This window comes from Meriones unguiculatus, chromosome 1 (assembly GCF_030254825.1).
Source record: "Meriones unguiculatus strain TT.TT164.6M chromosome 1, Bangor_MerUng_6.1, whole genome shotgun sequence".
Lineage (NCBI taxonomy): Eukaryota > Metazoa > Chordata > Mammalia > Rodentia > Muridae > Meriones > Meriones unguiculatus.
The window spans coordinates 163,139,574-163,283,752 of record NC_083349.1 but is presented as its reverse complement, the minus strand read 5'-3'; the positions used below and the strand labels follow the sequence as shown (position 1 = coordinate 163,283,752).

The 144,179-nt window shown below is 40.1% G+C and overlaps 2 protein-coding genes across 2 annotated transcripts; one reads left to right on the top strand and one right to left on the bottom strand.

Moving 5' to 3' along the window:
• Window positions 1-36,669: 36,669 nt before the first annotated feature.
• LOC110553212 (large ribosomal subunit protein uL18) lies at window positions 36,670-40,559 on the bottom strand. The gene is given in 3 exon segments (XM_060371083.1): window positions 36,670-39,192; window positions 39,195-39,554; window positions 39,557-40,559. Coding segments are annotated over 3 exon segments (600 nt in total). The 5' UTR covers window positions 39,585-40,559; the 3' UTR covers window positions 36,670-38,980.
• Window positions 40,560-44,058: 3,499 nt separating this feature from the next.
• Herpud2 (HERPUD family member 2) lies at window positions 44,059-86,918 on the top strand. The gene is made up of 8 exons (XM_021644996.2): window positions 44,059-45,002; window positions 61,334-61,411; window positions 63,545-63,658; window positions 66,154-66,305; window positions 81,635-81,757; window positions 84,457-84,780; window positions 85,461-85,575; window positions 86,059-86,918. Exons 1-8 carry the CDS (start codon window positions 44,856-44,858, stop codon window positions 86,218-86,220), a joined length of 1,215 nt encoding a protein of 404 aa, XP_021500671.1. The 5' UTR covers window positions 44,059-44,855; the 3' UTR covers window positions 86,221-86,918.
• Window positions 86,919-144,179: the final 57,261 nt, after the last annotated feature.

Sequence of the window (144,179 nt, the reverse complement as noted above, 5' to 3'; positions counted from 1 at the left end):
AGTGCCTTTACGTACTGAGCCATGTTTCTGACAAGAGCCAGATTTGATCTTCCTTTCTTCCTGCCTCAAATGGTACCTGTAGCCTCTTAACCACATCTCCACCCCTAGCCAGACAGACTTTTCCTCCATGGTTCAGTGGTATCTTGTAAGGGCTGCATTGCTCTAGGTGCTTCTAAGCATCCAGGTTTATAGCTCCTAGTAGCCTGTTTCTTCCCTCTAGACCTCCAGTTACTGTGGTTTCTGCCACTCAAGTTGGCTTTTCTGCCTTTCATTACTTGTTTTAAAATATCTCCTTCGATGTCCATCCTCTTCGCCTTTCGGAATGGGGATTGAGCATCATAAGTCAGAGTCCTCCTTCGTGATTAGCTACCTTAGGTATACATTATATACTGTTTATCCTACATTATATGTCTAATATCCACTTATGAGTGAGTATATACCCTGTGTGTCTTTCTGCTTCTGGAATACCTCACTCAGGATGATCATTTCCAGTTCCTACCACTTACCTGCAAATTTCATGATTTTCTTGTTTTTTATTGCTGAGTAATATTCCATTGTGTAGATGTACCACAATTTCTGTATCCATTCCTCAACTGAGGGGTATTTGGGCTGTTTCCAGCTTCTGGCTATTACTATTACAAATAAAACTGTTACAAACATGATTGAGCAGATGTCCATTCAGAAAGGCAAAGAGGATGGACATTAGAGGAGGGAGAAAACAGGCAACAGGACAGGAGCCTACCACAGAGGGCCCCTGAAAGGATCTACCCTGCAGGATATTGAGGCAGATGCTGAGAATCATAGCCAAACTTTGGGCAGAGTGCAGGGAATCTTATGAAAGAAGGGGGAGATAGTAAGACCTGGAGGGGACAGGAGCTCCACAAGGAGAGCAACAGATCCAAAAAGTCTGAGCACAGGAGTCTTTTCTGAGACTGATACTCCAGCCAAGGACCACTCATGGAGATGGCCTGGAACCCCTGCACAGAGGTAACAGTTTAGTGTCCAAGTGGGTTCCATAGTAATGGGGACAGGGACTGTCTCTGTCAGGAACTGATTAGCCTGCTCTTTGATCACCTCCCCCTGAGGTGGGGGAGCAGCCTTACCAGGCCACAGAGGAAGACAATGCAGGAACTCCTGATGAGACCTGATAGACTAGGATCAGAGGGAAAGGGAGGAGGACCTCCCTTATCAGTGGACTGGGGGAAGGGCACAGATGGGGAAGAGGGCGGGAGGATGGGACTGGGAGAGGAGGAGGGAGGGAGGTACAGGGGGGATACAAAGTGAATAAACTGTAATTAATAAACATAATTAATAAAAACAAAACAATAAAGAAATATTTCTAAAGTAACTAGCATGGCTTCTGTGGCCTCTTCCTCTTGGATTATGATGTTCTGAATTTACTTATTCATCATATATGTGCATGGCAAAACAGCTGTCTGTAACTCCAGTCCTAGGGGATCTGAGGCACTCTCTTTTGGCCTCCAAGAGCACTGTACATACATGCATCTTAGTTAAGGTGATTATTGTCATGATGAAACACCAGGATCAAAGCAACTTGAGCACGAAGGGTTTATTTGTCTTATACCTCCACATCACTGTTTATCATCAAATAAAGTCAGGACAGAAAGTCAAGCAGAAAAAGAACCTGGAGCCAGGAGCTGGTGCAGAGCCCACAGAGGAGTGCTGCTTACTGACTTGCTCCTCATGGTTTGCTCAGCCTGCTTTCTTTTAGAACTCAGGCCTGCTAGGTCAGGAGTGGCACCACCCAAAATGGTGTGGGCCCTCCCCCATAAATCACTGATTAAGAAAATATCCTACAGGCTTGCTTATAGCCATATTTTATGGAGGCATTTTCTTAGCCGAGCATTCCTCCTCTTTGATGACTCTAGCTTGGGTCAAGTTAACATAAACTAGCCAGTACAAACATGTATGTAGGCAATACGCACACTTAAACAAAAAGTGAAATAAAAATGACCTTATTGAGCACAATTCACATTTTCTACAACCGTAACTTTTATGTGCTCACGGGTGTGACTTGAATTTTTAAATAAGCATGCAGTCACATATTGGTTATATAACATTCAAACTAAAGTTAAAATGTTAAGAGAAGAAATGGAGAACATATTAAATGATTAGCCTACACCTGAAGTGATTAGCTGGCGCCTGAAGGAAAGTACTGCAGAGATAACATTATTTCAGTCATTCAGCGTATTTTACTATTTATTGTGTGCCAGACACTGTATTGGGCCCTGACTGCCCATCAGTGACAATCATAGGCATGATCTGTGCCCAGATTGTCTACAGTAATTAAGTATACAATGATGCTGATGTTTGTTAATTGTTAGTAAATTTACTCATACTATTAAAAATGAAGAGCAATGAAAAAGACTAGCCTAATCAAGTAAAGCTTCCTTGATGAAGTGGATTATTAACTGAGTCCCATTTCCCTTCCTTATTACCTTGGAGAAACAGACAGAAAGAGGGGATTGGCAAAGCCATGGATTGCTTCCTTGGTTCCTCTTCTCAGGGAAGCTACTTGTGGTGGTTTAACTAAAAATGGCCCTCATAGGCCCATAGGCCCACAGGCAGGGCCACTATTAGGAAGTATGCCCTTGTTGGAGTAGGTATGGCTTTGTTGGAGGAGGTGTGTCACTAGAGGGTGGACTTTGAAGTCTCAAAGGCTCAAAACCAGGCCTAGTGGCTCACAGTTTCTCTTCCTGCTGCCTATAAATTTGGACATAGAACTCTCAGCTCCTTCTCCAGTACCATGTCTGCCTGCATGACTCCATGCTTCCTACCACCATAATAATGAATTTAACTTCTGAAACTGTAAGCCAGGACCAATGAAATGTTTTCCATTATAAGAGTTGTCATGTCATGGTGTTTCTTTACAGCAATAAAATCCAAACTAAGACAGAAGTTGGTACCAGGAGTGGGGTATTGCTATGATAGGCTTGACATGCTTTTTTGTTGGAGAAATATGAAATTTAGGACTTTGGATTAGAAAAGTAGTTGTACCCTTTATGTGGGGCTTAATGGGCCATACTAGCAGGAACATGAAAAATAGTGGTATTTGGTTTGATTTGAGCTGTGGGGGCCTGGCTCAGGAGGTTTTAGAGGAGAAGAATATTTGTATGTGACCTAGAGATCCTTCTTGTGATATTTTGGCTAAGAATGTGGCTGTTTTTTGCCTTTGCTGAAAGAGTCTGCCTGAGGCTAAATTGAAGAGTTTTAGATTAATGGCATTGGCAGAGGAAATTTAAAAAAACCTCATATTGACTCTGTTGTGTGGTTATTAGTGTTCATTCTTATGAAGATCTGTAATAAAAAGAAGCAAGTTGAGCAAGGAAAATGTACAGTTTAAGGAGAATATAAAATGTACAATTCAAGGAGAAAAGGGACACCAGGAAGTAGAATGGAGCTAAGTCCTGTGTTCAAGGACACAAACAGATTAAAATCCTGATATTAAATGGAATAAAGGACATGGTGACCTCAGAGCAAGATCCCAACCAGCTAACCTTCCAACTTGTGATGAGGAATTTTGAAAAAGCTTACAGAGGGGTGTGGTGGTGCACACCCTTAACCCAAGTATTCAGTAGGCAGAGGCTAGCAGATCTCTAAGTATGAGGCCAGTCTGGTCTCCAGAGAGAGTTTCAGGATAGCCAAACTTAGACAGTGAAGAAAGTTATCAGAAACAGAAAGCTGATGAAAATGCTTTGTAACAAGGCGGTATGTTCCAGCCACAGCAAGCAGCAGAACTTTGTAGCTTCAGCCACATGGTTCTGGCTTTACACTCAAGGATAGAAGGAAGGGGTTATGGAGTCTCCCTCTGTGACTAAGAAAGGCCACTGAGGCCAGGCATGTGGTAGGGCCATCTTTGCATGGAGGACTAGAGAGGCTATTGTGTAAAGCTGTGAAGGTGAAGCTAGGATTGCTTTAGAGACCCCAAGATCTTGGAGATGCCAGAGCCATGGGATACTGGCAGAGGAAAGCTGCTAACGGGGATCGGGACCAGCCCAAGAGAAGAAAGTGTGTGGCAGGGAATTGGAGATCTGAAGATCATTTTGACATCAGATATGGAGATGTAGAGTTTGGATTTTGCCCAGCTTGTTTTCAGTCTTGCTTTGGTCCAGTATTTCTGTACTATGCTCTCTTTTCATCCTTTTGGAATAGTAGTGTATATCCTGTGCCATTAAATGTTGGAAGTATGTGATGTCCTTTTTCAGTTTGATTTTTAAAGGATTACATATAGTTAAGATTACATGAGTCTCAGAAGAGACTGGACTTTAAACAAGTTTGAGACTGCTATAGACTATGGGGACCTTTGAAGTTGGACTAAATAGATTTTGTATTATGATACGGCCGTAAGTTTATGGGGGCCAGGGAATGGAATGTAGTAGTTTGAATAAAAATGGCCCCCTTAGGCCCATAGGGAGTGGCACTATTAGGAAGTATGACCTTGTTGGAGTTCTGTGGCTTTGTTGGGGGAAGTTTGTCACTAGTGGGTGGACTTTGAGGTCTCAAAAGCTCAAAACTAGGACTAGGGGCTAACAGTTTCTGTCTGTAAATGTGGATGTATAACTCTCAGTTACTTCTCCAGCACCAAGCCTGCCGGAAGGCCACCATGCTTCCCACCACCAAGATAATGGACTAAACCTCTGAAACTATAAGCCAGCCTCAATGAAATGTTTTCCTTTAGAAGAGTTGCCGTGGTCTTGGTGTCTCTTCACAGAAATAGAAACCATAATTAAGATACTACTCTAACAAGAAAGAAGTTGCTACAAAGTTGTCTTTCGGTGGGCGCCCATGCTAGGATGCCAGCTTCCTAGAAGCCTACAGAGGTTCTGTGGGAAGGGTCTTCTAGTGCCTAGTGCATTCTGACCACACATTCACTACTGAGCTACATCTCTGGGCCAGTGTTGTGTGTCTTACAATAACTGATAAAATTGGCTAACAGGTGGTTCAACAGCTAAGGAGTCAACCTGATTATTGTGCTTCAGGCTTAGCTCAGTGGTAGAATACTTCCCTAGTATGCTTAAGGCCTTGGGTTCAATCCTCAGCACAACAAAATACCATCAGCATCAAAACTAGACCCAAACAAGAACAAGACTCATTGGTACAAAGGTACCAATGTCTATCAATCCTCTCATCCTTTGGCAAGGATAACTGACACCCCTATGTACACCACAATGCAGGGATGTCTGCACAGTAGGCAGGTATTATAACTGAGCTACATCTGCAGCTGTATCTTCCTGTTCTAAAGCAGAGCAACATAAAAATTTTGAGGGAAAGTCTTCCATCTTCTGTTCATATATCTATTCACATACACTCCTTAGAGAAAAAAAAAAGTTGGTATTTGTGCTAAAAAGCTACCCATTGTCAAGTTTCAATCTTCCTAAGCTTTGTGAATATCCTGATACATTTATTTTCCTCTAAAAAAATTCCAATTCATAGACATTTTGGTTTTGACTATAATCCTATTTTTATTGCAACTCACCAATCTATTTTATTGTAAGCCAAATTTTGCTATGAAATTAGGTTACTTGCAAAGTAGCCCACTAATTACAATTATGGTTTAGATACAGCATGTCTGTCTCCCCAGACTATGTAAGAGCAGGTTACATTTGCCTTTGATGTCCACATTACAAAAGTAACAATGGGTTCTTAGTGTGACCTCAGTGGCCTCTAGCTAATTCTGCGTGTTGCCAATAAGGTATGTCATCTCCACCCACTTCCAGCTGCTGTAAGTACCCTGATGCACCCAGTCTTTATCCTCTTGCTCTGGCTCCTCCATGTCTGTATCCTGAAGGGACACTGAAAGCCCTTCAGCACTGCCACTGCTCACTGTGAAAGCCGTACTACTAGAGCCAAGGACTGAGTCCCAGTACAGCCAAGCCTGCCAAGCTGGCCAGCCCTGGGGTTGTTAGGATAGAATGGGGTTATATGTGCATGCTGTGAAAATGACCACTTCCCCCCAACTTTGAGCTGAGATCTGAAGCAGTGGTGTTTTCAGCTGGATATCTATAAGGTTTCTTGCTAGTAGGTCCCCCACTTTCTAGTCTCATGTGGGAAATAGATGGGAGGTTACAGACCTTGGTGGGAGGATAATCTACACCCTTCTTCAAGACTTCTCCCTTTGGTTCTTAGCCATCCTAGCAACTATGCTTGGCTCTATTCTTTAATCACAGGATTTCCCAGCCACACCAACAGATTCACACAGATTGTCTTGTGCCTGTAGCAGTGATATAGTCGTGCTACAAGTGTCTGTGTGAACAGGCTAAGATTATGTTCAGCTGGCCAAAACAGATCTCTGTGTAGTACTGTCACTCAAATGCACTGGGAATGCTTAAGTTAAAATGGGTTATGAGGAGAAACATCTCACTTCAGTGTCTTCCTCTGAGGCTACAAACATTCTAATTCACAGGAAGTGCACAGTGAGAATCTGTTGTTGTCAGAACCCTCCTTCCCCCAAGTTGTCCCCCAGCTCCTGTGTCAGGCAAGGGCCTGTAGCTGAGGTCTAAGGACACACCTTTGTGGTCAGTCTAGCAGAGTTCTTGCTCATCTGAGGTTTTTCTTCAAAACAGAGCTTCTTCTGTTTCCTCCCAAAGAAAGGGCTGGGGTGTAATGTGGGCTCCTCAGTGACATTTGTCATTATTTCTTCTCTTATTGAAGCCTTCCTGCCAGGGTTTTGGGGGATTTTGTTTTTAAAATTTTAACAAAAACACTATCTTTAGAAGTTTAAATAAAATGTTTGTGTGCGTAGCTAGTTACCATTTAATCCATACTAACTGTGGATTCACTTAGTTTTACACACAGCAGGATGAGGAAACAGAGTCAGGCTGAGTGATTCGCACAAAGACACAGCAGGCAGGACACAGTCTAACCAGACGTCAGAATGATGTTTGCTCTGGACCACTGCGTCCGTCCTCCCCCCTCTGTGCACTAAAATCCTGGGGTTGCGTCACTTCATTAGTCAGATTGTTCTTGATGCATGTTCAACTTGAGCATAGCAAAGTTTGCTTTTTTTTTTTTTTTTTTTTTTTTTGCTATAGAAGTGGTTTCATTAACTAGCAAGAATTTTAAAAGTAATCTTACCCAGTTATAATTTCAACTTCTCTGAATGGAAAGCTGGGTTAAAAGGCTTTAAATATTTCAAAAGCAATACAATCTTTTTAAAAAAACCACCCCTGGTCACATTTGTATCACTAGGGTTAAATATAGAAATATGTTTTGTAGGAAACCTCTAAACTGTCTTTCAAAGTGGCTACGCTCCCACCAGCCATGCATGAGAGTTCCTGTCACTGTACAGCTCTGGCTGCTGCTAAGATTCTGAGTTTTGGCCATCCTAATAGATACATAGTGGTATCTCATTATTATTATTTTCATTTGCATTACCCCTGATGAGTATGATGGGGGAACGTCTTTTGTAGGTTTATTTGCATCTGAATGTCTTCTCTGGAGGGTTCCTCAAGTCTTAGGCCTATTTTTCAAGCAATTGCTTGCTTCCTGACTTTGATTTTATTTTTCTCTCTTTTTTCTTTCCCTTGGGGTGGAAGGTTGACCTCAAGTCCTCCTGCATGATAGATACTCTACCACTGGGCTACATCCCCACACTTTTTTTTTTTTTTTTTGCTTGTTATATTTTAAGAATTTAAGTAGAGAAATTTAGAAATAGAGGTTTCTACCATATTGAGATAGACTAGTGCTTTTAAGAGTTACATTATAGTAATTACAATTTAATTTTCAATTTGACATTGAATAATAATAATAATGAATTGTTTTCTGTTGAAAAAATTTAAAGATATGAAAATTTTCTGATAATTTTACAACAGGCTTAACATCTGACTAGGGCTGGGGAGGGGTTGGACTGATGGTATTTATATTTTTAAAACTCATGCTAGGTGATGGAAGACAGCTGGGCCTGGTGGTCAGGAATATGGGGTTCTGCCTAGTGTTGTAGTTTATCAGCTGGGTGATCCTGGGCATACTGTTCAGCTTTTGTGACTTTCAGTTTTCTAATCTGGAAAAATGAATGGAAAAGATTACTATGATGGACTGAATGGACCCCCAAATATCTTTAGGATTCCTAACTCCCAGTGTGGTTATATTTGTATGTGGTACTGTAGAGAAGTAATTAAGCTTTAACGAGTCACTAACAGTAAGTGGAAGACAGCAAGCTTTCTCAGGGCCAGCTGAGCCCACAGAATGTGGCCAGCCATTTCACCACCTTAGTTTTGGACTTCCTGTTTCTAAAACTGTGAGAAAGAAAAATCTATCGATTAAGTCACTTATCCTGTGGCATTTTAACATCAACCTTGTAGGATTATTGAATCTATATTGTTATGGTTGTGTTTTAAATGTCTCCTAAAGGCCCATGTGTGGGAAAGTTCCCACCATGTGGTGAAAATTTGAGAGGAGTATTCCAGTGGAACAAAGGCACTGAAGTTATGGCCTTGAAGGGAGTACTGGATCTTTTTCTTCCTTCTTGTCCTGTTTCTCCCCACTTTCCTCCTTTCCAGCATCTCTCCAACCTCTTCTGTCTACCATAAATGGATGAGCTTTGCTTTACCAGGCTCTTTCCCAAGTGACATTTTGCTTTACTTTAAGACCAAAAGTGAAAGAATCAGCCATCCACAGACTAGCATACCTCTGCAAACAGGGCCAAAATGAACTCTTTTATTTTCTCTGATATTTTGTTATAGTGATTGAACTCTTTCTCTGTCTTACAAATACACACACACACACACACACACACACACACCTACCCACACACACACACAAAGACAATTATATAGTTACATGGTGTGAGCACTAGGAAGTTCTATACAAGTGTTACCTGGCATTCTTAGCCTCAGATTTGTGGCCCTGTGATTACACAGTGTGATACACATTAGCCAGACACAAGAGAGCTGAGTCTTGACAAACATTTGAGAAACTAATTTTATGTTAGTTAAGTTGGGAAACAGTTTCATTTAAAGTCCAGCCAGTCAGACAAAAGCATATATGCCAACCTAATTTAGTGCAGAATCTCATGGCTTATTTCCTTTTTCCATCACTTGTCAAATGTTTGCAGTTATGTTAGTTTACAAAAAAAAGACATCCTCCTTCTTTCTCCCTAATAAAACCGCAAACTAATAACATGGAAGTTGTAATATGTCCCATCCTCTTGGACTGTGGGATCATCAGGTGTGTCTACTTTCTTTTTGCTCAGACCCAGAGAAGAACAGCTGTTAGCCAGTGTCATGGGTAACTTCCTCCTTTTTTTAGTATATTGGTGAAGGTCATTCCAGTATTTTGTTTAATACTACAGTATAAGAATCTACAAGGATATATTCTTTCTGAGGTGACCCTCAAGAAGAAAGGGAAAAAATTGGGTACTTGTCTCTGTCAATCTGTCATATGCCCCACATGTGCATTCTGAATCCCCCAGAACAGAACTGTTCTCCATCAGAATAGTTCCTTGCAGAGCAAAAAGTGGCAAATGGGATTGAATTACAATAAGAACCTGCCAGAGGAAAGATGTGAACATTTGTTTAACAGTGGAAGAATTGCTATGGGAGTAACCAATCAAGTGTGATAGGTCCACTGCACATAGAAATTCGTGCCTTGTACTATGAACCCATTGTTGTTAAGTACCCATTATGGGGCAGGTCATAGGCTCTACATAAGAACTTACTACTATTGCTTAACTAAACTGCCATAGCATTAAATCACTTGGTAAATAGCTATATTTATACCCACAGAAAAATGCCACTACCAGCCTGTGCTAGTCTTGTTCCTATTTCTATGATACATATTATGAACAAAAGTAAATTGGGAAAGAATGGTTACAGATCAACTCCAAGGTTATAGATAATTACTAAAGGAAGTCAGGACAAAACTCATTCATAAACCTGGAGGCAAAAACTGGAACAAAGACCATGGAAAAATTCTGCTTACTAGCTTGCTCTCCATATCTAACTCAGCTTGCTTTTTTAGACAACCCAAAACCACCTGCCAGGGATGGTGCCATCACAATGGTCTTTGTCACATCAATAGTTAATCAAGAAAATGCCCTAAAGACTTGCCTACAGGCCAATGTAATAGTGAAATTTTAAGTAAGGTTCCTTCTTCCAGATAACTCTATCATATGTCAAGTTGGCAAAAAAGAAGCTAACCAGCACACAGCCCAAATCAGAGCAGCCTATTTTTCTTTTGATCAGTGGTAAATTCAGAAACACATTCTGCTCTAGGTACTGAGAATAAGTGATAGTGGAGTGTTCAGCCACATAGAAGACATTTATACCACACCCTCTAAGGCTCAGAAATGAGGATAGAAAGAATGCTAAGAGTCTGTAAACAGAGAGAAAGGCTGTAAGCTGCCATCTTTTAGATAGGATACAGCCCCTGCAATCATGACCTCACAACACCTTCAGTTGCCTACTCTGTGTCTACACAATAACAGGCCTGGCAACACTCAAGCCTGGAAGATGAAAGGGTTCAGGAGGCTATTGGCTACTGATAGCTTCTAGAGGAGGGGAAATCATTGTCTTTAGTTATAAACCCAGAATAATCCCATTAAGCTTCAGTGGATAGTTCCAAAACCTGGTTAAACACAGTGGGTCACAAAACAAAAGAAGGGGATTAATTAGAGAAATGGATTGGTAGGAAGAGGAGATGATAGGGGTGGAAGGGAGGTAAGAGAGGTTGTGTGTGTGGGGGGGGGTGAGAGTAGTCAGAATATGATAAAGCCAGAAGAGGCTCCAAACCCCTGTTGTTGACCTCCCGGTAACTCCAATTAGAGATGGTGGCCCCATGTGGCTGCTGGGGTCTGAATCTGGGTCTTCTGCAAGAGCAGCAAGTGCCCTTACCCACTGAGCCATATCCACAGCCCCTGTATTAGGTACCTTAACACCACGACCAAAAACAACTTACAGAAGAAATAGGGTTTGGGGCTTACAGTTCCAGACGGAAATTTGTAATTGCAGGAGAGACATGGTAGCAGGCAGCTGGAGCAGGAAACCGAGAGCTCAGACTGTCAGTTACACACAGGAAGACGGTGGATGAACTGGCAGTGGGGTGAGGCTACACATTCTCAAAGCCTGCTCCATCGAGGTACTTCTCTAGCAAAGTTCTACTTCCTAAAGGTTCCCAGGCATTCCCTAACAGTGTCACCGACTGAGGATCAAGCATTCTAATACCTGAGCCTTTTGAAGATATTTCTCATTCAAATCACCACAGTGGCTTGTGCCTGTCATTTTGGCATTTCGTAGGCTGAGGCAGGAGGCTCAGAAATTCAAGGTCATCCTTGGATATATATTTATTTTGAGTCTAGCTTGGGCTATATGATGAGGCTCTATCTCAAAAAAAAAAAAGATTTTTAAAATAGCGTTAGTAACTTTCCTATTGCTGTGACAAGACACAATGAGCAAAGCAATGTATAAAGAAAGCATCCAGCTGGGGGCTTGCTTACAGTTTCAGAATGTCAGTACATGATCATATGGGGAGAGAGAGGGAGGGAGGGAGGGAGAGAGAGATTGGACCTGACAGGAGCTTTTCAAACCTTAAAACCAACCCTCAGCAACAACATACCTCCCTGCTAACAAGGCCACACCCCCTAATTCTTCCCAAAACAGTTCCACTAAGGACCAAGAATTGAATTCAGATGTACATTTTCATTTAAACCATCACCAACAATAAACGTTATTTCACTTTACCCTAACCTAACAGCCATGAAAATCAAAATGAAACAAATTTTCAGAACTGAGCAAGTTTATAACAGGCACAGCCCCTGCAGCTTCTCAGGCTAAGTTTTTACTCTTGCTGGGTTTGTGCTTTCTAGGTTTCAGCTATGACAATCTCTCTCCCTTGCACTTCCAGGCCTACTTGACAGGCTGGTGGATCATCAGGCTGGTCCATATTGTGGGTTCAGAAGTAGGCTATCAATGTGTGTACTTCTCAGTCATTCTGGCTACCCTAGTGCCTGCTCCATCACCATTACCTCTGAGTACCCATGATTCCTGGGTAATGGCTCACCCAACTATCCCCTGTTGTTGATCTTACCAGCAGAGCATGGCCTACTTGCTCCCTCCACCAACTCAGTTATAATTATCTTCCCCTGTTTGGGACTCCATTCAAGGTCAGTGGCAATCCCTGGAACTATTTGGGGAGATTCTTGTGATTTGATCTCACCAATTTAAATAAAAACCAATTAAGTGGGGCTTTGGGAGATGGCTCAGCAGGTAGAAGGCTTTCTGCACAAGCACAGTGCATTGGATTCATGACCTCTATAGCAAGTCTGAACTCTGCCAGCCAGTCTAGCCACATTGGTAAACCCCAAGTTCAGTGAGAAACTCTGTCTCAAAACCTAAGGTGGATCTTTGTGAGTTTCAGGCCAGTGAGGGCTGCGCAGTGTAACCCTGTCTCAAAACAAAACAAAATAAAACAAACAAACAAAAAACGTAACAGCAAACAAAACATCACAACAAGTACAAAGAGAGTAACAGAAAGATCTGCAAGTATTTCCTGCTGTTGAAACAGGACTCATGAATGACATTGTTCACAGATACATGGGCAACATGATGTGAGAGCTACTGTTTAGCTGAGCCCTCTTGCAGAAAAAAAAAAACAAAAAACTAGCATGCTAAGGAAGGCAAGGCAGAATGAGCTTGAACATGAGGTCTGTCCTCAGTCATAGATGCTGAGCTCTTGAGTCACTGGGCTGTGAGACTATCATACTAAGGTCTTCTTTTATCTATTTTAATAAGACATATAGCATATTTTCCTACTGCTTACATCAGTAAGCATCTCATTTTGGAAGCCCTGATATACCTGCTATGCCTATGTATATAGAAGCCAAAGAATTTGAGCTGGTGGTCCTATGTGGGTTTTGACTGACTATTCTGCGATTACAGGAAGAACATGCCATAGTAATAAATTCACAATACCGACACATGTGCCTACTTTTATCTACAATTTTTATTTTGAGATAATCATAGCTTTCCATGCAGGTGTAGGAAGGAAGATAGAGAGGTCCCTTGTAGCTTCATCCACTTTCCCACAGTGGTAACATCCGGTATTTGGAGCACAGCATCCTAGGAGCTCACATCTGTACTAAAACAAGACTTATGATTTGAGGATGAATTCCACAAAATCTCATGGGCTTTACTGGGAGAAATTTTCAAAGCCAAAATAAACAACAAAAGTGGAGAATGGGCCAAGAGCGATTGCTGGACAGATGGTGGTTGGGCATTCCAGGGAAAGGACTGTTTCCTTTGCTGCTTTCTTTTACAGGATGTGAATGACAGAAGCTTAGTGGATGGAATGATAATCAGGCTTTTTGAGTAACATCATTCAGGAGTTAAAAAGTAGTTTATAGCAGTGATCTGTGGAAGCCTGCTGCTTAGAACATAAAGACCTTGGGGGAGGGAGGTGTCTGTGGAAGATAGAAATTGGTTCAGGGAGCAGTTTGGGTGTGATATTGGTGACTTGCTGTCCAGGCAAAATAAATGAGACCTACAAGTGTTGACAGTCTTACTATGAGTCTTATATTCCCCTTTACACCCCTAGAATGTGCCATGAACTGTGTCAGGTAATGCATAAATCAATAATGTACATAATATGCTAGTCGTTGTTGCTGCTAGAGCATGAGCAAGCACGTTTATTCTCGACTACCTTTCTTGGATCTGCAGAAGTTCATGCACATTATCTTTCCTTTGGTTAAACCTCTTTGAAGAATTCACAGCTCTAAGAGAAGGCTATCTAGATCCAGCATAGCTGGTCTCCTGCTACTGAATCTTAGTCATTTTCTAGAAGCTCTGGCAACTCATTCCAGTGGAGTCTGTTACCACACAGCAAGGTAGCTCAGGCACAGCAGGTTGTCCACACTACATAGTCCCCCAGAACACTCTTTTAAAACTTGCAGTACATAGGCTCAGATAGGGAGTATAACCACAATGTGCCACTGTTTGTAAACTTGGGGGAGAATAATTTGACAAGTCCATCTCTTATACAGTTAGCTTTTAATTCATCACTGAACACTTTTAAGATGCTCTCCAAGAAGGGCTTTGTTTCTGAGCAAACATCTTTACTAAATACTGAATTTCATCTTCCCAACAAAGAACCAAGGAGTTCAAGATTTCTTTTGTGTAACTAATTGGAGACCAGCATGGTGGCATATGTCCATAACCATAACACTTTGGAAGTAGAGACAGCAAGATCAGGAGTTCAAGGTCATCTTCTCCTGCAGAGTGTGCTCAGGGCCAGCACGGGCTATGTGAAACCCTGTCTCAAATAAACACAAAATCATAAAGGTTCTATTTTTAGTAAACTATTTTAAGCTTCCTGAGAAACTGAAAATAACTAAAGGAATCCTTGGCCTCTGTCTATCCTACCCCCTCAGACACTTGTCATTGTGCTTCTCAACTGCTAGGATTCTGAGTAATCTAGATTTAAAACTAGCAGCAGGGAAGCTGAGGCAGGATAGCCATGGCTTTGAAGCAGGTCTGGGCTACAAAATGATATTCTATCTCAAAACCATTAAACTAACAATAATTAATTATTTAATTGTAAAGAACCTATCGTTCCAAGAGGCACAGGCAGAGAACAGTAAAAGCCTGTGACTTCTGCTAGATCTTTGCTGTCAATTTACCTTCCTTTCTAGTAATGACTGACTACTCAGCTGTGGTCACATTCTGGCTTCAAGCTGTCTTTTCAAGGAGAACTAGTCTAAGCTCTGGTAAGAGACATCAAACAATGCAACAAGCAAGCTGGCATAGTGACACCTGCCCTTTTAAGACCTGTCCCTGGAGATGTGAACAAGTCACTTGTCTCCCCTAATGACTCCACCATGATTCTGCTTGATTTGTGCTGTAGCTATCACTTTAGGATAAAGAAAACTTCAAATAGGAGTACAACAAAACAGTAACTTTTAATATCTTCTGAAAGAAAAGGAAGTATTTTTATTACCATCATCCATTGCCATAGTACTTTGAAAGGGAAAGCTTCAAATAAACAGGAGCTTGGAAATCTGACCTTGGCTGGTATAAGAATAGAGAGAATCTGGTGCTTCTAAATTTCTCATTCAGGATCTCAGTGTTCCAGGAAGTGGTTTGCTCAAGTTTCTTTTCTCTATTTAGCTCTCCTGAATGCCAGCTTCAATGCCTAGGCATCACTGCCAAGGATCCTGCTGGTGCATTCAGCTGCCACTCAAGAAAAAAAAAAAAAAGCAGCTCTCCACACCGCTTCACATTTGGGAGCCTGTCTTACAGCATAAAACAGGTGGAAGGACATTCTGTCTGTAGAGTTCTTCTGGCATGCTCTGCTGCTTCTACTGCCCAGGGCCAAGAATGACAAAAATCCTTTGTGTATATTTCGGGGTGGGAAAGACCAGATATTACTGTGAACAGCAGTTAGCTTGCTGTTCAGACAAGACTCCCAGGGCAGCTGTTGTAACTCAGACAGCAATAACTTTAACATGTGGCTCTGCTGCCAGGATAGATTGATAGAAACTTTGAACAAATCATTTAAGAAATTATGCTTTCACGATAATGTTGAATAGTCTTAAGATCAACTTAGAGATAACTGAGTATTTGTTAGTATCATATCAAAGAAGTACAACCAGATATTAATCAGCTAGGGTTGTGCTTATACTTCCATTCTATTTTAAACATCTGCTTTCAGTAAAGTCCATGAGTTTTCTCCTGACAAAATTTGTAAATGACACCAGATTTGAAATCCACAGCTATAGTCGCAGCAGACTTAACTTCTTATGTGCCAGCACTCACAGTCTTACTTAAGCTTGCATGTAAGTTAGCTTCACAATGGAATTACAAATTTTAATTTGTGAAGCAGACAGTTGTTTTTTAGCCAAAGGTTAACTACTCATGCGTCATTTTAGTCTTAACATGTATAAGTGTACAAATGTGCTTTTAAATTTTTTGAGTGAAAACATCAATATTTAAATAGTAGTTGTTTACACTAAAGTCAAATCACTTTATTAGAAAATAAAAACATGATTAGCTGAAAGTGACTATTAAACACAAAGTCTTATAAATCTCAATATTCCTGGCAAAATATCCTCTTATCAATAGCATTTGTTAAAAAACCGGTTAAATGGTTTTGCCTTAAACATGCCCAGACTAAAAATAAGGTATATGATTATGCCTATTCCAGAGTGAACAAAGGCCACTGGTTATATCAACGTGGTTGATCATAAATCACCAGGAAAGCATAGAATTAAGACTGTGATTGCTGACCAAGGTAGCAGAGTCCTGAAACCCCAGCACTTGGGAAATGGAGGCAGGAGGATGATTGGGAGTTCATGGCTAGATTGGGCTACAGTGTGAGTTCCATGCCAGTTAAGGCTAAATAATAAGGTGTTGTCTTAAAAACAAAACAAACAAAAATCAACTTTGGGTCATATTGACTTGTATTTTGTTTTGCTTATTTAGGACTTGGGAGATGGCTCAACAACTGAAGAGCTTGCTATGTCATCAAGAGGACCAGAGTTTGGATCCTTAGAACCTATGCAAATGTCAGGTGGTAGTGATAGCTCACCTTTATTACAGCCTTAGAAGTTGGAAACAGGGCATCTCCAGAGTAAACTGGCTAGACAGACTGCAATATGGCCTTCTGGGTTTGATTAAGAGACCCTGCATTGGTAGAATAAGGTTTAGCACAATTGAAGACAATTTCTGACATCAGCTTCAAGCATGTACTTGTGGTCAAGTGCACTTCAGCACACACATGCACCTACACATACAAATGCAAAGCAGAAGACAGAAATGTTGATTGATGCTAGACACTTGGACACATTGACACTACCATTTTCGCTTGCCCCGTCTTTGGCCTAACTGGTCTCTCTCTCTCTTTTCTCATTATTGCTTCTACATTCTTCAGTCAAAGCACAAGAGGCTCTCTGCTGTTGTACCAGTCTGCCTAGTCTGTCCTACCCAGCAGCTACTGCTAATCTGTGCCAGCCCTCTCTGTCATTCATGATGTTCAAACAGGCACAACAGCCTCTGCCAGTTCTGCCACCCACTTCCTGAGTCCTCAACCCCTGTGGTGACGTCTTCTGTCATCTCCTTTTACCTCTCCTAGAGCCCAGACCAGTAATGCTACTGTGTTCCTCTTGTGCTCCTCTTGACAGCTGCTAGCTCCTGGCTTATCTCCTGGCACTCACACTCACTAAACGCTGCTACAGTCAAACTCCAAGGTAAATTCTAGGCCTTCTCACACTGTTGCTGGCCCTTTCTCTGACCCTTTGGAACATGTCACTGGTACTTGATCTTCCTGCAAGTCCAGTCTTGGTTTTCTTCTCTGTGCACTTTCTTCTTCCTAGACTCAGGGGTTCAGGGAGTACTCCCCAGCCCCCGTGCCTTTTTTTGTTTTTGATATTCATGGCAAGCAAAGCTGCTCGCCCCATGCTCCCTTTTTGTTATTGTTACAGAGCCAGGCTAGCTCAGCTGATTCCCAGCCTGGCCCAGATTTGCCTGGATGCTCTTGTTACCAACTGTCTGTCTTCTCTCCACGATTGCATCATTTTTTGGACAGGCTGACAGTGAAGCCTCTACTCAGACTGCTTGGGGTATCACAAAGAAAGTCCACAAATCAGAGTAAATGTTATGAAATGTAACCAGAAAAAAATAGAACTAATATGGAAAGAATAAAGGAAAGGCAATGAGATGAAGAGAATCTAAGTGGGATTATGTAGATCTAATGAAGAGACACAAGAAAGATGTGTAGGAACAAGATGTATTAAGATAAATGTATGTGACAACCAAGTTTTTCCTACTTAGAGCCTTAACATTTGACTGGTGACATGCCCTATATTGTCAAAAGACATGGTCTAATGACTCACTCTAGTTAATGAGTAAATACTCATTAATGAGAATAAACTAAGAAAACTATCTGACTCCTTTAAATAGTCCATGGGTATAAGGTAGATACACACAAAGGGAAAGGAAACTCATAATTTTGCTGTGTTTTAAACACATTTACCATATACCTCATTAGATGATGTCACTTATTTTAATGAATTTAAATGTTTTAAGAAGCCAAGTGATGAAAGGTTGCATAATTGTAACGGTTTGCACAAAAGTACTGTATTTGCTTTGTAAATAAGGCAATGTAGAACAGTACCTCCAAGAAATGAATTAGGTTATCCCTCTTTTACAAAGGGTGGGTGTGGGTGGGAGGGGGAGGCTGCAAACCTTTACAATAATCAGGCTTTTCATAAAAACTTATATTTTTTTTCACACACAGCATTGGCCAAAAGAGATATTAGACATTTGGATAATCATCAACATTTATTTTCACATAAATTAACACCTGTTTATATATCTGATAATACTTTTAAATTTTAGGAAAATAATGGTTTAAAGATCTTCCATTGGCAAAGCAAATAAACTGTAATTAAAAAGATTTTCCATTCAAATTACAGGTACCAGTTGGGATTTCTGTGGGGAGAGAGGGGCATGAAACTGCTATGAAGCTTCTGATGCTTAGGAACATCTCCTCCCTCTCTCCCCACTTCCCTGTCTTTCTCCTTCTTGTTTTGATGAGATGCTGGGAACTGAACAAAGGGCCTGGTGAGTACTAGGCAAGTCTTTACCACTGATCTATATCCAGTATGTATCTCCCCTTTTAGATAGGATTTAGCCCAGGCTAGCCTCAAACTCACTGTATAGTTAAAGATGACCTTGCATTTCTGATCTCCTTCCCTACACCCCAAGAGCTGAGATTTTGAAGATTGACCACTGTGCCTGGATGTGATATTATGTACTGTATTATGCTCAACCATTTTTAAATTAATAGTGGTTTTTTTAAGCTAAAATTATAAAATTAAAATTCCCTAAAATTTTAGTTTTTGAGACAGGTTTGAAGGAAGATTCTTGGGTTGTGGCTTTAAAAATAGAACCCTGACCTCGCAATGAAAAGGTGAGAAACAGTAAGGAAAATGGCAAAATCAGGGGCATGCGATTTTCATTTATTAATTTGTTTGTTCATCCATCTATCCATTTACGTATGTATGTATATACCAGGTCTTGGTATGTAGTCTTGGCTGGCCTGGCACTCCCTATGTAGAATTTGAGGATGGCCTCAAATTCACAGAGATCCGTCTGCCTCTGCCTCCTGAGTGCTAGGATTAAAAGCAAAGCTTTTAATCAGCATACCTGACTCTGCAAGGTGATTTTTAACGTATACAGTGGCATTCCTTATAATGTACCCACACTGAATCCCTAAAAATGTGATATGAACCTGTGAAATTAAGTGGATCCTGGAACTGGACCCTAGTTGACAAGAATGATATCATAATTAGAGGACAGATTAACTCTAAGGACTCAGAAGTAAACAGATTATAGGTGTAAGTGAAATATGTGTTGAAGACAAAAATCACAAACATAATTTGAATAGTCATTTTTATTCTGTCCTAGAAAAATGAGCATTACATTGTACACTTTCCTTATTAAAATATTCCAATAAAAAGTTACTTTACATAGAAAATAAAATTCTACTAAAGTACATGACCTAAATATATATTTTAGGGCTTTATAATTTATATTCATTTCTGAGTCAACACTAACATCCAAAACATCTGATCCAACTGGTTAATTTTAGAGCTCAGAAAAGAGAAAGATCAATTGAACTAAATAAACTGCGTAAGGTAGCAGTGTTAGGACTCAAATACAGGATCCCTAGTGTAAAATCTCTGACCCCATCTCATAGTCTGAAGATTAAACATACACTTACTGATCTCTGTATGTATGTGTGTGTATACATGCACACACAAAGAAGGACATGTACAAATATGTATGGATGGATTTCTGCCGGTGTTCATTAAGGCCAGGGGTCAACACTGTCATTTGAGCCAGCATCTCTCCCTTGTAGCTGGGGCTTGCTAATTAGGCTAGGCAATCTCTGCCTCTCAAGAGCTAGTATTACAAGTGTGTGCTACCACACCTGGTTTTAGTATATACTCTGTGAGAGTATCTGTGAGACAGGTACTTTATTGAGTAAACTCTCTTCCAGTCCTGAATGGCTTGGTCCTGAAAATCTGACTGGGGTGACTCAGGAGTGAAGAAATGATAGACAAATGTGAAAAAAAACCCTGGGATTGGGTAGGCTGTTCTGGCTCTGATGGAAGACATCCATTATGTAACCAGCAACTAAGAAGGTTATTATGTACATCACAAGGAGAAGGGGTTGGTGGGAGCTCTGCTCCACAGGGGAGCTTTCTCAGGCTATACACACCAGGAAGGAGGAAGCTGCACTTGATGTCTATGTATATTGGTTTTAGCTAAAGGCCAACTGTTCATTAACATTCCTACTTGGGTCAAAGAAAAGTTTTGTCATTTCTCAGAGCCTTACATGGGGAAAAGGCTTTGCCATTTTCACAGGGGCTGAGGCATTGGGGTCCTTGACATGGCTGTGTCTATGTCAACAATACACTTCCACTCAGGAATTTATCTGTTCCCCACACAGCTCTCATTTATTGATCTTCATTATATATAAAAGAACTTCTAGGGAAATACTTGAATAGCTCAGATATTTTTAAAATATGGTGGTAATGCCCCCAAATATGCTTTTTCTTAATCAGTTTCATCATAGTAAACAGATGACATAAAAAACATGGCTGGTTCCAAAACTTATATGCAATTCTTCATTCTCTCCACTAGATGACACTTTTTTGTATGTCTACACTGTCCAGTGAATAATCAAACAGGCAAAATTGAGCATTGGAGCCTGAGAGAAAGCAAATATTGATGGCAATTGTAGTAAAAGTAAAGTGGTTAAATATTAAAAAGACAATATTGAAAAACAAAAGCACATTTCAAAGCTATTAGACGATGGTGGTAGTTTTATAAAAAGCAACAACAATGCATTGGGGCTAGAGGTCAGTTGTATATAGTAAGTGCTTAGAATTCATGAAATCCTGAGTTCATTCTCCAGCACGATACCACCTCACTCCAAAATAGTTAAAACTATGACATGTATACATTTTCTTTAGGAACACACACACATATTTATGTTGTCAAGCTATAAAACATGTATAAACTAATAAACACCAAATTCACAGATGTGCTACCTGTAGGGGTGTTGGGCAGAGGGGGTAGGAGAATAAACAATTTTATCTGAATTAGAAATACTATAAAAGCCCTAAAGTATTAAGTGGAGAGCCTTGGAAAATGTTGACTTAACAAGAATTTCATTTTGTTATTCTGTATACCTTTTGGTGACCTTGGAACATTTCATGATTTAAAAAAAGAATGAGATAATCAAGTTGCTATAGGAGGGACTGAATTATTTGCTAGGTAAGCACTCCCAGCTTGGAGCTGAATATTTACAAAAATACATTGGGCATGTAAGAACATGTAGACATATTTAGATCCAAGCTTTATTAATATAATTCTGTTTATGGTAGAAATTAAAAAATTTAGCCCCATTCATGACAATGTAAATGCAAATGATACACTAAGAAATCTAGCCATTGCAGAGAAGTTAATTAAAAAATACATGTCTGATCACAGAGGTCACTGTAAAGAATGGGTGGATGTGGCTGCTGCCACTTGGCTCTCGGACTCTGGCCATTTTTTTTTTTTTTTTTTTTTTTTGCAGGAACTGTAATACTATTGACATATGTAATATCCAGAAAAGTATCACCCTAAGACTAGCTTATATGACCAAAGCTTCAGGGTTACATGTGGCTTTCTCCTCTTTGGTAAGAGGGCAGTTGCAAATCATTCTGTCTATGGTCAACCTATCAGATTCCTTATTGTACTCTTTTGCAGATAATGCTGTGAGTTGCATGGTATTAAATTATTTCCAATCCTCATGCTCAGGATCCTATATTATTTCATCTGTTAGATTTTATCTAAAGCTACATATAATACAACTTGGAAATCTATCTTTCTTTTCCTGAGAAAGTAAACTTGATATTTAAATCCCAGTTTCTCACTTGGAGTTCTCTCATCACCAAATTCTGTGTTTAGTTCCTCTATTTATAGTTTGTAGAATGAAAAATAAATTCTACTTTCACTGCTGTTTGAATTCAAATTCTTTCATCTGATTTCACATCTATTAGTTTTCCTTAGCAGGCAGGTAAATAAGTTTTTGGCCAACACTAAATTACAGTAAATACTAATGCAAGAATTTATATTCATATTCAAACTGTCACCATTTATGTAATTGTTAGAATGTCCCTTTTCTAAATGGAATGGTCCAGGGCTAAAGTACAACTATTTTAAACAATGTTTTTTTTTTTTTTTTCAAAGCATTGTCTGCCTAACCTAGCTTAGAAAGGGCAGCAAAGAAAAGATAAAAAGGGAAGGGAGCTTTTCCATGTAGCAGACAGTCACCAGTGCTTCCTATGTGATTTGAAGATGTATGGTCATAAAGATCCTCACCACAGGCCATCTCTGTTGCCACTGGTGCTTCCTTCTGTGCAAAATGCTGCTACTTGGATGACAGTTACTGTGCAAGGGAAAGTGGAACTCCACTTCTCTAAAAGAACTGCATGTGTTCTTATGTTTATATTTGATTGTTAGATTCTGAAGGTGATAACTATTAGAATACGTTTGAAAAATGGATGCAATAAAGGTTTCATCTACTTGACAAATGAAATGTCCAGTTATCAAAAATGAAAGAAAACATGGCACATATGAGGAGAAGTTTCTCAATAGGATGTCTGACATGAAGATTCTGGGTATTTTTAGTTAAGAATTCTGTGAAGTGACTGGAGATAGCTCAGCAATTAGGAACACTTATCCTTGTAGAGAACCCACGTTTTGATTCCCAGCACCCATATAGAGGTTCACCATAGTCCCTAACTCCAGCTCCAGCTGATCTGATGTTTTCTTCTGACCTCCCGGACACCAGGCAGGTAAAACACACATGAAAATTAAAAACAAATTAAAATATAAAGAAAGAATTCTGTGAATAAAGCTTTGCTCTCCATCTCCTTGATCGGAAACGTCATCAGAGATACTGAGTGGGGTGATGCAATGGAGACACCCAGTGGCTGTTGTGGTTAATGCAGCAACAACACACTTCAAGTCGCCTTCGCCTTCCTATTTTCTATGTGAACACTTCCTCTTGAAAATAGACATTAAGGTAGCCAACCATGCTTGGGGAGACTGTACTGCTTCAATGGCTGAAAAGGCCTGAATGGTCATGGCTGCATTACGCTGTTGTGAGACTCTAATCTTGCATATATACCACAGGCAAACCAAGGTGACCAACACCAGAAGGCCTGCTAACGCTCCCATGCCCGCCCATTCCTTCAGATGATTCATGGCTGCAGCAATCCATGATGATAATCCTGTGGCTAGTCCTGCGTCCACTCTGGTAGAGTTTACCATGACAATGGCCACTCTCAGCTGCTCCATCATAGTATCGAATTCTCCAGTCCAATTACCTAAAATATAGCTAGACAATTGTTTAGACAGATTTGCAGCACAGGGAAAATTCTCATGTTGTATGCTAGTGACTCAAAGTCCAGCATACTTTCATTGACAGCCAAGTTGAGCGATTTGCCATAGGGTATCAATTTGCTCCTGCACGAGGTCAATCCTCTGATTGAACACCATCAAGCCAAAATGTTACGCTCAGGATGCGAGGCTAAGCACTGCACTCAGGGTCAGCCGCTTTGGACCCAGAGAAGAGCATGTCTGATTGCATCCGGGTTGATGCCCCAGGTCCTGCCTCTGAGAAAAAGGTATCAGACGGGTCTGATGCTCTTTGGGTGGATGACACCTAAATTAACATCAGTACAAAGTCCCAAATTATTTCTAATACTTGCTTCCATGTATGTGGACCTATCTGCATTGCCCATGTGGCATGCAGAGGTTGGCTACCCAGAGGCTATTTAAAGTGGGCTGGCTTTACCCAGGGTCAGATGATTGTTCAAGGTTCCTGAATAAACTGCATTGAAAAAAAAAAGAAAAAGAAAAAAAATAGACATTAAGGAAAGAGGCACAAACCTCACTCAGAAGGACAAACAGGATATGCATCAGAAGCGAGAGAAGACAAGGAACAGGGGGCCTGTGAAAGACTCTACCCATCAGGGTATGGAAGAAGATGCTGAGACTCATAATCAAACTTTGGGCAGAGTGCCGGAAACCTTATGGAAGAAGGAGATCGAAAGACCTGGAGGGGACAGGAACTGCACAAGGAAAACAACAGAGCCAAAAAACCTGGGCCCGGGGGTCTGCAAAGACTGACGTGCCAAACAAGGAGCATGCATGGAGAGGACCTAGACCCTCTGCTCAGATGTAGCGCACAGGCAGCTCAGTCTCCATGTGGGTTCTCTAGTAAAGGGAGCAGGGGCTGTCTCTGACATGAACTTAGTGGCCAGCTCTTTGATCAGCTCCCTCGTGTGTGTGGGGTGCGGCCTTACAAAGCCACAGAGGAAGATGATGCAGCCAGCCTGATGAGACTTGATAGGCTAGGGTCAGATAGAAGGGGTCCTCCCCTATCAGTGGACTAGGGAAGGGGCATAAGGAGAGAAGAAGGAGGGTGGGTGGGACTGGGAGGAAATGGAGGGGGCTGTAGCCAGAATATGAAGTGAATAAATTGTAATAAGGAAAGAAAGTAAACATTAAATTACCTATGATGAAATTCAATAACATCATTATAAGTAATAAATCTATGACTTCAATGGCATTAAAAAAATAGGACTTCGTAGATGAATATGGACATGTCTGATAAAAACTCTCCTACAAACCAGGTGACTGTTGTCATGGTGGCTATTGAGTGACTGATAGAGTAAATGCCAGTTTATCGACTGTATTAGCTATTTATTTTGTTGTTGTTGTGTAATAAGACAGCGTGAACCAAATACCATATGAAGAAAGTTTGAGTTCAGTTCCAGAGGGAGAGTCGATAATGAGAAAGGAGGAGTGACAGTAGATGGCTAGTAAAATATGTTGCAATATCCCATCTTCAGTGTCAATAGGAAAGGAACTGGAAGTGGGGAGATAGCACAATACCTATCCTCAATGACGCACTTTCTCCAGAGAGCCTGCACAACCTAAAGGTTCTGTAACTTTCTGACAAATGACACCACCAATAAGGAACTAAACGTTCAAGCCTAGCTGGGTTTTCCCACTTAAACCATTCATTAAACAATAAACGATTGGGGAAAAAAAATCAGACATTCTAATCGCAAACAAAATGCAAAATATCTGCAGAAGTCACTGCAGACCCCAGCAAACTGACAACGTTGAATTCCTGTTTTGTTCACAAATGCAGGGACATTTGGTAGGTGGAGTTATCATAGGTGAAAGAAAAACCGTGTCTCAAGCTATGTTTCAACCTGGTGAAATGTAATCTTAGTGGATTTCTTTTCTTTACATAACTGTTGAACTACCCTATGTACACTTTTAACTTTTTTTCTAAGTGGATGGGAAACAACTTGTGTTTTATGGTCTTTTGGTTTTCTTTTTTCTTTTTTTTTTTTTTTATTTAATATATTCTTTTTTTTTTTTTTTTTTTTTTTTCAATGCAGTTTATTCAGGAACATTGAACAATCCTCGGACCCCGGGGAAAGCCAGCCCACAGCTTAAATAGCCTCTGGGTAGCCAACCCAGGCGTGCCACGGGGGCAATGCAGATAGGTCCACATACATGGAAGCAAGCCAGATCCTCGGCCTTAGCCAAATGTGGAGTTGGTCGTGACAGAGAGCACTCACCATCGGGAAGGTGGAAGGCGGAAACCAGCTCCATCTTTAAGGCATAGCATTCCGCAGCTCTCTACAGTTCCCCCTTTTTGTTTTAGACGCATCAGGCAAGAGTAGAGGTCTGATCTCTGATATTAGAAATAAATTGGGACTTTGTACAGATGTTCATTTAGGTGTCATCCACCCAAAGAGCATCAGACCGCCCGATACCTTTTTCTCAGAGGCGGGACCTGGGGCATCAACCCGCATGCAATCAGACATGCTCTTCTCTGGGTCCGAAGCGGCTGACCCTGAGTGCAGTGCTTAGCCTCGCATCCTGAGCGTATCATTTTAGCTTTTTATGGTATCCAACCATGCTTGGGGAGAATGTCCTGCTTCAATGGCTGTAAAGGCCTGAATGATCATGGCTGCATCACACTGTTGTGAGACTCTAATCTTGCATATATACCACAGGCAAACCAAGGAGACCAACACCAGAAGGCCTGCTAACACTCCCATGCCCGCCCATTCCTTCAGATGATTCATGGCTGCAGCAATCCATGTTGATAATCCTGTGGCTAGTCCTGCGTCCACTCCGGTAGAATTTACTGTGACAATGGCCACTCTCAGCTGCTCCATCGTAGTATCGAATTCTCCAGTCCAATTACCTAAAATATAGCTCGACAATTGTTTAGACAGATTTGCAGCGCAGGAAAAATTCTCATGTTGTATGCTAGTGACACAAAGTCCAGCATACTTTCATTGACAGCCAGGTTGAGCGATTTGCCATAGGGTATCAATTTGCTCCTGCAAGAGGTCAATCCTTTGATTGAACACCATCAAGCTTCCTTTTAGTTGAGCATTAATTCCTTTATGTACAACTAAGGCATGAGCTACATTGGCTAAATGATTATTCAGGGTCTGAGCAGTCTGTCCAGTATGACTCATGGCTAATGCCCTGGTGGTAGCTCCAACAGCCGTCAATGAGATGGGGGGAGCAGCCTTACCAGGCCACAGTAGAGGACAATACAGCCACTTTTGATGTGAACTGACAGACTAAGATCAGAAAGGAGAGGAGAACCTCCCCTATTAGTGGACTTGGGGAGTGGCATGCAAGCAGAGGGAGGAGGGAGGGTGGGATTGGGATGGGAGGAGGGAGGGGCTTATGGGGGGATGCAGAATGAATAAAGTGTAATTGATGAAAAATTTAAGAAAAAAGGGAAAAAAATAATTTAAGAACCTTAAATGACTTTCAAAATTGGAGGAAAACATGGAGTTAGTCAATTGGCATGGAGCACATCTCGCCCCTGGGGGCAATGGTCTCCTGAACCTACTCAGACCTCAGACACCACCACTGCTAGTTCTAGAACTGACGCAGGATGTTCCAACGAGGGGTTAAGGCTTCTCATAATATTTCCTATAAGCCCACACCTGTTTGTCTATATCCCCCATTTTTATTCATTATTAGCCAGATAGAGCCAAGTAATTGTGGTAATCATACTTGCTTTTTTGCCCAATGCTGGAATGCTAGTAAAGTTAGGTATGCCCTGGTTACTCGCATGCCTCACTGGGTGCCTATGCCCATTGATGCCCCTCACGGTCTTTTGGTTTTCTAATAAACTTTACAATGGTGTTTATTTTAATAATAGAAGAAAAAAATAGGACTTTACCTGACAGATGGAAATTATATTTTAAACATGAATATAGATTCATTTTTCATCATTAATTGCAATTTAGGGAAAAATTAAAGAGATTAATATTTGAAACCTGAAGTTAAACTTAAAACTTGAGAGGGGTGAGGAGGTGGCTCAGATTTCGTAATGCAATTGCCATCCAAGCATGAGTTCCTGGGCTTGATCCACAAGACCCACATAAGAAGCCAGAGATGGTAACTCTTGGAATCCCAATGCTGGGAGGGAGAGAAAGGTTGATCCATGGGGCCTGCTGAGCAGCCAGCCTAGTCTAATTGGCAAGCCTTATGTCCCAGTCTCTGTTTCAAAAAAAATTTTAGGTGTATGGGGCTTCAGAGATGGCCCAGTGGGTCAACACACTCATTGTTCTTTGAGAAGACTGGACCTTGGTTCAGTTCCCAGAACCCACATAATGGCTTAAAACCATCTGTGACTCTAGTTCCAGGAGCTTGGTCAACATCTTTGACTTCCACACATAACAGGCATGTGTGTGGTGCGCACACATGCATGCATGTAAAACACTCATACATATAATCTTTAAAAATAAAACTAAACAAATAATCCCCCAAAGTGAATGGGCCTGAGAAACGATACCTGAAATTGACCTCTGGGGTCTACCTACATGCATATATACATTTACATATGTACCTGCATACACATGTGTAATTATATGCCATACACACTCATAAACATGCATACATACTTCCATACATATTCAGATACAAGATATTCAAACTTGAAAATGTCTGTGTAACTCCATTTAAATTGTCCACACATAAAACATATTAATATATCAAAATGTAAAGACTATGAAAAAAAGCTTGTTTTTGTAAAGTACATTTATTTAATTTATTTGTAAAGAACATTTTAAGAAGAAAAACGAGCCAGTGAGACAAGTCCATGGTCAAAGCTCTTGATGTTCAAGCCTAAATCCTACGTTTATCTCCAGATCTCACAGTGGATAGAGAACTAACTTCTGATGGTTGTCCTCTGACTTCCACACATGTGCCCATACATGTACATCACACACACACACACACACACACACACACACACACACACACACACAAAATGGAATACTAAAAACCTGCTCCCTAGTAAAGGAATAAATAGGCTTCGTTTATAAAACTATTCATTCATTATACATACATATATATGTGAGTATATATCTGTATCTGCATGCTCCTCATACAGCAAATGATTTTCTAGAAAAAAGGAACTTACTGAACAAACTCTAGAGGTTGGATCATGTTTCCCAATGGCCCACATTTTCTAGGCTTGCTTCTCAGTTTCTGGAAGAGGTGGGGCCCACGGAAGGATTAGAGTCATCAGCAGCATGTCCTGAAATGACTGTGGGACACTGCAGCTCCACTCTTCTTCCCTTTCACATGCTGGCAGAGAAGTGAGAGGGCTTTGCTCTGCACATGTATTCACCATGCTGTGTCATACCAGGATAGGTCCAGAGCAATGAGCCGTATTAACCCTTTCCCCTTTTTTAAGTTTATATGATATTTAATTATAATCATGTGAATTGGAAACATAGTTTTTGTTGTGTTTTTCTCATGTATGAACAAGCTCTTAGTATACATTTGTCCACGCATAATTTAAAAGGATGTGTAATTTTCCTTTGTATGGCTATATGATGCCTTTTTAAACCAAGTATAAAACTTTGGTATTGAATTGCTTAGTATGTGTCCCACATACTAAACAAGCACTCTAACTGCTACATTTTCAGCACTGTTTATTTTCTCTTTTACTTAGGAACAAATCTTACTATATAGCCCCTACTGGCCTTGTACTTGTGATCTTTCTGCCCTGGTCTCTTAAATGATTAGAGTTACGGTAGTCAAAGATTGCCATTACAACCAGTGTCCTATTTTAATTCATTGTTCACACCCTTTCTAAAACTTACAAATTATTTAAAGAGAATATCGTATACACATTTAAAAATTTCAAAATTATGAACTATAACATATTAATAGTATATATACACTCTGTGTGATTGTTTGTGTACAGAGGTGGAAAGCTTTGTACATGTTAGGAAAACACTGTTTCTAAGCTATTGCCTCAGCTCTACATCTATACAATAACAAATGAAATGGGTGTGATGACTCATCCCTGTAATCTTATCACTGAAGAGGCTGAGGCAGGAAGACTACCATGAGTTAGAGACTAGCCTTGGCTCCAGAATGAGAGCCTCTGTCAAAACAAACAATAACCTTAAAACAAAGACAAAAACAACTAAAAAAAAGTATATGTGCCACAGAAGTCATAAAACAGAGCACCATGACATATCCATCCCTTCTGGATTATAGTCCTCTTTAGAGACTCTGAATTGTATTAACAAATTACTTTCCAAAGCATAATATTCATTTGTATACCTGTAAACACTGTATCAGACACACTGCTTTTATAATGACCCATAAAGTAACTATGGTTTATTGCAATCAGTAGAAAAAAAAAAAGATCAGATTTTATCAAATGTCACATTGACACCTAAAGTTGTATCTTTATCCCAAAAATGCACTTGTAAATATAATCCAGCTTACTGTGCAACCTTATGATATTTAGCATCGAAGGCATCTGTTGGCTTATACTGAGTTGTTATGGAAGCTCCACTAGCCCAGAAAGGCTAACACAAGTGGGTCAAACCTAATGACAGTATTTGCATCTCAGGACAGGAATGGGCTCTAGTTCATATCTTCTCTTCAACTGCTCACTTCACAGTGTCAGACTAATACTAAGCCTGGTGAGGGCTGAAGAGGAAAAGTGTCCTAGTGTCAGAGAGCAGTTCTTTTACTGGCACATGGCACTGATTTCCAAAGTATGTAAGCTACAGAGCTATGGAATATACATGTGTATATCTATGCATGAGTATGGCTATACAGAATAAGAATTTACCTTAAATTTTTATTTCACATATGAGGATTTTGCCTGCATGTATGCAGTGCCCACAGAGACAAAAAGAGGGTGCCAGATACCTTGGAGCTGGAGTTACTGCCATCCCTCCACACTGTACAAATATACTTTTAAGGTTAAAATTTTTTCTAAAAATTTGTATGGTCAATTATTACTTTAAAAATCCTATGTGTACATGAATTGCTTATAGATAAGTACCTATAGTGCCAACTAGAAGACATGAAGAAATAAGAGCTGCCACCTTATATTGATGAGATTATATTAGATTTAATATTTTATAAAGTTACAAAAACCTTTCAAATCAAAGAAGATCATAGTCAATACAAAAACCCTTAAAGACAACTTCTGTTATCAGTCAACATAAGACCATGCCTTCACCTGGGCATGGTGGTGCATGCCTTTAATCCCAACACTTGGGAGGCAGAGGAGGGTGGATCTCTGTGACTTCAAAGCGAGACTGGTCTACAAAGCAAGTCCAGGACAGCCAGGACTCTGTTACACAGAGAAACCCTGTCTCAAAAAACAAAAACAAACAAACAAACAAACAAGACCAAACCTCCGGAAGGAAGATTTCTAAAGGAGAAAATTTTTAAAGATATGTATGTATATAGGTGTGTCCACATGTATGCAAGCCATGGGTGAATGAGGTGACCATGGAGGCTGTCAGAAGAGGGTGTCAGATCCCTTTCAGATGGAGTTATAGGGCTGTTGTCTACCACCCAGTATGGGTACTGGGAACAGAACTCTGGTCTTCTGGAAGTACAACAAGTGTTTTTAACTGCTGAGCCACCTCTCTAGCCCCTTTAAAGGAATTTTGACAATAACTTGGAGAAACAACATAGAAATAGTACAGATCAAAGAATACCATCTCACATGAACTGGTTTTGACTTTCTGTAAACTTCTCTACTGCTATAGGTTCTTTGTCACCCTTATAAATGTGGTTTATAAGCAGGATGCCTCAAGATTTCCTCTTCGAGTAATATGTAATATGCTGTAATTTGTGGTAGAAATAAAAAAAAAGATGGCTGTGTTAGATAAAAAATGACTTTCATAGACACAAATGTTTCAAGCATGTAATACTTTTAGAAGATCTCAGACATATGTCAAATAACTGTTGCCAGATTAAAGTATGGTTTGCCAAGGGAGATGAAGAAAGATTGCTGGCTCTGTTAAGGCCAATCCTTAAAATGAAAACATGTATAAGAGAGAATTGGGTAGAATGCTGAATCTTGTGTCTATTTTTTTTCTCGTGAAACAGAATGCTGTTTTCAGATGCCTGAGACTTCCAGCAGATGTCTGAAGAGTAATGTGTTAAATCATGCTTTGGAACTTTGTCCATATGGCAATTTTGTGGTCCTTCTGCTTAACTGTTTATTTATTTATTGATTGATTGACTGATTTTTGAGACAGGGTTTCTGTGTGTAGCCTTGTCTGTCCTGGAACTTGCTCCATAGACCAGTCTAGCCTCAATCTCATAGAGATGCACCTTCCTCTGTCTCCTGAGTGCCTGGGATTAAAGGAATGTGCCACCACTGCCCAGCTTTTAACCTGTATTCCAATCTCAACATGGTCAAGATGTTATCATCACATAGTATAGAGGACATGAAATGGCTGTACAAAAGCATGATTATAGCTAGAATGATGTTAAATAAAAACAAATGTGAAGTTAACATAGAATTTTAAGCCTTGCATTAGTTAGGGTTTCTATTGTCCTGAAGAGATATCATGACAAAACATTAGCTGGCTTATGGTTCAAGGGTTTAGTCCATTATGGTCGTGGTGGGAAGCAAAGTGGCGTGCCGGCAGACATAGTGCTGGACAAGGAACCGAGAGTTCTACATCTGGATCTGCAGGTAGCAGGAAGAGAATGCCACATGGGTGTGGCTTGAGTACCTGAGACTTCAAAGCTTGCCACAGTGACACAGTTCCTCCAACAAGGCCATACCTTCTAATAGTGCCACTCCCTTTGGGCCTATGGGGTCATTTTTATTCAAGCCACCACAAGGCTTTTTGTAGCAAGTGTTCTGTCAATTACTACATGCTTGATCCTAAGTGAATTACTCATTTCTTTACTGACTGTGTAAAATGAGTAATATTATTTAATTGTCAGTATCTATTGCTATTATGCAAGAAGGATTATGTGGGAGCAATGGTGATATAAAAATGGTTAAAATACAACATTTTGCCAAAGCATATTAACAAGCTATCACATAGGTAATGCAAAATTCCATTTTACATGGGAGTATGCAAGTCTCTAAGGATGTGGCAAGGGTAAGTCTGAACATGGCATTCAAGGGTTATCTTCAAGAGATTATTCGATAATAATACCCTGCACACCCCACATCTGGAATAGGGGTTCCATAATGTGTTTGTCTTTCTTCTACAGTGATTTTGGTTATCCATCCCTGCAACAGAACTGAGCATTTCCCCACTGGATATCAAAGTTAGAAACACAATTCCCTTTGGGGATAAATTCCTGTATTTTTGAAGAATGACTATTGCAAGAGCAATGCCCAAGAAGCTGCTACAGCATCTTCTAATGGTTGGAATTTGGCAACTGTTCACTAACTTGCATTTTCAAAGGTTCTTCTAGTTTACACACCCCAGGGAGTCATGAAGAACAACATACAAGAGAGACTTAACGCAGTAAAATATGTGAACTCAGCTGAGACTGTTCTCTGAAAAATTTGTCAATTTTCTCTTGACTAGTTATATAAATATTTAAGAAGTGGTTTGTATACTTTTAGAAATGTTTTCAAGATGAGATAAAAAGCATAAAGAGTATGTTTGGATTACTAAATGATCAAAATGAATAAGTGAAATAAGCATGTAGTATACACTTGACCTGTCATTTCCCTCTCTTTACCTTCTGCCAGTAACACTAATTTTCCTGATTCCACATCTGACCTTAAAGTTTTGATTTTGATCTTGAGACCGTGTCTTTCTATAAAACTATTGGCTGGCCTAGAACTCAGTATATATACCAGGCTGCCTTTGAACTTTTAGTGAGCCTTCTGTCTCTGCCTCTAGAGTACTCAGAGATTGTGCCGTCATCCCTAGCCTAGCCTTAGATAAAAAAAAAAAAAACAACAATAAAAACCATTTAGTTAAGAAACCAACACCAACATAAAGACGTTGCAATGACTATTACAAGTAAGGTGGGAGGCAGCCCCAGAGAGTGTGAAGAAAAGAATGAGGTTGTCCTTTGGAATGGCAGTGGGGCTGGTGATGGCAGTCCTGAATATGAGGCTGCATGCCAGCCAAAGCTACACAGTGAGACTGTTTGTACAGAAGAAGAAAATGACTCAGTGAGGAAGTAGGAATCAGCAGCTATCAAACAGACATCTAGTAATATGGGGCCCATCCTAGTTCCTGTATCTTACAGGTCCTGTTTTGTGATAGGGCAAACCTAGTCTCATCTGATTTGGAAAAAAGACACTGGAGAGATGGTAACATAAAACTTGGGAGAAATTGCAGAAAAGAGTGTGTGGAGGAAAAACTATGCTGAACCATTGTTTTCATTTTGAAAATGGCTCCAGCACACACACACACACACACACACACACACAAACACACACACACACACACACCAGATCATTTGCTTTCCCTCATTTTATTCTGTCCCTGGCTGGCAATGCAGAAGGGACACCTCCTGCACTCTGTGTTGTCACAGGTGCTTGTCTCATTTTCTCCTACCAGACTTCCTTTCCAGACTCTTGGAAAGGAAGAGGGTTGTGTTATTCCTTACATTCTCTGTAAATGCAACTGATATAAACACTGACTTTGATTAGAGCCCATACACCTGTCAAAGTTCATATTAAATCCTGTAAAAAAAGATCTTTTGAATTTTGTTTTTTTGCTTTTGATATTCTCATCTTTTAACAGTGCTGTCTTCCAACTTCAGCCATATTCAGGAGGTTCATCTCAATGGCAGCTTACCTGGTCTGGAAGGGAGAACAGCTTCAGAGCTTTCTCAGGGTGCAGAATACTCTCCTTGCTCTTAAAGAAGTCAGTCCCTTAACTCTGCAGCTGAGATATAATACAGCTTTACATTATTTCCTTGAGCCCTGTCATGCCAGAAAGCTGTTATGAATGTGGGCTACTGCTGAGTTTGATTTTGGTCAATCAGTAGGAAAGTCACTTAAAAATGATTTATTATTTATGACAATTTATTCACTTTGTATTTCAGCTGTAGCCCCCTCCCTCATATCCTCCCAATCCCACCCTCCCTCCTTCTTCTCTCCCTATGCCACTCCCTTAGTCCAGTGATAGGGGAGGTCCTCCTCCCCTAGTATCTGACCCTAGCCTATCAGGGCTCATCAGGATTGGCTGCATCCTCTTCCTCTGTGGCTTGGCAAGGTTGCCCCTCCTCCCAGGGGGAGGTGATCAAAGAGCCTGTCACTGAATCCATGTCAGAGACAGCCCCTGTGCCCCTTACTAGGGAAGTCAAATTGAGACTGAGCTGCCTATGCTCTATATCTGAGCAGGGTGTCTAGGTCCTCTCCATGCATGATCCTTGGTTGGCACACTGGTCTCTGCAGGGGCCCCTGGTCCCTTGTGGAGCTCCTGTCCCATTTAGGTCTTTCTATCTTCCTTTTCCCATAAGATTACCTGTACTCTGCCCAAAGTTTGGCTATGAGTCTCAGCATTTGCTTCAATACCCTGCTGGGTAGATTCTTTCAGAGGCCCTCCATGGTAGGCTCCTGTCCTGTTCCCTGTCTTCTCTGATTCTGATGTCTATATTGTTTGCCCTTCTGAATGATGATTAAGCATATTCCCTAGGGTCTTCCTTGTTGTTTAGCTTCTTTAGGACTACAGATTTTAGTATGTTTATCCTATATTATATGGCTAATATCCAGTTATAAGTGACTATATACCATGTGTGTCTTTCTGCTTCTGGGTTACCTCACTCAGGATGATCTTTTCTAATTCCAAGGCTCATCTATGTTCATAGCAGCTTTATTCGTAATACCCAGAAGCTGAAAACAACCCAGATGCCCCTCAACTGAAGAACGGATACAGAAATTGTGGTACATTTACACAATGGAATACTACTCAGCAATTCAAAACAAGGAAATCAGGAAAGCCACTTTTGCTAGTAGAAAAATCTTAGAAGCTTAGAGTTTCAAGACTGATAGTTTCATCTGGCTCCATGATGTCTCTCCTCTAATAGTCAAGGTCTAAATTTTACACCAAAATTTGAATATGACTGTGCGCCCAATTACTGAGTCAGTAAGGCTTAAAAATTTGAAACCAGGGGTGGTAGCATTTTCCCCAGGATTGTAGAGGTCAAAGTAGTATTCCTAGTATTGTAGAGCTCAAATCCTTTCTTGAATTCAAGGGTTTGAGACCAGTTCAGACAACACAGTAAACTATACACAGACCAAAAGTAACATTCCTGTTTAGTTTTCAGTGCCTCTCACTCCATGTCTGTAAGCACTAAAACATTCCTTCCTGGTTAAAATGGAAGCACTCTAGTCTCAGATATTGGCTGGTTCTGGGACTGACTTTCTTTCTGGAGCTGCTCAAGAGCACAAGAGTCAATCTCATGCCATCTTACGGTCTTCATAATGGCTACAATGGGCAAGTGCAACACCTAGCCATGTGACCACTTGTTTCATTGTCTCACTATCACCCTCAGAAGAAACTCTAATTGCAATACCCCTATAATAGGGCTCACTGAAAAGATATGACCAAACAGATTGTTTCTCTTTGTGTGCCCACTTCCCGGGGTCATCCCTAAAACCTAAATTATATGTTAGTCCAGATTGAATAAAAAAAGACATCATACAATATTTTGAACATAAGAGTTCAATTTAAAGAACTGCTACTTATTACAAGGATACAGGGCAGCAAGGGGATGACTAGAAAGGAACAGAAAATCCTAAAGAATACAGGAATAATACATGGAAGGAGGGGTCACTCCCCTTAGGACTATGACTCAGTTGCACAGAACCTCAGTGAGTGTGGCCCACAGGACAGCAGAAGTTCTATGGCTATGTAAAGCCACTTAGTCGGCAAGAGGGGCTGCTGTTCACAGAGGTGCACTCATGGTGTTCCACTGAGAAGCCAGATGAAGGGGTCCAAGGAAGCTGTCTGTGGAGTTGCCTGCAAGTTTGTCTCTTAGGGCTTCTGGATAGCTAGCTGTGGAAGAGAGGTATATCACTGGTCACTGCCACTGTGCTGAAAAAGTTTCAGATTCCATGCGCTGTAAGAGCCTATCTAAAAGAAACACTATTGGGATGGTAGAGAAGTCTCAGCAGTTAAGAGCCTCTTTCAGAAGGCTTGGATTTGATACTCAGCACCCACATCGTGGCTTAGGACCATGTATAATTCCAGTTCCATGGGGACCTATCTTCTGAACTCCTCAGACACCTACATGACATATACTATACACATATATAAATTCAAGCAGAACACTCATATATATATATGTATATATTAATATTTTTTAAAAAATAGAAAACAAAATAAACTACGAAGTAGAGAACTTCTCTTTTGCTGTCTCTCCAATGCCCTCTATTGACAACTTAATGTCATGTTAGCTACTAAAAGTGATATGATTTGACCTTTTTTTTTATTAATTACACTTTATTCACTTTGTATTCCCCCTGTGGTTCTCTCCCTCTTCCCGTCCCAATCCCTCCCTTCCTCCACCCTCTGCATGCATGCCCCTCCCCAAGTCCACTGATAGGGGAGAACTCCTTTTCCTTCCTTCTGATCCTAGTCAATTAGGTCTCATCAGGAGTGGCTTCGCTGTCTTCTTCTGTGGCCTGGTAATGCTGCTTCCCCCTCAGGGGGAGGTAATTAAAGAGCAGGCCAATCAGTTCACATCAGAGACAGTCCCTGTTCCTATTACAATGGAACCCACTTGGCTACTGAACTTCCATGGGCTACATCTGTGCAGGGGTCTTAGGTTATCTCCATGCATAGTCCTCGATTGGAATATCAGTCTCAGGAAAGACCCCTGTGCTCAGATTTTTTGGTTCTGTTGCTCTCCTTGTGGAGTTCCTGCCCTTTCCAGATCTTACTGTTTCCCACTTCTTTCCTAAGATTCCCTGCACTCTGCCCAAAGGTTGCCCATAAGTCTCAGCATCTACATTGATAGTCTGCAGGGCAGAGCTTTTCAGAGGTCCTCTGTGTCAGGCTCCTGACTTGTTCCCTCTTTTCTTCTTCTGATGTCCAGTCTCTTTGCCCTTCTGGATAGGAATTGAGCATTTTAGCAAGAGTCCTCCCTCTTGATTAGTTTCTTTAGGTGTACAGATTTTAGTAGGTTTATCCTATATTATATGTCTATATGAGTGAGTATATACCGTGTGCATCCCTCTGCTTCTGGGATAGCTCACTCAGGATGATCTTTTCCAGATCCCACCATTTACCTGTAAATTTCATGATTTCCTTGTTTTTTTATTGCTGAGTAATATTCCATTGTGTAGATATACCAATTTGTGCATCCATTCCTCCACTAAAGGGCATCTGGGCTGTTTCCAGCTTCTGGCTATTACAAATAAGGCTGCTACAAACATGGTTGAGCAAATGTCCTTATTGTGTACTTGAGCCTCTTTTGGATATATGCCTAGGAGTGGTATAGTGGGATCTTGAGGAAGCGCTATTCCTAGTTGTCTGAGAAAGTGCCAGATTGCTTTCCAGAGTGGTTGTACAAGTTTACATTCCCACCAGCAGTGGAGGAGGGTTCCCCTTTCTCCATAACCTCTGCAGCAAATGTTGTCTCTTTTTGATCTTAGCCATTCTGATGGGTGTAAGGTGAAATCTTAGGGTCGTTTTGATTTGCATTTCCCTGATGGCTAATGAGGTTGAGCATTTCTTTAAGTGTTTTTCTGCCATTCGATATACCTCTGCAGAGAATTCTGTTTAGCTCTGTACTCCATTTTTTAATTGGATTACTTGATCTTTTGCTGTTTAACTTCTTTAGTTTTTTATATATACTGGATATCAGCCCTCTGTCAGATACAGGGTTGGTGAAGATTCTTTCCCCATCTATAGGCTGTTGTTTTGTTCTGAGGACAGTGTCCTTTGCTTTACAGAAGCTTTTCAGTTTCATGAGGTCCCATTTATTGATTGTTGCTCTTAGAGCCTCTGCTGTTGGTGTTCTGTTCAGGAAGTTGTCTCCTGTGCCAATGAGTTCAAGGGTATTCCCCACTTTTTCTTCTAAGCGGTTTAGTGTGTGTGGTTGATTTGACCTTCTTTCTTCCTTCCTTTTGTTTGGCCAATAAGTTTATTGTCTATGAAAAAAAAATCTTCATAGAAAGATTAGCTTCATAGAAACATTAGCTCTCAGCAGCCCATTCCTGAGCTCTGAGGACGCTTGCCTTCTTTTGAGCAACCCAATCTTCAGGGCAAGGGGAATTTTGGGACAGTTCTACTTCTTTACTTCTTTCTTGAGCTTCTTCTCATAGACTGGATTTTCTCAGATAGCAGCAGGAACTTTATCATACTTCTCTTCCATTATGTTTGGAGTTATGTTGTTCTTTATGTACTGAGAGAACTTTTTTTTTAAGATTTATTTTTTTATATGGTATTCTGCCTGCATGTGAGTCAGCCCGCCAGAAGAGGGTACCAGATCTCTCTAAAGATGATTGTAGGCACTATGTAGTTGATATAGTTGCTGGGAATTGAACTCAGGACCTTTGGAAGAACAGACAGTGCTCTTAATCACTGAGCCATCTCTCCAGCCCGAGAACTGTTTCTTATATGTATCTCCATTTTTCTCCATTAGTTAACACCATAATTTGCGACATTCTGACCAATGATGTGCTTCGGATGTACTTCTGCACTAAACTCCTTGTTTTCAGAGACATGACCAGGAATTCATTTGGTAGTATGAGGGATAGACAAGCCTTTATCCAAAGCTCCCTTCAGGGCCCCAAAAACTTTATTGCCATTTGTAGTTCAGACAAGGCCTGCAAACAAATAGCAAGAGAAGCACCAGGCTGAGCATCAATGCTTTCCTCACTGTATTCATCTCCATCTCCTCCACTTGAGCTATTGAGAAGCCTGTGGGCCAGCAGCAGGCCAGCACAATGGGCGGCAGCATGATTTGTCAGGCCAACTTTCACACCACATTTCGGCAGTTTGTGTGTATATGTTACGCAGGCTATCATATCCCCTTCTATATGGGCATACGCAATCTGGCAGATGATGTCTCTGCTAGTCACATGAACTATAATCCTGTGCTTTGGTGTGTTGTATTTATTTTTGTCCTGGATCACCAGTTGTTTCTGAGTATAATAGTCAGTTTTACTCTCTTATCGCCTTCTAAATATCACTTGGTATCTCTTAAAATAGGCTTATTCTTGACAATGTTCACAATCCCCATCCTGTGGAACAGACACCTGCAACTGCAGCTCCACACAGACCTATAGGCCCAACCATGCAAAGGTTGGGGGTGGGGAAGGAAGTTTGACTGTATTTCTTAAACCAAGCAATGGAGGGTATATTTGGAATCTTACAGTAATAATGTTAACTGGCCATTTCCTTTAATTGGAAAAAATCTTATAATGAATATATTTCATTGGGACTCTGCAAAACAATCAATAGTTGTAAATATAGGGCTAAAAAGTCAACGAAACAACTGTAAGCCTATCAGCAGAAGCGTAAGCAGTTATGAGCCACTGGGATTTGTTCTTAGACAGTTGTACACAGAAGGAGAAGAGAATCTGCTATGATCTACTGTGCTGTAGTTAAGTACAGTATGGTAGCTTGCCTGGAATGAGACCAACCAAGTTCCTGGTTTAGAACTATTGACTGTTTCTCAAATGTCTGTTATCTTTGTTTTGAAAATCAGCATTCAAATGAAGTTAGGAATATGACATTAAATTTAAACAAATCTGAAGAAGAGATATCAGCCTAATCAGCAGTGGGGAGTTAGTTCTTAATCTACCTTTAGAGATAGGCATGCAGGGTACATATACTCCTGAATCATCTACAGGTTTGTATTTGTGTATATGTTTATCCATTTATCTACAGAATGAGTCCCCAACTCATTGTAATGCTTTTCAGAGGACTAAATGACTTTGATGGTTGTCATAATAGGCATTATGGCTTCTGAAGTGGTCTCTTGGACATCTTATTCTGAAGACACCCAGCTGTCATGTGTAGGAGACTTAGGCAATCCTGTAAAGGGGCCTAAACAGAGAAGAACTTAGACATCAACAAATAATCAGTACCAACTTACTATCCATATGAGTCAGGTTCTTGCATAGTAGGTACTCCATTCCTTACTGAATTTTTATATGACTGAGTATTAGCTGAAAGCTTGATGCAATGTCATTAAGAGTCTCAAACCAGAACAACAAAATATCTCATAAATTTCTAACCCACAGTGTTTGGAATTATTTTGTTTTATAATAAGTACAGGCTTATAGATCAATAATCTTTGGGAATGGAATTTGTCCCCCTTGTACCCCACATCATAAATTTAAAAAGAATAAACACATTTTTGTACTGAGGCTGTAGTTCCGTGGCAGAGTGCTTGCCCAGCATGCATGAGACCCTGCATTCAATCCACAGCACTGATAAAACACAAGAATAAACATATTTTTGGATTAACCAAACGGGAAGAATAGGCCTAACAGTGAATGCTAAAACTGCAGATGTTAACTCATTTATAACAAATGTGGATGTTTATACAACTAGCCATGCTATGATTTTCCTTTCTCTGCAAATGTTTCCTAGCCATTCAGAAATATGGGAATAGTGACTGTGGTATTTGGAAGACTGATCTAGTTGCCTCTAACATGTTTTTGAAAGCTTTTCTTATGAGTTATACTGATCCTCATGTTTCAATTTTGGCTCCATACCTGGGACTTTAGGTTTGTACCACTGGGGAAACTCTTTTTCATTTTCTACAAGATGGTTTATAATCAAACATCTGAGACCAATTACAAATTTTAAAAATAGTGCTGAAATGAGCTAATTTTCCTGGGCTTCCAGTACAGGTGTTCAGTTTTTTGAAAATAGCACACTTGATTGAGACTTGATTAGATATTTTGTTGCACAGCATCATAAAAAAAGTCGAAGGTGTTTAAAGAGAAAATAGAAACAATCAGAAGCCAGATGGCCAGTGTCACCTTTGAAATCTGCAGCTGCAAAATGACTTGACCAGAACCTTTTGTCCCAAGATGGCAATCTATCAATGAACCAGCCAGCCAGGCAGCCAACCAACCAACCAACAAGCATCCTCAAGGTTTTTTTCAGGTTCCTAGAAGATACTTCACATTTCAGATAAAATGTTTGAATTTTAAGAAGCTAAAAATCTCACAGTATGAATCACTATATGCTGTTTTTTCTTAGCTGTCTCCCCCCTACTTTGATGATTAAAAGAAACAGAAGTAAGCATTCCACAAATACTGGAAATTAATTTGTTATTTAAAAATAATTTTATATTTCTTTTACTTTTTTAAAACGAGTGCTACTCCATAGACAAATATCAACCTTAATCACTAGCTTACATGTACAGAAAAGTTAGTATTGCTGAAGATTCATCAATTATCACAAATTTTTCATTATCTGTTAACACTGTATTCTGAAGAGAGCAACAAAACCCATCAAAAAACAAACAAATGAAAAGCAAGTGGTTTTCTTAGAATCTGTCTTTAGAACAAATTATAAGTGACACATACAATTGTACTCTTGCATTTTGAAATTTTATCTGCCACAGAGTTAAACAGGTATGTTAGTGCCATGGAAATGCCTCACCTTCTCTATCATTTGCTTATCCCAAACTCATCCCAAATTCAAAGTCAAATCGTACCAATATTCTGAGACCACAATTTTCAAAATTATTTATATCCACAAGTTTGAATAAAATAGAATATTCACATAATGTGCATAATGTGACTCAGTTCAACGGGAGCAAACTTAGTTTAGTAACCCTCTTAATACAAGAGGTTATAAGGTTTAAAATCATCCCAGAGGGGGCTGAAGAGACAGTCCAGCTGTTAAAAGCATTTAATCAGAGGACCTGGGTTCAAATCCCAGGACCCACATGGCAATTACTGTCTGTAACTCCAGTTCCCTCACACAGACGTACATGCAGGCAAAATACAAATGAACATAAGATAAAAATAAATAATTAAATCATCCAAGACAACACACAATTTAATTTCTTGATCATTTTGTTTTTCGTGTTTTTGTCTATGCTACTAAACCTTTGATGGACTCTACTTACCATTGTGAAATGCCTTAATAATTGTGAACATTTTGTGGCTAATGTACATTTTATGGTGCTGCGCGAAAGGGTTACATCAACTCGAAAATATTCCTGAAGACTGAGTCATAAGCCTACATGACAGGAGCTGCAGGATTGGTTGGTGGGGGTTATAGGGAGTTCCTGGGTTAAACAGGATCCTGACATAAAGCAATCTTGTGAAGACAGATCACAGTGTCATTAAAGACCCAGCCTCATCCTCTCCTCCTCCGAGCAGAAAGGGAAGGGGACATGGGGGAAGGGGAGTTGAGAGGCAGGAGGAGGAAGGACTAGAAGGAGAGGAGGGAGGGGAAGCTGCCATCTGATGTAAAGTAAATTAATTAATATGTTCTGCCATTTTTTTTTTCTTTTTTGTTGGTTGCTTCTTGTCCCTCATGAATATATAAGCTGAAGTCAAATAGCCACTAGTTTTAAGGAAGTCTGAAGAGGTTTTTTTTTTTTTTAAATCTAGAATTAGGTCCCACAGGAGTGACTGGATAAAGAGCAGTCGTAGAAAACCTTTGAGTCTAGGGGCCTATGGTCACAGTGACTGGAATTGGGGACTTCACTCTTGCTAGAGAATAGAATTTGCGACACCATGGCTATGATTTCTAGGGTATCCTATCATAAATACAAGGAACTATGGAGAAGGGGTAAGGCAGGATTTCTCAATCTTCCTAATGCTGCTGACCATTAATACACCTCCTCATGTTGTGGTGACTCCAATCGTAAAATTATTGTTGCTACATCATAACTGTAATTTTGCTACTGTTATGAACAGCAATGTAAATATCTATTGTGTGAAGCCTGTGAAAGAGGTCGTGACCCATAGGGTGAGAACCACTGCCTGGCGTAGGGGATTCTGCCCTCTTAACTACTGAGAATTTCCTCTTATCCAGTAGCAGCTTTTAAGTCCTTCCAAAGGGCAAAGGAAGAGACCAGCTCCTGAAAGACCCTCCAAGTGGTAGCCTGGAGCTGTGAAAACTCACATCTAAAACTTTAATTTACTGTGTGGATCAGTAAATTGCAAAAATGAACAGGGCACTCATCCTTGGTTGGTCATGTGTAAACTGCAATACAGAAAACGAACGTTACCGTCCACCTTCAGGTCTCTCTGTAATGAACAAAGCTGACCTAAGAACTAGAGACATTTTGGGAGAACTGAGAGGAACTGGGAGAGACCGAGGCTTGACAGAAGCCATAGTCCATATGCCTGGCTTTAACACAGCCACTTACTCATCGGTATGCAGTAGGACAGGCATCCTCGGTTCCTAAGCCCAGGCTCACTCTGAGCTCCTCACAAGACACGTGGCCCTGTTTTGCAGGCAGCTGACACTCAGGAAAATTAGAGCCTAAGTTTGACTCAGCGCCAGGATGGATACATTAACTTTGCCGAGCCGGCTCGTGGGACGAAGCACTTCCAACACCTTCGGGGTGTGGCGAAGGCGGCGGACGCTAATGTCAGCCAACGCCAGCGGTCGCGCCTTTAGGGGGACCGGGTACCCCGCCAGCCACTCAGTGGGCCCAGCAGGCCTCGCGGGCGGCGCTAACCCGGTCCGGCCAAAGAAGAGCGCCGCGAGTGACGCACTTCCGCCTCGCAACTTCCGGCTTACCCGGGACCCGGACCCTCCTCGCAACAACAATCTCGGGTGCTCGCGCGGCCCCGTCCCCGCCCTCCTCCTGCCTGCCACCTGCCGCCCGGCCGCGCCTGCCGGGACTGCCTAGCCGCACTCGGGAGGGCCGGCGGCTTGCCCGCTGCCACCGCGCCGCCCCGCGAGACCGGGAGGGCGAGCGCCGCGGAGCAGGAAGGGAGCGTCCCGCGGCCGGGGCGGCCTTCCTTCCCTCGGGCTCGCCCCGCCCTGAGCCTCAGCCTTGCTTTCCTCAGGCTCGCTCTGCGGCCGCGGCCTTCCGCCAGGCTCGCTCTGCGGCCGCTACCTCCCCCTCCTTCCAGGCTCGCTCCCCTCTCCGCCGCTGCCTTCTTCCTCTCAGGCTCGCTCTCCGGCCGCCGCCCAGGCCGCGCGGCTGCTAGCGTGGGGCCTTGTTGCGTTTCAGCTCGGGGGTCGTCGCAGGGGCGGGGCGCTGAGCGGTCCGCCGCGGCCTCCCCATCGCGTCCTCCCCGGGTCGCCTGCCCGCCTTCCTCCGCAGTCCAGAGCCAGGCGGAGCCCAGACCTGGCGGGGACAGCTGCACCCCCGGCCCGGCACCCTGAGCCTGCCACCACCACCACCACCACCGTCCACCGTCCACCGTTGGTACCGGCAATGGCCTTCGTATCGCCCGATGTGCTTGTGACTGATTTGGATCCAGAATATTGAGAACTCACTTCTGTCCCCATCCCAGCCCTGCCCGCCAGGTTAGGGCTTAGCTGCAGCGCCGCTAGACTGTCCAACTTTGAGAGCACCATGGACCAAAGTGGGATGGAGATTCCTGTGACTCTCATCATTAAAGCACCGAATCAGAAATACAGTGACCAGACTATTAGCTGCTTCTTGAACTGGACCGTGGGGAAACTAAAAACGCATCTATCTAACGTGTACCCTAGCAAACCAGTAAGTGTGAAACTGGATGCAGCTGCCCTGCCCTGCTGCCCCGTGTGCCCGGTACCTCTCCCAACTTGTCCCCTCCTCGCCAATCAAATAGGTCTCCATTCGAAATACTTTTAGTTGTGAGGTTGCGGGTGTCTCCTGAGTGAACTGTCATTATCATCTTCCTAATGAGGTTCAGTTAATTAGTTTGCAGAAATACCAAGAGACAAGGAATTTGCAGTTATGCAAAAGGGACCATCTTCCATGGAACTTAAAGTCATCTAATGTGAATGTCAAATGGTATTTTTGTTTTTCAGATAAAGAATTATTGTTCATATTAGAACTTTCATTGCTTTCTAGGCTCAGGAATTTGTTCACGGTGAAAAGAATTTTTTCTTGGAATAAGTATGTAACTTAGCGAAAATTATACTTTAACCATCACTCCATGGCACTGGCTGTAAGTTGCAAATTCACTTCCAACTTCCCACATCACATTTCTCGTGAAGAGACTACAGACATTGAGACACGTGCAGCCCTTCCACATACCCCAGTCATTTGTTGCCTGTTTTATTCTCTTGTATCATCTGTTCTTCAAATCAGTATGGCTTTGTTTCCCATTCTTAACTATATCTCGGTGTTGTAAAGAATGATGCCATTTGTCCCTTAATTCGAATTTGAAGGGATGTAGATAGTAAGTCTTGGAATAGTTTAGAGAAGTATGTCATATAGAGTGTGTTAAAATGAGGCTTTCATATTCTCTATTGTGTAACTTTTATTCTTAATATCTAGTATTCAACTACTAAATTGTATTTTTAAGTAATGAAGAGGCTGGTTTCTTAGGGTAGAAAACATTTTGGCATATTTACCACCAGCTGGTCAGAAAGCAACCAGCTGCGCCTCCAGCCAGGCACCAAGAAGATGCTTGGTCAGTGTTAAGATGTTTATGAGTTGGAACTGTGTCTGCTGTAGCTATTGTTTGATGGACTTCTGGAAGAGCCCCTGAATTAGTGTGCTGCAAAAGCTGGAGGCTGATTTTTTTTTTTTAACTTATTTGGCATTAGCTGTATTTGTGACACAATATTTTTAGTATATGCAGGAACACTTAAGTTACTTAAGTAGTTGGAACAAATACTTAAAAAGAGCTTTTGCTTATTCAAAACTTAAGTTTGAAAGTTAAGATTTACATTTTGAGGATAGCAATTTGCTAAGAAATTGTGATATATAAGACTTTTCTACTACATATTGTTGATTTTTCACATTTTAAAAATGGAACACACCTTGTGAAAATAGTTCTAATTGAAAGGCATTCATTTCCACAGTACTGTTCATAACACAGCCCCAAATTTTAAAGTACGTTCTTAAATCTGTATCCACCCTGTATGTATCGTATCTCTACATCATATATACTATACAGGTGTATATAGACTTTAAATTGCTATTTTAAAGTACATTTTAAAATTTTTTCACCTGTATTATATGTACATGGATGGGATCTATGTGTTGCACTATTAACACAGTTAAGGAACTTGGTCTGTAGTTTGTGGATGAGGAATTTGCATTAAGTCTAGTGTAGGGTAATCTTAACACTGAAAGGAGCTGAAAGCTAGAGGATCAGCACTTCAGGATCATTCTTAGCTGCAGATGGTGAGTTTGAAGCTAGCATGATCCTGTCCCCCAAACCAAAACAAATTTATTACTATTCTAAAACTTTTCTCTTAAAAACAGAAGCGAAAACACTATGTGAGATAGAATTTGTCTTATCTGCTCTGGGATATGCCTGCTGAGGCTAGAGGTTTGGCCTTGTACGGCTAGTCACTAGTGGAAGACTGTTGGTACTGCTGTATACTCACGCCTGAGGAGGAGATCACTTGCTGAACTTTTTCCTAACTTGCCTGCCTCATAGACACACTGGAGATTCTTTTGGAGGCTGCACCACATTCCACATTAATGACTTAACCATGTAACATTTCTCCAGCAAGTTTTCTGAATGAATTGTAATGTTCTGTCAAGTACATTTCTAGGTTGAAAACTTTGGGTAATTATTAGACTTGACAGATTTCTGTTCTGACTTATAACTTGAAGTTACTTGGAAATATCACACTTGTTGAATGACTGTAGTTATATCCTGTAGCTATAGAAGACATCAACTCTAGAAATTGGAGTCATTAAAGTTTTCTTCATAAGGTTGTTCAGAATCCAAAATATTTTGTAGTTAAGATTATATCAGTAGTTCAGATTCATATGACTGACCACAGTGTCTCACACTGGCTCTTTAAATGTTTTAAGTGTTGTATCCTAGTTGTATATGCATGTGTGAGTGCTTCACCTTCGTTCTGAGATAAGGTCTTACTGTGCTGCACAGCATGATCTCAAATTCCTGGGCTCAGGTGATTCTCCATCTTAGCTTCCCAAGTTATGGGGCTCTAGGTGCTCATGACTACTATGCTGCTCCTGCTGCTGCTTCTTTCTCTTCCTCCTCCTCCCCCTTCAACAACTACCATTCTTTCAGCGTTAATGTTGCACAGATGATTCTAAACTTTATATTACCATAATAATTAGTAATACAGTTCTAAGTAAAAAGACTAGATAGTTTAGTGTGCATGGAGGGGAAGATTTTTTTCCTAGATAAGAATTTAGACAATTGTCATACATATGTGAAAAATGTTTCTAAATCATTAAAAACTCCCTTGTGGAATTGAGCTCTTGGGATTCAGTTAACTTCTAAAGATACTGGTATTTGGTTTAGGAACTGGGAAGTGCACCACTACCACCAGTTCATAGTGTTCATAGTGTTTTAGATTAGTGTAAAGTATACAGGACATTTGCTGTTATTTGGTGTGTTTAGCTTTTCAGTTCTGAAATTGGCCTGAAGTGTGAAATAATCATTTTTAATTTTCAGTAATTACTATAGGATGTTGAAGATATCTGTCAAAAGGCCACTTAAGTTTTGGATACTAGTCTGAACATGGACGAAGTTATCAGAGATGAAAATATGAAAATGGTTGAACTTTGCATTGTTCAGTAGAATGTACTATCAAATAGAAATTTAAAATACACAAAATTAGCCTAAGTTCAGTTAGGTACTTTCCTATGTCTTTTTACCATTTGCTCTTATTTGCAAATGATAGCTAGAGATGGAGTTGACCTACCCTGAATTTGAGTTGAAGGCAAACCTTTCCAGTGCTTGTGGTCAAAATGCCTTGTGATTGTATGTCTTACCTCTGGGTATATGATCTCTGTCTTTGTTGTTTATGGTGGTAAAACACTAAAGCAATCACTATCAGTTCCTCAGTCTTCTGTCTTCCCTGGTTGCCTACAGAGGCTTGTGCTGTCTTTTCAAGCTGTTCTTTTACTTTACTGCCCTTTTGGAATTAGGCAAGAATAGAACCAAGTAAATAGTTTTGTTCTGAGACTATGACATTCTGCAGTCCAGAAGGAAGAAAGTTTTCCTTTTCTTTAATGGAAATAGTATGTCTTAGAGCTTTTGGAACTTTTTTGTTTGCTATTTTGTAATTCCCTACTACCTTACTTAGCTCATTAAAAAAATGTAGTAGTTTGACCACTTCACTACTGTTGATTTCCAGATGATAGAATCCATGTACATGATTACTTTTTACGTGTTAAGATAGTTGTCTTATATAGTTTTAACATATGTAAGAGGGCTTCATGTCATCTAGCAGTATGGGTCAGATTTTCAAAAATACTTGTGAACAAGTGGTAATAACAAATTTAATGCGAACATGATGAGAAATAGATGTATGGCATTTTTAATGACTGCTGAGTAAGTTTTACTTCAGTATTTTGTAGTCCTATTCTCATGTTTTTCTCGTTAAAAATAAAATGTAAAATTTTGTTTAATAATGCAATAATGCTTTTTGGGGGTTCTAGAGTTTTTAGTTTAAATTTCTCTTTCTGTAATTCTCAATCATCTAAAATAGTTTTATTTAATTTCTCTGATTTTAAACTGCCATTTAAACCGGGTATGCTATGTAATGTTTATCTGTGGTAGTCATCTTGTGATGTTAGCTCTTTCATAGATGGGAAGACAGACACTTGATGATTCTTGCCTAAAGTCATAGAACTCAAGAAGAATTTGGATTTGGTCAAAGTCAGAAGTTGGTCTGACTTGAAAGACAAGGTCTTTAGACACACACACACACAGCTATATACAATTACATGAAGTCTGCCATGTAGTGACTTGACTGTCAGTACCTATACACATTAAAGAATTTTTTTTAACGTAAGAAAAAGATATACATTTGGATGCTATGATAGCTAAAAACTACATAGTTGGGTAACATAGCCTTTATTGTGCTAGCACCTAGTCAGCTTACTGTGTGGTTATTATTGTTGGTTCTGATGAACTATAGGGAAAATGTGAGAATGTAATATTTTAAGAGTGCATGACATGTTGCTTTGGTCTCTCTCATATATTAATTTTTGTACTTTGGTGTTATTGTATACACATCTTTCATATGATTTAATGGCCTGTGAGTAGGAACCTTTTATCAGGGCATATTCTTTCGGAATTCCAGATAATGTATTTTCTGAAGAGTCTGTATGCTGCTTGTTGCTTTAAGGAGATAGGAGCCAGAGGCTGTTGGGGTAACCATGCTTCCATTTACAGTATTTCTGAATCCCCCAGGGCTTTGTGAATTTGTGACTTTGTGAATGTAATTGGAGAGACATGTTTAAGAGTTTACAAAATTTTTCACAGAATCCATATTTTGTGTGCTTCTTTGTATTAGCTCTTTAAAGTTATTTGACACTCATGACTGAGCTGTGTATAGGTGGCTGTGAAATGTAGTAGTTTCTATTTTTAAAGTACTTGTATGTTAGTTATAACTTACTGGTCAGTTGAAGATTGCTTTCATTTAATCAGCATATATTTTAAAAATTTACATGTTTTAAAATTCAAAAATAATATTTTGAAATTATGTGGAATTTTATTATGCTAAAGTTGGCATACTGGGTTATGACTTTAGTACAGAGGGTTTTTTTGTCTTTGTCTTTCTTTTTTTCTTCCTTTCTTTTTTTGAGACAAGTTTTTTTTAATAAATTACTTTATTCTGATTAACTTATAGATAGAGGGATCAAAGCTGATTTAAGGAATTACTCAAACACTTGCCCAGTCACAGACTGTATAAATCTCAAAATAGGCATCTTTTGCCTGCACATTATCATTCCCTATTACACATGCCCTTCTTGGTGGTTTTTGTTTGCTTGTTTTCAATTTTATGCTATGCCTACAGCGATACCAGTAGGTGTACATATATACATACATGCAAATATACAGGAGCTTTTGTGCTGTATATTTGGGCTGTGGTTCTTATCTACTTCTGTCCAAACTTCTGTTAAAAAAAAAAAAAAACTTTATCCAGGATGGTATTTTTTATTTGTTTGTTGGTTTGCTTGTTTATTTTGTATTTTGTCAGGTTTCTTGCTTTGGCTTTTGTCTGCAGAGTTTTTCTGGCCAGCTGGTTAAGCCCATGTTTGAATAGAATAGCTGTGCCTCTAGATTCCGCACAGATCTATTAGGATCTTCCAAGCTTGTTAGGTCGCTAACCCTGCTCCACCATCCGTGACCACTCAATCTAAGGAAGACTTAGGGAAGAAATGTACTGATGGGATTGGCTGACTGTTGGCTATAGGAGTGAATGCCAGGAAGAATAGTACTGCTAAACAGTGATAATTCTATTGATTTTGTGCTGCAGAACCATAGAAACAGTCCAGTACTTCTGACTTGCTAATACTGACTCTTTTTAATTCTTAAACTTCGAAATTCACTTGAGATCTGGGGGTTTTTGATAGACACTAGCATCACTTAACTAGTAGAGAAGTAGATTTTCTCCCCTCCCCCATTTTAAAATTTGTTCTTTGGGAGTTTCATACAATGTGTTTTGATCATAGTCACTCTCCAGAGAAGTGGGTTTTCAGTCAAGGAAAATGATAATGAAGAAATCACGTCATCCACTTGTTTAAGTTAAACTTTGATTTAGAAAACTGCTTCTTCTAATGCTGTAGATTATACCAAAGCAACTAGATGTACATAAAGTTATTTTTACCTGGTTTGTCTCATATTTCATTTCATTGCTACTTAAGTTGAAATGATTGTTTTTAACATGGGAAAGTTTTAAATCTCACTTACCTAATTTAGGCCTATGAGAAGCTCATTTTTTTTTCAAAATAAAAATATGTTAAAACTTAGAATGATCAGAATGCATTTGAATATTCAGTTGAGAGGAATACTTTACTAAATTATAATTCACATACTATGTAAAGTTTGTCATTTAAATTGTATAGCTCAGTGGCATTTTGTATTTTTCTAGTTATTGCTATTGCCTACTTGTAGCACATTTTCATCACCTTCCAAATATATCCCTTATCCAATTAATAGTCACTCCCTATTTGTCTCCAAGTATTGGTAACCACTAGTCATCTTGTCTATGGTTTTTCTATTTAGGATATTTCATGTAAAGGAAATAGATATATGGCATTTGTATCTGGTATCTTTCTCTTAACCTAACAGTCATCTATGTTATAACATGTATCAGAATATTTCTTACGGATGGCTGTGTCATTGTATGTGCATGCTTGTACTTTATATCTTCATTCAGTAGTAGATGGACATTGGGTTCTTTCCACTTTTTGGGCATTATTAATGATGAAATTAAGAACATTCTTATATAAGTGTTGTTGTGGACATTTGACTTCAGCTCTTTGTGCCATATACCTAAGAATATAATTGGATATACTGTGTCTTAAGGTGGCCATTTCTCATTCTACACAATTGCAAGTCTTCAACAATTTTATACCATCAGCTGTGTGTGAGTTCTGATTACCTTACACCTTTGTCTGCATTTTGTTCCGCATATTCTAGAGGATTACCTTAGTTTTGTGTTCTGCGTCTCTGAAAATTGATGTTTTCTTGCTATGAACCACTATGTTAGGGGAAAATGCTAAAATACTAACATACAGTTATTCCATTATAGTCTACTAATATTAGTGCATCATTTGTAGAAATTAACCAGATGAATTTTTTTCTAGCAAGAGTTTCAAAGTAGCCATTATGATTAATAGAATATTTCATTTTATTCCTTAAGTACTTGTAAAATAATGCTAAAATTAATTTTTCCCCAAATTTATGCAAACTGTTTTGAATTTGCAGTATTTCAGTTAACATTGAATTTAGTGTCTGCTTACTTGGGCACAGTGCTGTGCTCTGGGAACACAATAATAAAAAGGATAATGGACTCTTTTTTTGTAACATTCATATTTCTTTTGGGGACACAAACATGTAAATATAATTGGCGATTGTGGTTTGTTTCAGGATGGAAAGAAACAATGAGTGAGAGGAGAAACTACTAAGTTGGTAAGTCAGCAAGGCCTGGCTGAGACCATTTAAAGTCAAGATCTAAAAGGATGATTAAAAGCTGCAGGAGCTGGTAAAGAATACCACAAGCAGGGTGCCTGAGTTGGGAAAGATAAGTGAATGCTAGCTTGGCTAGAGAGTGGAGGAGGAAAGAAAACTGCTAGAGGAGGTTGGAAAGAAACAAGAAGTCAGGATTGGCTACAAATAAGGAATTAGAATTAAAAGTACTGTGAGATGGTTCTGGGTGAAGGCGCTTGTTCTGTGTGCCACACCATGAACTCACACATAATAGTAATAATAATAAGCTATAATTTTAGAATTAAATCCTATGTATTTTAGAATGGGACAGGATTGATTTATTATTAGGGCATTGGCCAGTAGAAATGGGAAAAAGTTATGTCTGAGCAGATATTCTTAACACATTTGATGGCAGTTATGTACAGGAGGCAAGATGAAAGAGGGATTGGGTGTGCCCAGGTATTTCACTTGAAGAACCAGTGGCAGGTGGGCTAAACATGGGAAAGAAGAAAGAGGAAAGAATGGGGAATTGTCATTTGGCGTCTATTGTTGGGTTTTTTTTGCCTGTGAGTTGCCTGTTAAAACAGGAGACCACGTTTTTGTTTTGTTTTTTTTTTTTTCAATGTTATTTATTCTATGTATGAGTGTTCTATCTGCGTGTACACCTGCATGCCAGTGTGGTTGCTGGGATTTGAACTCCGGACCTCTGGAGGAGCAGACAGTGCTTATGTGCTGAGCCATTTCTCCATACCCACACAGGAGACCATGTTACATAGCAATTGGATATATGGGTCTCAGTCTGAGAAAAACAAAGCACTTGGGTGGAAAGACAATAAAGTTGCCTTTTGGAATTGGATGGACAATTGAGCAAAAGGCCATAAGGGTCAAAGACCAACAGTACTATTAAAATGAGACCAGACTCTTCAGTCCATCTTTTAGTGATTCAAATGGGGAAGGCTGTGATGTCATCTTGTAAATATCAGAACCTTTTGTTAGGTGCTCCCTCTTACCCTCAACCTGTTAAAAGCTTGGTTAGGTTAGTCATTGTCTTACCTTTCTGTTCAGTAGCTTTAAGAATTAGTAGTAAGCTTTATGAAGAATTTTTGGGGAAAGGGATTCTCTCTGGGCTATTAGTCATTAGATGATATTTTTGAGGTTAAATAGGATATGCATTGGCTTTATTTATTTATGTATATATGTATGTATGTATACATGTATGTATGTAGTTATTATTACTTTTTGAGACAGGGTTTCTCATGTGTAGCCCTGGCTGTCCTGGAATTTGCTCTGTAGACCAGGTTGGGCTTGAACTCAGAGATCTGCCTACTTCTGCCTTCTGAGTGCTGGGATTAATGGTGTGAATCACCAGGACTAGTTAGTTATAAATTTAATAATTATGCATACTTTCAAATGAGAGATCCATAGTTTGGGACATACGAGATTTCAAAATACTTGATTTTGAAATTTTATCTTCAATATAAAAGCCATTATCAACAGTTTAGATCACTGTAGTTAAGAGATTTTAGTACTTTGGTTTTTAATTTGATTTTAAGGGGTGTTTTTGGAGCTAGTGTTACAGGCAATTGTAAGACACCCAACTGGGTTCTGGGAACTGAACTTGGGTCCTCTGCAACAAATCCTGTGCTGGTTAGAGTTTTTTGTTTTTGTTTATTTTGTTTGTTGTTTTGATACAAGGTAAGGTCATCTGTGTAGAAGTAACTTCAGTTGAGAAAAATGTCGCCGTCAGAGATGTTTGGCCTGTAGATAAGTCTGTGGACATTTTCTTGGTTAATGATCAAAGTGGGAAGGCCCATCCAGCTGTGGGCACTGCCACTTCTGAGTAGGTGGTCCTGGGTTGTGTAAACACAAGCTGATTGAGCCATGGATAACACACCAGTTAGCAGCATTCACCTGTGATCTCTGCTTCAGTTCCTGACTCAAATGGTTCTGCCCTGACTTTCTCAGTGATGGATTGTGACTTGTGGTTGTAAGATAAATTAAATCAGTTTTTTTTTTTTTTTGGTCAATATTTTATCACAGCGATCAAAAAGCAAACTGCAGTTAAGAATGCACACTAGATGCTGAGCCATTTGCCCAGCCCCATGAGACCGGGTCTGTCACTGAAGCTGGAGTGCAGGGCTTCATCAGTGAGCTTCAGGAATCTACCTGTCCCTGTCTCCTAGCCCTGCGATTGTAAGGTGTTTGTTGCTGTGCTTGGATTTTGTGTTAGGGATCCTAACTCAGGTCCTCATGCTTGATTGGCAGGCATTTTACTGAGTCATGTCCCTAGTCCTAGTACCTGTGTTTTAACCTGAGTAATACTACTAATTCTGTTGTAACTTATATTGTAGTTTTTAAGCATGTGCTTCTGGAGACCGAAGTGTCTGAAGCTGCTGCTTCTGGGGAAATTTAATCTTGAACTGAATTGTAAAATTGTTTTTCTAGTGTGTTTAATATGCATTATTATTAATATTGTGTACATTAGTGGCTTATAGTAGAAGTCTATGTGTGTGTATATCAGTGATCCTTAATACTGCATTTTCTAACATTTTTATTTCTTTCTCAGAATGATAGTTTCTGATTGATTCCATTACTGTTACAGTTTTAATAAAAAAGTAGAGATTTTCTATATAGAATGAAAGTAGATAATGTACAGGTCACTTACCTTAGAAGTAGTTGACAAACATTGCATTCTGCCACTAAAAATCCAAAGTTAAATGACTTAAGCTTTGGATGTGGACCTTTTGCCAATATAGAAATTATTTCTCTGGATGTGGACGTTTTGCCAATATAGAAATTATTTCTCTCTGTGCAGAGAAGTTTAAAGACTTTGGTTGTTACTTATAAATGTCATTTGAAATTGAGACTGGAAAGTTGTTTTCATATGGGTCAAGGTTTTCTTGTTCAGCTAGTTGTAGTTTTAGCCAAGTTTGGTTTTGTGTTTTATATACAGAATAACCTGTTTCTGTAAGTTCAGCTCCTACACCTAGTACCCCATTCCCCAGTCATTAGTAGCAAATCAGTGATGTTGCTCTTGATATTCTATATTTTTCTATACTGCAATTTCAACTTTTCTTTCAATTAAAAATAATCTTCCTTTTGTCATGCAAATATTGTTTCTTCTTATAAAAAAAAAAGCAAAAACCACAAAAGAAAAAATACAGGAACAGAAGAATACTAGACCTTCGTGGATCCTACTTCTCTTGTAAATATGTCTTCTTTCTCTCCTGGAGGGGCAAAATGCCTTGTTAGTTTTACTGTTTCTGATTTTATTGATGTTCTTTTCTCTTGAGTCTATTCCAGTAGGTTTGGTGTTATTGTTTTTTTGTTTAATAGCTGTTACTCTATGAAATTGTTTTTATCAGCATTATTAGAGATCTATTTGTAGTGTGCTTCGTGGGGAATGCAAAGATAAATAGAATAATGTCAGAAAGGTCCCTGAATGTCAGAAACATAAGAATACATAAGAAAAAACAAACATATTTACTGGTATTTAGATATAATAGAATATTACACCCTTGTCAGAAAGAATTAGGAAGTTATTTGTGAATGCCTAAGGTATTGTCTGCAGGATATACTGAGAAAGTATGGCATCAGAAAATAAGCCCAGTTTTCTGCCTTTTATGTAAGAAGGAAAGGAGAACTTAGATTTGTATTCATATAATGAGAAGGCATACAAAATTATAGGGGGAAGGAAAGCTTATTTACTTGAACAAGGCACTTCTAAATGCTTAGACCACTGAGAAATATGATGCTCCTTCCCCAGCAACCATTAACTGCACAGCTCTTCAGGGCCCAGTTCTGTGCAGGTAGCCTCTGTTAATGTGAATCTGGGCTTGATTAGCCATATCATTTTCAGAATATAGTCTTTCACATTTCTTCCCATTCTCTAGCTTTTGTATTCTTTCCATACCTTTGTCACAATGATTTCCTGAATTTTGTTGGGGAAGGTGATATAGGTATCCTGTTTCAACAACCTTGTATGCTCAGCCTTTGTCCAGTTGTGACTCTAAATTAACTGTTTCCCACTGCATACAGGAGCTGAGAACATAGCTCAAAATAGGCTGAGAATAGCACTAATTTGGTTTAAACATAAAAATGTAAAAGGCAGTTTGACGTCATATACATTTAGTAGAACAACAGTAGTAGATTCCCTCCTGGGGCCTATGATCTGCGTAGCTATGAGTCTATCACCAGGTTTACAGTACCAAGCATGAATAACTATGGAGTGGCTCCATGTGCAATCAGAACCTACAGCACTCATGCCACTATTGCACCAGTGACATATTTTGCCTGGCAGGTTGGTATTGTAGCTCCCAGATAAAGCTCAGTATTTTGACTGCATATCCCTATTGGTATTTATCTTAAGGACAGATAGGGGGAAAAAAACCTATCAGAAATCATAAAATTCATTCAAATTATTAGTAACAATCTTATGATAATTATTTTGAGATTATAAATAGAATGAAACAATTTTCAAATAACATTAGTGCCATTAAGTTTAGTTTTAAAGGTGAGAGAAGATACAAATAAGTAAAAACTTAAAATAGAAAATACCAGTCTGAACTCAGGGCTTAAGTTTTTGTTTTTGTTTTTTTCTCCCACTAAAAAATAAGAACTTATTTTGTAGCTTTGCTCACTGAAGACAAAAGTAAGTACTACGAATTCTCAGATTTTTGTCCTTACGTACCATTTCGATTAAAAAGAATTCAGTCCCTGATCAGTGACAATTCTAGACCTCATTGGGAAATCTAGAAGCTGACCATAGGGCATTTTGTATCAGAAAGCAAGGAAACTATTAGAGCAGACAAAGATCATGTCAAATGGCACTGGCGTAAACTTAAAGGGATTCCTAATGGCCAAAGATGGTGCGGTCTGAGAATTAATTGGCAAAAAAAGAGTTAGTATTCAAAAGCGTAAAATTCTGTGAACTCACAATGGCACCAAAGGATAAAAAGGATCAACACCTCACTGGTCATTCTGGAGGTTGCCTGGGCAGTCACCCTGAAAACTGACAAAGGGAAGTAGTTGAACATAGTGATGGTTTTTCTCATGTAGACTGAGTAACCAAATAGTTGAGATAAAGTTCTAGAATGATCATACTAAAAACAGAAGGGATTGTGGAATTAGAAAAATGAGTTTGCTATTCCTAATGAAAGAATGGATCTTAGCAACTATCAACTATGTAGGTAATTAATAAGGTTGATAGGTAGTTTGTTTTTGTTTTGTTTTGTTTTTGTATAGGAAGTTTTTAAGGGACAGATGAGTCTGGCAACATCAGAACCACTGATCCAGCTCAGTATCTCTGAATGTCGCCACCCTAATCTACAAGTGCTGATACGGATGATGTGGTATAGGAAGTACATAGCACTATTATAAAGTACTCTGTCAGAGACCTTAATCTGAATCTAATTAACTCTCTACATTAACTACGACAGTATAGAGTACCAGAGGGATACAGCTGGCCGAAACAGTAGAGTGTAACTTTAAGACAGATGAGGTGGCTTCTTTCAGAAATACACGGGAAAAATGTAAGAAAGTTGGAAATGTTTGGCGGATGTAGCTTAGTGGTAAAATGTTTGCCTAGCATTCATGAAACCCTCAATTTGATCCCCTGTACAACATAACAAGACATGGTGGCACACACACAATTTTAGTGCTTGCTTGGCAAAAGCAGACAAGTGACCCAGAAGTTCAAGCTCATTTGTAGCTATATAGGGCACAGGAGGATGAGTTAACAAGGTCATCTGTGATTGTTTAGCAAGCTTGGGATGTATCTAGGCTACATGAGACCTTGTCTCAAAAAATAAATAAAAAGACTAAGAGATATATCTCAATCTTGTGTGTGAATTCAGTCTTGTTTGAATTTCAGTCAAACCAGCTCTAAGAAATTTTTGAGTGATGAAAAAATTTGAGCTGCATGATTGAATGTTTCAATCATGCAGTTATTAAGAAGCAAAATCAAAATCCTAGAGATTGTCCTAAATCAATTGAAAAGATGAAGGCATTTGCTCTTATGTTCTCTTCTAGAGTTGAAGTTTTGAGGGGCAAGGAGGAAAAGGATGGATTAAGAATTGTAGAATGTCAGTTGTTTATGAGTACTTGAGAGTTTTTTTTTATATAAACATGATAGTGGTTCTTTTCATTCTTTCATTCCATCTACTTTGTGTATGTTAGAGGATTTTTATAGTAAATTAAAGAAAAATATCTTGCAAAAGGCTATTCTTTTGGCCAAGTGAAGGTATATATACTATATATATACATATATCTACTAATTAAATGTTTAGTATGGCGAAAAAAATGATAGTTTATGATTGTATTATACTTATAAAATGAACTTCTTTAGGATTCATTTGGTCAGATGTAATTGATTCATTACTTAGCATTAACCTGTGCATATATAATTTAATTCACTTCTTGTAGGCTGCAGATTAAGAAACTCTTGCTTTCTCCTAGTATCACAGCATTCAATACAAAATACTTCTGTGACTTCTAGTCACCAAAATGTATGAATTTCTCTGGAGACACCAGCTGAGTGCCATCTAACTCAGTTTACTTCTAAAGATGTACTGTCAGATCCCCTCTCTAAGTCCCACAGGTGTGCCCCTTCTTCAGACGGGGGTTCTTACACAGGTTGTGACCTGTGCCACTGACCAACTGGCTCTAAATTGATCTCCTAAAGGTTCTCTCATTGGGTTTGTTTGGTAAAGTGGTTCACAGAACTCAGGGACATACTTTTCTTATACTGAACTACTTACTAAAGAGGATGAAGGTTCATCCTCTATAGCAAGAGCTGTATAGGGTGAAGTATATGGACAATGGTGGTGAATTTCTAAGTACTTTTTTTTTTAAAGTTAATTTTATTAGTTTTAAAATTTGAGTCTCATATGTGTTTTGATAATATAACCACCATTTCTTTCCAGATCCACTTCCCTCTTATCCACCCAACTTTGTGTCCTTTTATTTTTTAAAGCCCTTCAATACCAAATTGTGCTGCTCAGAATATTCTTGGATGGGCCTTAAACTCTTTTTTTTTTTTTAAATAATTTATTTTATTTTGTGTGCATTAGTGTGAAGGTGTCAGATCCCTTGGAATTGGTGGTATAGACAGTTGTTAGCTGCCATATGGGTGCTGAGAATTGAACCCGGGTCCTTTGGAAGAGCAGACAGTGCTCTTAACCACTGAGCCATCTCTCCAGCCCCGGGCCTTAAACTCTTACACCTACTTGCCATAGGGGATAGAAGATTGAACTGGGTAGCTAGCTTGGCATACTGCATAGTGTGTATGTATATTATGTATGGATGTACAGATAAAGGGGCGGTAGAGAATTTTTAGGTTTTCACCATCAATGCCAAAAACTCTCTATTTGTCTTCCTGGTAGCTATCCAGAAACTCTTGGGACTCAAATCTTTTTGGGCTTTTATAAAAAATAGGTATGGTAAAAAAAAAAAAAAAAAAAAATAGGTATGGTTCATTAAATCACTGACCATTTGCTAACTCAAACTGGACCTTCTTTCTGGAGATTGGGGCAGGAGGTTGACAACTCTAATCACAGGGCTGGGTCCCTGGAAACCAAACCCTATCCCAAGACTATTTATTGTATTTTAGATACTAGTTATCTCATACAAAATCTAGAGCAACAGTTCTCAACCTGTGCATTTCGGATCCCTTTGGGTGTTGAACAACCGTCTGGCAGGTTTTGCATATCAGATGCCCTGAATATCAGACATTTACATTATAATTCATAAAAGTAGCAAAATTACAGTTATGAAGTGGGAATGAAAATAATTTTATGGGTAAGGGGTCACTACAACATGAGGGATGAAGGATTTAGGAAGGTTGAGAACTACTTCTACAGTATAAGAATTTTAGGGAAGGAGGTTAAATGGCAGGAAATGAGATGAAGACCAAATGTATATTTCTAATGTCAAAGAGCTCTATTAAATTTTTATATGCTGGTTTGAATTTTTAAGTCTCTTGGCATTACACAACTTTCGTATTTTTTATTTACATGTTGCATTTTAGAAATAGCACATTAAAATGCTACCAGTTAAGCATCTTGGAAGGGTAACTACATTTCTCTAGTGTTGGTGTCTAAGAATGCCTGAACTGTATATTTCAGCCAGCACGACAATGTTTGTTATGACTAAGAGATTTGACTCTTGCCATAGCCATGCTGAAATTATAGCTTGGATTAGATTTTGGATTTAGCATTTGGTATGGCTAATAGTAAATTGTTTTCATGGAATTCAGAGAACTAACAAACACACTAATTGTAAATAATGCTAACATTGTGAACTTCAGAAGATTTACCATGAAGTACAAAGTGTAACAGAGCCATTTCTATTATATATTAGATGTAGAGGTGACAACTGAATCTCCATGGACTTGGGTTGATTTTTCGTTGGTTTTGCCGTTTGTTATGTGTGGATACTTGTGAGTGGCAGGAACAGTTAAAGGTAGACTAATTATTGGAGATTTGCCTTTAAATCCAAATTACTTTTTAAAGAACAATACATTATTCTTGTTTGGAAGGAAGAAAGTAAATCGCATATACTTTATATTTAAAAATATTGACAAAACAGTTCAAAAATAACTGGTAATCTTGACAAATTATCTTCTATTGATTAATGGTAGAAAGTCTTTTGCTTTTTCATTTATATAAACTTAAAGGCTTTTTATTAAGAGCACTACGTTACAGCTGATAAAACAAACTTCTAGTTTACCTTTTTTGTCAAGTTTTATGGTATATGATCTTCATTTTATTTGATTATAGATATGCTGCCATTTGCTTGATTTTCAAATGCCTTTAGCAGAACTTGGGACAAAAAATGTTTTTAAAGTACGTGTTTTCTGTTTATTTGTCCCCAGAGAGTTTAGTTTTATCCATATTTAGTCATCTTTTCCCCATCCTTAAATTTGTGTAATTAAAAAGCTGAATTCTTTCTTCTATCCCATTTCTAGTTGACGAAGGACCAGAGGTTGGTGTATTCTGGCAGACTGCTTCCTGACCATCTGCAGCTGAAAGACATTCTCAGAAAAGTAAGCTCTCCTACCTTAGAAGAGTGAGAGAAACCATCTCTCAAGTTTTGTCTAACCAGTGGAGTTCATCAACCCCTGTGGGTAGCAGAACAGATAAAAATAAGTTAAAAAGTAGCAACATGACAAAGCAGAGAGGAGTTAGTTTAGTTAACAGTTTTGTGTGCCCATCTGAGCTACACCTGAAGTAGGACATGTTTGTGTTCAGATATTTTTCATCTTTTAGAAGAAAACATTGTCAGTACTCCAGGAGTAGAGTATTTATACAGTAGGGAAAAGATTGATAACATCTCTTTAAACCTATTTTCAATAGGGTTGTGTGATATGTTGTTAAAAATTGTTTGAATTAGGAGTTTAATTTCAGAAAAGGAAATAGGAAGACACCTAAGTGGCATATCTGCTACCAGAGGCTCAGGTAGATGCTAATGCGCAGGCAGAGCTAAGTATGCGTCAGTATAGCTTTTTAATGATCAGCTTGAGTGCTGGTTATTTTGGTGGTACCGTTTTAGCTCATTGTCCTTTGTTAAGGCTTCACTTTTAGTACTTTTACTCTTGATATGCCACTTTTTGTTTGTGAATACAGCGAAAACTGAATAGCTTTATATTTTGTGTTTAACTTTTTAACTTAACTCTTAATACAGGTATTTCTGATCAGTTTTATTCTTTTTATGATCACCTGTGGGAAACATAAAATGTTTTGGTCATGAGCCTAGCTTTTAATAGCTGAGTCATCTCTCCAGCCTGGAAAACTTAAAGTATAATGTCAATGTATTTCTTTTGCTTAAGTGACATTTTAGCTTTGCTGGTATGGCCCCTGACTATTCAGTTGCACGATTGTTCGTTCTTTCCTGAATAATAGCTTGAAACCTGTACGTGAATACTCCCAAAAGATTGTTGTAGACCATATGTGGAGTTCTTTGGGACATACTACATCTTAAATAGTTCTTTGAACTGTTAAAGTTGGTTTCTTTTCAGTAAAATGTTGCCATTGGCTCTACAAACTGTCTAGTTACAAAGTGTTTTATAGATGTACTCCCCTAAGGTAAATGGGTGCTGGGATTTTTAGCATGATGTTTTGGCACTAGGTTTATATTTTTAGTATTCCCTGCTCAGAAGTGGAGTCAAGAGAAACCACCTGTGTTGTCTGAAGCCTTTTCAGCAGCATACCCTAAGAACTTTATCTTCTAGACCCCTAAAGCAATTATAGTTTATGCTTTTCAGTTTTATCCATAAGCCTTTCGTGTATATCTGTTATTGTGCCCAGTATACTCGTTTGGCCTGTTAACAATATCATAAGTTTCTTTAAGGCTGTCCTTGTCCTTTTTGAATTCATCTCAGAACTGAGCATGAATCTGGATTTCTGGTTGTTGATCAAGTCTTTTTTCTCTCAGGCATCTTCTTTCATGACTCTCACCCATCCACCCTTTGCAATTCTGCTGTTGTTTTCTAGCTTACCAGCTTTATGTCTGTGTAAATGTGTGTGTGTGTGTGTGTGTGTGTGTGTGTGTGTGTGTGTGTATTCTCACTGAAGCGTAAAGACCAATTGAGTGATTATTTGGAATGTTTTCTCTCATCTGTAGTTTGAAATTTGTGGAAATAACATGGAATGGTTATAAAATGCAATTCAAGTATATGCTTTATATCTGTGTATAAATGTTATAGATTAAAAAATGTTGGTTTAATTTGGAAAGCAGTAGAAAGCTATACTGTACCTTGCTAAAATTAAGGCAAATGAAATTGGGTTTCTTTTATCAGTACATTCAAGTAACCAAAGTATTTTACTACTCAAAGTCCTGAAACTTAAAGGTTACTCTTATATTGTTATTAAGACACTACGAGCTTTTATATTGAAATAATATTTTGTTTTGATAAAATTTTGTACTACTTGTTGCTTCAAATCTACTTTATGTATGCCATGTACTATTAACATAATAATTATTGGGTATTTAAATCATTCTTCAGGCATGGAGAGAAAATATTGAATTCAGAAGGCCCCAGAGCATTAAATGGCAAACATCTCCAAATACTGAATAACTAGCTAGAGAGGAAGGGAATTTAAATCTTAAGTATTTCAGCTTAGCTAGTGACTTTTTGAACTGTAAAGTTTCCTTTAAATATGATCTTCTTTAATTTTAGCAAGATGAGTATCATATGGTTCATCTAGTATGTACTTCCCGGAGTCCTCCCAGTTCTCCAAAATCCAGCACCGATAGAGAAAGTCACGAAGCACTGGCATCCCTCACCAGTTCTGTGAGTTATTTTAAGAGGAGTAAACATTGAAATTTTCTGATTTTCTTTTTCGGATATAAAAACTAAATGGAGGGCTGGGGTGTAGTTCTACAGGACAGCACTTGCCTAGCATATGTGAGGCTCTGTGTTCAGTCCTTACCACAACAAAGAATGAACATGCAAATGTTGATAGAGGGTCTCATGTAACCTTGGCTGGTCTTGAATTCATTGTATAGCTGAGGCTGGTCTTGAACCGCTGATCCACTTGCTTCTACTTCCCCATTCCTGGGATCCGAAACCTGTATGGCCACACTCTGTGGGATTGTTTGGGAAAGTTATAATATGACATTTAACATTTGCTTAGATACACAATGTTACTTTACTTTGCCTGTGTTTATCTCCAAATTATGAATTTTATAATTTGATGAATGGGTCGGCCAGCAAATGGAGACCAATTTTGCAGATTTAATTACTGAAATACTGTGGAAACAGAATATTGATATGGTTATATAATATAGATCTTTAGGCTAGTGAAGTTTTAGAAACATTAAAGTCTAAAATGTATATTTTATTCAAAGTGATTTAAATTATTAAATTTCTAAGTGACCTAAATTTTCTTCAAGTAGATTACTTGGTCAAAGACTATGTATGGTTTTTGTTTTTTGGCTTTTTTTGTTTTAATAACTAGATTTGGGCATATATTCACAATGAAACAATGAAAGGGAGAGAATTATTTAATATATTGACCTCTTACATAATTAAGTATTCATTTCTGCTCAAAATTGTTTTGGAAACTTTTTTTTTTTTTGTAAGAGCTCAGCTTTGTGGGTGAGAGGATTAAGATTAATGGATTAATGTCTTTATGTTTCTTGGCTAAATAGGAAGCTTTAATTGTGCTAAAGATATTTCCTTTGTTAAGAATTCAGTAAAAAATTTAAAGCAGGAATGATCAATAGGATAAACTAGCTGAGAGATCTTTTAATATATACTAGATAACTGATTCTTTAAGAAACAAGATCCTGAAATTGCCATATTTACTCAGTATGTCTTCTGTGGTACCAGCCATGGAAATTGAGCTTTTATTAGATTGAATATAAGTCTTTCCCACCTTGGCATGAGAAGGGACAAATTCAAGACTAGCACAGAGATTTTTGTGTCATTTTTGACATAAGAATGTTCCAGTTTTTGTTGACCAAGTAAATTAGTTTCTTGGCCATAATTTTATGTCATTAGCATGTATATATAGTGTTATGAAAATACAAAAAGTATCAAAGGAAAGATATGTTTAATTTTCCCTAAGTATTCATGGCTCAAAGATTTCAAAGACATTTGAAAATAATAAAAAATATAATAGTAAAAGAATTGCCTAATAATGTTAGAAGTAATTAGTTTTAGAGAAATTAGGCAGTGTTGATATATAGCTAGGCTTTTCTATTAATTATACTGTTGAATACCACATCTTAATGTTTGATTTAATGAGAGTTAAAAAACAAAAACAAAAACACCTCTCTTAGTTATGTCCTAAAGAACCAGACTCCTTATTAAAATATTTGGCATGTAGTTTTCATGAAGTAACTTCTTAAAACAGTGTTTTGTTATTTTGCAAGACACGTGTGTGCTTGTGACTTTTCTCTGGACAGAACTTAGGAAGATAAACATGCTAAAAGACAGCCTGTGGGGTAGGGAGCCAGGGCAGAAGTAACATTCTGCCTATCAAGATGCAGTTACAATTTTAACAAGCTTAAAAGGATTTGAAAATAACATTGTATCTAACTTAAGATGCTAGTGCTATAATTTATAAAAGAGTAACTATGTTTTATCTAACAGTTACTCATTGAGGAAACTTTTCCAAGTTTTACTTACTGAACATTTGATCATTGCCTGAGCACTAAAATTCTGATCAGTATCTTGGTTTGTAAAAACAAGATTGTTTATGGCATTTATAAACTGACAGAAGTTTAGAGTTGAAAACAGTCTGAAAACCTAGAGCAGTCTTGTTTTTTTTTTCCAAGAAAGTGGAGATAGAGACCTGAAATGGCTCTTTAAATATGCTCTTTGTTAATGTCAGACACTGCAGGGATTGTAGATTACTCCTTTTCATCATGTTCCTCATTTTGTTAGATGGTGTCACCGACGTATATTACAAGATACCTGTCATATAGTAATGGTTCAAATCACTAGAAATTGGTAGCATCATTTGAGATGTTAAATGTTAAACATTGTAGGCATTGTTAAAGGAGCTTTGTTTGCTGTAGTTGAATCTGCATAGTTAGTATGCAAGTTTTTGTAGGTTGTTATTCTGTTGTTTAGCAGATAAATACAATATTACTATTATAATCTTGGTTTCAGACTTTTTTAGTCCTATTAAAAGTAAAGTATGTTTTCTTGGATTTGAGATTTAAATTAATTTCTAAAATTACATTATTTTTGTAGAGGGATTTTATAAATGTATATTTAGTAAGACAGTTTTTGTTTTTTTGCTGTTTTTTTTTTTGTTGTTTTTTGGTTTTTTTTAGAATTCAGATCATTCAGATTCAACAACTCCATCACCCAGTCAAGAGAATTTGTCATTAGTTGCTGGTTCTTCAGAAGGATTGAGGCAGCGTACACTTCCACAAGCACAAATTGACCCAGCCCAGAGTCACCCGTTTCCGTATGTAATCCAAGGGTAAGTAAAAAAATATAGGTTATAATTTAGGGCCCTCTAAAAAAAATCAATAAAAGTTTATTTTTGATTTTTAATGATAGCATCTTTTTGATTATTTATACTTTAATAACTTAAAGTAACTTACTTATTTTCAAGTATTTTTTTGTGCTTTCGTACTTTATTTGCAAACAGATGAACTAGAAATAAGGCAATTACTAAAAGTGAGAAGCTGAAAAAAAGTAGCAAAAAGAACTAAATGCTGTCTAAGTATATTATGTAACCACAGTATGAAGTAGATTGGTTGAATGAATAGATAAGCTATTTTATAATTTTTATTTTTCAAAATTTCATGCATGTATACAATGAAATATTGCCCGCTAAAACTCACCCCTATGTTTCCCCATATACCCTCTTCCCCTGCTTCATGTGTTTGTTTATTTTGCTTTTTGAAAAAACTTACTAAGTGCATTTAGTGCTGCCCATATATGCATGGGTATATAGGGCCATCCACTACAGCATGGGAAACCTAGCCGAGGCCACATCCTCAGTAAAAAATGGTTCTCCTTCCCCCAGCAACTAGCCACTGTCAGTAGCTGCTAAGGAGTTTTGCCTACTAGAGATCTCTTGTGTAAGTCTTGGTCTTGTGCAAGTAATACAGCTGCAGTGACCTCCTGATTATTAAAAAATATTTTACAGCAGTCTCAAACCTCACCCCAGCTCTCATATTCCTTCTACCTTCTCTGTCAAGTTGTTCCTTTAGCTTTGGTGGTGGTGTGGTGTTAATATAGATGTTCCAATTAGAGTGAGCTGTCATACATTTACCTATAAGTTTCATGTTTTCATTTTTCTTTACAGCTGAGTAGTAGTATCATGTGTATAAGTACCACATTTTTCTTATTCATTTATCTGTTGATGGACATCTAGGTTGTTTCTTTTTTCTTTCTGTAGTAAAAAGAGCAGTAATGAATATGATACACATAAAATAAATAAGTCTAAGAAATTTTATAAAAAGTTTAAACCATAGAATAATTCTATTTGGGGTTACATTATCAAGTTGACACAAAAGTTTGTTTCTTTGTGCTGTTACAACTTGCTGTATTTTCTTGATGTAGTAGCTTTTTGTTGTTGTTGTTGTATAAATTGTTGTATAGGTCTACTATTCAGACACATTTCAAAGCCTACTTCCTTATGCTTCTTCTGTTCTGTCCTTAAAATATTTTATTCTTTTATTGTCTGCATTGGTTTTTAGTTTATCTTTTTATTGTATCTTGGTGAAAAACTTAAAACTACTTCTGTATATGTACTTTTACATTTACTTATATGTACTCAAGTGTATCCTCCTCATTCTAACACAAGCAGTAGCATATTAACACATTTTTATATCTTTTAAAGAAAATATTGATGAGTTCATTCAAAGACATGTTCCTTTATTTCTGTAACTACATAGTAATTTAGTAAGTACATGATTATAACGCCTACTATTTTTTAAATTAATTTATTTATCCACTTTACATCTCAGTCCCCTCCCTCCTCTCCTCCATGTCCCACTCTCCCTCCTCTTCCTTCTATCCCCTTTCCTGCCACGGACTGGCCCAGTCGAGCTCCCGTGGTCTGCGGGAGAACAAGGCTTTAGACAGGAAGACACGGTTTCAGCGAAGAATTGACAGACAGAGACACCTTGATGGTTTTGACTCTGCTGCAACTTTACTGAAATCAAGCTAGTATTTTTATAATGATTTCACAAAAGGCACCTTAAAATTGGCATGCTTCCCAGAACATTCAGACTTTTACCAAGAATACAAAGTTTACATTTTAACTCAAAATGCAATCAAACATAAAGCAGTACCCACAAATAATCTTGGCCTAAAAACTTTTTGATCAGAGCAAACAAAGGAAAAGAAACCTCAAATATAGTTTCATTATTGCTAACCAATGAAGAGGAAAGTCAGGAGCTAAGTCAGATGCCTGCCAAAGTCCTTCTCTATATCAAAATCTAACTACACCTTTGTTAACCCTCCTCCCATATGTCCTGCCCAAGATTTATGATCTTCTCTAGGAACAAGGCACTGAAGGGAGGGGGAAACTCCCGCCAGCTGCACCTCTCATGCTATTATTTCTTAAGAAGGAGCCTATTATTATTTTACTATTCTTAATGCCTATTAATACTAAATCTAATTCATTACTTTCCTTAAAGTTATTTTTATTAAAGCCTTTAACAATCTACTAATAATAAATTTCTTTATAAAGTTAGTTGTGCTGTTTCAGGTGTCACAGGGAAAGATCAAAGAATTCATTATTCCAGCCCCAGAGCCACAACTGAAGAAGCGTAGAAATCTCAGAACACGTCTCTTTTCCAAGTGGGATGAGTTTGCCAGGGACCTTCCAGGGGGCATTATTTCCGGGGAAATCATATCCCCTGCCCTGTAGCTTATGCTACTATGGCGACACGCGTGGGTGTGGCATCTCCCCCCCTTTTTTTTTAAGATGCAATTTAAACAAATCTCGCTCTACAGTGTGGATGGAGTGGAGCAGTAATTTAAAAAGACAAGGAAACAGGAGCACAACCAATAAAAATAATAAAATCAGGGCCCCTATCATCACTAAATAATGAATTTAATTTAAAGGATTTAAATTTTTAATTTTTGACTCTAAATTAGAAGCTAAGGAACTCAAACTTGCTTTATCTAAATGAGCCTTGCTAATAGCTGTTATATTTTTTGTAAATTATCTAAATCATGAGTAATATCCGTATCTTTTAAAACTCTTTGTAAATGATTTTTTATCTTTTTTTATTGGTCAGAAGCATTGTATGGTAAAGGTGTAACACAAATATATGAGAAGGCAGCATGGCATTGAGTTTTTATCCTTGTCCTAATATTAACCATATTTTGTCCCAAGGCTAAAACTGCTTTTTCTAGCGCATTTATTTTGGATTTTAACTTTTTATTTATAATAAATTGTTTTAAAAGGGCTAAAGAAATATTTTTATTTATTTTATTAATAAAATCTGTTGTATATATCTCTTGAACTAACGCTGTAGTAGCAATAGCAAAGGTGGTCAAAATTGTAATTAATGCTGAAATTCCTAATATAAGTGCTGTAACAAATTTCTTAGGCCTAATTAATTTACTTAGCTTTTTTAAAGTCTTTAAAGTAGTATTTTTATACCATTTTTTTTGTAAATTAACAGGAAGTATAACATAAGTAGGTCTCTTAACTAAAATTATAACAGTAATGTTTTTATCCAAACTAGAATCAATACAATTAGTAACCCTGTAAGCTATACAATGAATTTTATAAGAATTTTTAACATGAATTATATTAATTTGAGAAATATATCCCATAAGAAGAGCAAAAGGATAAGCAACACATGCCCTGGCTGCCAAAGGCACAGAATTTTTTTTTTTTTTAGGCCTTTTTTGTAAAATCATATTGGCACTAGCTGTCAATCTAAACAACTCATGATGTAAAACTGTAGCATTGGTCTTAGGATCTCTAGAGACCCAAATAGGTTCCACATAACCAGGTGAAAACCATCTTTGTACTTTTTGTCCCAATCCTGGAGGGATATATCCATTGAACTTATCTGAATTATTTTTTAAATATTTAGTATAATCATAATTACCTGAAACAACTGAAAAATCCCAAACCTCCATATGGGTCCCTACAGGCACATATTTAGCTGTAGCCTGAGGGAAGCCACATTTTAACCATTTAGGGGCACCTGTAAGGCTACTTTTTTAAAATTGATCTTTATCTCTAAATTTTTCTGCACAAAGAGGGAGAGGCATAAAAGGAGCCTTTTTAAAAGTTACATTATAATTAAGGTACCCCAAAGTAGAAATTTGAAGCTCCCACATTAATCTTTTATCATTTTTTTTTTTTTTTGCCTTTAACTGTCAAATCAGGAGCATCTGTAAGAAAAGTTTGATAATTTATAGGCAGACAACCATATGGTGGAGATCCTTTTAGGGCAATGTAAATGGGGAGCGAATTAGTTCTGCCCTCAAAATTTAAATAAGCTGAGCTATTTATTCTTTTCTCATAATTTTGGAAACCTTTGAGAAGTTTAGTATTATTAGTTAGTACTTTTACATAATCTGGATCCATCCAACCCACAGGGTGTATAAGGGATGGTTTTGGTACATAAGCCCAATAACTTTTACTATGCATAACAGCATTTTGACACATAAGTAATGACAATACAGCCAGAAATATAAATTTAGGGGTTTTAGGCTTTTGTTGAGCCTTTACCAATTTTTTTGTTTTTTTTATTAGGTGTTTTAGTTGTGTCCATGTTGTTTTGTGTCCATGTTTTTTGGGCATCAACGAGAGCTTCTGTAGCTTTGTTTTTATTTTTTATTTTTTTGTTTTTGTTTTTTTTGTTGCCGTCTCGATATTAGCCGGCTGGATGAGTCTATCTGGGATCCAGATGGGGGAGTCGGCATCCTGTGGAAACACACATGTATATCCCCTTTTAAAGGAAATTAGAGCATCCGGTCCCTTACAGGATCCGGATAACAAATCCTTTTAATATACTTGTGGAAGTTGTTCATTTTTAAGCCCAGACCAATGTTTTATAGCAGGAGTATTGCCCTGCTTATTAGTATTTAAATGGTTTAATACAAACAATGAATGGCTCAGCAAATGACTAGGCGAGAAATAAGTGTGAGCTTGTTTAAGTCTGATAATTTGATTTTTTAATGTTTGATGTGTTTTTTTAATAATTGTCTGTCCTCGGGGATTATATGATATACCTGTCACATGCTCTATGTTTTAGCTCTGTAAGAATACTGTAAGGGCTTTTGATGTATATGCTGGAGCATTATTAGTTTTTATTTTTTTTGGACATCCCATAGTTGTAAAGCATTGGATTAGATGTTGAATGACGTCCTTAACTGCCTCTCCTGTTCTTGCTGAGGCAAATATCATATGAGAATATGTGTCCACAGTAACGTGGACATATGTTAATTTTTTAAACTCTGGAACATGAGTAACATCCATTTGCCATAATGATAGAGCTTTAAGTCCTCTAGGATTAACCCCCATTTTTAATGGATGGTACACCTGAGGACAATCACCACAATTTTTTACAATTTGTCTTGTCTGTTTTTTTGTAATATGAAATAGTCTTTTAAGGGCTAATGTATTTTGATGATGTAAAGCATGGCTTTTTTGAGCTTTTAATATATTTATTACTATTTTTTTTGTTAAGGCATCTGTCATATAGTTTTCTTGACTTAATGGACCAGGTAATTTTGAGTGCCCTCTAATGTGGCTTATAAAAATTTTTTTGTCCTATTTTTAATTAAAATTTGTAAATCCTGAAGCAAATGAATAATTTGAGAATGCCCCGACAAAAGAGCAGTTTTTATTACGGGAAAAAGGCTAGCTACATATCTTGAATCTGTATAAAGATTAAATTTTTTTGAGAAGGTTTGAAAAGCCAAAATAACCGCTTTATTTTCTGCCTTTTGAGCAGAAGTCTGTACATCTTGTCTTATTAGTGGTTCTCTGCCTGGGACATAAACTGCAAACCTTCCGTTAGAGGAACCATCTGTGAAAATGCAAAGAGCGCAATCTATAGGCTGTAAAGAACATTTTCTTGGAAAAATTACCTCTGTTTCTTTAAAAAATTCTATTAAGGGATGTCGGGGGTAATGATATTTAATTTGTTCTGAATAGCCCTGCAACGCTATTCCCCAGTCTTTATCTTTTATTAATAATATATCTGTTTGTTTTTTATTATATGGAACAATTATATTATGCATTTTTTTTAAATAATTTTTTTGATCTCATCCTTCTTTTGCTTATAATTAAGGAACACATATATGGATAGGAAGCAAGCATTTTTGCTTGAGTATGAGGTAAATGCACCCATTTTAAAATTTCATTTTGCCATAAACATCCTGTAGGAGTATATGGTGTTTTGAAAATAATTAAATCCCATTCTTGATTATAAGCTATCTGTTTAACCTTTGCTTTATTTAATTGTTTTTTCACCAAAGCCAAGGCTTTAATAGCCTCAGGAGTCAAATTCCTGGGAGACTTTGGATTGGAGTCCCCCTGTAACAACTGAAACAAAGGACTCAGTTCTCCTGTGGTCAGTTTTAAATAAGGCCTAACCCAATTAATATTGCCTAATAATTTTTGGAAGTCATTTAATGTTTGTAACTTATTTAGCCTGATAGATACCTTTTGAGAACTTACATAATCATCATAAATTAATTGACCCAAATAACTTAATGGCCTATTCTTTTGAACCTTATCTGGAGCTATAATTAAATCAAATTTAGTAAATTGCTCAATAGTATAAGCGAGAAGCTCTTGTATAACTTCCCTGGAGAAATGGGCCAACAATATATCATCCATATAATGAATAATATATGTATCTTTATATTTTTTTTTACTTTTTTTAAAGCTTTATTTACAAACTTTTGACATAAAGTTGGACTATTTTTTATCCCTTGAGGAAAAACTTTTTAGTGATACCTCCTATATGGACGTTTTAAATTTACTGATGGAACACTAAAAGCAAATCTTTTACAATCTTTTGGATGTAACTTAATTGTGAAAAAACAATCATGCAAATCTATTACTATTATCCCTTAGGGACTGCTACAGGAGAGGGGAGGCCAGGTTGTAATGCCCCCATATCAATCATTGTAGCATTAACAGCTCTAAGGTCTTGTAAAAGTCTCCATTTTTTTTATTTTTTTTAATAACAAATATTGGAGTATTCCAAGGACTATTGCTCTCTTTTATATGTCCTTTATCTAGTTGTTTTTTTACGAATTGTTCTATAGCCTGTATTTTTTCTTCCGTTAGGGGCCACTGATTGAGCCATACAGGCTCTTCTGACTTTTAATCAATTTTATCTGCATAAAGTGAGCTCTCAGTGGCCCCTATGAAAAATGCTGATCGCTTAAATTATCTGAGGTAACCAATTTTACATTTATCTTTTGTATCATATCTCTGCCCCATAAAGAAAATGGCAAGGATGGTATAACATAGGGCTGAATCATTCCTGATTTTCCCTCTAGTTCCCACTTTAACATCTGAGAACTTTGAGCCACATTAGATGCCAACCCCAGCCCTAGTAAAGAGGAAGAAGTCCTTTCACAGGGCCAAGAGGAAGGCCAGTCCTTTCCTGCTATATAAGTTTTATCTGCCCCTGTATCCATAAGGCCTTGCAGATTTTTTCCATTTATTTTAACTGTCATAAATGGTTTTTTACAACCTATGTCTTGCACCCAGGCCACGACATCAGAGGAGCCAAACTGACCTTGCTGTCTTTTTTGTTTTAATATTAAGTTTGGTAAATTTAAATATGGCAACAACAACAATTGAGCTATTCTTTGTAGCTGTATAGTTTTCTTTAACGGCTTTATCATTATTTTTATTTCTCCTTGAAAATCTGAATCTATTACCCCAGGCAAAACCTCAAAATTTTTCTTGTAATTTGAACTTCGGCCAATAATTAACCCAACTGTGCCTTGAGGTAAAGTCCCTAAAACAGAGGTGGAGATTAGAGATACTCCATCCCATGATGAGAGGATTGTATCTTTATTTACTGAGAGATCCAGACCAGCACTTCCTGGAGTGGCCCTAGGCAAATCATGAATAGTAAATTTTGGAGCCTCAGGATTAAGTGAACCTTTTGATTCATAATTTTTTTCCTCTCTTTTTGCTTTGGGGCTGAGAGGTTGCCCCTCATTTAGTTTTTTGTCTCATTCTCTGACTTTTTCTCCTTTATTTCTGTCAGAGCAGTTCCATCCTTATGGAACTTGGATCTGCATTCGCTTTTCGAATGTCTCCCCTTTTCACATCGGGGACAGATACCAGGAGTAGGACCTTTCCTTGACCTCTCCTGTTTATTTTTTCCTCGACACATCTTTTGTATGTGCCCTGTCCTTCCACATTTAAAACATGTGGGTTTGGAGGAGTCTCTTTTCCCTCCTCCATAAGTTTTCTTAACATAGGCACTATACGTCTGACCCTTTATAGCTGCAGCATATGCCATGCCTTGCACGACTGCTGGTGAGGCATCCACACAAGCTTTTACGTAATCTTGAATAGTCCCTGTCCCTTTCAGAGGCCTAATCAGATCCTGGCATAGGGAATTTGCATTTTTTCATGCTAACTGTTTTAATAGCATTTTTGTTCCTTTGGATGGAGGTAGCATCCTATTAATTGCTTCCTCAAGTCGAGACACAAAATCTTGATATGATTCCTCATTTGCCTGCTTAATTCCTGATAAAGTACTTCCCTTGGTTCCAGGAGGTGGCAACTCTTTCCATGCTTGGACAGCATTTAATGTAATTGCCTCCAAGATCTCTTTTGGTATTTTTACTTGAGATTGGGGAGTAGTATATTTTCCCATACCCAGCAGCATATCCAGCCCAGGTTTTGGCCCTCTTTTCTTTGTAAATTGGGTAACAGTAATTTTTGATCTATCCTCATAATCATTTCTCCAGAGAACATAGTCTCCAGGACTCAGGGTAGCCTTTGCAGTCTGATGCCAGTCATGTGGGGTTAACCAATTACTTGCAACCATCTCCAACACCTGCAAAGTATAAGAAGCGGAGACCCCTAAAGTCTTCACTGCAGTTTGTAACTCTTTTAAAATTTTTAAGGAGAGAGGTTTCCAAATAGGTTCCTCATCATCTATTCCTTCCACTACTGGGAAGGTGAATGTTAGATCTCCTTTTTTTTTAGCTTCTTCCACCACTCCCTGAAAACCAACAGGTGCCAGAGGTTTTCTCCTCCTGCTAACTTTATCCCTTCTTTGCTTTTTAGAGGCCAGAGCCACCAGAGGAGGGTCTTGATCATGAAAATGATCCCTTTCCTCAAAGGGCTCATATTTAGCTGCCTCATCCTCCAGATCATCACCATCAGAAGAATCATCATTTTTATTTTCACTAGACGAGGAGGAGGATTCATGTTTAATATAATCAAATTTTAAAGATGGCTTACTTTTTGTTCCATAAGATTTAGTGGGCTGATTAATAGGTTTCACCTCATTCGTCTGATCTAGAGACAGAGACGAGGTTTCATGAACCAGACCTTCAAAATCTGTTTCATCAGTTAATAATTCTCTCATTTGTAGCCAAAGAGGATAAGCATGATTGGGGAGTTCCCCTTCTCCATGTTCTTGTACATATTTTCTCATGTCTTTACCCACTCGTTTCCAATCAGCTAAGGTCAGGGAGCCTTCCGCCGGGAACCAAGAGCTGACCTTCTTAATAAAATCAAGAAAGTCCTTTAAGACTTTTTCTGAAACTCTAAAGCCTCGACTTGCTAACATATGCTTTGAAACTGAAAGGAACATTTTTTCTTGCTTTGATTCGGACTGCCCCATGTTTGATTACTCATCTATAACTGACCTCCTTGTCAGCGGACCTGCAGTATCCTGACGAGAGCCTTACCGTGCCTTGATAAAAGAAAAGAAAGAGAAGAGAAAGTTACCTGTCCCAGGTCCCTGTTCGGGCGCCACCTGCCACGGACCGGCCCAGTCGGGCTCCCGTCGTCCGAGGGAGAACAAGGCTTTAGACAGGAAGACACGGTTTCGGCGAAGAATTGACAGACAGAGACACCTTGATGGTTTTGACTCTGCTGCAACTTTACTGAAATCAAGCTAGTATTTTTATAATGATTTCACAAAAGGCACCTTAAAATTGGCATACTTCCCAGAACATTCAGACTTTTACCAAGAATACAAAGTTTACATTTTAACTCAAAATGCAATCAAACATAAAGCAGTACCCACAAATAATCTTGGCCTAAAAACTTTTTGATCAGAGCAAACAAAGGAAAAGAAACCTCAAATATAGTTTCATTATTGCTAACCAATGAAGAGGAAAGTCAGGAGCTAAGTCAGATGCCTGCCAAAGTCCTTCTCTATATCAAAATCTAACTACACCTTTGTTAACCCTCCTCCCATATGTCCTGCCCAAGATTTATGATCTTCTCTAGGAACAAGGCACTGAAGGGAGGGGAAAACTCCTGCCAGCTGCACCTCTCATGCTATTATTTCTTAAGAAGGAGCCTATTATTATTTTACTATTCTTAATGCCTATTAATACTAAATCTAATTCATTACTTTCCTTAAACTTATTTTTATTAAAGCCTTTAACAATCTACTAATAATAAATTTCTTTATAAAGTTAGTTGTGCTATTTCAGAAGTCACAAAAAAAGATCAAAAAATTCATTATTCCAGCCCCAGAGCCACAACTAAAAAAACGTAAAAATCTCAAAACACGTCTCTTTTCCAAGTGAAATGAGTTTGCCAGGGACCTTCCAGGGGACATTATTTCCGAGAAAATCATATCCCCCGCCCTGTAGCTTATGCTACTATGGCGACACTGGCGTGGGTGTGGCACCCTTTCCACTCCCCCTCAGAAAAGAGTTGCTCCCCAACCACAGCACATCAAGTCTCATCAGGACTGAGTGCATCCTTTTCCACAGTGGCCTGGCAAGGCAGCCCTGCCAAGGGGAAGTGATCAAAAAGTATGCAACAGAGTCCTTGTCCGAGGCAGTCTCTGATTCCTTTACTAGGGAACCCATGTGAAGACCATGCTGCCCATTGGGTGCATATGTGTAGAGGGTCTAGGTCCAATCCATGCATGGTCCTTGGTTGGTGCTTCAGTCTCTGCGAGCCCCTTGGGGCCCAGGTTAGTTGGCTCTATTGGTCTTCCTGTGGAGCTCCTCTCCCCTCTAGGCCCTTCTATCCTTTCCCCCACCTCCTCCAGACTCCCCGAGCTCCATCTAATGTTTGGCTGTGAGTTCCAGCTTCTGTTTCCAATCTGCTGTGTGGAGCCTCTCAGAGGACAGCTATGCTGGACTCTAGTCTGCAAGCATAGCAGAGTTTTGTTAGTAGTGTCAGGGGTTGGCTCGCTCCCATGGGTCTCAGGTTGGGCCAGGAATTGGTTGGACATTACCTCAATCTCTGCTCTATTTGTATCCCTGCACGTCTTGTAGACAGGGTCAAAGCTTTTGTGGGTGGGTTGGTGTTTCCCCTCACCTGTCTGGTTAGCGAGTGGCCTCTTCAGTCCCCATTACCCTGACTACTAGGGTTCTCAGCTAGAGTCACCCCCATATCCTCCCAGGAGCCTACCCTTTCATAGTTTCCAGCTTACATTAGAGATGCCATTGCCCACAGTTTCTTTTATCTCTGCAAACCCTCTGCCCTCTCACCACTGCTTTCCCAACATCTGATCCCCAAACTCATTTCCCACAGCATACCCTCTTCTATCCTGTTTCCTCTCTTTAAGCACTTTCTCTGTCTAATATATTCCCCCTTCTCAGTGAGATTCAAGCATCCTCCCTTGGGTCCTCCTTGTTACTTAGACTCTTTGGGACTGTGAATTGTAGAATGGTTATCCTGTACTTTATGGCTACTATCTGCTTATAAGTGAGTACGTACCATGTGTGTCTTTCTGGGTCTGGATTACCTCACTCAGGATGATCTTTTCTAGTTCCATTCATTTGCCTGCAAATCTTGTTTCTCTTATTTTTAATAGTTGAGTAGTATTTGATTATGTAAATGTTCTATGGTTTCTTTATGTATTCATGGTTGAGGGACATCTGGGTTGTTTCCAGATTCTGGCTGTTACAAATAAAGCTGCTATGAACATAGTTGTGCCCTTGTTGTAGCATTTGCTCCATGGTGGAGCATCTTTTGGGTATATGCCCAGGAGTGGTCTGGAGGTTTCTTAGAAAATTGGGAATAGCTCTACCTCAGAGCCTACCCTTTTTATTGACAAATATTTAGATTAGTTCCAATCTTAGCTATTAAATAGTTAAATGATGAATAACCAGTACATACATCCTTTTATATATATACATACATATATATATATATTGACTGTTTCATATTTTGCAAGGATTTCGTGATGTCAGGATGGGTCAAAGTAGATAGGTAAGAGAGCAAACTCCCTCAGACAGCAATTAAGAACTGTTTCAACATGGAGTTGAGTGCCAAGGCTATATATAGATTTAAATCAATGACCTTTTGTCACAGTTAGAGAAAAGGAGGCTGGGAATGTTAGGAAGGTTGTAGGACAAGTGTATACAATGACTCAAAGGCAATGATATGAAGTTTTGTCCCTATTTCCATACCTGTTACTTTTAGATAATTTTCAGAAGCAGAGTTACAAAACAAGTAAATATGAGAACATTCTTACTTTTTAGACATTGTTCTTGAAAAGTTTATTTCACATGTGCCCTTTGTCAGTACTGTGTGTGTGTGTGTGTGTGTGTGTGTGTGTGTTTATGATGCTATGGATCAACAGGGTCTGGAATATTACTAGATTTTTAAATTTATTGTCTTCCAACTTAGGAAACAAATAAAGCACATCATTGCTTTAATTTGTGTTTGATACCCTAAGAGATCAACAATGTCTGGAGTATCACTAGACTCTGTCTGTCTTTCTGTCTATCTCTGTCTGTCTGTCTGTCTGTCTGTCTATCTATCTATCTATCTATCTATCTATATCTATCTATCTATCTATCTATGTTCTTTTGAGACAGGTTTCCGTTTTTGTTTTTTCCTTTCCTGTGTATCCCTGGCTGTCTTGGAGCTCACTCTGTAGACCAGGCTGGCCTCGAACTCAGATCTGTCTGCATCTGCCTCCCTAGTACTGGGACTAAAGACATGCACTAAAGACATGTTGGTTGTAGAGACCTAATTTAGAACAGTTTGGGGTAGTTAAACTGTTAGGGATATATTTTAAACTTTATTCTACCTATAGAATAAACCTACACCTGCAAATAGAGGTCCATAAATTTCTAAGAAATACAATCTATTATGTCAGAATAAGTATAGTTTCAGAATGAGAAGACTGGTTTTTCTTTCTCTTAAGATAAAAGGTAGAAAAAAATTAAAAAAAAATCACTCTTTACACTTTTTAAAGGTCTATAGTTTCCAGGATTGAAAAAATTGGATTGTATCTCCTGTACCCACATAAAAGCTAAGCACAGTGCTACATGTCTGTAAACCCGGCTCTGGGAGTAGGGCTGGACATGGTGGGAGTAGGGATAAGCAAATTGCTGGAGCTGGCTGCTCAGCTACTTTAGTTGAATTGATAAGCTCCAGGCTTTCAAAAAAGTGATGTGGTGAGCAATAAAGGAAGGCAGCCAGTATTGACCTTTGGCCTCTATGTACACACACACACACACACACACACACACATATACACAAGCAGAAGCGTGTACCTTATGCTTATATACCTGCACATCTCTACGTGCTACATTAACAAATGTGTACACTGTGCACACTATGCAAACAAAAGAGTTAACACATTCACAAGTGCTGTGTCTATTTGCGTATATACCCCATATTTGTTTTGATTTATACAAATATCTATGTTTTTCCTTTTAACTAAAAATAGATTTTCAGTTTTCATATAATATAGTCTGATCACAGTTTCTCCTCTCCCAACTCCTCCTAGGTCCTCATCTATTTCCACTTACCCACATCCACAAACTTTGCTTTCTCTCTGTCATTAGAATACAAACAGGCATCTAAATGATGATGATGATGATGATGATGATGATGATGATGATGATGATGATGATAATGATAATGGTATGATAATGATAAAAACAAACGAGCTAGAATGGGATGAAGCAAGCAAAACTACTAGGAGAAAAAAAGCCAAAGAAAAAGTACAAGAAATAGAGATGCAGAGACTCATATTCACATACGCACAAATCCTATAAAAACTCAACACTAGAAACTGTACTACATATGCAAAAGACCTATAAGGAAAGAAAAATAAATAAAAACAATGCCCAGATAAAGCATTATGAAACAAGAAGCTTCTAAAAATATTGTTTAGTGTTGGCTCTCTACTGCTGGGCGTCAGGCCTGGCCTTAATAGTTGTTTGAATATGTAGTAAGACTTTTCATTTGTGGTGGCTATCAGTTAGAGAAGATTGCTTCTGGGTTAGGATTTGGGCTTGTATTCTTTTCTTTTCTCAAGTGCTGGGACCCCATTTGGGTTAGAACCATGTAGGAACTGTGCCTGCTCCCACAGTCTCTGAGAGTTCATGTGTATGTCAATCCTGGTATGTTTGGAAAGCCTTCTTTCCTTGATGTTCTCCATCTCCACTGGCTCTTATAGTCTTTCTACCTCCTTTTCCATAAGGTTCCCTGAGCTCTGAGGGGAATGATTTGATGGAGACGTCACATTTAGGATTGAGTGTTCCAAGGTTTCTCACTCTCTGCAGTTTGTTATGGGCCTCTGTTTTTGTTTTCATCTACTGTGGGAGGAAGCTCTGAAGATGGTTGAACAAGGCACTGATCTATGAGTATAGCAAAATGTCATTAGGAGTCTTTTTATTGCTAAGTCCTATATTGCATATTTTGGAGTTGCAGTCTTATTTAAGACTTATTTAAGGTCTGGGGAATAAAAGTAAAGCTGATTAACTGTAACTTTGTTATGATCAAATGTTTGGCAAGCAACTTAAGGGAGCGTTTAGTTTGGCTCACAGTTGGAGGGGAAGTGCCATCATGGTGGGGAAGGCACTGTTGCACAAGTGCGGGCTCCCTGGTCACCGTGGGTCAGGAAGCACAGGGTCTACAGGAAGTGGGGCTGGCCTATTAAAACTTTAAGGCCTTTCCCCTTTCCCCTGACTCCCTTTCTCCAGCAAGATTGTATCTTCTAAAGGTTCCACAACTTTCTAAAACAGTGTCACCAGCTGTGGACCAAGTGTTCAAACACATGAGCCTACCTGGGACATGCTGCATTCAGATCATAACTCTAGTGTTTACTAATATAAAGTGACAACATTTTGAGGAAGATTCCATTTCAGGATTAGGGAAACTGAAGCATAGGAAGTTAATGTTGACTTTCCACAAGTTTTATTTAACTGATAGAATTTTAACGTATTTTAAAAATATATTCAGAAGTATGTTCTTCACTCTTGACTCTTTAAAGGATAGTTTATATTTGAAATGTTTGTATTTATTTTAAATTATTTGGCTGCTATATTTTTAATAAAAACTTATTACTTGGCTGTGACCTAATCCTCAAAATAATATGTCATGAGGTTTATTTTCTAGCTTTGATTCTTAAAGAGCATGTACTTAGACATCAGAGTATTCTTGGCTTTGTTCATTTTTGCTGCATATTTTGTGGATGACTTATTTTGGCTAGATTGTTGTTCCCAGGGCCAACTTAGGTAAGATGTAGTGTGTTATTTGAAGAATAGTTATAATTGGTATCTTTTTAGTAAGATTTAAAACTGGTCTATCAGTGATTGACTTACAGTTCACAAAGCAGTTCGAAGGAGTGTTTTTAGCTTTTGAACATATTAAAAGATGTCATTTATTCTTTATTGCAGAAATGTGGATCAGCAGTTTCCTGGACAAGGTGTGCCACCTGGATTCCCAGTGTACCCTGCTCTCAGCCCATTGCAGATGCTGTGGTGGCAGCAAATGTATGCTCATCAGTATTATATGCAATAGTAAGTCTGAGCTCGTTGTTTTAGCTGCTCTGTTAATGGCTTAATGTTCTCTCTTATCCTAACTAAGTTGATTTGGGATTGCATTTGTTGCTATCATCTCTTAGTTACTTCAGAATTATTGGGTAGGAATTTATAAACTCAGAAGACACTTACTTTAAATTACTTGTTGAATGGAAAAAGCATTGCATTGCCTTCCATTTTATATCAGCTAAGTCTGCTCTTAGCCTCTTTTTTCTTGCCCCTGATTTCATTTAGCAGTATTCAGGTACATTTTTTTTTTTTTAACATGATGCAGAAGTCCAAAAGAGAATATTCCTGAAAGGCTGCAGGTCTACATGGAGACAAAAAGTCAAAGGAAAAGGGGCCATAAAAAGTATAGGGCTTAGTGACCCATATGGTCACTGCATTCAATCTCATCACTGAGTTATGTCTCTGCTTTGTTCTCCCATTCATCCTCATCCTATGCACCCATTCCACACTGTTTTGTGTCCTCCTCTGTTTGTATTGTTCTTCCTCTCTTTTTTTATCTTTCTCATCTTTCTACCTTTCTTTTTAACAGCAGCATTCCTTGCTCAGTTTGACAGATATTGACCTACCTACTCTGTGCCTGCTGACACCCAGCAATCTGTCCTGTGCTGTGCTCTTGGATTCCTTTCTTCCATGGCTGCAGCTGTTAGCTCTTCACCTTCTGTGCTTCTTCTGTCGCTGCCTGTTGGGAAGTTCTCTGTGGAGTAACAGCCTTTGCCCTGAGTTCAGTACACCTAAACTTGGGCTCCTTCATTCTTTAAGTGCCTTCCTTCTGGGTTCTTTGTCAGTGATACTTCCCTTATTAGTTGTCAGAAAAGCTCTTGGACTTGACCATGTAGATTCTAGCTTTTCCCTGAACCCAGTACCTTAAAAAATGATATAAATTGAGTTTATTAATCCTGCTTTCAACATTTCAGCCAAATCTTTTCTCATTTTAAATCTATTTTACTTCTCAGTAGCCTTTTCTGTCTCATAATATAACCTTATCCTACTTCAAGTAACTTTTTTAAACATACTGTTGAATCAGTTTTTTTTTTTTTTATTCCAAATGTCTACTGACTTTCTTTCCTCCATCCTAAAGGAGATGTATATAAATACCTGTACAAGGTTTACCTGCTTTAAGAGCCTCTTATGCTAGTGTTCATTCATAAACACTGGCTTCAGGGAGGCACAGTATCATGGTGACAACTATCTTTTAGTGATGCCTTTGGGCTTTGTACTTTGTTTTATGCTATTTGTTCTGTTTGTAACCTCCAAGAGAATCATGTAAAATGAGTGAGACATTGCTGCAGCTTACTGTCGAAATCAAATTACTGTGTGTTTGTGTGTGTGTGTGTGTGTGTGTGTGAGATTTAACTTTTGAGTCTCAGGCTCTTAATCACCCATGTAGCAAAGTGGTCATAGGATAAGAAATGTTTTAAAATGAAAGGCTTATTTAGAAACAAGGTTCTAGCATATTGGTTTAAATAGGAATTTATAGCCTGTGGAACATCATTTTCTTAATTTTCTTTAGCTGTCTTAACTAGCTTTATTAACAAGTTGACCATTTAAAAACACTTAATAGTAAAACAAAAATACATATTACAAAATGGTAAAACAAATCCCTGTGTACCTGTTTCAGCTTCAGTATTTACAAAATCATATCAGACTCATTCTACAACTTACCCTTAAATCCCAGCCATGTTACTATGGGGGGTGAGGACGGACCTGTAATGTACAGACTAATTCTAACCTTAGTTTTCTTTCTGAGGCAGGGTCTCATGTAGCCAAGGCTGGCCTCAAAATGTTTTTTTAGCCAAAGGTGACCTTGAACTGTTTCTGGAAGTGCTTCTACCTTCTTAATGTGGGGACTATATGTGTGTACATGCTACCATGCCCAGTTTTAATGTGATGCTAGGAATGGAGCCCTGGGCTTTCATGCATGGTAGGTTGGCACCATAACAACTGAGTCACATCCCCAGCCCTTTTTCTGACTAAAAAAATAAAATTTCTTAAAATCACATTTTATTTTTACTTGGTGTGTGTGCGAATGCATACTATGTCGCATATGTAGAAGCAAAGGGCAACTTCTGGGATTGTTTCTCTCCTTCCATCATGTGAGCTCCACGGATCACACTCTGGTCATCTTGCATATCCCTGTTCTGACACACAGTCACATCAGCACTTTTCAGGACACGAGTCTTTCTTAGGTTGAGGGACCTGAGATCCTCAAATGGAGGTGCCTCCAAACCAGGGTTGGGGTTACAGAGTGTTTTTTTTTTTCCAGGATTTATTTAATATTTAAACCCATATTTAGACAAGCAAGTCAGAGTGGCTTGAGGGGAATTTGGTAGCTCTGAGGTGTTCATCCCATGTAGAATAGTAAAAAGTCACTAATCGAAAGATTTGTACCTACTCCCTATCAGCTTGCAAGCCAGTTTAACCATAATAGTGGTTATTTCTTTTTTCTCTTGGTGGTGGGCTGAGATTGCCAGGCTAAGCAAACACCTTTTCCGTAGCCCCACTATTCCACTGGAAACCGCTTCCTAAGAAATACAGAGCAAGAGTATGATACTCAAGATTATGGCTTAAAAAAATTTGCAATATCTAAGACATTTAAAAATTCATAGTATGTTAAAGTTTGTTATTGTTGTTTTTTTGTTTTGTTTTCAATATTTTGGTGAATATTTCAGTCAAGCTGCAGTTACAGCTCAGGCCACATCACATGCCAGCTCAGCCCAGCCTGTTGCATCACCGCCTCTGAATGTGGCACATGTTCCTGGAGAAGAGCCTCCACCAGCTCCTAACCTAGTGGCCCAAGAAAACGGACCCATGAATGAGAATGTTCAAATGAATGCACAGGGAGGCCCAGTACTAAACGAAGAAGACTTCAACCGGGACTGGCTCGACTGGGTGTACACATTCTCGCGAGCTGCAGTTCTCCTCAGCATCGTATACTTCTACTCCTCCTTTAGTCGGTTTATCATGGTAATGGGAGCCATGCTGCTGGTGTATTTGTGAGTGACGGACATTAACCATTTGGGGTTTCTTTTAATTGCTTTTGAAACTGTTTATCACAGACTCTGGCATAGTGTAGTCACTTAGAAATGTTGAAGGAAGGATTTTTACTATTGGCCTTCAGGTATCTGGCCTGTGGGTGCTAACCAAAAGCAAGGGCAAGAGGCATTAACGTAAGAATATTTATCAGAATTGTTTAAAAGCAGAGTTTTTGTTTATTGTATTTTATATACATTTTTAATTCAGTGATTCACAGACTTCCAGTTATTTAGAACTCAAATATTTGATAAATGCTTTAAGTATGTTTTTTTTAAGTAATATTTATCAATACTTATATAAACAGAGGTCACACTGTTTTCATAGGTAGATTTTTTTTTCCTGGCCTTGCCTTCTCTCTAAGGAGGAAAGATATATACCTAGTTATATTTTACTTTGAAAAAAAAAAAAAAAGCCCCAAAAGATTTTGTGATTTAATGTATCACATTGAGCTAGTTATGTCCAGGATAAGCTTTTAGATTTGAATTGGGTTTTGTTTTACTGTTATTACCTTGAGAAATTTCTTGGCACAAAGGCAGATACTATTTATTTTTATCATTTTTTTTTTTCTTGAGGGAAACTATTTTATTGTGTTACAAATACAAGTGATTGTGGCTCATTTTCTTTTCATTTTACCGAACAGACACCAAGCTGGATGGTTTCCTTTCAGGCAAGAAGGCGGTCAGCAACAGGCTCCCAACAATGTTGAAGTTAACAATGATGGGCAAAATGCAAACAATCTAGAACTTGAAGAAATGGTAGGTTATTAAGCTTGTGTAGATATTAAAGGTAGATAATCCTTAGCCCTATATGGGGCACAAATAATAACGGAGTCTTGGATGATCCATAGATATCTGTGGAAGTACCCAAAGAAAAGCTAATGTAGAAACTGTGGTGGATTCATTTGGGGAACTTAGCATGTACCACTGAGTCAGTCATTACATATGTTGGAATAAGTGGGAAGAATTAGACTCAAAAAGTAGTCTTGAAAGAAAATTATGTTTGTGGTGAGAATTTGTTATACTGGCAATATGTTTGCATACTGCAAATGAATAATTAGCAGTATTATTTGCATACTGCAGAATTATTTAGGAATTTTAGACTTCACAGAGATATCTAATGGCCTCAGATCTACCATTAGACCTACATACTTAGAAGAAAGTATTTAGCTGTCCCCTGTGCTATTATAGGTTGGTGTTTGTGGTTCCAGTTACTCAGAGTATGTTTATGTTGTTTGAAAGGAGCGCCTTATGGATGATGGACTTGAAGATGAGAGTGCAGAAGATGCAGGTGAAGATTCCAGTGCAGTTCAAAGGCCTGGGTTAATGGCTTCAGCTTGGTCTTTTATCACCACCTTTTTTACTTCACTAATACCAGAGGGGCCTCCCCAAGTTGCCAATTAGACCTGAAAAACTGTGCCAGCTGCAAAGGAGGGTTTGACTTTAGGAAAGTGGTTTAAATAACAGTGCAATTTCAAAAAAATGTATAACTTTTCTTTTGATGATCATGTACAGAGGTCTTTTCTTTAAGCTTCTCACGCATATGAATATTTTAAGCACAAATGGACTACTAAGTGTGATTTTTGTTCATTTAAAGATCCTAACAGAACATAGCATAACAGTACTGGTCTTCCAGTTTTACTCATTTCAATTATGTGTAGTGCGCCAAGCGGAACCATTGTGTGTTGTTTCTTTCAAGAGCTGCTACACCTTTAATGTTCATAGCTAGATGGCCAGCCCTTCAATGTGTACTTTGAATAAATATATCTATTTTCTGTGAATTATCCTGAAAGTTTTAAACAGAAATGACCTCATAGTTTTTAATAAAGTTTATTTACTTAAAATGTGCTAGTAGCATCTTGCCCACCATAAAGCAATAAACTTCTCAAAAATCTTAATTTTGACATTTGAATAAATGATGGAAACTTTCTATTTTAAGGACACATGTCCCATCAGTTGGAATTAGTACCTTAAAAGGAAAAAAAAAGGCAGCTCTTCATTGGAATTAAGTGATACAAAATGTTTGATATGGCAGAACTTTTATAAAATATGCTGGAAATTGCTCCTTGTAATTTTTTAAATAAAAAATCAGTTACGATAAACAGCCTTATGGGATATTTATTCATGCTTCAATACTAATTTACGTTCAAAACCATGTTTAAATTTTGCTCGTTTTTTGGAAAGGTTGTCCTTCAAGTCAGGTTGGCCTTCCATTCTAAACGGCATCTCTTTGTTTTCAGGCTGTCTGACACTGGCAGAAATGAACCTGAGGCACCTACAGGGTAGTGGCAGAAGAATGTAGAGATATTGAGACTCTTGATAAGTTTATTTCTTTGTGCTGGGAGCTAGAGGAATTTGTTGAGCTTGCAACATCTTGGGGACATTGTTGTAGGAGGAAATGAGCAGCCTTGTTGTCTCTCAGCCCAAGCAGAGCCTCAGGAGGAAGATGCTTGTGAAATTTTCCTTGAGAGTGGTACAGCTATGGATTCTAGGAATAGTAAATGTGTTATTGTTTTTAATTATTATCTCCATGTAGTTACTTTCAGTAAGTCTTGGTTAAACAAAATAAAACAACACCCCCCAAAAAACTAGTCAGGTGTCAGTCATGGTTTGGAGGGGCCTATCTGGTTCCAAACAGCTGTGGTGCTTATTGATGGTTTTCGGCAAGCAAAAGAGTCTATACAGAAACCCAAAGATGATTCTGAAGGCCAAGTAGTGATTGACTACTGACAACCACGAGAAAGTTCTCTAGAATGCTTCTAAGGACTTTTTATGTTGCCTACACTTGACAGAAAGGATTGGGTGTTCTCCAGTGAAATATTATGTATGTGTGAGCAAAAGGGAAGAGTGATTCAAGGCTGGGAAGCTGAAGACTTTTGCTTCATAGTTTGATTGATGCTATAGCTCAGTATACTAAATTGTTTCTCCAACTCTTCCATTGTCACTACTGAAATTAGACATATCAAGGTAGTGTGATATAGACCATTTTTGGAGCCATAGCTGTATAGTCAGTGGCAGGGTTTTTTATTATTGTTTTGGCTTTTGCCTCGATATCCACCTGACATTTTAGTAGACTATGGTTAGGCAGCCTTGTGTCTGTTGAATCTGGAATGGTAGCATTGGAGCTACAGAACCAGGCCAGGCTCTGGTGAGTTAGTTGTTTGCTAGCAAGTTTCTAGGAAGCCAGTGGGGCTGGCTGGCTCATCTCCACTGGTTGAAGGTCCAGCCTTGCAATTACAAAGTGGTGGCAGCATTTGGTGGTAGGTAGAAAGCATATTTATTGTGTCTCATTTCTCATACATTCATTATGCTTTGGATGTTCCAATATTCAGACATCTAGAAACATTTATACAGAATAGGAATCCATGACTGTGCTTCCTGTTATGGAGCAGTGCATGCCTTTCCTTCAAGGCCCCTATTGAGCCTGCTGAGAGTTGTTCTCTTCAAGAGAGCTCAGCCATCACTCGGGACTTCTGTTGCTGAGCTCTCAGGCTTCCTAGTCAGAATTCGTGGGAAGAAGCTTTGCCCAGTACAGTGAAGCTTTAACCCTACCAAAGACTGGTCTCTTTCTATAGCAGTCCCCCATGGTTGCATGTATCCTTGCTCTATACTTAATGGGTACATTCCGGAGGTCCCAGTCTTGGGGACCAGTTTGGAAGTTATCTTGTCAACACTTAACTTCCCAGTCCTACTGCTGAATTTGGACTCTTCCTCTAACTTAGCTGCTTTACAAAATGAGAATGCCACCGCCTGCACACACTGTTCTTGGAACATATTCAGTAGCTCAAGTCTCAAGTGGGTCAAGACTACAGAAGAGGCAGCTCTTCTGTGAATACACATGGTCTTCACCAATTGCCATTCTCATGGAAGAAGCACAGAAAAGGCTGTTTTGGGGCTATCTTGTCCAGTTAAATAACACTAAAAGTAATAAGCTAGAATATGTTTAAACTAATACTGATGTTCAAACACATATTCCTGCTGTCCTAGTTACATTTTCATTGTTGTGATAAGCGCCATGACCAAAAGCAGCATGGGGAGAAAATGATTTATTTCATCGTAAAACTCCATCATTAAGGGAAGTCAGGGCAGGAACTCAAGGCTCTAATATGGAGGTAGACCATGGAGAATTTCTGCCTGCTGGCTTGCTCTGATTGCTTTCACATATCACCCAGAATCCCCTGCCCAGGGGTAGCACTGCCCACAGTTGGCTAGGTGCTCCCAAATAAAACACTAATCAAGAAAATACCTTACAGACTTGCCTACAGGTAGTCTGATTGAGGCATTTTCTCAGCCTAGATAATTAGCTTGTATCAAAACACTAATCAGGACACCTGGTCCCAGCTAAGTGTATACCTTCACTTTAAAATGTTTTAAAGACAACTCAAAAGTTGTAACTTCCAATGTTACTTCTCTTTTCTAGGTGAGAGCACATTTAATTAACCCAAATCATGCAGGTAGTACACCATAGCATTCTGTTCTACTTCCTACCTTCCACTCTTTACAGTTACCCAGTTATACAAATAAGGCATGTGGGATTCTTTGTTCTAAGCAAATTAGGATGCGCTTGTTTTGTATTAACCCTTATGTTGTGACAACAAGAAAAGTCACATTTATTATCATGTTCCCAGGGCTGTCTAGAAAGAAATACAAGTGTTTTCAGAGCTGAGAACACTGATTGGCATTTGCTGATGTAAGGGCTGGGAAACTGAATAAAAAATTTTAGAAGACTTATTAGGAACAAAAGTAAGAGTCCAGGAGCCAAGTTCATTAATATTAATTCTTGAATTGTCTTGAAAACAATGAAGATGTTAACTTTGTGTTAGAAAGTAATGATTGGAGATGGGTAGGAGTGGAGGGAGGGAAAATTATAGTATTGAATGAGAGAAGAATCTTCAATAAAACTTTAAAAATGGTATATTAAAAAGAAGTTAATGATACATTGACGATAACTGTCAGTCAAGTACTTGCCATGCAGACAAGGGGACCCGAGTTTGATCCTTAGCATCTACTTAAAAAGCTGGTGGCAGGTTTCTGTAATCCCAGTGGCATGGAAGTGAAGACAGGTGGATTTTAGGAGATTACTTGACAGCCAGCAAAGACAAATTTTTAAACCTAAGGCCCAGTGTGAGGCCCTGCCTTAAAAACAACATAGATGACTCCTGAGGAATGACTCCTGAGGTTAGCTTCTATCTTACACATGCATGTGTGCGTGCAAATGCACACAAACATGAAAGCATACACAAATTAATAACAATAGTGGTATGTTTCAATTTCTATGGTGTTTTCTAAAAGTGTAAAAATAATAGCAGGAGAATATGATACAAATAATCCAAAGAACAGCTAAAAGTGAGAAATAGGAAACCAGAACAACGAAGAGGAAACAAGTTTGATAGCCTGAAACAGCAATACCTATATTAAGCATATATGAGCTAAATATTCTAATTTCAACCTGGATAAAGAGCAAGACATAATGACACTAATACCACCAGTTTAAGGGCACATTAAAAGAATGAGGAAATCTTTCTTTCTTTCTTTCTTTCTTTCTTTCTTTCTTTCTTTCCTTTCTTTCCTTTCTTTCCTTTCTTTCTTCTTTCTTTCTTTCTTTCTTTCTTTCTTTCTTTCTTTCTTTCTTTCTTTCTTTCTTTCTTTCTTTCTTTCTTTCTTTCTTTCTTTCTCTTTTTCTTTCCTCAGTCCACTGATAGTGGAGGACCTCCTCCCCTTCCATCTGACCCTAGACTATCAGGTCTCATCAGGACTGGCTGCATTGTCTTCCTCTGAAACCTCAGGGAGAGAGAACTCACTTGGAGGCTGAGCTGTGCAGGGGTTCTAGGTTATCTCCATGCAAGGTCCTTGGTTGGAGTATCAGTCTCAGAAAGCACCCCTGGGCCCAGATTTTTTGGTTCTGTTGGAGCTCCTGTCCCCTCCAGGTCTTTCTATCTTCCCTTTCTTTCATAAGATTCCCTGCATTCTGCCCAGTATTTGGCTCTGAGTCTCAGCATCTGCTTTGATACACTGCTGGGTAGAGTCTTTCAGAGGCCCTTTGTGGTAGACTCCTGTCCTTCCTTCCTACCTTCCTTCCTTCCTTTATTCCTTCCTTTTCTTTCTTCATCCATCCATTCATTCACTTTATATCCCAGTCATAGGCCCCTCCCTCCTCTTGCCCCAGTCCCACCCTCCTTCCCCCTTCCCCAAATCCCATCTTTAAGCAAAAAAGAACTGAGCAGGAGCTGGTGTGCTCAGTACACAGGAAGCCTTTCTGGTAAGAAACACTTAAGAACATGCAGCCTGTTTAGGTAACTGGCCTGCTTTTGAAGCATAGCAACATACTTAGGGTTCTGTCTTGCCTCAAGATGGTCAGAAGACAGACTCACAGCATGTGGGAGAAAGGAGAGGATGAGGATGAAGGAGCTGGTGTTCAAATGGAGGCAATTGGTGTTAGAGCTCCTGTTCCCACTTGCAGGTTGGCCCCCGGAAATCAATTTGGCTTTTTTTGCTAAATCTCAAACCTTTCATGAAGGTCTGATTGTTTCAGGTTGGCATGGAAGATTTTAGTTTACAAAAGTGTATAGAGCGGCGTTTCTCAACTTTCCTAGTGCTGAGACCATTAATACAGTTCCTTGTGTTGTGATGAGTCCCAGCCATAAAATTATTATGTTGCTACTTAGTAACTGTAATTTTGTCACTGTTATGAATTGTAAATATGAAGTGTAATGTAAATATATGAGAAGCAGGCTATTTGCTTTATTTCCTCTATGTGGGTCACGACCCCAGGTTGAGAACCACTGGTATAGTGGCTGAAAGGAGAGGAGAGATTGTTCGACTCCAGAGCTTTCCGCTGGAAAATATGTTTTGTCACGCTGGAAAGTTGGAGCAAACTTGCCAAATCTTTATATTTGCTCTTGAAGATCATGGACCAGTTAGTCCCAGGGATGAGCAGAGCAGCAGGGGTAGATGGCTGCACTGTGTCACTTTGAACGCTAGGTGGTGATGTAGTACCACATGATCTGTGCTGTTGACTTGTTTCCTTCAGCTCTTGGGACCCTGATGGGGAGGATGCTACCTTAACATGAAAAAGCATGTAAGAGAGGAAACACTTGTCCTTGATAATGTGGTTTTGATGTAAAATGCCAAGGTTGGAGACCATGGCTGTTAATTACTCCTGGTCCTAACGAGCCCTGATGAGTCACCTTGGGCATTCACCCCCTCAGCAGTTTTTGTGAATGATACTAGAAACTTGGCACTGTGGAAGGTGTTCAAAGAGACAAGAGATTTAGAAATTCCCTTTATCTATGAGCCAGGGGTGGTGGGGTGGGAGTGGTGCAGGCCTGCTCCTGTCAACCATATTCCCACACTCCTCCATCTGCTCTAGGGCTTGCTGGTAATTGCAAATTTTTCCTGCAGGAAACCCAGTTCAGGCTCCTTCCAGCCAGCCTGGAGACTATGCAGAGGTGCTTTAAATGAAGCCACATTGGGAATATCCCTGCTTTATCACACTTCACAGAAGGATCAAGGCCTTGAGAGACACAGGCTGAGGAACTATCAATTAATTATTGGAGGAAGTAAGGGGCCAGGGCAGTTAAGTGCACTGAGGAGTTCAGGTGAAGGACATTTGTGGGGCAACTGTTAGCAACTGAATATAGCCTTTAGCTTAGCTCACAGTGACACTTCAATGGTCCTATCATGGTTTTGATTATTGTACTATTATTGTGCTATCTTCAATATTAACATTTTGAAAAGACGAATAAATGGTATACAGGAATGTTTTCAATACTGGTTTTTTTTGTAATGTTTTATAAATTTTGAAATTACTTCAAACTTGAAAGTAACAAATATTATAAAATTGTACTTTTCTATGATTACGGAATGTTTTAAAGAAACAAACATATAGAGAAAATAGAGATGTTCCTTGTACAGGTGACGTAAAGGTGCTGGTTGGGAGAAATGAAATGCTTTTTGTGGAGTTGGCTATTCATTGCAACTATCTGAGGATCTCTCTATATCTTCCAGAGTTCCTGGTGGTTGACCTGGACTGTTGTTTTCCAGGCAAGAGTCATTTAAATATTAGACAGCTCTGCAGTAGCAAAAATCTCTTCACATACTAAGTATCTGCTTAATGAGACGCCATCCTGTGCCTTATGCCCCATTTAGCTGTTCCCTAGGGAGATGTTTCTTTTATCTAATTCCATAATACAGGGATTTAATCATTATTGCCTAAAACTAAAAAAAAAAAAAATCTAAATCAAGATGGTTTTAATTACTGAGTGCTGTTTTTTATATCATTCTTTAGCTCTTAAGATCTGAATTTACAATTTTAGAAGTTTTAGAAGTATTACAATAAAGTTACAAAACTAATACAGACTTCCACATGACCCACTTAACAATTTCTCCTGTTAGCCTCTGCTTACATTAGTTCAGGACATTTGTTGTAGCTCATAAACCAATTTTAATAGATTATGTTGAAACTATAGCTTATAGTTTCTCAGATCTTGAATGGCTTGTTCTGTTTTTGTTCCAGAATCCTCTCTATGTTTGGGTAGGTTTTCCTTCTTCTAACTATTAAGTCGTCTTCTAATTATTAAGTCGATTCACAGTTTCAAAACTCTCTCAGACCAATTTGTTTTTGAAGACCTCATTCATTTTGAGGGTTAAGGGCCATATATATTATGAGTTGTCCCTCAATTTTGAATTGTGCTGATCTTTTGCCCATAACTAACTGTAGGGAGAACTCAGAAATAAAGTGCCATTTTCATCACATTTTGAGGCACATGCTTAGCACTATTAATACTGACTGATCACTTCCCTAAGATAGTTTCTCTTCTGGGAAGCTCTTAGCCCTCCGTACACCCCCCCCCCCTTCTTTCTACAGGGGATCTTTGTAAGAGGTGCTATGTGCTGCCTTTACTTAAGAACTAGGTGGGAGCAGGGCACAGTGGTCCACACCTGTGCTCCCGGCCCTAGGAAGGCAGAGGCAAGTGGATCTCTGTAAGTTCAAGGTCAGCCTGATCTACAAAGCAAGTCCAGGGCAGCGAGGGCTACACAGAGGAACCTTGTCTCGAACCCCTCCCCCCAAAAAGAACTAGGTAAGTTTGCCCCACTCTGAGTAGTATGTCTACATAAAGCATTAGAAATCGTTCCACACAAAGCTTGTCTTGTCATTTATTGGTGTTGACTGAGGCTCATTCTACTTGTTTTATACTTTGGGTTTTAACATGATCCCTGCTTTGTTTTGTTGTGCCCTTCCCCCTCCAGTTTTGCCTAGTAGCTCTTTCAAAGGGCTCCTGTATCCACTGAGATGTCCTACTACTGAGTGTTTTCTTTTGGGGACTTCCTCATGCCCTTTGGTTCAGGCTCATCTCGTGTGCTTTCTCTACCAGTAGTAGAATTAGCCATTTCTGCAGTGAGCTGGAGAAGGGCTCCCTTTTATTACAGTTAGGATGTCTTTTATGAGGAAAGTTTTTAATGGTCTCATAGCAAAAAGTAAAGCATTTTATGATATGAAAACCACATCTTCTATATTTTGCATATAAGAAGCGATAATGTAGAGTGCAATTTAAAAAAAGTAATGTAATCTGGGCAGTGGTGGCACACAGGTTTAATCCCAGAATTTAGGAGGCTGAAAAAGGCGAATCTCTGAGTTTGAGGCCAGCTTGATCTAGACAGCAAGTTCCAAGACAGCCAGGGCTACACAGAAAAACCCTGTCTTGGAAAGCTGGAAGGAGGAGGAGGAGTAATATATCTGAGAATTCAATCCATAAGCATATTACTTAGAATGAGTGTGAGGATTTTTTTATGTGTGTTTGTGTCCAAAGATATCCTCTTTAGTTTTATTATGTAGTGTCATGACTTTTTTGGTGGGGGAGAGAGAGGTTCATTATCTCTTATATTTTAGTGAAAATGTTTTCATACAATATATTTTGATTGTTTTTTTTTTCCTCCTTCAACTCCTCCCAGATCCTCTCCACCTTTCTCTCTACCCAACCATGTAGAGAGAAATACAAAGTACTTCAAAATACAAAGTAAAAACACAAGAAACAAAAACAAACCCCGCCAAGAAACAAACAAACAACACACAGAAATGAAAACAAAAGACTGTTGGTCCTCCTCCAAATGGTCCAGCTTGTGGGTGAGGACAGGGGTGAGATCAGGGATTCTAAGCTGAGGGGGAGGTGAGAGGGACCATAGTCACTCCTGGAGTTGGGTGAATGCAATCTGAGGGCTAGAAGATGCTCGGAAGAGAGAGCACTCCACATAGCTTTGGGCAACCAAGTTCCTCCACACCATCTCTGAGCCTGCTATTGTTGTTGGTCTTCCCGGCTGGCTCCCCAATGTCAGGCCATGCACCCTCTGCCTGATGTTTGCGAAAGTCACCCCAGGCTGTGCACCCCAATGGTCCCTTTCTGGGAATGCCCACAAAAGACCATATATTTGCAAAATGAGAGGAAAATCCAAAACACAACACTGAGTTCATTTTGTGTTGGCCAACTGTTCTTCACCATGGACTGTGGTTGATATAACCAGTGAAACTCCTTTAGAGAAAGCTGGTTTCCTTTACTAGTGGGAATTCAATTCTAGGTAGCTTCTTGGTCAGGGGTGGGACCCTATGTCTACTTCCTCCTCTCGGTGCTGGGACCCTCTCTAGCTTGAACCTTGGCAGTTTTTTTGTGCATGTTACCACAGTCTCTGAGTTCTTGTGTACATCAATCACTCTTGTTGTTTCTGGAAGACACTGTTTATTTGGGATCATCCATTACTTATGCCTGTTAGAATCTTTCCACTTCTTTTTCTGCACAGGTACTGAGGGAACAGGTTTGATAAAGACATCTCATTTAAGACTGAATACTCCAACGTCTCTCCCTTTCTGCACATTTTCCTAATGGCAATCTCTGTGTTAATTCTCATCTACTTCCAAAAAGCTTCCCTGATATGGGCTGAGTGAGGCACTGGTCAATTGGTATAAGAGTATGTCATTAGGATTCATTTTTTCCTGCTATGTTCTTTTGGCAAAATAATAGTACTAGGTTTTCTGCTAGGCCTATGATCTATCTAGTCTCAGGTTCTTAGGCACTTTAGCAATGCAAGGCATGGGTTTTATCTCATGTAGTGGGCCTTAAATCCAATAAAACAAAGTGGTTGGCTACTCCCATAATATTTGTGTCACCAATACACCAGTATGTCTTGCAGGGAGGTCCTTGTGGTAAATGTCAGTGTTTATAGTTGGGTGACAGTGACATTTTTTTTTCTTCTTTTGTAATGTGCAGAGTACCTTGCAGGATGTGAATGCTCCATGTTCAATAATATAAGTAAGTGTTGTTTTCAGAAATAGGGTCCTACCTTCAGCTTGTGGATAGCTACCAACAGCCTTGGCAATAGCCTGTGATATTTGATGGGAAGGTTTCATGGGATATCTCTGGCTAATGAGTCAGCAAAATGTAATCCATTCTTGGCACTGCAGGTTTTGCTTGATGGCATAGGATGTCTAGTTGGGGTATTGTCTCTCCTATTTGGTGATTTTGTTTATAGTCCTTTCATATATATTTTTTAAGGAAGTTTCTGTAGTAGTAAGTTTTCACATGGGTTTTCAAAAAGCCTTTAGTGTCAGTTGTCCCTCCCTGTATTCTCTCCTTTACCTTGCTTTACTACTTGGTGCTGGCTTGTCTTATGTCAACTTGACATGCCAACTGGAGTCATCTGAAAGGAGGGAACATTAATTGAGAAAATACTTCCATAGGTCTAGCTGTAAGGCATTTTCTTATTTAGCTATTGATGGGAGAAGTTCCATTCCCTTGTGGATGGTTTTATCTTTGGGCTGGTGGTCTGGGTTCTAAAGCAGACTGAGAAAGTCATGGAAAGCAAGACAGGAGCACCTCCATGGCCTCCATCAGCTCCTGCCTCCAGGTCCCTGCCCTGTTTAAGGTCCTATCCTGACTTACTTTGATGATGAATATTGATACACAAGTGTAAGCCAATTTACACCCCAATTTCCTTTTTTTTGGTAAGTTTTTGCAACAATAATAACCCAATTAAGACACACCTTACTTCTACTTCCCATTTAATCCTAATATTCTAGTTTCCCCTTTACTCTCCATAACCCTGTATTCCTTTTCCTCTTCCTTGAGACACACTCTTCTCACCCTGGCTCCTTACTAGATACCCAAACTCTGTAGTTATATAGATTGTAGCACACCTATCTAAAACTTAAAAGCTAACATCTACATGTAAAACATACAGTATTTGCCTTATTGGGTCTGTGTTACCTCACTGAGGAAGATTTTTTTAACTGCAATATATCTGTGAATTTCATAAGTTCATTTTTATTAAAAGATTAATAATATTCCATTGTGTAAATATATCACATTTTGATTAATTCATTCATCAGTCGATGGGCACCAAGGCTACTTACAATTCCTGGCTATTGTGAATAGAGCACGTGAGCATGGATGAACAAGTATCTCTATAGTAGGATGTGGGTCAATGTTCAAGAATGGTGTAGCTGGTTCTTGAGATAGATCGATTCTCAGCTTCCTGAGGAACCACCATGGTGATTTCTGTAGTGGGATGGACCAGGAGATTTGTATGGGAGAGAGTAGAAGGGACTGCCCATGGTGCTAGTGAAGGAAGACCCCAGGATAGCTGTCAGAGATAGACATAGAAGACCTCACACCTACTCCAAGATACTGCCTCAGTACCATACTTTCACATGAGAATGAAATGATTTGATGAAACTAGTCCATGTTCTCAGCATTTGACTTGTTGATGTACTATTAAAATATTTCCTCCTTGGTATTTGGATTCATTTTGAATAGCCTCTGAGGGCTGACAGAGGATTTTCTGTGAATTTATAAGAAAACACAAAGCATTTTCTTTCCTCTGATAGACGTGCAGTCGATTGCCCAAATTTCTGTTCTGTTAAATGACCAATGTTGATACCTATGGTTTCTAAGGCTCAGTCATGGCCTTGCCCAATAACATTCCTGAAAGGGATTGTAAATCCTCCGGAGAACTGAAACCAGGCTGTCACTCAGACACTTTTATAATAGTGTCAATTTTTCTTCCTCTTAAATAGATATGTGCTTCTTAGCTATATTAAAAAAAAAAAAAACTGTACAGGCTGGCTAGGGAGCACAGACGCAGGAATGGGTTTTCTCTTAGAGAAATGGGGCACTGTGACAGTGGTTATGTGTAATGGGAAGTCCTGTGCATAGGTAGGGCTGCATTGTGACAGCTTGTAGCATTTTCCCCCTCAATAGAACAGAGCAATTAGATCAGTCTGAGTTCTCTGTGCTCTTTCTTATTTGTCATATTTTGATAGAATTAAAAATAAAAGAAAACCCTTCAAGGTAGCACTGAAAATATTAAATGGAAGAGTCCCCAGATGAACAAAATCTAAGTTTTAAGCTGTGCACTGTTCTGTGTTGTTCCAGTGCTCCTTACATTACAGCATAATGGGACCTCATGGTGCCTGTTGTCATCTGTCCCACATCATCTCATCATGTGGATGCTGTATAAGCACACATCAGCACACAGGCAGGGCAACAGTATAACAGGACATTCTGAGCGTGCACAGCTACAGAACTTTCACTGACGTATATTGTGATACGTGCTTTGTTTTGTTAGTCATGCAGATGCATGATATGACCACAGCCTTCTTGACTCATGGCTATCAGGATTGCTCTTGAGTCATCTTAGCCTGTTTCACTACATAGATGTGCAGCAGACCACAAACAGACAGAACCTTATGCAAGTCCCTCAGAGTGGTATATAGGTCTTTACCATTGGATCCTCACTGCAGGGATGTGTCTCTCCCTTACATATTATCTTAAGATAAACCATGTACATACTAGTGACAATATTCTTTTGTGTAATCCCTAAACACCTCTCTCTGGTTCACATTTTGGGTGTTCTACTGACTTTGTTGCCAACTAGGACAACACTTTGTTTATCCTTCAGTAAATTTCAGTCTGTGTAATCCAAGATCTGTTTGCCTCTCTTCTGCCTTTCATGTGGGATGAGTCTTCACTAGGACCCAGCTATTTGAGGTTTGCTATTATCTGCAGGTTCAGGCATCCATTAGGGTTTGTGGGATGTATCTCCCCCATTCAAAGGAGACTCTTGTAAATGTTTGGAATGGATTTATTATGACATTTTGTTCTTTGTATGTGTTTTAAGTCAAGGAGATTATATGACCAATCTGTGACTGCCACACTATAGCAATTCATGAACATGGTTTTTTCTTAAACTGGGTAATGTACACATGGATATAATTTTACTCTTCCTTAGATTTCTTATATTTTAAATACTCATTTATCACAAAAAAAAACCCATGTAAATCTACTCTCTTATGTATATGGAGTTGAGAGTTAGTTGACCCATTTTATCTTGGTGTATCTGAGAACACATTAGGACAGTGTTTCAGGGCAAACTACTTCACAAACTATGCATTTCACAAAGAAGCATTCTCTTTTTTATAGAGCAATTTTGTTTCTGGTAGTTGAACCTAGGAACATAAACTTGGATAAAAGTTCACGCAGAAAGATGTCCACCTGCAACATTACAGTGGTGGTGAGAAGTGGAGAGAAAACGGTGGCTGCCGGAATGCACGCACTCAGACGGATGTCAGGTGGCTTTTCAGATGAATGTGGTAGAGATAAGGATGTGACCTCAAGGATTACAATGAGTCTGTAAGGAGCTCATAGCCATGTAAAATCATAATGAAGCAAAAATCTTTGACACCACCGCATCCAGTCCATACTGGCTGTCCTCTAGACCATTATTTTGAAAACCAACAGTGACATGCTTACACTTCAGTGTAGATGCTTTATTGTGTAGCTATTTCCTCTGGATTGAACTACTCCCTCCTGGGGTAGGAAGGAAGGCTCAGAAGACTTAAGAAGCTAAGGAAACTGACGAAACTCAGGAAGTATGGAAAGTTCAAGAGTCATAAGTCCCTCTCCAAGGTGGAGTAAGCAGTACATACTATGGAGATGGAACTGGCTGCAAGTTGGTTAAGAAAGTCCAGAGATGCAGCTTTCCTTAGTTGTCACCTATGCTGGGGTGGGTTTTTTAGGCATGCAGCTGCCCAGGCTTCTGTAAGTAAGCCCAGGGAACTCATTAGCTCAGCATCCTAGCCTTGGGTGGAATCGTGTATTCATTCTGTTGTTAATGCCTTGTGTGGAGTGAATAAAAACTTGTTCTCACGTCTCCAGGGAAAGTCATGCAACACATTTAGAAAGAAGGATATAAGCATGTGTTTGAAAATTATATATAAGATCTTCAGCATTAGCTGTTTTAAAACTTAAAACAGATTTAATAAAGTTCACTTTTGCAATCTACTGGAACATCCGAACATTTATAAGGACTAAGGATGAATGAGAGGTAAGGGCCGCTCAGGGAAGAGACAGTGGTGCCACTGTAACAGGTGAAGTTCCCAGTTCTCTGTGAGTGGGAAATGACCTCTAGTGGGAAATGACCTCTAGTGTCTCACACTGTCTCTGTTACTTTGCACTGCGTCATCTGAAAGGAATTCTAGCCAACTTCTGTGTTATACTGTTCTCTTTTATCTGAAATTTTCTGCTCAAGAGGATAGAAGATACAGAGGGAGGATTCTGATGGGCAAAGAAAACAGTTTGTACAAAGACAGTTAGGCCTATTTTCTGCTCCCTCTGAAAGAACAAACCACAGCAAGTTTCAGCCTTACTCCATGTGTCTACTCTCCAGCTAAGCCAGCATATTTCAAAGTAGGAATGCATCTCACACTTCTCCAAGGTATTTAATTGTCTTGTAATTGTTTCTCCTTAGAAGCTGTCAGGATGATGGAATCACAGATCACAAACACAGACAAGAAATAGAAATAAAGGAAGATGCAAGAAAGATGCAAAAAAAAATGTCTAGAATGAACTCATGCATCTTGTCGAAACTTCTAATCTAATGAGAATGGATTTTGTTGAGATGATTGTACACCAACAATTAATTATTCATGGCAGAGCCATCATTAAGATTTCATTTTGTTTAAAGGCCTCTAAGTGACTTAGAAAATTGGGTTAAGCAGGAGAAGAATTTCAAGAAAGAGACAAGGGAAAGCTTTTCACTATATTGACTTTTTAAATATTTTCAAGATAGATATTATGAGCTGGCACATAAATTATACTCTGAATGAAAGCCTCCAATGACTTGCCTGGACAACTGTCCATGCATTGGTAGATGGTGGAGCAGCATGGCAAGACAAACGCAGGTTGGCAGAGGTTTGTGAAAGGCTGAGGCATTTATTCTAGAATTCTATAATAATTCATTTGGGTATGAGGGTAGGAGGAGCCTCTGAAATAACAACAAAATTTGTGCAAGCTATGGCACTTTGTGTCCCATGGGAAGCGAATGTCCACTCTGCCCTTTTACAGTAAGGCAAAGTCAGGCATTACTTAGTTTTATGAAACTTTGGTGTCTTAGGCCCCCATGGCTTGCTTGTCATTAAAGGAAAACACCAGAAATTGGTGTCATGCTGAGATTTTAATATGAGCTTGATTCCCAGTGTAGAGTTAGAGTTAGACTCATAGGACAGCATCGCACACAGCAGCAGTCTCTGAGGATACTTAAGAGATGCTTATTGAGCTAACAGGAGACTTCCTGGGACAGTATCTGGCACATAATAGGAGTTCAGGAAGTGTCACAGCCGAACTAAGAATCAGAGCCTGCCTGTGAGAACACCATCATGCAACCGGAACCACAACGAAAAACAAAGCTGTACAAAGGAGGGAAGCTCTTCTTTGTTAGGAACTAAGGAACCCTAAATCCTTCCTTTAGTGCAATAAGGAAGCAGAGTTGACATCTAGACTGGCACAGATCAAGAGGTAGAGAACAAAGGTCGGCTGCTTAAGGTTGAGCTCTCAGCTGGGGGTGGTACCAGCATCCACCATAGACAGAGATCTTTGTCTCAAAACTGTATGCCTCCAAAGGGCAGAAGGCACCAATGAAAAAAATGTTCAATAAGAACTATATGATCACCTTAGAAAGGGACCATTGCCATACTATAGGGATGAGGCTGGTATGATTTTTTTTTTATTTCTGTAGCATTTTGCAAATAGTTGTCCTGTTTAACAAGCTGTTTTCTTCCATATTCATTACTATTCTATTCATCATAACCAGAAATTGGAGACAACCCGAATGTCCCTCAACTGATGAATGGATAAAGAAAATGTGGTACACTTACACAATGGAACATTACTCAGCTGTTGAGAAAATGACAGCACGAAATTTGCAGGCAAATGGATGAAACTAGAAAAAAAAAATGATCCAGAGAGAGGTAACACAAATCCAGAAAGAAAATACGATATATGTCCACTTATATGTATATATTAGCTGTTAAATAAATAATAACAATAAATAAGTTATTTAATAATAATACATAGACCCAGAGAGGTTAGGAATAGAGGAAGAGACTAGGGAGAAACACATAGATCTCCCTGGGAGAGGATTTTATGAGTGGTCTGAGGTAGGGGGGGAGGGGAAAAAAGAATAAGACAATGGGGGAGGGGAAAGGAGATGAAATTGAGGAAGAGAATGTGGGGAGAGACAAACTAGAATTGAGGGGCATTTGAGGGATGGTATGGAAACCTAAAGCAGTGGAAACTCCATACGTCATAAAGTATATGAAGGTGATCTTTTCTTTAACCTTTATTAATTACAGTTTGTTCACTTTGTATCCCCCCATAAACTCCTTCCTCCTCCCCTCTTAATCCCACCTTTCCTTGCCCTTCTTCATGTATGCCCCTCCCCAAGTCCACTGATAGGGGAGGTCCCCCCCTCCTTCCTTCTGATTTTAGTCTCTCAGATCACATCAGGAGTGGCTGCATTGTCATCTTCTGTGGTCTGGTAAGACTGCTCCCCCCTTAGGGGGAGGTGATCAAAGAGCAGGCCAATCAGTTCATGTCAGAGGCAGTCCCTCTTCCCTTTACTATGGAACCCACTTGGACACTGAACTGCCATGGGCTACATCTGTGCAGGGGTTCTAGGTTATCTCCATGCATGGTATAATTTTAATTTTTATATTAATTACAGTTTATTCACTTTGTATTCCAGCTATAGACTCCTCCCTGTTGGTATAAATTTTTTTAATGTATATACCTTACCCTTGTTCATTCAAATACTGATTTCTCCCCACCCCACCCCCAACTCTCTGGTTACAATCCGGATAGTGCATTGTGATACTCATTCTAAGCATCCTGTCTCAACTCTTGTGTAAACACAAAATAAAGCAACCAGACACAATGTTGAGCAGGGAGGAGCCAGAGGACAGGAAAGAGGGGAGGAGTGAGAAGGCAGGAGAGGAGTGGGAGGAGAAGGAGGATAAGAGGCGAGAGGAGAGCTAGGAGAGCAGAGCTGGAGGAGAGACCTTAAAGAGCATGGAGCATGAATCAGACCTAAGATTTCACAAAAAGCAAGTATAATGTGAGAAATCTAAATGTTAGGAAACTGAGGGCTTGGAGGTTTAGGAGGGAGTAAATATTGCCCAGCATTTTGTTCTAGGTTAACTAAAAACCCAGTCTGTGTGTGGTGATTTGGTTATACAGCTGCTGAGGATTAACAGCAGCATTACTAGAAGATAAACCAATAGTAAATATTAAAAACTGCCTACAATACCTCCCTCATCCCCTTCTAGTCCCATCCTCCCTCCCTCATCTCCTCCCATGCCCCTCTCCAAGTCCACTGATAGGGAAGGTCCTCTTCCCCTTCCATCTGACCCTAGCCTATCAGGTATCATCAGGACTATCTGCATTGTCTTCCTCTGTGGCCTGGTAAGGCTGCACCCCCCTCAGGTGGGGGTGATCAAGGAGCCAGCCACTGAGTTCATGTCAGTGACGGTGTCTGTTCCCATTACTAGGGACCCACTTGGACACTGAGCTGTCATGGGCTACATCTGAGCAGGGGTTCTAGGTTATAAACATGAATGGTCCTTAGTTGGAGTATCAGTCTCAGAAAAGACCTCTGTGCCCAGATTTTTTGGTTCTGTTGCTCTCCTTGTGGAGCTCTTATCTCCTCCAGGTCTTACTATCTCTCCCTTCTTTTATAAGATTCCCTGCACTCTGCCCAAAGTTTGGTTATGAGTCTCATCATCTGCTTTGATACACTGCTGAATAGAGTCTTTCAGAGGCCCTCTGTGGTAGACTCCTGTCCTGTTTCCCGTTTTCTCCTTCTTCCAATGTCCATCTCGTTTTTCTTTCTGGGTGAGGATTGATCATCTTACCCAGGGTCCTCCTTCTTTCTTAGCTTCTTTAGGTGTACAGATTTTAGTATGTTTATCCTATATTATGTCTAATATCCACTTATAAGTGAGTGTATGCCATGTGTGTCTTTCTGCTTCTGGGATACCTCACTCAGGATGATCTTTTCTAGATCCCACATTTGCTTGCAAATTTCATGATTTCCTTGTTTTTAATTGCTGAGTAGTATTCCATTGTGTGAAAGTACCACAATTTTTGTATCCATTCCTCCATTGATGGATATCTGGGTTGTTTCCAGGTTCTGGCTATTACGAATAAAGGGGCTAAAAAGCAATAAATCAAGCAGTCCAATTAAAAAATGGGGTAAGGAGCTAAACAGAGAATTCTCTGTAGAGGAATATAGAACAGCAGAGAAGCACCCAAAGAGATGCTCAACATCCTTAGCCATCAGAGAGATGTAAATCAAAACAACCCTGAGATTTCACCTTACACCCATCAGAATGGCAAAGGTTAACAACTCAAGTGACAACACATGCTAGAGAGGTTGTGGAGAATTGGAAACCCCCCTCCACTGCAGGTGGGAATGTAAACTTGTACAACCACTGTGGAAATCAATCTGTCGCTTTTTCAGACAATTAGGAATAGCACTTCCTCAAGATCTAGCTATACCACTCCTAGGCATATATCCAAAAGAGGCTCAAGTACATAATAAGGACATTTGCTCAACCATGTTTGTAGCAGCTTTATTAGTATAGAGGCTTTCTTTTGCAACAGATGGGAAACTAGTACAGAGACCCACAGCTAGATGAGAGAGAGAGAGAGCGAGAGAGAGAGAGAGAGAGAGAGACACCTTGGAAGGCATAGCTCCAAGATATGTCTTTATTAAATTCCTCCTCTCATTCCTCCTCTCAGGGCTCAGGGAACCCAGTGGTAGAGGAGTCAGAAGGAGTGTGTGAGCTAGAGAAGATGGAGGGCACCAGGAGAATGTGACCCTCTGTCTTAGTTAAGGTTTTATTGCTATGAAGAGATACCATGACCAAGGCAACTCTTACAAAGGAAAACATTTAATTGGGGCTGACTCACAGTTTCAGAGGTTTGTCCACAATCATTGTGGTAGGAAGCATGGCAGCATGCAGGCAGACATGGTGCTAGAGAAGGAGCTGAGAGTTCTATATCATGATCTGCACACAACAGAAAGAGACTCTGTGCCACACTGGTTCTAGCTTGAGCATAGGAGACCTCAAAGCCTGACCCCGTAGTGACACACTTCCTCCAATAAGGCCATGCCTACTCCAACAAGGCCACACATCCTAATAATGCCACTTCCTATGGACAAAGCATTCAAACACATGAGTCTACCGGAGTAGGGCATACCTGTTCAAATCACCACACCCTCTAAATCAACTGAGCAAAGCTCATATGAATGCAGAGAGACTGAAGCAGGAAGCACACAGTCTACAGGGGTCTGCACCAGGTCCCCTGCATATATATGTATATATATATATATATGTATATATATATATATGAAAATGTATTTGTACACATATATTATAGGTTTCATTTTTGTACTTTAATGGAACTACAGAACGTGTGAACGAGTGGGTCTCTGATTCTTGAGCCTTCTCATATGGCTCTTTTCCTTCTGTTGGTTTGCCTTGTCCAACTTCAACATGATGGGTTTTGTTTCATCTTATTAAAAAACAACAACAAAAACTGAGGTGGTTTCTTCTCTTGCTAAATTTCTGGGGACATGTTCCATAGCCTCTGCTTCACTGATGTCAATATCAAGTCAAAACGCATACACCTTTCTACACTAGCATCTTTCATTTCAGCACCAGAGAGACGCTATGGAAAGCCTGCAGCTCCCGTATCCCGATGTCAGCTAACAGCCTGTTTATGTGTGTCTCTCAGTTTCCTTGCCATGCAGATGAGAGGGTATGCAGTCTCCTTTGCCCGATAAACACCATGGGCAAATTCCACAGTAGTTTACACATTTCACAGCAGAATGTTTAGGCCTGGAGCCTAAACTTCTCCTTCTCTTGAAACTCAATACATGTCTTTCAACACTGCTTCCTTCATGTGGGGTGAGAAGGCTTCATCCTTGAGTCAGCTCCAGGGCCCTGACCTGCCAGAGCACAAGCTCCAAGCCAAGGCAAAGGCCAGGCCTTTCTCCTGTGAGCCTAACTCGGGGCCACCCAGAGAGACTGAGTTTTCATGCCAGACAAACAGACACACTTCTGTCTGTGTGGATCTTGCCACATTTCTCTTCTGGCCTGGTTTCTTTCAGCTGATTAGTAAACTGTGACTTTTTGCCTTTTAAATCCCAAGAATGCTAGGATTCTAGCAGCTAATAATGTTTACAGTCAGGATTTGGATTCTTGGGTCTGGGAATGTAGCTCTTTTAGTACAGTACTTTCCTAGCATCATGCGGGAAGTCCTGACTTTAATGCTTAACACCCACCTAAACCAGGCGGTGGTGATTGGCAGGTAGTAATTGCAGCGCTCAGGAGGTAGAAGCAGGAGGATCAGGGTCATTTTTGTCTATACAGTGACTTTGAGGCCAGCCTGAAATACACTGAAACCCTGAGACCCTGAGTGGGGTAGAAGACAGGAGAAGAGGAGAGAGGGGGTAAGGGGAGGAGGAGGAGAAGGAGAAGGAGAGGAAGAAAGAGAGGGATAAGAAGGAGGAGAGAGAAAAGAAGGGGGAGGAGAAGGGGAGAGGAGAGGGAGAGGAAAGAGAAAGAGAGGGAGAGAGAAGAGAGGGAGGGGGAGGAAAGAAAGAGGGAAAGGGGAAGGGGGAGGGGGAGAGAGAGAGAGAAAGAGAACTGTGCTGTTTTCTTCGGGAAAAATAATTTTCTAAGATGATTTCTTCTTTGTCCTTGCCCCATTCAGTCCTCCAGTCCTTCTTCTCACCTGGATTCTTGGCTTCTGCTGACCATACAGCTATGAACTGTAATTAGCAGTAAGGGGTGTAGGAAGTATTAGCATATCCATAAAGGGATGTTCTAAGTATAATAGGAAATGATAACTCTGGGATATTCAGGATGCAAGGAACATTCCAGCCCCTTACTAAAGAATCATACATAGGAGGAAACTAGCATCAGGTCATAACATTCCAAACACCCTTAAGTCAGTCCTGAAGCTCATGCTTATCTCTTATTCCTCTTAGCTCCTATTGCTAGATCATGCTGGTTGTAACCTCAGGACATACTCAGATTCTTCCCTCAAGTTCGTTGCTGAGCGCCTTTTGAGGCCACTGGTCTCCCTACTCTGGCTCCTCAGTGCTTCCTACATGAGTGTTCCATCTTTACTTCTCATGGACTCGACTGATGGCCCATTCCAAATTCATGTCAGCCACAAAACTCCTCTGCTCATCAGCCTGGATCACCCGCTCTACTGCTCCTGTTTCAGGTTACCTAAAGGCACAACCTACCGAACCATCTCACTAACCCTGAGTTTATCTTTTTAATTTATGCTTCCTCCTGCTACTACATGCAGGACTCTTGTCTTTTTAGCCACTGATGTTTATGACAATGATAGGTATATAGAAGATGCCCAGTGTATGTTTCCTGGGGCTGTGAATGAATTTTGTGATGCTACCACTCATCTTTCGATTAATCTAAGACCTTGGATTTTTTTTTGGTCTTTTTAAATAATTTTTATTTTTTATATTAATTACAGGTTATTTACTTTGTATCTCAGCTGTAGTCCCCTTCCTTAGTCCCTCCCAATCCCACCTTCTCTCCCTCACCTCCTCCCTGGCCTTCTCTAAGTCTACTGATAGGGGAGGTCCTGGGAGACCTTGGATCTTAAGGGGCAAGGAAAATGGCAAGGAAGAGGAATGGGTCCATTAAGCTTTGCTGGACGCCATCTCCACAACTACCCCCTTGGAGTGGGGCCCCTGTACTTAGCCTATTTCTAGGCATTGGGGTCCCAGCAGGCTTTCAGAAGGCCAATTACTGGACATTCTCTATCAACTGCTGACCCATTTCCCATGAGCCACAGTGGAATTAACTCAACACTCTGCTCAAATTCTACTCCCTTCACCAATGCAATTCTATTATTGCCAGTAAAAAATAAAACGCGGCAATACCACATGGAGGAAACTCAGGGCAGTGAGATGCTGCTTGCCAAAGTTTGAGTGGTTCTGGTTAAGATGCCCCAGCATCTGTTGTGTTCACTTATCCCAAGCATTTGAGCACAGCATGATGTGTCCCTCCCTGCTCCCATTTCAATTTTACGTGTTCCCTCCTTATGTTTTCAGCAGCAGATCTTTCTAGTATAGATGTCTACCATGAAATGGGCATCTTTCCCATGAGCAAAGCAAGAGGTGGGTTTCAATCTCCATTCCTAATCCCAGTCATTTCCTCAAGGTACTCTCTATATGGCTAAGTGGAGGCTGGAAAGATGGTGATTAGGAGAATTTACTGCTCTTCCACAGAATGCAAGTTCACTCCCTCGTACCCTTGTGAGGTACCCTTGTGAGGCAGCTCCAGTCTGAAACTCCAGCAGATCTGACATCATCTTCTGAGCATCTGCAAATGTGAAAGTCTCCCCCCGACTCTCTCTCCTTTATCTCTCTCTTTCATATAAACAAATACAAATAAATCTTTTAAAAAATGGATAAGCGATTTTCCCTAATGATAAACTGAGTAACTATTAATTGATGTTTGAGTATATATAATTGTACCTGACCCTTGGATTTACTATACTGTGGTATGAAATTGTGGTGTGAAAAAATAGCTAATAAGATTTTAGGGAAAAAAAATGCCCAGAAATATCACTCAATACCCAATCAGAAAACTACTGTTTCCTAGGAGTTGAAAAGAAGCCACCAATTTTCCTGGTATCACTAAGGAAACTCAGTTTCCCCCAGATAATGCACCTAAGGGCCCCAAATAGGCAGGATAACCCCATGACAAGATAACACACAGAAGTCAGTGTGGACATCTCATCTGAGGGGCAGCTCTCCAGGAAACCCAGGATGCATACCTTCTGAGATAGCAAACAGAAGCAGCCTGGGTCTTGTAAAGTATGGAAAGTGGAACGTAATCAAGTCCTTAGGGCCCCACAGTATGCAGCATCTCCTGCTGAGGGTGCTCAACCCACTGTTGGCAGAAAGTCATTTGGCACTAATTCAGCATTGGAAACCACACCAGAACACCAGGGCAGGGCAGAGAGAAGACTGGGCCAGTGAAGAAGGCCTAGCCTAGGCTTCAGCATAAAATGTTTGAAGGATATAGTGAACTGTTGGGTACCTGTCTCTTATATCCAATTAAGGCTGTGCACTTTGTCAAGCCTCCCCTGCCCCGGAGAAACGATATATGTACTTTTACAAGGCTCCGTGCTTCGTCTTCTCCCTATTGTATATGAAACTGCTGATTCAGCTCATCTGAAAGCACTTCAAACCAGAAACACAGTACATTGTTTCCTACCAAGAGCCATTCCATACACCTCCTCCTCCTTAGGAAATGGTACCACCATCTACCTACACATCAACACGAAAAATAAACAATACCAACAGAAACCCTGGTCCAACATTGACTCCCGTGAATATTTGCATACATTCCATAATACATTTTGAACAAAATCCAGAGAACAAGAAGGCACAAGATAGCAAAGTTATGAATATGGAATCCAGGGTCTGACTTCCAAATCTGATTTCAGCTAGCTCACCGGCAACTTTTTAATATATATAAAGTTGGAACTGCCCTCACGTTCTGGTTTCTCCTGTGAATCAAGGGGAGCCACAGTTTCTAGTTTAAAGGGTGCTGTGAGACCTTAATGTCCTGGGTGTGGAACATTAGAAGCAGCACGCCAATCAAGAGAAACCTGCAGCCTTACATTTAGCTATTTCATATCATCAGCCCACCCAGGACGTTGAAGAGTGAGCTGGTTTTCTCTGATGACAGAGTCCACTGAGTGTTTGACACTGGTACTTATTGATTCTTAAGGGTCTGTGTCCCCAGTGAGCAGTCTGCTATCCAGCCTAGACCTATTGTAGAGTTGTGTTTTATTCTGCATCCCAATCAAAGCCAGATAAGTGGACTAATATGCTCAAATGAGGTATAGCTGTCTTATAACCCAAAGAGGTCCTGCACCTTCTTTCTTAGTGATAGGAGAATCCAGGGACAGTAATATGTCCTTTAGCTTGGGAGAAATATATAAATACACCCCCGACCACTTCCCTCAAACTTTCTATGAGCTACAAAAGCCCCTGACTTTCTTTGGTCGGATTTTTTTTTCTATCTCTGACATACACGCATCATAGCATTTTGTTTAAAATAAGCATTTCTTGATGCTTACCAGATCAGGCAATGCGATGGGGCTGTAGCAAAGAAAATATGATCAAATTCCATGTATACCAGGGCTGGAGAGTTGATACACCCCCGCAGTAGAACGCGGCAGGGAAACCGCTGGCCGTGTTAACCGAGAGGAAACCATACTTTGTGGTCTTTACTAACTCACACAGAGAAAATAATCTTTGCCACACCCATAGCAGCGGGCCGGGGGCCAAGAGATGTGTTGATTTGCTCCAAAAATGAAATCATACCTGGTTTTAAGTTTGTGAATGCACCACACAAGCCAGTGAGTTGAACGGGAACGCGGTAGGAGTCAACACCCCTAAATCTTTCGTAGGCACTTACCTCTGCACTCCCTTCAAGGGTTTTGGATCATTATTTTCATGGGCAGAAATGCTTCTAGAGTATTTTACTGTGGCTTTCCTGTGACAGGAGCCTGACTGTGGAGATCGAGTGTCTGTTGCTCCATTCTTGCCTCTCACACAAAATCATGTCTTGGGACACCGTGAGTCGGAAGGGTCTGGAAAGCACGCTCAGCTCAGCCAAGCTGACATGTAAAACCACGTCAAAACATTTTGAGATAGACTACTGACATCTTTGCAGTATAGGAAGCTTTAGGAGACTATAACATTGTAGTGTTAGTACACCATTGTGACACCTGGGAACTTTGTGGCTGAAGAAAGAGAAGCACAAAAAGATAAGTTGTAAGTGGGAACCCTGCAGTTTATACCCAGCCCAGTCTAACTCTAAAATTGTGTTCCTTTCTATTACATTCGTTCTTGCTAAGCTGTAAGAGCTGTGGGAATTACGTTCTACAGTATTTTAAAGTACTTTATTTTAGCATATAGACATGGCAAGATTATTTTCATTTTACTAATCACTATTAACAACACAGTCTATGTTAGTATCAATATTTTTAAGCACTTTATGCTTTTTTAATGGCTTTGCTTTTGCTTTTGTTTGTAATGTGATTACTGCATCCAGGAGATCATGTAAGCTAGGAATATGGCTTACAACTGAGCTATACTCCCAGCCTTAAAAAGAACTTTCAGTTCTTAAAAATTCAAACATTGGGTTTAGAGCCTTGCAGGACACACACACACACACACACACACACACTTTTTATGGCAGGAAGTCTACAGTTTGCTTTAAAGCAAATTTACATAAGTATTAAATGAAAAAGGAGTCAAAGCTTCCAAGAGAAAGGCAGCCAATTCACTATTAATGTGTGGGGAAAGGTCTGAATTCCTTACATAGCTCTTTCAGACACTGTCTCAGCCACACTTCCTGTCTCAAGGCAGGACCACTGTCCTCAAGAAAGCAAACTTATCCATAGCAGCAGGGAGTGAGGGTCACTAACATGAGGACATTCTGCTCGTTCTTAAACATAAGTGAATAAGCTTCAATTTGCCAGATAAATGGGGAGTTTAGTGGTTCATAGCAAAATGTAATAAACTGAATAGTTGTGGCCTTTAATGTGATCTCACGCAATCCTATTACATCTCAATTACTTTTTTGACCCTTTCAGGATAGTTCTTGCCTTAAAATCACACACAATCTGCGGCTCGAAATGTCTTCTTCCTGTGTTATGCCAAAGAAATCCATTGATCGGGATGAGTTAATATCCCACTCTGTCTTCCACTGGTGGTGCATGACGTCTCAGGAAGGCATAAATGCATGCCTCCTGGGTGTAATAAATGCTTATCAAGAATTGGTTGTGAAAAGCTCCCCGTTTTTCCATTCCCATGACTTTTAGTATCTTAACAGCTCCTATTTCCCTAAATTAACAAATAAATCCAGGATCAACTCTATTGCTATTTCACACATCATAAAAGGTGCGAGGAAAGCTGGGTTCCACATAAGTTTCTAAATAAACTACCATGGCCTGACTATCCGTTCCAGGCTCAAAGATCTATCTGAGGCAAACAAAGTGTGGAAGACACTGAGAATGTCCTCTAGAGGCTTGATAAGGGTGAATGCAAGACTGGGCAATAGTGCTAAGGGACTGGAGCCAGAAGTAGGCAGTGCCTGGATGGAGGTGCTGTGGACTCTGCTTGGAAAAGCCATGAGGAGGGGGTGATCAGCATCCTGAGTGATGAGTGGGAGCCTGTAAACCGGGAGGGGGGGAGTGTCTCTCACAATGGAGACTGAGTACAAAGGAAGAGGATCCATTCTAAACTTGCAGACCTGGTTAACCTTTTGGTTTTATGGCGTGATAACCGTTGATAGCAAAATTCACCTCCCTGAGACCTGATCAGGAGTCACCCCTCCCCCAAATCTCCTGATGTTTTAAGTGAGTTTAGAAATTTTGTGTTGAGACATAGTCATAGCCATCTTCGGCTGCACATGAGCAACAGGGTGTAGGTTGGGCATGCCAGCAATGGTAATAAAGTGTTTGAAAACCATTACTGTCCCAGAAGAGTCGCTGGGTTTAAGGTTTATCAGGGCTGCGTTCTCGTGCAGCTCCTATAAAAGCTTGCCAACAGTGCTTCCAGCAGGCAAGGATTCCTTTGTTTAGAGCAGCAGAAGCCATTGCTGCCAACTAGATCTGAGAGGATGGCCTGATGAGGTATGTGTATGTCCAGCTTTTCCCCTTTCTTCCTTTTGTAGCAGATTATATACTAGCATGAATCCTCAGATGTACTATCAAAGACTGAGGCTATGGCTTCAGGCTCAATGAGGTCATGTCACAAACAGGAAGATGAAAGAGAAAGAAAATGGTAAAAGGATACCACAGTGAAACCTGCTTTTCTGGAAGTTTCTCCTTGAGACATCATGAAACGTGGTTACATGCCCATTCTGTGTGAATGCTAAAGAGTCTAAGAAATGGCCTTACCTCTCCAGCCACATCTGTGATGGGCAACAGAGTGGGTCTTGAGATCATTGTGAAAGGTGAGCCAGAAAATATAGCACATAGGTCTCATGTGATCTAAGCCCAGATCATACAGCCATAGCACTAATGGAGGGCTATATCCTAAAGAGGCAAATACAGTTCTTGTGAGCCCTGCATTCTATAGATGAGGCGACTCCACCTAAGAGACCAATAGACTTCCTGGAGATCACAAGAGGGAGCATGTGACAGCCGGAACTTGAATCCAGGCCATCCAGTTGTACTCTTAGGTGTTTTAAACTATGTATGATGCTCTGTGAACCTCTGATCATAATTTATAGCTTGTATTAATCTCAAGTTAAAGTATACCTGTAAAATTATTGAAGGTTTCTATAATTACTATGACTAGAGTAGAAAAATAATAAGAAATACAAACTCCGAGGAAATGACTCTTGAGCAAACCATTCCCCTTCAGTATGAGAAAATTGGTTCTAGAAGCCCCACCCCCAAGGACACCAAGAGCCTCAAATGCTCATCGCATATGTAAAATATGTAGGGTCGGCATGTACCTCAAACATACTTTCACACTCTTTAAAAATCATCACTAAATTGTCTACAATACCCAGCATGGCTGTTTGCTCTGTATGAAGAATAGTTACACTATGCTGCTTAAGGAAAATGACAAAAAAATATGTACATGTTCACTTAAAATGCAACTTAAAAAATTCTTTAACTGAACTTGAGTTGAGCCTTGGATCTAGAACTCCTGCACACAGCTGACCAACTGCGTGAAAAAGCTATCTCAGCCTACTGCAGATATTTTGGCATCTTATTTATCCCTAGACTTTGCCTTTTCTAAACAGAATTCAACTGCCTTACACAATGACTTGCTAGTCTTTCTTCTAACCCTTCCCCATGTTTTTAAAAGCATGGATGTGGAAAAGTCACCAAAGATATTTTTCTTCCCTTGGTAGTGACGAAAGCCTGTTGTCAAACCATTGTGTCCTGTAGTAAGAGAAGCCCGTTAGCCATGCAGTGTATGACTTAGATCATGGAAGACATAGTAAAAATGCTGGCTTGAAGAGAGGTTACCTGACAGTGTTAGAAGTCCCTGCTTCAGGAAGTGTGTGTGCAGAACATTGCCTTTCTCTTCTCAACATGAATGTCATACACAATATGCACACACACACACACAGACACACACACACACACACAACTATATGTTTCTATGAGGATTCTCCCCCACCCCCTGCAGCACACGACCACAGATAACCTGCCTGGAGCCTGTCACTTTTATGTCTGTCAAGTGTATTAGTAGCTTTTTCTGATTTGTTTTTAAGTTTTATTCTTTTAGTTTCTTTTTGTACCTCAGAAGCATTTTTAAAAAAAAATTTCAAACACTGTTTACAATTTATCCAATTAGTGATCTCGTTGACGAACCACAAAAGCAAGTAGAACTTTATTATCATTACATAGCGTAAACTTATATTCAGCATATAATAAGCACCTAGGTATTAATTGAGGCAACCCGCACATGACTTTTGTCATCCGAACTATGTGCCTTGCATCATTATTTCATTTTACTAAAATACTTCATGGAATTCCAGGCCAAGTGTGAACATGGCTGTGTTCCCTTGGAGTGAATGTGAGCCACAGACAGGCTGTATGTATGCATCATCTGTACTGCACAGGTGGCTGTGCTGGCCAGTTTATGTCCACTTGACACAAGCTGAAGTCACCTAAGAGAAGGGAACCTCAGCTGAGAAAAATGTCTCCACAGGATCAGGCTGTCAGGCATTTTCCTAGTTAGTGATTGATGGGGGGAAGGCCCATCCCTTTATGAGTGGTGCCATTCCTGGGCTGATGGTTCTGGGTTCTTTAAGAAAGTAGGCTGAGCAAGCCATACAGAGCAAGCCAGTAGAGAGCACCCTTCCATGGCCTCTGCATCCGCTCCTGCCTCCAGGTTTCTGCTTTGCTTGAGTTCCTGTCCTGACTCCCCTCAGTGGACTGTGATTCAGCATAAACTGTCCTTCCCAAGTTGCTTTTGGTCACAACAATACTAGCCTTATCTAAGACAGCGGGTAACAGCAAGCCCGAATGACATGATGCTCACAGTCCAGAACTCTGTATTGGGGCGGGTGGGGCTGCAGCAAAACAGAAGCTAGGTTTCAGCTTAGGTCTGTGTCACTACTCAACAAGATCTAAGCCTCCAAGGCAGAGCTGGGCTGCCTATAACTCGGGATTGCTTTTGGTTTTACACCTAACTTGCACCTTCACTGATTTTGCTCTAATTCCTTGTAGGGGATTTTAAGAAGCAGCGAAGTCTGGGATTTGTTTTAAGGAAGCAGAAGTTCAAATGGGGACATGGACCATAGCACTAAAGATTGTCAGATAACTAGTGTTTCGTCATCTCTACTTCTTTTATCAAGCAACCCTCAAATGGCTTGAGTGAAAGTGGCTGAGATTTTACGAGTGGGAAAGCCAAAAGGTATGGAAGGAGGCATGTGGGTAGCCAGGGTCTGACTTTAGACCTGCCTTCCTGAGTATGCACTGGCACATGTTCTCCAAGAGATACACTAGGATGTCCACAGCAGCACTGTACATGGTAGCTCAAAAGTAGAGCTATGCAAAAGGCATTCCTGGGAGAGTAGATGATTATGTGATAAATGAATAACATGAATAATAACAAATGACAAGGCATCTATACATGGTGGGACAATGTACTAAAACGAAAAGGAATCATCAAAAAGCCCATTTAGCAATACGGGTGAATCTTACCAATAGTGATAGTGATCAAAAAGAGCCACACAAAATGTTACTTGTTTTCATTTCCACAAAATTCAGAGATGGGTAAACTTTACAACCTTAGAAGTTAGTCAGAAGCATGGCTGCTCTGAGGAGTGAGTGATTAGAAGGAAATGGGGGTGGAGTTTTACAATTTGGGTGCTGTTCTGTTCTTGGGGAGCATTTACTGTGGGCATACATTGAACTACTTTAGGCTTAGTGCTTGACTTTGCTAGACTTCAGTTAGAAGTTCAAAAATATTAATAGATGAAAAATGACCTGGGTTGGTAGTACAGATTTACACCTCTGTGACTCTGAGACCAATATGCCAAAGCTCATATTGAAAGTTGATACCCTGAAACATCAGACAACTCTATTTTTTGCCATAGCAAATTGTTATTCCAGGACCAAATAAACAATCCTCTTTTTTGCCCTCATAGCATTCCTTTTTCTCCCATTGATCAGTATCAAATGATGTCAGCAAGCCAGTTGGATAACAGTTGACCATGGACAAGTTACACATATGGGCTACAGCTTCCTAGCCTATCAGGTAGGATAATCATGTTTACTCGTGTTTCGCTGGATCGATGTGATGAGAACTGCTGTGTTGCCTGTAGCATGTCTAACATGACATCTGGAACATGTATGGATAATTAACAGAATTTGGTTTCTTACCTTTTTCTTTTTTCTCTCTTTTTTTTTTTTTCATTTTCTATGACTCTCTAAAAGCATCAGTGTATGTACAGTATTGGTTGGAATGAGAATACCATTCCAGATAATGCAAAAGATGTGTCTGTCATACCAGTGTGTACCACATGGCAAGTACCCAATGATGTGACATCTGTCTGTCTATCTGCTCATCCACCCACCCATGTACCCACCCACCCATGTACCCATCCACACATCCATCCATCCATCCATCCAATCTGTGAATGAATGAAAGATTGTATCACAAAATCTTTAGACCTTCTACAACAAAACTATTACCTTCAAAAAGAAGGAATTGACTCCATTCACCCTATAAAAATGATTCGTTCTCTTCTTTCTCTGCCTTTCTTATTCTTTCATCTAAAAACATTTAACTTTTCTCCAGTAAGAAAAATGTTGACAGGTTATTCCTTAGAGCTGGCAGGCACAGAACAACTGAATCTGTGGCTGCTGGTTTAGGGCCCGCCTTCCTCCCAGGAGGACATTGTTTTAACAGCAAGGCTGGGAGCCAGCTCAGGTACTTCCCCTCTTAAGTGGCTGACTTGCTTTTACATGTTAGCATCATCATAATTGAGAACAAAATGAGATTGCGGAGGTTGGGTAGCTGTATCTGTTTCTAAAGGTCTCTCTCAATGCTGTGCTTGGTGAGATGGAAAAGTCTTTTACTACTTTTCTAAACATCCAGGCAGAACATTTGCTATGTTTGTGGACACTTTGAAGAGAAAACTATAAAGTCCTGGTATTTGACAGTTTCTGTTCTTTATTCATCTGACTGGTCCTTCAGCCAAGCAAAGCACCTGGAATCCCAGGCTACAGATGTTCAAGGTGACTGTGGACTCCAGCACGATTCCACGGTCCCTGCATTTAGCCTCTTCAAATGCTTCTTTCCCTTCTACAATAAAGTCAGAGGACAGTGGTTCCCTCCTGGCTGAAGGGGAGGCAGAGGAAAGAAAGGAAGCATGCGTTACTCTGTCTGGTATGCGACCAGGGTCACATGGCTTTTGTTCCTAGACCCAAACCAAATTCCTGTTTCATCTTTCCAGACCCTTGTCAGCATATATTTTGAAAACAAAATGACTCACTGGCTTTCCTAAAATATTTGTTCTTTCTAGACTCAGGCAGGCAGCCAGCCAAGGGAGAGTGTTTGCTAAGTGGAGGAATTAAGTAGCTGTGCCTGCTCTCTGCTGATAACTGCTGCTGAAATCAAAATACAGCGGTCTCATACCACTACCCAGAAAATCCTGGGAAGGCACGACTATTTCTGGAATGAAAAGTGTGGACAACAACTGGTTCTCTTTGGGCTGGCCTGAAGGCCAGGGCTTCCTTACCCCCAAAGCTGGGCAGTACACCAAAAGTGTGTCAGCTAACACCTGCTTGGTCATCAGCAAGGGAAGAATTAGGGTGACACTGACCTCTCCACAGTGGGTTGGGAGGCAGTAGCAGGGCTGAGAATTATGTTGTTTATTTGTATTTTACGGGCTCACAGGAACATTTATAATGGCTTCTTATAAAAAATTATTTATTTATTCACTTTATATCCTGATTGAAGCTTCCCTCCTTTCTCCCAGTACCCTCCTCTCACACCCTCCCCCATTCTCCCCCCTCCTTCTCAGAGAAAGGGGAGGTCTTCCATGGCTACCAACCTACCCTGGCACATTAAGTCGCTGCGGGACTAGGCACATCCTTTCCTACTGAGGTCTGACATGGCAGCCCAGTTAGGGGAACAGGATCCAAAGGGAGGCATCAGAGTCAGAGAGAGCCCCCACTCCAGGAAGACCAAGGTGTGCATGTGCTCCTCTTGATAAGTCCTACTGTGTATACAGCAGGAGGAATAGAATTTTACCAGATACTACAGGACATGCAGAATCATGTTCCAGCCCAGTTCTAGGACCTGGAGAGCTGTGTGTCTTCAGCTGGGCTAATTCATCTGGGTTGCTGGAGAGTGGTAATAATGTCCTGCAAAGCCCTCTGCATATTAATGCACATAGTGAATGCTTAGAAGCTTCTTACTCTAGCCATCTCTCAGAAAACTGACTCTTCCTTCAAAGGGTGTAGCCTTTAGTTTTGTTGTAATAAAACTGAAGCTCTGTGCAGAAGATAGAGCCATTTTCTCAGAAATCAGTGTGAATAAACCTTGGAATGTCCATGCAGGCAGAAGTGGGGAGGCTAGGGATTCGTGAGATCCACAACTTTCTTGGGACTAAGTCTACCTCTACCTTTGCCAAGACATAAACAAGTTAGACAGTCAGGGTGTAGAGGAGGCTCAGAGAACCAATTGTAAAGCTAGATTGATTCTAACTTTGGCTTCTACCAGATGTGTTGGTAGAGGGGAAGTGGTCTAGAATTGACCTCAGATGTCTATAGGCCCAGATGAGGCCCAGAGTACTCATTCTTTGAGGGGGTGCTTTTCAGGCTGGTTTGTCAGTGAAGCATGGCTGAGAGTCTGAGGACTAGGAAAATGGTATCTGGTTTAGGCCACCCTTAGCATCCTGGCCAGGGATGGGATACTTTCTGCTGACTCTTGGCAAGCTTTTCGCCTGGAGTCAGCCCCTGTCAGAACACTTCTCAACTGACTGAGTACAGCTGTTAAAATACAAGAGTCACTTTCAAAGCACCAGAAAGTGCTAAGCAGGTACTGGGGAAGGGGAGAAGAGATCATTGCCCTCATCTAGCTGTGAACTCAACAAACCACACCAACCTGCCAGGTACGGTGTACCCATCTATCTATCTATCTATCTATCTATCTATCTATCTATCTATCTATCTATCTATCTATCTATCTAATTTTGACAACTGTTGTGGTGGTAACCAGCTGTTCTCTGTGTCTCTCTATGCGCTCTATGCCTAATGCTGTGAGCCTGGGAAAAAATGCCTCAGCAGATCATAGATCCTTACATGGAATATTAATTACTACTGATATTTAGCTAAGTAGATGTAACTGCCTTCTAAATAGCTACACAAATACCACTTTCAACCCTAACAAGAAGAGCTTCTATATGTGGTGAGTGTCAGTGAATGCAAAGACTCATGACCCAGGATGAGGAGGAAAAGTGACAAGTCATTACACTACCATCCCTCCATGGACCAGGGAACATTAAGGAAGAGGAAGTAGAGAACATAAGATATTGAAGATAGGGAGAAAGGCAACACAATCCCATTTTCTAGACCTGACAAAACCAATGCAATCATGAACTAACATAACAGGATAGACCTTGTCAAAAGTTAGTCATGGGTGGGGTAGGGTTTCATGGGACCCTAGCCCTTACTGCTGAATTATAGGTTAATGGTGGACTCTGGAAAGGGGCTCTACTGTCTCCAGTTGCATAACCATTGGTATACACACCAGGCATCAACAGATAGTGACAATCTAAAGACTACTTTGGTCAAACCCAGAGGGACATAAACAAAAGAATACAGACATAGGAAAGAGATTAGTAAGGAAGGTGGAGAGGTCAGACAGAATGGGAGTAAAAGGGATAAGGCACTATCAATGAAGAATGTGATTCATTTATAATTGCAAAACCTTCAAACCAATGGAACATGCAATTTTAGCACAAGCCATTTAGCAGCTGTCAAAGTGCTGAAGGGATTACTGAAGTTTACTTGTCAGAGAAGAAAATAATGACCTCCCCAGGGCATGTGGGCAATTTTTGGCATGTGGCAAAACATGTCATAATTGTTTCCTTTGCCAACCAGCCCCCACTAAATTCCATGGGTTCACATGATGTGGATCTGAGCAGGTTTCTGCCTTCTTAATGGATCTCTGTCAGAGCTGGGACCTGCAGTCTTAGAAGCCTTTCAGTCTCATAAGGATGCTGCCAACAAGCTGCTAAGCTTTCCTCCAGGGACATCTCTAAGGAAGACAATGTCTCTAAGCGTCACCATCCTGGAGTTCACTGGGGATGGCGCATTGTTTATCTTTATTACCGTCAGTCTCTCTGTCTCCCAAGACATCTATTCTCTACCTAGTCTTCTGTGTTGAAAGGAGTTAGGGGACCTAGTACAATTGATCACAACTCCTGTGAGTTTGTGATTACATTGGTTGTGCCATATCTAGAAGATGGGATTATGTTCCTTTTCTCCCTATTTTCAGAAATCTTTGAGAGCTATCAACTGCAGAGGCAAACCCAGTCTAAATCAACCAAGTCTATTTAGTTTTTTATGGTGCTTGAGGACCAGCAACAGGCTTATTGCAGAAATGCTTATATGCTTAATAGTATCCACATAGTAAGTGACACAGTAAAAAAAAAAAAAAAAAAAAAAAAGAAAAAAAAAGAAAAAATATATATTTGTTTTGCATCTCTCCCTTAGTTTCTGACATGGAGCTTCTAGAAGTCCCGTGAGTTTCCATGTAATCAGAGTGAAAGGAGTAATTTTGTTTTGACTCTTGACCCAAGCTTAGAGATCACAGAAGACCTGTGAAGGCTCTGGAGTAATGACAATCGTTTGTATGCTAATGAGATTAGTGGTTGGAGCCATAGTCAACCGTAGGAAAGGGTTGGCCAACACAAAGGAGCTATGGCAAAAATAGTGGATGGAGTTGTACTCCATCCTTGACCCCAAGCCTGTCCATGCTAGTATCTAAGAAACATTTATTCTTTAGCTAGGGATGCAGCTCAGTGCTATAATGCTTCTGTAACATGCACAAGCCATAGGTTTGGCACCTTCTTCCTTTGTACCATCTAAAAATATTTATTTCATAATGAATTATATAACAATAATATAATATAATATAATATAATATAATATAATATAATATAATATAATATAATAATATAACATAAATGAGTACTAAGCAATTAGTGATGGCCAGGACACAATTCCTATTGTGGGACTTCTAGAAATAACATTGTTAATTTTATATGATTTCTAAGGATCTTCTGTGTTTCTAGACATTTTAAAAAATGTGTTTGGTCTAGAGAGATGGCTCAGTGGTTAAGAACACTTTTGGTTCCAAGCACTCACATGGTGGCTAACAACAGTCTGTAATTCCAATTCCAGGGGATCTAATGCCTTCTTCTGGCATTCATGGGCACTACACACACATGGCTCACAGACATACATGCAAGCAAATGCTCATCATATAAAACAAATAAATATTAAAAACCAATGTGTTCATTGCCTTGACTCTCTCTCTCTCTCTGTATGTGTATGTGGTGTGTCTGTCTTGGGAATTTTACCCAGGACCTTGTGAATGCTAAGCACACACTTTACCAACCCAACCTTGGCCTTGAGTTTTCTAAAAGCTTTGCAAATTATCTAAGAAATTAATTACTGGATCCAATGCCTGACACAAGAGAGGTGCTCTGTACATAGTGCCAGTGCCATTTTGCTGCTAATGATATTATCAGCCTGTGTCTGTGTGAAGTCTCAGAACTGAGAAATGTTCTTTGCTTAATGGATCTGTAAAGACTGCATGGCGCATATACCGAGGCTAATGGTATGAACTTGCCCTCTTGTCAGTATGACTATTTTCTAAAATATCTTTAGGCTGAATTATGTTACAGAGTATTCCCCAATTTCAGGATGTATAGCTATTGGTTATGTGTTCATGGGCATGCCAGAACAGCTAGTATACTTGCTAGTATGTGGAATGTATGCCCTGTATGTCCTGACACTGACATGTGTTGCTACAAAGAAGTCTTAAAAAAAATTCCTGAAATGGAATTACATCACTTTCCTCCAAGCCTTTCCTCCTTTCATCTCCTCCCAGCTATCCTTTCTCAAACCTCTCTGATATGTACCCCATTCTCAAATTAATGGCCTCTTTTTCTTTATTATTATTTCCTACACGTGTATATGTACATATGCACACACGTATGTATACAGCTTGCTGAGTACATTTTTTGTTTGTGTGCATATCGTTTCAGGACTGACCACTCTCCATTGGACAACCAATAAGGGGGCTCATTCCTGGGAGAAATTAATTCTTCTCTTAACAGTCATTATCTTTTTGTAGTTTTTCTTGTCTAGGGGTGGGGCCTGAGAAATCTCTCCCTTCCAATTGACATGCCAATTGATATTGCCATTGTTTCAGTCTTATTTCTGCATTCGTTTCTCTGAGAGATTGATTTGCAGAAGGCTTCCTGATAGTCTGGCTGTTACAACCTTACTTCCCCCTCTTCCATGATGGACCGTGAGTCATCAGTACAGGAGCTTTGTATAGATGTGTCCACTGGGGCTGGGCTCCTCACGATCTGTTGATCTCTGTATTATGTTTGCTTGTGGTTGTCTATGATGGTACCCATTTGCTATAAAGAGAGGCTCAAAAAATCTTTGTAATTGTAGGACAAGAACATGACAGGATAGAGGCAATCCTAGTTCTACGCATCCAAGCTCTTTGGTTTGGGGTAAATAATTCTAACTTCACTGGGTTTTGAATTTAGGGGCCACCAAGTTAAAGGCTGTGGTGGGCCACAGCCATAATTCAACATGGAATTATTGAAGGAGGCCTGGAGCTGTGTAAATATTAATTTTCTATGTGGCCGCTGGTGCTATCATTTGACCACCATTTGCTTCTATATTATTTATTCTATTTTTTTCTAAACAGTTCCCAACATCCAGGCTACAGGTGTTTAATCCTAAAGCTCTTTGCCAACTAGCTGCTGAAATGCCAAGTTCTAGGCAAGCAGCAAAAGAAAAGAGGGATTCTGTGGGCTCAACCTTGGCTAGGGATGGTGGCAAAGGTCCCCTGGTACACACGTTAGCTTTTCATCACTGTGAAAAAACGCAGAAAAAAACAACCTCAGAGAGGAAGTAGTAATCTTGGGTATGGTTTCTGAAGTTTTTGTCCGTGATCACTTGGTTTCATTATTGCTAAGCCTGAGCTAAGATTAATCCATTAATAAGATCAACACTTTCATGACACAATCACCCTTCAGCAGTGCTCCCTGTAGGGAATCAAATCTTCAACACATGAGGCTTTTGTGGGCTCATTGTACCTCCAAACCACAGTGGTGCACATGCGATGCCTGCCATTCCATGGTTCAGACAACACTGGTTGCTTCACACCCATGACTAGCTGCCCAGCTCTCTGGAAATGTTGTGAGGGATTTGATATGTTTTCACATATCCACTCACTATTTAAATTAGGGAGAGTGAATTCAGTCATTTGCAAACAAGAACCAGGCTCATGTAGAGTCAGGAAACTGTTGACATTCAGAACTGCTTTCTTGTTTTCATGGGAGGTCCAGCTAACTGGACATGGTTAGATGCTCGTATAATGTTTTTGTAGAATGTATACAATTTACCCTTGCTCATTCAAATGTTGATTTCTCTACTCCACTAGCTGATTTCAACCTGGACATTTCATTGTGATGCTTATTCTAAGCATCACCTGTCTCAAGTTTGAGTAAACATGCCACCAATTTGTCCTCTGTATTGCCAATAAAAACAACCAGCCAATGCTGAGCAATGGAGAGAATAGGGTAGGAATCCTGTTCCAGAGGGGAGGAAAAAGGAGTGGGAGGAGAGATCTGAGGGTTCAGGACCAGGAAACATCATGAGAAATGAACCAGACCTAAGATATGACTAAAAAGCAAGTATAATGTTGGAAATCTGAATGGGAGGAAGCTACGAGGGCTTGGAGGTTTAGGATGGAGTAATTATTGCCTAGCGTTGTGCTCTAGTTTAATTAAATAAATCCTAGTCTCTGTGTGGTGATTTGGGTATACAGCTGGTTTAGGAATAACTGTTGTTTAAGTAAAAGATAAATCAATATTAAATTTTAATAATCATCAACAGGTAGACTAGGCTAGTAGAAGAGAAGGCAAGATGAAGAGAAAGAGTAAAGATTATGACTCTCAGCTTTGGTAGTTTGGGTGTAGATTATTCTTTGCCAGCACTGTATTTAAAAGTTTCTGACATACAACCTTTCCACCAGACAGATCCTGCACTTTCTTCTCCAGAGTCTAGCTGGGAGAGTCTTTCTGACCCACCTGTCCACTCAATCTAGCACCCCGATGCTCTAGCCTAGTCTGACTACCCCTGCCTGTGCTGCAGCCAAGCTCTAGGCTTCCACCATGACCCATCTGCCTACACCCCCAAGCCTCAGGACACTCCAACGCTACATCCAACTTCTTCACTCAGTCAGACTACACTTCAGTTTGTACCAGGTCACACATTCTGGACACTGGTCCCCTCTGTTCACCTGACTTCATTCCATATATATATTTTTTCCCAACCTTTAGACCCACCTACCCCATATTCTCTCTTCTACCCCAACCTGCCTTACCGTTGTCAGAACTAAAAAAAAGAAGTCCATATGTTCAGATCTCACTGTAAAAATACAAACAATGGGGCTGGAGAAATGACTCAGTGGTTAAAAGCACTGGCTGTTCTTCCAGAGGAAGCATGTACTATTCCCAGCATCCACATAGCTATTTTTAAACATCTTTAACTTAGCCTTTGAGGACACTAGGCATACATTTGGAGCACAGACATACATGCAGGTACAGTATCCATACCACAAAATAAAACATTTAACAAAATACAAACAATATGAAAGATCAAGTCATTAACTCCTCTTGAAAATCCACCACTCTTATAGAAATATTTTTCAGTGATCCCCAGGACACAGAATTTAAAAGAACAATCAAAGAATTCAAGGAGAATAACAAAGACACAAAGAAACAGATCAGTGAAGCTAAGGAGAATAAACATGAATGATGTCCCTCAAATTAGAAACATAAGACTGATGTAAATGATGAAGATAATCTAAGACTTGAGAATAGAATTCAATAATGAGATAGAAACACTGAAGGGGATACATGTCGAAAGAAAGATGGAATTGAAAAACTCAGTAACTCAACTAGAAAATTCAACAGAACATTTTAAAAGTAGATGAGTCAAGCAGAAGAAAGAATACCAGGACTCAAGGATAAAGTAGAAGATCTATACTAAATTAAAAAATATATGAACCCCAGACTCCCCCCCCACACACACACACACAGAGAGAGAGAGAGAGAGAGAGAGAGAGAGAGAGAGAGAGAGAGAGAGAACACACAGGAAACATGGGAGACCATGAAAAAGACCAAGCTTTTGAATTATAGGCATAGATGTGGGAGAAGAATCCCAAGTCAGTGGCAAAGACTAGATCTTCAACATGATCATAGAAGATAGAAAAAGACACTAGAAAATTAAAAGGCATTCCATGCTCATGGACTGGTAGAATTAATATTGTGAAAATGCTCATTTTACCTAAAGATACTTACACATTTAAAGCAATTCAACCCAAAAGTCCCGTCTCACTCTTCACAGAAATAGAAAAAGCTATTCTAAAATTTATATGGACCCCAAGGAGCCAAAGAAAATCCCAAGTAAAAAGAACAATGCTGGTGAAATTGCCATTCCAGATCTAAAAATATATCACCCCAAATGGATCAAAGACTAAAAAAGGAAATGAGAAACACCGAAACTCTTAGAAGAAAACATAAATAGTGAAAAACTTTCAACAGGAATGCATTTGCCCAATAATTCAAGTCAACAATTGACATAAACTAAAAAGTTTTAGTATAGTTAAAGAAACAATCAGGTGAAGGGGAAGGCTGCAGAATGGGTGAAAATCTTCAAAATACAGTTCTGAAAAAGGATTAATATCTAGAATACATAAAGAATTAAAAAATCCCAAATGACCTATTCAGAAAATTTTGATCGATTCTCAAAAGAAGAAATAAAAATGGCTAAGAAACACCTTTAAAAAAGACCATTAGGAAACTGCAAATCAAGACAACTTTGAGATTTCATATCATCCCAGTCAGAATGGCAAAATTAATGAAAAGATAACTGACAGCAAACACTGGAGGAGGTGAGGGGAAAAGAGAACCTTCTATCATTCTTGGTGGGATTTCAAATTGTGTACCCTGGAAATGAGTGTGGAGAATTCTCAAAAAGCTAAAAGAAGGCCACCATGTGACCTAGCTATACTACTTCTTGGCATCTGCCCAAAAGACTTTGGCAGATACTTGCTCAGCCACATACTGTGAATAGAGCAACTGTTGCTCCAATTATCCAGTACCAAATGATTGGGCCTGAAAACTGGGGGGAAGCGGGGTGGGGGCAACCGAGGTCAATGCAATAGTCTGTGATGTTTTGGGAGTCACTTGGACAACACTGGCCAGCAACTCAAACTTTATACAGACTAAACAGATTGCATCTATGTACTTACATAGATACATATATGTATATACATATATGTATGTCACAACAATAAATACAAAAGAGTCCATGCACTTGAGATCAAGGAGAATATGGGAAGACTTGGAGGGAGGAAGAGGATGGGGGAAATTATAATCTCAGAAAATATTTTTTTTTAAACGTTTTTGGTCTCTCTTCACTAGATGCCAGTAATGTCTTTAGTACTTTTGTACTGGTGAAAAAAAATGTTTACAAACATTGGAAAAGGCAGGCTAATAACCAATTTAGTCCTGTCACACCCTGTGAGGAGGACGGAAAGGGATTACCAGAAGCACACTGTTGCACTGGCATGTGTTTGTAGATTACAAATATGTATACTTCTGCAAACAATATGAGTCGATAGATAGACATAAAAACAATATGTACATATTTCATTGCGTAGTCCTTAGTGAGAACTTCTGTAGAACAGACACCTGGGCTGGTAGATGGATTATGGCCAGGCTTTCTCTTTCAGGGTTCTGTTCAGCATTAAATTCCGTGAGAACTTGCCTGTTTAGAACCTTCTCACGTCATGACAACATTTACTTGATTTGCTGTCTGCAAAATGGTACCAGAACAGGTAGAGTTTCGGTGTCTGGCAGTTCTTGAGCAGATTTACTTCAGTAACACACCTGTCTCGAGTCTCCCCGGGAACATCATGATTTCTAAATCTTAAGAGGGGAGAAGTGGTTTAGAGGTAGCATCTGCTCTTTAAGTGTGAGCACTCAATCAATCCAGGCTATGTCTTTGGGAAACCCAGTTATTGATAGTAAATACCTCAGGCTACTGCTTTAGAGTTACATATTTCCTTTCTAGATTTTTTTAAACATAGATAAAAGGCCTCTTCCCGGGGAGATTTATTGGTGTTCATGGGCTGTCCTCGCTTATCACCCCACTTTACTGAATTGGACCTAACAGTGGACTAGCTGCCTGCAGCAAGGTGTTCTGTGGGAAGTTTGACCCTTGCAGCATTCTCCTCCAGCAGCTTCAAGTCAGCATTTGGTTCCCACAAACCAAACCACCATCTTTTTTTTTTTTAAAAAAAAGTTTTCAAATCCCAGAATGGCAGGAATGCATTTTCTCATGGTTACTTCATTTCCATTGTGTTACCTCAGTTCCCAAAAGATGGTTGTTCATGGAGAGCCAACGATCTACTATGTGGGGGAGCCAGAGACGAATGTGAGCACGCAGAGAATTCTGGGCACAAGTGTGCATGCCTGTACATGTTTGTGAGAGCACAGTTGGGCTCAGTCTTCAACAGTCAGCTTGCTGGTGTTTATATTCCCAGTCAAGGTGGAACTAGGTAAAACCTTGCATTTTTGTTTCAGCCCTCTACTATACAAGGGTCCTTCCTATCACCATGCCTTTGGATATATGCCTAGTGGTGGGATTATGAGATTATGTGATGGTTCTTTTTTAAGTTTTTGGAAAGCTCAGTAATGTATTCCATAAAGGAAAAAGTTATTTATACTCTCATCCACAGTGTAACAGGCCATTTTTATTTATAACCTTATCAGAACTTATGTTGTCTTTACTCTTTGATTTATTTCATTTTGTTTTATGTTCTACCCATATATATAGAGAGATAGCTAGATATGTATATATACACAATCTTGATGAGATTTGCATTGACTCTATAAAAGAATTTTATTGGTATGAACATGTTAGTGATAGTAAGTTTTCTAATCCACAAATTCAAGGCCTCGTCATTTATTTGTATCTTCTGATATATATAATTATGGTGTTTCTAATTAATGTTTCTGATTTTTTGGATGAGATTAAGATGTAAGTCAATGGACCCTGAGTAAAGATTGCCCTCCTTGATGTAGGTGAACCTCATTCAATCATCTGATGGCCTGAATGAACCGAAAGGAGGAGGAACACCTACAGTAGATAGTCTTATGGTTTGAAGTGTATGTCAGCTCTTCTTTGGTCTGTGACTTGTCAATCCACCTCGTAGATTGTACTTATCAACACCTGCAGTCACATGACACAATGATATATATACATATAGGCACAAACCTAGGCATATCTGTCATCTATGTAGCTATCATCTATCCATATTATCTCTAGTCTACCATTCATCTATCTATCTTTATCTCCATCATCTATTTCTGCTGTCTCTATTTTATCTATATAGCTATTTGTCTGTTTGTGTCTGTTTGTCTGTCTTCTACCTACCTATCCTACTGGTTGTGATGTTTCTCTGGAAATTCCTGGAGACTACCACAATTGTCATCCACCTTAAATTCAGGTGAACCCAGGATAATCAAACATTTCTTAAGGGATCACAGAAATGCTGGGTTTGTTGAGTGCTTATTTGGTGGCTGGAAATGTGCCATCTCTCAGAGGAATGCAGAGGTGAACACAATCCACAAGCTTTATGAGGCTGACACACAAAAACCCTCCTCTAATGCTCAGGCAGTATTAGAAGTCCAAGGTCAAAAAGAAGTGCATGGGTTCTGCAACCAGGATCATGGTGGAAGGGTGGGGCCTTTGGTCACTCTTGAATATTTACTGAGATTTTGTTTTCTCCTGTTAAATTGTGTTAATAATCAGCTTCATAATGAGGCTGACCAAAATAGCCAAAGAATCGATGCATGTTAAATACCCAGCAAGCAGAGTATACTCAAAACACCTTCTTACATACTTATGAATCACTTCAGCAAATTACTTACCCTCTGCAATACTGTTTGTCTATTCATAGAACGGCCACAATAATAATTGGTGGTTTCTGGTAGTTGTTTTGCTCATGGCCTGTATTAAGGATCACAGCAACCGAGCATATTGTCTAAATGCAGCCTTCTTTGGATATATATTTTGGTGTTCTCTGTCCATTGAAAGTGGTATCTGGTAGACAACATGCACAGCACTAAAGACAGGACTCTCAGCTAATTTCAGCTCCAAGACCCCTCTTGCAATACCTTCTTCTTGTTTGCTGACAAGCATGTGTCCACCGGATGGCCACTGCTCAGCGGGAATGTTTGGGTACTCTCTCCATGTGCTGTTTATCATCTGTTCTGTAGCTTGGGTTGTGTGGGAGAACAGTAACATTCTTGTCCTTACAGCACTTATTACTTTTCTAAAAATGACAGGATGAGATTCTGTTTGAACGCAAACTGGTGGTATTTGGGGCACAGACACATTGGAGGCTAAGGTGTGGGGCATAAGCCGTTGCTGGTCTTCAAAGTTAGGAGCTTGCTTTAAGTTCCCTGAGCTATCATTGAAGGCCAGAGAAGCACTGCAGGGCAAGTAATGGAATTACCTGACTCACAACAGTCAGTCTTCTTGGACAGAGTAAGTGAGTTAGCTTCCTGGGGGCAGAGCTGGATCTCCTCTGCACAGATAATGACTCCATACACCGGGGAAAGCCAACTCAAAGCAACCTGAATGCCTCAGTCAGGATGCTGCAACCTGCCAGTCAGATATCCACTTGCAAGGCTTGGAGAAAGCTTGGTTTGCTAGAACATTGTTGAGAGAGTCCTATTTTCTTTTAATAACTTGGCTTTAGGATAAACCTATTACCTAGTTCATGAGAAGAAAATAGCAATAGCTCTAAAACCTTTTAGTAGGTGCCCCCTTCCCACTCCAGCAAATAGTTTGGAATTATGCTGGTTTTCCTGAAGGATGGACACTCACCAATGAAAGAACCCCTTTCCCAAAGGAAGCCTGGCTTTTGTCTCCAACCAAAAGGAATCTGGCTTTAGTCCCCTTGGCACTCTTAGCTACTGTTTGTAAGGTACAATCTCTGCTCCTGTGGTTGCTCCCTGTAATTTTCTCAAATTGAAGCAGGACGGCTCAAAAACACGTATTTTGAGGCCTGACCAGTCTACCATAAACAAGTGTGCTTGGCTTATTTTAATGTTTTTGACAAATTAATGAGGCGTGGCTTCTTCGAGAGCCACCTTCCAGATGAGGAAATAGAGGCTCAGGAGTAAAGTTTCTTGCTGCAGGTTCACCAAGGCAAGAGTGGCAGGGCTAGGTCTTCTCCAGAGTCCACACCCCTGTCCCTGCGGAGCTGTGAAGCTTCGGTCACAGGGAATCATACTCCAGACACAGAAGGTAAGTCTCTGGACATCTCAGGGCCCTCTGTTATTGAAACTACGCCCACAAATGATGAGGCTGTTGGGCGCAGCTTTTCAGGAAGATCAGAGGTTTGAAGTCGGACATGAGCTGCTGCAGTGTGAGCTCTGACTCCAGCTGCGTGGCCTCAGGCAAGTTACCTCACCCCAGGAGCACTGCCAGACTCATTGGCTCATGGTCGCACGGAGTTATTGTGAAGGTGAGGTGGCACCGTGTTTATTAACTTGTGATTCAGTACAAAAGGCTCATGTATGTGATTTTCTCTCTCTCCCTCCCTCCCTCCATCCTTTGTCATCCCTGCTCCCCTTTTCATGATGTTTTGATTTTTACTCACAGTGTGTGCAGTGTGTAGTGTAGTGTAGTGTGTATGTGTGTGATTTACTTTACCTTCCAGAGAACATCCTAGGCATATCTGCAAATTGGCCAATAGAAGTCAATTATTGGTGTACGTCTAGGCACATGTTATAGATTTATTCTGCACAAAGGGGATCTCACCAGTCCCTTTAAGAAATTAAAAACTGCACCTTGCAGTTTTCTAGAAGGAACCCAGAATAGACACAGTGTTTCTATTGGGCCAGACCTCTAGGAGGCACCCTAGACTCCAGGTAAGCCTCAGAAACAGGTTTGCACCTTAATACAATCAGAAGCTCTTTCCTCATTTCTGTGGTGGGCATGGCCATGAGAGCCAACAAGCTGGGTTCCTCTACATGGAAAGGTGGAGCCCAGGAAGAGGTGGCCCTTCAAACCGAGCAGCAGATGTTCCCCCGCCCCTCTACTTAGCTATGCTGTAACGCACTTATCCTCATTCTTATCCCCTCTCTCCTCATCATGTGGTCCCAGCTTAGCAGGGACAGGGCAAGAGAGAGTTGACAATGGTGCCACGAGGAAGGGGGCGTGTTTATTGACGTAGGCTAAAGGGCAGTAACCCAAAGTGAACATCCTGGTTAAAATGTCTTCCCACTGTTCTGCTGGCTTCCATGTTGTACTCGCCCCATCCTGCCAACATTTGTCTCATCTTCAGCTTCACCACATGGAGATGCCCTGAAAACTTTTTTTTTTCCTAGATTATTCACATCACCCTCTTCCTCATCTATGTGGGTTCTATCCTCCTCTGCTCTTTTGCTGCTGAATGTAGAAAGAGAGAGAGAGAAAAAAAAAAGAAAAAGAAAAGCAGAGCCAAGACACTCAGCATGTGATAGATGCTCATTGCTGACAGGCAGAGGTAAGCATGGCCAAGGTGAGGTGAAGGTCGCTCTGGCTGATAGAGGTTCCCATTCCTCATGATAATGTTTCACTACCATTGCTGGAGGTTGTATGTGGTCATGAAGTAGAGAGAAAGAGAGAGGAAGAAGAAGAGAAAGAAGGAAGAAGAACAACAACAACAACAACAACAAGAACAATAAAAAGAACAAGAACAAGAAGAACACGAAGAACAAGAAGAAGAAGAACAAGAAAGGGTGGATCATGATCCCTCTTTACCTGAGGAGTTTCCTCTTTGCTGAGGATTTCTAGGAGCTTGTTTTTTTCTCAGTGTATAAGCTCCCACCCTCCCTGCCTTCCTTGGAACACTGGGTCGTCCCAACACTTGCCTTGGTATTCTTGGGTCCAGCTTGGTATTAGGTTTCAATAACATTTTCTGAAATTTGGTGTGTTACTCCCGTTTTGACATTATTTTAAATTACTCAAAGAATCCCAGTGGGCCATGTGTGCTCATATGCCAGTATCACCTCTGTGTTTGATCCATGGAGTTCCTGTGATTACTGTGAGAGTCCATGCTTCTGCCATTGCTCTCACTTCCCACTGCAGGAACCTGGCCCTGGTTAGATGCACCTCTCACCAGGTTTTCTAGAACTGCTCTGTGGGCCTGGAACACTCAGCCCTAGTTACATTGCAGCCTCTTGGGTTCCATTCTTTCTCGGTTGTTTTCACTGCTTTTTGCTCTCTCCATGTCTTACCATTTTCACTTCTGTCCCTTCCAAAGTGAAAGGCCTTTATTTTTTCAGATTTTGAGAATTCTGGAGACGTATATGCACAGTTCTGAGAGCTGTGAGGAAGGCAGCTGCAGTGGTAGTTTGTATGGGAAGAAGAGACAAGGCTTAGCTTTCCTGTGCCCCGACTCCCACCCACACTCCTCTTTAGACACCACTCTTTAGAGTTTGGTTTAGCCAACCAAGCTCATTTCTTGAGTGTTTCAAAATGTCTTGAAGCTTAACTGTCTAAATTAATTCTGTACTCTACCTCACCAAAACCTTCTTTTCTTTTCCCTATGTGCCTTCCTGACATCTTTCCCAGTCCCTAAGCTGCACCCAACAGTCACTCCTTCATCCAAATCAATTAACATCAGTAATGTTTAAGGCCCAAGATCATCTTCCATGTGTTCCTTTCCAGCCTGCACCATCATCTCTCCCTTACTGGCATTGTTTTCCTTGGCTTTCTGGTCTCTGCCTGTGTTCTGTTGTCTTTCACTTTGGTCCTTCATTCACAAGGTGGTCTTTAAATAAAAAATATGACCAGGATACTCGGGCATTGCAGTATAGTTTAACCATGGTCTACACAGCCTGCCAAGCTTTGATCCCCACCTACCTGCCTTCTCTGTTACATGTGGTCCCTCACTTTCTAGAATGGCACATCTTGAAAATCATGTGACTTGATGTGATTTGCCCAAGCTGCCTCTGTTGCGGGAAACGACCTTTACTGATGTCCATCTGGCAAATGACTACACAGATCCGGCCAGACTGTCCTTCAGGGTAGCTGTCACTGGGCTCTCCTGAACAGGCAGTGGCATGCCACTTGTGATGTGATGTGCACTTCATCCAGGCACACATCTGGCTTCTTTCTGTCCCATTGTCCTGTTTGCAACTGAGCCTGCTTTCGGCTCCCACATTAAATTTTTGATTTAATTACAGCACAGAGAGACTTGGAAGGAATGGCACAAGTGCCTGTCATCAGAGGGAGGGCTCTGTCCATGGATAGACGTTCTCCAGTTAGAATTTGTATTTAGCTGTATCATCATTCTCCTTATATAAGTCACACGTGATCACCCGATAATCTTAGGAATTTGGTATATAATATTTTAACCATCTTCTTATGTGTACCAATACAGAATTAACGCCTGAATTTTGGCATATATTTGCATAAACAGACACACATATAAACATAATCATCACGGGCTTCTTCAGAGACTTTTGTTTGAAGGAAATGAGTGAAACCCTTTGATCACTGTTGTCAGTGACTTCTTCAGTTACAAACAGAAATTGTATGCCCCTCTGTTGGTTACACCCTTGGACAGAACACATGTCTTGTTCAGGTGTGGGGGTAGCTAATGTGAAATTTTGTTTAAAACAGATATTCCCATCTCACATGCCAGGACACTCCAGGTAATGTCCTGGAGCCTGCTTTCTGCTGGGGGCCCTGGAATTACATACCGCTGCCTTCCAGCCACTGAAGAGTGAAGGGATGAGCCAAGCTTTTGGTTCTCAAGGAAACACCACGAGTGGCTGCCAGAGACCCCACCATTCTTTAAAACTCATCAGCCCCGCTGTGCTGTGGGGGTCTCTGCTTCCCTGCCTCCGTAGCTGCTGCTTTTCCAGGGACAGTTCAGCCAAGAGACCTGAAGGCCCCTCCTCTGAACAGTCTCACTTTGGGGCTGCTTGATATGCAGCCAGCATCCACTCAACATAATGTGCCTTACCTGCCAATGTGCTTTGAGGGATATTGTTAGCATTAAATTTTCCATTTACATTTTCATGTTTGACATAATTGAGGAATGAATGCTCTTATGAAAATTAAACTTGTGGTTCTCCTGGGCTGCTGTAACCCTGTTAAAATGTAATGTGATTTTTGATGCTTCTTCTTGAGGTTTTATTAAATAGAATATCAGGATGACTAATTCCCCGGGCCTAAATGCAGGCTGGGAAGCAGCATTATTGATAGGGCTGTGTCCAAATGGTCCTCTGTGCTCAGCCTCTAATGGCCTAATAATGCATTATACTTGAAGCAGAAATACTTTGGGTTGTAGTGCTTATTGCCATTAGTGAAAACACCTGGATGCTCCATTCATCAAGGTTACATCCAATGGGGCCCATTTGTTTATTAAGCTGTCAGTAAACATCTTTATTTGGTCTGGGTTCAGCCACATTTGGCCACCTTAGAGAGATCTTAGATCTAGCCAGGGGATTTCTTGTGGTTTCTTGTGATTAGTTTTTTCATTTAAAAAAAAAAAAAAGGCAAGCTAATGAAAAGTTAGGGGAGGCTTTATAAAGAACACATTTTGCCTCTTGTAATCTGTGGAAATGGCGGCAAAGATCAGGGAGGCAGCTCCTGGAAGTTCTTTCTTTCAGCAGCTCTTGATGGGGCAGCTGGGCTTCCTTCCAGCTGGGGTTGTGGACCAATCCAGGTCCCTGGGTCCCTCTTAGGGGCTCTGTGCTGTGCTCATCTCTGAAGCCTTCTGGATACAGAGCATGGCCACTCCTCCTGGAAGGATAAATCTGTCTAGCATGGAATTCCTCTTTTATGCCATTTAGAGAGCTTGCCTTTCCCTTTCCCACTGTCCCCAGCCAGACACTTCTTGATTTAGAGACTTCTCTTTCAAAAGGCTTTAGCAATTACTGTGGTATCGAACCAGGAATCCTCCAAGATGTGTTTTGTTTAAAAAAGCTGTGGTTTTAGAGGAGTAATATGCGTGGGGTACAGAAATGGATATACTTTAAGGAGATGAGAATGAAAATTGTCTTGATTTGGTCATTACACATTGAATATGTACATTAAATACATACATACTTCGTGTCCCATAAATACAAATAATTAGTGTGCCACTTAAAAACTCACTGTTGAAAGAAACCAATAAATACAGCTTAATACATTTTGCCATATGTAATCCCATCAAGTCAAGATGGAAATCCACTGGTACCTACTAAGAGTTGCTCACACAAAATACAGCTCTCACTTCAAAGGGAATAAGAGGCAATTGATTCTGAGCCAAATATGAGCACTCATAAGCTGAGAACACAGGTTTGGGTGGGTGCTAGTGATGGATTCCAATGTGGAAGCAGTTTCATGAACTTTTTCGAGTTGCAGAACAAAAGGAAATCATAGGTCAAGGAGTTTCCCAAATATGTGGGTAGGGGCCATGTGTAATCGTGTTACAGCAAAACTGGAAAGCACTGTTATAGTTTCTAGATGCTATTTGGCGACAGTCTTAGCTTTTAGATTGGTGGAAGACAATAGTCTGCTAAGTTAATACATGGAAATAGTTTCATGTGACAGTGGAAAGGATGATCCGTTAAACACAGAGCTGGGCACTGAATGGCTAACGAGAAAACTGAAGACAGCCTAAGAAAATTTGACCCTGGATCTGTAGCATAAATCACAGCTTCATAATCATCTTTCAACCAGTCATGTAAGCTCGTGGAATCTTTAACATAGGCGTGGCAATTTTCCCCCTGAGAACTTCTGCTCCAAAAGCCTTCCCTCTATCTCTACTGCTCTGCTAGATCCCACCCTGGCTGACCCAGCTCCAGATCCTAAGAATCTGTCATGAGATTTTGCATTTGTAGGACACCCAGGATTAGTCATGAAGGAAATTCATCCAGTGTTTGTGGTACAAACCTGAAAGGGAAGTGCAGAGGACTGAGGCAGGGAGGGGGCATATAGGGCAATTAGCACAAATGGCTGCAAGCAGAACTCGTTGCTTCCCTACCAAGGTGCTTGTCTTTGGCAATGATGCAATCATTGGATTATGCAAATACTTGCGTAACTCCTCAAGTTCCTGTGTCTTCTGTTTGGATGCACGGAATACTTGCTGAATTTACATAACTGAAAATGTGTTCCAGGCATATTCCAAATTTTCGACCTGGAAATGGAGCAAAAATCTATCAGAGGTGGGACATATGTTGGCCCTCAGGAAAAGCATGTGCCCGGGAAAGGTTCAGGTGCCATCTTTTTTTTATTTAGGCACTGATCCTGTGCTCAGGAAGATGGGGTGGAATTGGCAAAGAGTCAGGGGTCAGCTTGGCCTACATGGAAGGGATGACCTGCCCACAGGGTTAGGTGGCTCATATCACAGGGATAGCAAGAGACCTCTCTTAGCAGGGTTTAGCTTGCAGTCTCTGGTGCTAGAAGGTGAATAGGGTAGGAGAAGTCACTCTCTGAGAAGCAGAGGTTGCCGGAGGATCTTTCTCATTCTAGGCCCCAGCAGCTGCCTCACTGTTGGGTGTCAGTGGTGAGAACAGGCTTCCATGCCTGCTGCTTTGAACACCTATCCTGCTTTATGGGACAAGAATGTGCCTTCAACCACGGTCCCTTATTAGGGAGTTTTCTTTCAGGAAAACAGGAGTGAAACAGAAGTAAGAGATGGTCTAGGAGAGGGTCTCAGGCCTTGGTTCCAATGACCATACTGTTCTTTTTTTTTTTCTTATTTTTATTAATTAGACTTTATTCACTTTGTATCCCTCCATAAGCCCCTCCTGATCCCACCCTCCCACCCCCTTCTTCATGCATACCCTCCCCAAGTCCACTGATAGGGGAGGTCCTCCTCTCCTTCCTTCTGATCTTAGTCTATCAGATCTCATAAGGACCATACTGTTCTTTACCAGCCTAGCAATCTGGGACATCCTTTTCAAATTCTCTTGACCTCACTTTACTCATCTGCACCATGGAGTGGAGATGGTAATGATGTCTGGCACAGACTTGTCACAGAGAATAAATGAGACTACACACAGAACACTTAGCATAGATACTGCCACGGTGGAGTCCATTCGCATCAGTTTTCTTGCTAGCTTGCCTGCTTTAGGTGAGATGTTCACTTAAGAAAAGGTTTTCAGGCCAGGTGGTGGTGGTGCATACCTTTAATCCCAGCACTCCAGGAGGCAGGGGCAGGTGGATCTCTGAATTTGGGGCCAGATTGGTCAACAGAGTGTGTTCCAGGACAGCCAGGGCTACACAGAGAAACCCTATTAAAAAAAAAAAAAAACAGGAAAGGGAAAAAAAGAAAAGGTTTTCATGAATATTCTGGAATGTTCTTCAAGACTCTCTGATTAATGGTCCAGGCCTCAGTTGCTTAAGAATTTGAAATTAAAAGTCTCACTTTTCAGTGAAGGAAATTATGTCTCAGCTGTGGGCACTCACTGCCCAAAGAGAATGGGAGAAGAATATGTGAGACCAAGGGCTAAAGGTTGCCTCTGAGTTCTTTTCAATGAGGGGTCAGGATGCTTCAAGATCCCAAAGTCTTCAGGGTATGTGTCTAGGGCAGAAAACTGTAGATAAGAAATTTCTGGGCCGGAGGGTATAAATGCTCTTCTGTCCCTGGTACAGCCTGAGGGTGAACACAGGGTGTTCTCCATGGAGAACAGCATAGCTACAGCAGACTCAGCAGCATGGGGAGCTCTCAGCATCACAACAAAGGGGGGTCAATGACTTCTGTAGTCAGGCCCAAGGCCTCAGGGCTTCTCAGCTCTTGCCTGGAGGCCAGTGCTATTTCCTGGCTTTTGGAGCTCTGTAAGAGTCCCACCTTTTACAGACACACCTCAGGAAGGACTGAGATGACAATGATAGTCATGGGGATTTGTTTGCAGCCATTTGACAGAAGGTTCCTTATACTAAAAATGACAGCAATGGAAAAATACAGACAGCCGAACTCATGGATTAAGATTCATGCTGATTTTAATGTCCTTTGACAAGAAACCCACAGAGAAGTAGAGCGTGGCTGGCAAGGTGGTAGATGAAGGAGGTGAGAATGTTTTCCAGAAGTGTGGGAAGGAGGAGCCAAGGCTCTCTTACAGCTTGTTCCTAGGGCAGCAGGACATATTTATAAAGCAAGTGAGAGCTGAGCACCATTGACAAATTGCTGACCTCGTAGACATGGAGGGTGTCCTGGACTATTGATAAAAGCTCTGAAACCAAGGGTTCTCACACCAGGGTTATATTTGTTGTAGACATGCCATTAGCGCAGAGGGCTGAGGAGGGTATATCCTGGACCCCAGAAAATAGGCTTCTTGCAAAACAGTCCCTCCATCAAACCTAGTGCTAGGGGTATTTTAAATAGCACTGGAATGAGAGAGCTGTGTGTGCTTGGCCAAGGGTGTTGGCCCTATCTCAGGGCTAAGACACATTGAAGGGAGGAGGACAGGTGGAGGGCATGGTGGACCTGCAGGAAGAACTGGGGACAAGACATGGAACAGGCAGCTAGTAGGGGACTGTGGCAGTGACCCAAGCCGGACATTTGTAGGATCTGGAAATACCTGAATGAAACAGGTGACAGTGGGAATGTAGCACTGGTTTCTGTTTTTCTCTGGTTTCATGTTCTGGCTGCAAAGGGACTTCAGAAAGTTTGCCTCAAAGAAAGGATTGTTCTGAGAGTCCTGCAAAGCTTTGAGGAAACAGCACTACAACCCTCCATCCATCATAGGGCATCAAATGTTATTTGTTTCCTGGAGGCAAGGAAAGACAAACTTGTCAAAAGAGCCAGTGCCCCCAACATGATAGGCAGCGAGGACGGTGCTCTCTTCTCTCAGGTGTTCATTGCAGGTTGGCAGGCAGCTATTTGTCCTTTGTTGCAGCTCCACTTGGAGATGTGCTTCGTGACTCCTGTAGCAAGAGAGGAGCTTGCGGCTAATCAAAAGGGGCTCTCGGAGCTGCTGTGGTTTGGACGTATTTGAAGACGAGGACTTGAGGTGGAGGTGGTCACTTTGTAAGTTAGGGCTTTGCGGGAGAAAGTCACAGTGGGTGAACCTTATAGCTCAGCCTTGCTTCCTGACTGTGCCTGAGCTGTCAGCTACCTCCCACTCTTGCTGCTCCAGCTGAGAGAGCCAGAAGTGTTTTGTGCTCAGCGTTGCAGCATGTGGTCTATTAGAAGATAGTGGATGGAGAAGCCTGATGATAGATTGCCCCAAGTGTTTGTGATGTAATACTAAGGTAGGGTGTTGGTTGACCCAGGGAAGCAGGTGCGTGGTGTTGTTTCCCATTAGTAGGGTATAGGTGAAGACACTGAATTCCAGTCTTAAAGTCCTGGACCCTTGTACCCTTTCCTTCAGTGTTCTGCCTTTAGCTATGAGTTGTCATCTCTCCTGCTGAAAGAAGGTGAGATCCTGGGAGACAGACATTACCAAATATTGGAATTGCAATTCCTGGGAATTCCTGGTACCTTCTGGGCTAATACATCATGTATGTTTGGCTAGTAAGTTTATGGAAAGAATGAAAATGAGGAGAAAGACATGTTAGAGGAGATATTAAAAACATCTTGGATGCTTTTCAACTACATGGATAAGGAGCATCAAATAAGAGACTGTGCCAAGTCTCTGGCTCCCTTGATGGCTTCCCTTCCTCCTGGTTCTGGATACTTTCTTTTTTCTCTATCTCCTTTTCTCAGCTTTGAACATTGGGTCTTCATCTTTTTTTTTTTTTTTTTCCTGTGGTCCAGATGATCAGGCATATTGGATTCTTCTCTAGCATCATCCTTCCCCTGGACCACTTGTTACTCAAAGCATCAAGGCTGGCCAAGAGCAATGGCTGAAAGTTTTCAGCTACACATGACATTTAAAAAACAAATCAGTCACAAGAACAGAGATGCAAGGCAGCATACTGTCATAGTCAAGATCGAAGGCTCTGAGTTGAAAGGCTCAATTCGGAATTCATCCCTATGCTGCCATTTCCAGCTGCTAGCCCTTCAGCAGCTTACATAACTGCTCTGAGTTTCCTCCCCTTTAAAATGGAATGATGATGTTTCTTAATTTGCAGGCCCAGTGTGAATATTAAAAGGACTGTTGTGCAGTGTCCAGGGTACAGATGCAGTAAAAGTTGACTCTTCTCACCACCATCCTTTTGGATCATTCATTCTTTTCCAGTATTGTTTCTAGAGTCTGCAAAACACTTGCTGCTTATCACTTACGTGCTGAATGAAATGAAAATGTTGGGAAGGAAGCTTTATAGTTTGATAGAAGAATAGGAGCCTTTTCACAATCCTTTCCCTCACCCTAAACACTGGATTTTCTTAGTGGCCTCACTCGTTCCTCATCCAGCCAACAAGGTCAGTTGTTTTGAAGAACTCATGTTTAGGCCAATGCATTTCCATGTTGTAGCTCTGGAGCCCTAGCAGCTAGAATGTTTTGAGCTAGGGGCAGAAGAGGGCACAGAATTTGAAAATTTGGAGATGTGGTTTGAGACTTGGCTTCCACTTGTTGACACCTTGAGACAATGTCTTGAGACCTTGTGCTTTGACCTTCCATTTCCCGGTGAAGCCAGATCTTACTCCAAGGATGCTGCAAGTCTGAGGCACTCTACAGATGATGGATGGCTGTTGATTGCCTCTCCCTCCTAAGGGAATTAATTTCAGACTTAGAAACTGTAGGACAGGACTTACAGACATGCTGCTTCAGGGCATTCATCAGCATTACTATTGCAGTTACTTTGTACAGTTCTGGGATGGAACCTGGGGCCTCACGCATACGAGGTAATGCTCTAGCACTGAGCTATATATCCTTGGTCCCTTTTCACTTCTTATTTTGAGACAAAAATCTTACCAAGTTGTTTAAGTTGGTTTTAAGCTACTCTGTAGCCCAGACAAGGCTGAATTTTGCCATCCTTCTGCCTTAGCCTCCTCGGTAGCTGGCATTGCAGGCCAGCACTGAGTCAGCCAAATAATTTATAGAGGCTTCACTGTAGACTTATAAGAATATGGCAACCATCCCCTCACTGCCTTGTGATTGTAGTTCCTTAGATCTGGGGCTCAGCCCAAGAGTCTCCATTTCTAACAAGCTTCCCACTGCTATTATGGGTCCAAGATCAGACTCTAGGAACAATTAATAGAAAGCAGTAGCACCAGGAAAATGGGTGCACAAATAGCATAAAGAATGACAAAATAAAAATACAACAGCCTTTAAGAGACACATATCACAAGCCATATCTGAGAGAGAAGACAGAGAAAGAACTTTGAAAAAGAAAACGCGAGCTATGATGTGGAGAGCTGACAGGAGTGATTGCAAAGAAAGCCATCCCCAGACAAGTACATTTGTTTAGGAAATAAATGAAAGGAAGATCCTGTAAGGGAATTGATTAAAAAGTGACTGCAGTCAGGCATCCTGTTTCTCCTGTTCACTGGCAGAGCTCCTTAATGGCCCTGGCTCCAGGTGAGAGGGGAAGGATGCCACTTCCTGTCTCCCTTCCTCATCCTCATTCCCATCCTCACTCCATAACCACAGCAGCTTCTGGAACTCAGCGCTGTGGACCATGGTGGGAAGCTTTGCCTCAGGAAGCCTGCAGCCATTTGTGTCTTTGGTTTACTTGGGAGCTCTCTCTGACCATGGGTTGCTTTATAGTGGGATATTGAACAGAACTACCGAGTCACCTGGAAACAGGGTGGGATGGGGGGATGTCAGAGTCCTCCTCCATCCAGCCTCTGGAGATGATAGTTTGGTTTTTGTGCTGTTTTCTGAACGCTACAGGGGCTTCTGCTGTACATCTAGCACTGAGAACCCCTCTCAGGGGGTAATTATTCCATCCTGATTTGTTTGGAAGGTCCCACGGTCTCTCTCACTGAGTTCTTTCGTGTTTTCTCCTCGTCTTCCTCCCATTCTCAGTACAGAGCATGTCACAGGTGCTCTGTTGGTGTGTGCTCAGCGTGGAGGACTCTGGTTTGATGGTGGATGGGAGATTTTTCACATGTTTTCGGAACTTAGGAGAGGGCAAGTAGGGACAAGAAGGGGAGGATACTAACACTGAGGTTTTTTAGGAATCTTTAAGAACCAGTCAGCAAGAGCATATCGGAGCTTGGAGAGCAAGTAGCAACCAAAGGAGACAAAGTAGAAGGAGCAATGGCAAGGCTACTAACTGGCTGAGAAACTGTCAGTTTGATTCTCAGCCACCTGTATTTCGAGGCCCAGAGGATCTGATGTCCCCTTCAGGACTCCGTTGGTACCTGTACACATACATACACAGACCCTCACCCACCCCGCACAGACATAGAGTTAGAAAAAATTTTAAAAACTTACAATGGGATTCGGTCGTTAAAAAACAAAACCAAAAGCAAACTAACAAACAAAAATCCATAAAATGAAAAAAACAAATGCTGGTCAGGATGCAGACAAAAGGGGCCCTTCAGACATTGCTGGAAAGGATACAAACAGGATAAGCCACTGGAGAGTTCAGTATGGAAGTTCCCCAAGTAACTTACAAATAAATCCACTGTATGATCTAGATAGGCCACTGCTAAGTATTTACCCAAAAGAATCTAAGTCAGCGGATCACAGAGACACTCACACACCAGTATTTATCGCAGTACTCTTCGCAATAACTAAGCTATGGAACCAACACAGATGCCCCCAGGCAGCAGAATGGATAGTGAAAACCTGGTGTAGTTACATAATGGAACTTTTTTCCAACCACAAATAAGAGGAAAATTCTGTCGCTTGTAGAAAAATGGATACAACTGGCGGAAATCATACTATTTTCTCATATGTGGGGACCCTAGATTTTATATGGATGTACAAAACCATGCATCTATGGCATGAAAGTAGAAGCAAAACTGTCTAGTGGGACAAAGGACACCAATAAGATGGAGGAAGGATAAGGGCTTGGAAAAAAAGTGCAGGGAAGTGTGGGGTATGTCTTGGTCACTTCTCTATTGCTGTAATAAGGCACCATGATCAGAGCAACCAAAAGAAGGAGGAGGGTTTTGGGGGACTAGCTGATTAAAGCCCACGACCATCATGGCAGGGAGCAGGCCAGTGTGCAGGCAGGCATGGTGCTGGAGCAGTAGCTGAGAGTTCATACCGAATTCATATGCACAAGGTAAAGAGAAAGAGAGAAAGAGAGAGAGAGAGAGAGAGAGAGAGAGAGAGAGAGAGAGAGAGAAAGAGAGAGAGAGAGAACTGGTGAGGGTGTAGGCTTTTTGAAACCAAAGCCCATCCCCGTGAGACACCTCCTTCATCAAGACCTCACCTCCTATTCCTTCTCAGATAAGGAATAGGAGACTAAGTATTCAAGCATATGAGCCTATGGGGGCCATTCTCTTTAAAACCACCATGGTATGTGTGTGATATGTTCAATGCACAATATGCAGTTGAATGAAAATAAACTTATGTAACACACACTTAACAAACTCAGATTTTTTTTTCTGTCTACCTCTTGGTTTCTCTAATTGAGGATAGGCCTGACGGTTCTGGTGAGTCTAAGGGGAGTTGCTGACTTTCAGTTGGTTCAGCTGTTGTAAATTAAATGGGTGTTGGGCTACGTGATGTTTATTATTAGCCCTATAATTATTATGGCAGTATTGTTTAACCT

Bases quoted from the DNA above. Each gene is read 5' to 3' on its own strand.
- Herpud2 (XM_021644996.2), top strand. From the start codon at position 44,856: ATGGACCAAAGTGGGATGGAGATTCCTGTGACTCTCATCATTAAAGCA. The intron at 61,412-63,544 runs GTAAGCTCTCCT...CTTTAATTTTAG, and splicing joins TGAAAGACATTCTCAGAAAA to CAAGATGAGTATCATATGGT. The intron at 63,659-66,153 runs GTGAGTTATTTT...GGTTTTTTTTAG, and splicing joins TGGCATCCCTCACCAGTTCT to AATTCAGATCATTCAGATTC.